At 39.2% G+C, this 144,179-nt stretch overlaps 4 protein-coding genes and 1 non-coding gene across 11 annotated transcripts; 4 read left to right on the forward strand and 1 right to left on the reverse strand.

The window, feature by feature from the left end:
• Positions 1 to 29,239: 29,239 nt before the first annotated feature.
• On the forward strand, positions 29,240 to 29,346 carry LOC149005365 (small nucleolar RNA R71). The gene has a single exon (XR_016169987.1). It is a non-coding gene; the product is annotated as a small nucleolar RNA R71 (small nucleolar RNA).
• A 14,468-nt stretch (positions 29,347 to 43,814) lies between these two features.
• LOC149005366 (uncharacterized) lies at positions 43,815 to 44,495 on the reverse strand. The gene has a single exon (XM_089135881.1). The coding sequence runs from the start codon at positions 44,493 to 44,495 to the stop codon at positions 43,815 to 43,817; it is 681 nt and encodes a 226-aa protein (XP_088992007.1).
• A 3,075-nt stretch (positions 44,496 to 47,570) lies between these two features.
• Positions 47,571 to 61,276, forward strand: LOC149005367 (uncharacterized). Of its 7 annotated transcripts, none has more exons than XR_016175660.1 (15): positions 47,571 to 48,006; positions 50,747 to 50,893; positions 50,981 to 51,486; positions 51,558 to 51,624; positions 51,708 to 52,033; positions 52,120 to 52,183; positions 52,268 to 52,617; positions 52,740 to 53,181; positions 53,283 to 53,383; positions 53,549 to 53,592; positions 54,125 to 54,269; positions 54,556 to 54,700; positions 56,209 to 56,318; positions 56,892 to 57,692; positions 57,801 to 61,276. XR_016175660.1 is itself a non-coding variant. In XM_089169311.1 (14 exons), the coding sequence occupies exons 2-14, from the start codon at positions 50,836 to 50,838 to the stop codon at positions 57,045 to 57,047; spliced, it is 2,514 nt and encodes an 837-aa protein (XP_089025437.1). In that variant the 5' UTR covers positions 47,571 to 48,006; positions 50,747 to 50,835; the 3' UTR covers positions 57,048 to 57,794. The 7 variants fall into 7 exon arrangements, 1 of the variants encoding a protein (XP_089025437.1); XR_016175665.1 differs by having other exon boundaries at positions 52,268 to 52,575; XR_016175664.1 differs by having other exon boundaries at positions 50,984 to 51,486.
• LOC149005368 (uncharacterized) lies at positions 57,821 to 76,650 on the forward strand. Its single transcript, XM_089135882.1, has 6 exons — positions 57,821 to 57,902; positions 57,994 to 58,108; positions 61,285 to 61,400; positions 64,791 to 64,979; positions 65,724 to 65,866; positions 76,316 to 76,650. The coding sequence occupies exons 1-6, from the start codon at positions 57,883 to 57,885 to the stop codon at positions 76,648 to 76,650; spliced, it is 918 nt and encodes a 305-aa protein (XP_088992008.1). The 5' UTR covers positions 57,821 to 57,882.
• A 47,179-nt stretch (positions 76,651 to 123,829) lies between these two features.
• Positions 123,830 to 131,398, forward strand: LOC149005369 (potassium channel AKT1-like). Its single transcript, XM_089169051.1, has 11 exons — positions 123,830 to 124,308; positions 125,074 to 125,436; positions 125,640 to 125,697; positions 125,785 to 126,102; positions 126,353 to 126,598; positions 126,679 to 126,777; positions 126,931 to 126,967; positions 127,092 to 127,273; positions 127,487 to 127,681; positions 127,807 to 127,882; positions 130,244 to 131,398. Exons 1-11 carry the CDS (start codon positions 124,112 to 124,114, stop codon positions 131,077 to 131,079), a joined length of 2,607 nt encoding a protein of 868 aa, XP_089025177.1. The 5' UTR covers positions 123,830 to 124,111; the 3' UTR covers positions 131,080 to 131,398.
• The last annotated feature ends 12,781 nt before the right edge of the window (positions 131,399 to 144,179 follow it).

Below are 144,179 nucleotides of genomic sequence, written 5' to 3' on the forward strand. Positions count from 1 at the left end.
TCAATAGTAAACAATGAGTTTTTGATGAGGTGCCCTTCACATTAGCCAAGGAGTTGCTTTGGGAAGCTCTCCCCACGTTTTCAGGTGAGAAAATGATTGCAATAGGGCTGGATATTACAATCATAGTTTGAATTTCAATAGGGCTGGATATTACAATCATAGTCTGAATTTCAAATCTAACACTCCTATAGCCAATGGTGATACAAAACCTAAACAATGACATCAAATTGATTATCCCAAAACCTTCCCTTGATTAGATTAGCCCTTTTCACAAAAGTAGGGTTTCGTTTTGGATCTGATCTTACCAAGATCATCAAAAAGGTAGACAATGCAATGGAAGGATCATGAACAACCAAAGATGATCACTAATCTACCTTTATCATAGCAAGTGGTGGAGATTGAGTGAACAGGGAATCACTTACCTCAACTAGATCAGCTTTGAAGGACAGTAGAACCTTTTGGGATTTGAACAGCACGTCTCCACGGCCGTCTAACCTCCAAAAACAGTAATCCCAAATATAATATTTGTAAAAGAGGCGAGGGAACTATTTATAGAAGTCATGGGGCAAAATAGGGCAAAACCCCACAACCAGGACCAGGTGGTCGCTTGGGGTGGTTGCTTGGTCTAATCAACCGCCACTAGCAACCGCCCCCATGTATATTGCTATACAAGGGTGCTTTGCTCAGGGGGTGGATGTCCAAGTACAACCTAACCCTAATGAACACATGGGAGAGATCTTACCTTCATTCCAGACACCTCCAGACATCACTTGCCTTCCAGAAGTTCAACTACCAAGCAAGGCAGGCTCTTTAGCTAGAGAATCCAGATCCATGGGTTCAGGGTATGGATCATGGACTTCTATCCAGACACTCCACAAATTTACTCTACTAGACCTTCGAGTTCTCGGACCTGCAATACGGATCTCGGGTTAGAAATACAGGGGTTGTTACAAACCCTCTTGAATTATTTGTTTGCAGGAAGGATGCCTTAGCCACATTTTTTCAAATCGAAAAGGCCGTCTACAACGTATTTTACCACCTTCAAAATCGAGTATAAGTGGGTTATGATCCGAATTGATAGCTGGTTTGATGAACACTGCTGCGTTCTCAAATAGGGTTCTCCAAGCTACATTTTCCATTGCTCTATCAAGACGAATCTTAATGTTATCAACTCCCCTGCGGCAGTTGGTCCAGGTGAATGTTGGTCCATTGAAACCCAGATCCAATAAGTTACAGTGGTTAAGAACATCCATGAATGCTTCAGAATCTTTTGAAGATCGTTGGCTACCACCTTGCTTTTCAATCCAAACTAGGTGAGAGTTGAAGTCTCCCACACACACCCATGGTTCATACCTAGTATTGCCAATTTGCTTAATATTATCCCATACCTTTTGCCTATGAGTTTTTTCAGGATGTCCATAAACGCAAGTTAGGAAAAAACTCACATTCTCATCATTAGTGACTTTAATATTAATTATTGTTTTGCTGGATGATAAAATTTGCAAAGAGAGATGAGCATTCCAAGCACAGATAAGCCACCACGCGTGCCTTCAGCCTCTACAATCCATATCTTATCAAACTTTAGTTTTCTCATCATTCTATCCATCCTCTTGTTGTTGCTTTTAGTTTCAATGAGAAAAAGGATGTCAGGCCTCACTTTCTTGGAGAGATTAACTAGAGATCGAACAATAGGGGGGCTCCGCAACCCCCTGCAGTTCCAACTGCAAATGATCATGGCGACCCGTGGGATTGAACCCCAGTCTCCACGGGTGTAAAGCCTGAAAAATATTGGCCTTCTCCAATTGCATTAGTACCACTGCTTTGATTTTTCTTTCTATCCACTTTGCCATTTGTCGCTCTCTTCACCTCGCCTGAGTATTTCTGGGTGCTCAAAGGGGATGGTTGCAAGGAACGAGGGTGTTTCCCAGGGTGTAGATAGGGGTGGTTAATGGTTCGGTGGTGACCTTGAGTAAGTGGGCTAGCTGGGTGTATATTGACTAGGGTTGGGGACAAGGGTGGTATTTGGGTATATTAAAACGGGCCCATTATCGTTGAGACTTGATTACGGTTAGGGAGAGAGGGTTTAGGTTCCAATTTCAATAAAGGAATGGGGTGGGCCATAGTGGGGATCAAAGAGGTTGTGATTGGCTTAGGTTTAGGACACATGTCATTACTTGGATTCAAACAAAGGGGAGGGAAATGGAGGAATTAGTAGGAATGGGTTTTTTGGGATTTCTATTGGTGGGGCCTGCTGGCTTTGTTAAGTGGAGTTGGTTTAGTAGGTTTAGCACAGTCTGATGTTGCTCAGGGTTCAAATGAAAGAGGTTATGGATGGAAAAGGTGTTGGGAGATTGTGCATCATGAAGTTGGTAAGATTGGTTAGCAGGCAGATGGGATTCATATGAGGAAATTGGTGGAATAAGGGAAGGTGATTGAATTGTACGAGGTAATGGCAGTATAGAGTTGACTTGAGGTTCAACCACATCAAAGAAAAGGTTTGTAGAGTCAAAAGCCGTATGTACTTAAAGAGGGGGCTTGGAATAAGAGCCGGTACCAAGTGTGTCAAGACTTTGTCGTGGAGTGCTCAAGGTAGCCATCTTCTCTTCTTCGGCTCCGGGGTAGGGTTCCGGCATTACCACTATACCATGTTTTCTATATTTGATACAAGCTTTCTGTGACAATCTTGCATTAGGGGGGGTCCCACGGATTCTAACTCCATCTCCCACTTTTGGAGCCAAGTCGCACCCACCAACTAAGTTACATGAATGTTCCTTACTATGCAACTCCAACGCCCTGAAGAACTCTATACATCTTTTGTCATCATGCACTATGAGGTTGCAATAGTAACAGATCGTTGGAAGTCGTTCATATCTCACGCCAAAGATCAGTTTGATTCCATCATCTCTTCTGGCTGTTACTTGGATCCTCAATGGCTTAAGGATATCTACTTTCACTTTGGCTCTAATATATGATACTTTTTCTCCAAACTGCTAGCCATCTATAACCATTATAGTAGAGACCTCTCCCACTTTGCTGCACAGTTGGAGTAGAATCTCACTCTCCATAAAGTCTAAAGGAACCCCATGAAGCTGAATCCAGAAGTCACAATATTTGAAGAGCCAATCCTGCGCAATATTCCATTCTTCAAGAACCATTAGATTTCCAAATACTGACCAAGGTCCCTCTTGAATAACATTGATTTTGTCAATGAGATATTGAAACTGAAATAGAAAGGTTCTCTCATGGATTAGCGATATGGAGATGTGACCTCTGGGGGTTCCAAGCGAAAGAATACCTTCATACATAGCTTGCCTCCTGAAGGGCTTTCCTTCTATGATAAAACCTACTAGAGAGTTCTGGTGCTTCTAGGTGGCTTTATCATCCTTGTGTCTGATGAGCACGACATCATCGTCTGAATCCACAACTTTACTGGATGATGACTAGGAGCCATAGAGATCAGAAGAGAGTAGAGGTGGATACGGGAGAAGGGGAGGTTTAGGTGGAGGTGGTGGCAACGATAATCTGGGTTTATCCATGCCGTAGAAAGTAATTACACTAGAACAATTTCAAAGGAGGGGCGGATGTGTGGTAGAGAGAGCTGGAATAAAATGGTTTACCGTCAATGGCAGAGAGCTGCGTAATCTACAACATCTGTGCTACCGACTTGAAACATTTGCCAAGTGTTTGCCATTGTCCCCCTGAGGTGTCGGTTTAACAAATACCACTTCACGTTATCTTCCAACGTTTTGTGTATTGGAGAAGCAACTATGTTGTGCTTGTTTGTTTGCACTTTTTCTGTTGAGATAATTCCAGCTGCTCTGCTCACCGAAAAAGGTGCTTATGCTGGAGAGCTTTTAGAGGAGAGGCAGATGTGGGGGGAGAGAGAGAACACACATGCTGCGGAAGATTGTTTTTTTTTTCATATGCAACACAATTTTGGTGATCAAGGTCGGGTGAAGGCAGTGCTCAACAAAATTTTCCCCCGGGTTTCATTTTGTAAATTCTTTTAAACCTTTAAACGTAAAAATACTCATATTTACATATGTACCCCTATTGGTTTCAGAATCCTTAGATTTACTCTAGTACACATGGCGAGATCCTAACGGCTGTCTGCTAGCTGATGCCCTCGCAGCAAATAAAAATCAGTTCCACACGACCACTCCTGGCGATATTTCCTCCGCTTCCATCTCCAGCGACAACAACCGTGACTATCCACCTCCAGCCGCCATGAGCTCCACCTGCAATGTAAGATAGCACCTCTTCCTTCGTTAATTCTTCTTATTCTCTTCTCTTATCTTTTGTGTGAATTTACTAAAACCCTAACTGTACATTGCACATCATATTCATAGCCCTCCCCTGCACCCTGTACTTCACTCACCACCCACCCAACCCCCTGCGCTGCACAGAAAAGTGAATATGTTTTCTAAATCAAGTGGAACAAAGGTATTTCTTAAATCAAGTGCAAAGTGAAATAATTTTTCAAACGAGGAGTTCTGGGCTACTAATGTTTCTGACCTCTAACCGTGCTTCTAATGACAATATAGCCTCTTATCATATTTTATCATGGGGCATTGATAATTTTTCCATGTCTTCAATAATCTGGGATCAGATCAAAGGTGGAAGTGCACAAATAAAATGGCAGCTGCTTCAGCCCCTCATATCTACAACCTGTTTGTAAGTTTTATTAGATAGATGCTTCAACCCCACCAACAGTCCGACCTTGAATTGATGATATCATATTCATGTTGGTAAGTTGATCTCAATATACTCCTGAGGTACAAGGTTTTTTTTTTTGGTGGGGGGAGGGGGTTGATACCATGTCAAATTTTAGTCTATAATGAGAGAAGAAGCAAGCAGCACATCCTTCAGAGGATTGACCTGAGTTTTAAAGGCTAGTTACTAGGCAACTTCTTTCGCAGCTAACATGTGAAAAGTCGTGTGTTATTTTCGGGCAAATCTTATATATTGTGAATGAGGCTATTGCATAACATATGTGCATCCTGATTTGCTGGTGAACAACGCTGCCTCTACTATCGCTGAACTGCTCAAAGCTTCCTCCAATCGCAACATTGGTTCCGATGGCGATAGCTCTACCTATGGGTCGTCAAAAAGGCTGAGTTTCTCTGATCCTGCCCTCCTAGGTAACCTATCTGCATCCCGAAACCTACCTTCGTCCCTTCCTATAGCTGGTAAAGTTGCTCCTGGATTACCGTTGCAAGCCCTTGCTAAGCCTATCCTCCACCATCCTTGTTCCCCTTCTGTTGCAATGTCGTTGTCCTGAGATAACCTCCTCCTCTGAAGCTGCCCCTTGCCCTATTTACCGATGGCATTGCAACCTTAGACCCCGTTAACCCTATTATCCCTCTTGTCAATCCAATCGCTAATGGGCCTCCTCTAAGCCCACCGCCTTCTCATAACCCCATGTCCACTTCTAACCCCCCTTATCCTTTGGCCCAGCCCATTTCTTGACCCACAAACCTTTAAACACCACCAACCACTCCCTTGTATCCAGCGCTCCTAACCCAGCCCATCACCCCCTAGTTTGCCCGTCCAACAACCATTATTGCCTCCTAAACCCATCCTTTGCACCCCTCTCAACCCAAATTGTCCTCAGAACCTAGCTCCCGCATCTTCTGTCTTTGCTCATTGTCCTCACGAGCTCTTCCCTGTCATCCCCTCTCCCTCTCTTACCCTAGTTCTGGCTCCACAATTGACCCGAATATGTTTGAAACGCCCTCTCCATTGCATTCTACTTTGTGTGAGACCCCTAACCTTCCCAATCCCCTGCTTAGCCCATGGAATCCCCTCCTCCCTCTCCAATTAGTTTGAGGCCCTTTCTCCATCCCAGTAGTAACTATGTCTAGCATCCTCATTTGGAACATAAGAGGGCTAGGTGCCCTTTCAAAGCAAGCTAAAGTAAAAAACTCCATTCGAGATTTGAAAGCTTCTTTTTGTGCCATCATTGAAACCCATATTCACATTGACAACGCCCTTCGGATTGCCAAATCAATTGCCCCTTCTTGGTCCTTTCTTTCCAATTATAGTCTCGCCCCTAATGGTCGTATCTGGGCCCTTTAAGACCCCTTAAAATTCCAAGTCTCCCTCTTCCTCTCCCCTCCTCATTACCATCATCTACGGATTCAATAGGCCTCTCGAGCGTTCCCCGCTTTGGATGGATATCCACTCCATTGCTTCTTTCGGAGGGGGGGCCCGGAGATTGGTGGCGATTTTAACATTGTCCGATATTCGCATGAGAAGGTTGGGGGCTCCGCCTCATACCCAGTAGTTGTGGAGGACTTCAACTTTTGTATTGAGGATTCGGGCCTCTCCGATATTCAATGGTCTGGCCACCTCCTCACATGGCAGAACAGGCAGATTGGCGGTGCCCGAATTGCTTCCAAGCTTGACCGCTTTTTGGTTAATGAATCCTGGCTCTCCTCCTTTCTTGCTTGCCGCGCCAACTTCTCCTCTCATGGCCTCTCCAACCACTCCCCCTGCATTCTCCATCTGCTTGACCCTCTCTCCTCTAGCCCAAGCCCTTCAATTTCTTCGACATGTGGGTTTCTAGCCCCTCTTTTATCCCCCTTGTCACAGTGGCTTGGAACCAGCCGGTGCACTACAATTCCCTCCCTCTCATTGCCTTATCCCGCAAGCTCAAAAATACCAAGCTTGCCCTGTGCTCCTAGAAATCCTTGACCTTTGGTAATATCTCCTCTCAAGTCTTTGCCTGCCTGTCTAATCTTTCTAGGGTCCAATGTCTCCTCCATGCGAGTCCCTTCGACCTTTCTCTTCCTGAAGAAGAGAGGGAGCTATACTCTTCCCTTTCTGCCCTCTCCTACCAAGAGGAAAGTTTCCTTTGACAAAAAGCGAGAATCAAATGGCTCGGGGATACCAACACAGCCTATTTCCATCGCTCCCTTAAAGGTCATATGAACTTCAATTCCATTCCCGGTCTCCTCTCTAGTAGTGGGTCCTGGATCTCTGACCTCCCCAGCTTCAGGAATGAGGTAGTATCCTTCTTCTCCAATCTCCTTTCCCCTCCCTCTCTCCCTGCCCATCCTTCCCTCCCTCGCTCTCTGATTAATAAATTTGTCTCACCCTCAGATCAAGACTTTCTTCGAGCCATCCCTTCCCCAGAGGAAATCATCAATGCCATTCGCTCCCACAAAGCCAACCGTGCCCCTGGCCCTGATGGTTTTAGTATAGGGTTTTTCCTGTCCACTTGTGACTTCATTATAAACAATCTTGTCCTTACCATCCGCAGTTTTTTCTTCAATTCTTCTCAGCTCTCCTCCACTAACCAAACTTTCATCTGTTTCATTCTCAAAAGCCTGGTGCTTCTTCCCTCTTTGATTTCCGACCCATATCCCTCTGTAATGTCATTTACAAATTCATTTCCAAGATTCTTGCTAACCGGATTAAGAAGATTATCCCCTCTTTTGTTAGCTCTAATCAATCTGCTTTCATTTCAGGTCGTAGCATTTCGGACAATATTCTCCTTTGTGCAAAAATTGTTCGAGGCTTTGATAGATCATCCCACTCCCCGGCAGCTCTCCTGAAAGTTAATCTTCACAAAGCTTTCGACTCTATCCGCTAGAATTTCATTAGTGAGGTTATCTCCACTATGAGATTCCCTTTGTCCTTTGTCCATTGTCCATTGGATTGAGACCTGTATCTCTACCACCATTTCTCCATTATCACTAATGGCTCCCCTTCTGGTTACTTCTCTTCGAGAGTGGGAATCCGCCAAGGTTGTCCCCTCTCCCCCTATCTTTTCTCCCTTGCTCTTGAGGTTCTCTCCCATATCCTCCAATCTAACACGGATCAGCACCTTATCTCTCCCATCCCTAAGTGCAGATCCTCCAACCTTTCCCATCTTGCCTTTGCGGACGATCTTATGATATTCTCCAAGGCCGACACCAATCTATCTCCACCATTGTTTCCTCCCTCTCCTCCTTTGATTCTCTCTCTGGCCTCCGTGTCAATCTTAGCAAATCTACTCTCTTTCTCTCTGGAGCATAGTTGTCAAGGCGATGCCTTGGCGTCGAGGAGGAATAATTGGGTGTGAGGCGTGGGGCGCCTCAGTGGAACACACATAAGGCATTTGCCTCAATGTATGAGGCGTCTCCTTGGCGTCCGAGGAGACGCATCGGACGCATCATGTTCCTAAGTGACCGCCTTGTGGTTTTTAAAAAATCACAATTTTAATTATTCCAAATCAAAGGCCAAAACTGAATTGGAAACTAGATTCCAATTGGAAATCATCTAATGGCTGAATGGTTACATAAACGGTACTTGAGAAACATGGGATCATTTTGTAACATTAATTCAATAAAAAAATGAAAACAAAAGGAAAAAACAAACGAAATTCCAAATCCCTAATCACTCGTTCTCTCTCGATTCTTCCTCTCTGCTACTCTCGCCTTCTGCTACTCCTCTCCTTGAGCATTGGCAACGCCATCGGCAACATCGACAATGCCACCAGTGACAACGAACCCTAGTTCTGTGACTTCTGTCTCATCTTCTTCCTCTCTGCTACTCTCGCCCTCTGCTACTCCTCTCCCTGAGCATCGACGCCATCGGCTACATCGACGACGCCATCAATGACACCGGCGATGGCTCTTGAGTATTCTTCCTCTCTGCTACTCCTCTCCCTCCGCTAATCCAGTTTCAGACCTCGACGACACCACCAGTGACAGCCAGCGATACTAGCGACAGTCAAAGACATCACCGGTGACATCCAGCGACGACGGCGACAGCCCAAAACATCTCAGGCGACACCAATAGTGTATTGTACTCTCGTTTTCAGTCCAAATTTTAATTAATTAATCGACTTCTGCAGTTTTCATGCTACTCTCTTACTTCTGCTTCTTCTTTTTTTCCCCCTCATAGGCTCATATGAAAGCCATTGTAGTTGCAGCGACCAAGTTGCAGCGGCGCCGGTCACCATCTCAGCGATGGTATGTCGCCGGATTTTTTTTCTTCTTGCGATTGTTACAACTTGATTTTTTTTCTTTTTTCTTTTTTCTTTTTTTCTGGTTTGGTTGTTGCATTCTTGATATACTCGCTTGGTGTATGACTGTATGCATTGTGTGTTGCTTCTTTTTTTCTGGTTTGGTTTGCATTCTTGAGATGTACTACTTGCTACTTGTTGTATGCAGTATGCACTGTGTGTTGCATTCTATGGTCTCATGGTGTCAAATTTTGTTTATTAAGGGACTCTGGTGTGATGTAGATTAATCTTCTATTGCTAACTTAACTAGGTTGAGATTATTCTTTTCTTTGGTAACTTCAGGTGTTGTTGCTATAAGTGGAGGCTTTCTTACACTGTAACATTGACAATAAGATACCTAGGATTGATCAATTGATTAGAAGAAGGTATTTAACTGGATGGATGTTATGCTGGATGCAACAAGGAAATGTCCAAAGTCTCCTTATACTGATATAATGCTAATTAAGGTACTATAGAGTTTAAAATTCAAGGGAACTTAAGTGTATATACGTCAAGCACTGTTCTGGATATTAGAACTATAGCTAGTGAATATCAGGAGGGGTATTTTTGGGTTTGCTCATTTCTATTTTTTAGCTTTTTTTCTTTTCTTTTCTTTTTTTGGTCATCATCTTCATCTTATATTTTCTGATTTTTCAGAATAGAAGCTTGATTATCAATTTATCATGAAGTGAGATGATTAGATGAATGCATAGGATTTTTATTGTGGTGCGGTATGGTGCAAAATTAAAATTATACGGTATCATTATCAACTTTATTATTGTTTTTAATTTTGGTTGATTATGTGTGTATGTTTCATGTTTTTTGTTGTAGATATTTACTAGTATTTAAAATGACCTCAAGGCCCTCAAGTGATAATCAAGCGGCTGCTTCTAGTCAACCTATTCCTAGTGGGGATGAAGCCTATGATCCCTCAAAAGACCCAAAGAGAAAGGCCAAGTCAAATGACCCAGGGTGGAAATATGGGTATTGGCCAGATGTTGCTGATAGGAATACAGTCAGATGCAGTTTGTGCAACGAAAACTTTAAAGGGGGAATTAAAAGATTGAAGCAACATCTAGTGGGTGGATATGGGGATGTTGTGAAGTGCACCAAGACCACTACAGCAATTGCCCAAGAGATGAATGCAGTGTTGGTGAAAAATAAAAAGAGGGCTGTTGTTACTGATTTGGATAATGAGGAGTATGATGACATTCAAATTAGAGAAGAACATCCTATTCCTGCCTCTAGGCCCTCTACTAGAGGAAGTACATTACTAGTGTAGGGTCTGAGGTAGAGGTGTCCTCCAAGATACCAAGCTCTGGGACTGCATCAAAGAGACTGAAAAGTGCCCTTAATAAGGCACCAGTAAGGGGTCCCATGGATATGCATGTTAGACACACTCCTGAAGAACTTGTTGAAGAAAGGAGGGCTAAGGGTGCTACTCAAACAACCATCTTGAATAGAATGAGATCTCCTGAAGAAAAGAAGCGAGTGGATAACCACATTGCTGATTGGATGTATCAGTGTGGCATTCCATTCAATGTAGTTAAAGCTAAAAGCTTTGAGGTGATGATCAAGTCTGTTGCACAATATGGTTCTGGGTATAAGCCCCTAAGTTACTATGAAGTCAGGGTTCCTTTGTTGAAGAGTGCACAAGAAAGAACAATGGAGATGAGGGAAAATTATGAAAAGTATTGGAGGAAGTATGGATGCACACTCATGTCTGATGGGTGGACTGACAAAAAGGGTAGGCATCTCATCAATTTTCTTGTCAATTGTCCAGAGGGAACATTCTTCCTTGGTTCTGTGGATGCATCTAGCCAGGTGCAAGATGCAAACATGCTCTTTCAGTTATTGGATAGCAAAGTTGATGAAATTGGGGAAGAGCATGTACTTCAAGTGGTGATTGATAATGCCTCAAATTACAAAGCAGTAGGGGCATTATTAATGGAGAAGAGGACTAGATTATATTGGACTCCTTGTGCAGCCCATTGTCTTGATTTGATGCTAGAGGACATTGGGAATTTGAAACAATATAAGAAAGTGATAATTCAGGGGAAGAGAATTACCACTTTCATTTATAGGCACACAAGATTGCTGGAGGCCTTGAGTCAGAAGACAAATGGCAGGGATCTTGTGAGGGCTGCAGTGATTAGGTTTGCCACTTCATTCTTGATATTGTAAAGCTTATTGATACACAAGGATGATTTAAGGCACTTATTCATTTCTGAGGAGTGGACAAATTCCAATTTGTCCAAGATAGAAGCAGGGAAGAAAGTAACTTAAACAACTTTTTCTACAACATTTTGGCATAGTGTGGAGGATTGTATTAGAGCATCACAACCTCTTATGATTGTATTGAGGATTGTGGATGCTGATGAAAGACCCGCATTGCCTGAAGTGTTTGTAGCCATGCAATAGGCTATGAAAAGAATAAAGGACAATTTTGGAGGCAAAGAACGACTCTGGAAGAAAGTCATACAAATCTTTGATAGGCGATGGGAGTGTCAAATGGAGAAACCTCTATATGGTGCAGGATTTTTTTTTTGAATCTTGGGAAGTTCTACAACTTAGATGATGTAGATGATTATGAGTTGATCACTTCTCTCCAAACTTCTTTCAATGAAGTTGTTGGAAGATTAGTGCCTGATGCACAACAACAAGATAAGATATTGTCCTGGGTAAGTGACTACAAAGAAGCTAGAGGTCCTTTATCCATAGCTATGGCTATCATACAGCGTACAACTATGAGTCCTCGTAAGTTTTTACTTGTAAATTTTATTTTTAGTTATACTTATTTGGTTTGTAACTCTACCTATTATGTTAATCTTTTTTTTTTTTTAATACTATAGTTACATGGTGGGATACACATAGAGGAATTCTTTTGAGCTTACAACACGGAGGATACTAGGCCTTTGTTGTTCTTCCTCTGGTTGTGAACGGAATTGGAGCACATTTGAGTTTGTAAGTATTAAGTGATTCAAGTATTTAAAACACTTTTAAATTTAAATTTAGAAGAATGACTTGGGATTCTTTTTAATTTCTTATGAACTCAGATTCACACCAAGAAGAGGAATAGGCTAGAACGTGAAAGGTTGAATGATCAAGCTTTTGTTTAGTACAATCGCCGTCTTCAAGAAAGATTCGATGAAAGGCAATTAAAGAGTAGAAATTATGATCCACTACTCCTTGATGAGCTTGACTGGAGCAGTGAGTGGATGGTTAATCAGCCTGATGATTTAGTCCATCCTGAGGGTGATCTTACTTGGAGCACTGTTGATAGAGCTATAGGGCCATCTTCATCACTTGAGGGTTAGAATAGACCGAGAAGATGTCAACCAAGTGGATCAACATCTGGTGGAGTTAATATATGTTACTCACATCGCAGGTCTTTGGAGAGGGTGGTTGAGGAACATGACTCTAAATCTAATGGAGACATGGAAGAAGAGGAAGATTTGCATGATGATGAGAACATTGCAGATGATTTTGATTTGAGGTCTACCTCTTTGGAACAACAACAAGTTCGAGAAGATCTCCCACTTGCTACCAATTTGCTTGATGATGATTATGACTAGCTGACTTATACTTTTCTATTGGGAATTTTGGATATGGATTGTGGATTTTTATTGGGAATTTTGGATATGGGATTGTTGGTATGTTTGGGATTTGGACTTTAGATTTTAGATATAAGTGGGACTGTTTGCTTAAAAATTTAAAACTTTCTATTTTGATATAATATGCTTTGTTTCATTTTTATTCTTTTACTTGTGAGGATATTTGTCTATAGCTCAACAATGTAGAAGAGGTGGAGTTGTAGGTGCTGGTGGAGGTGGAGCCGTGGAGTTGTAGGTGGTGCTAGTGTTGGTGACATTTAATGAAGGTATGTTGTCTAGTGTTTATTTGTTTTTCGCATGCATCTATGTGTTTACTATATAGTTACATTTTATCGTATCTTGATTCTTGTTAATGATAGTATGATACTTGAAATTTATTTTGGACCTACTATGTGCGGTTTATAGTATATTGGATGACTTGAGGTATGCTAAATGGCTAATATTAGTTTTTTTTTTTATTATATATAAGATATGTTTATAATGAATTAGTGTATGAGATGTACACTAAAAAGTAAAAATTTCACTTAAAACGCCTCGACCGCCTCAAAAGCGCCTTGGAGGGCGCCTCGTCGACTCATCGCCCCAACTAGCTAAAACCGCCTCGCATCGCCTCGTCGCCGTGACAACTATGCTCTGGAGTCTCGGATTCCATTCGAAACTCCCTCCTGCAGCTCTCAAGGTTTAGCCCTAGCTCCTTCCCTATGACCTATCTTGGTCTCCCCCTCATCTCCGGTAGGCTCACCCACCACCACTGCTCCCCCATGCACGACCATATAAGGAAAAGGCTCCATGTCACACCCCACCTAGCCAGATCTAGCCATTCCCGAATACCCGTGGGGGTGATACACCGCAGGACCTAGGTTCAGTGACAATTCCGTACAACACAGGATATAGCATAATTAAAAGGACAAGAATAAATCAAGTTTCTAATACTAAGTTATTAAATATGGATTATCAAAAGGTTACAATCATCCATTATCTAAAGTTAATCAAAATGGACATCAGAGTTTGAAGGAAGCATAGATTGTCATAGCGGAATTTAAACAAAACTGACTCCCTAATGGAATCTGACCTCATAAGAACAGCCTTTGCACGGGCATGAAGTTCCATGCAAGTCTACATCTTCTTCAGTCACTCCTTCAAGAAAGCCTGTCGGCGACGAATCCTCCACTTGGAAGGAGTCCTCATAACCTGCAGAATATTCTAATAGAAACAGACATATAAAAAGGAATGAGTTCAACAGAACTCGGTGAGGTCAACTCAACATCTTATCATACATTCATCCACAAGATTCCACATCATATCGTGCATTTGTACACAAGATTGCACATCATATCATGGATTCGTACACAAGATCCCACACCACACATATAGCTTGAGTATCGATAATGTAATTAATGATAGTGATATGATGTATGAATGATTATGATATTATGCTCCTAACTCTATCATAAGGTCTCTATGGTAGACACGCATTATGTTTGTACACCAATCTCCTTGGGCGGTCTCAGTCACTCTCCCTCAACAAGAGACGTCTATTGGGTTCTCTGTGATTGTTGGATAAAGTCCTGTCAAGCCATGGTTGGGGTATAGGTCTCTCACATCACCATTTGGTATGATATTGGCGCGTGTCAAGGATAATCCTAGCCCAGTGCAAAGTCATACAATCTCGTACTACATATGGTCCGGATATCTCACCTCATGCCTAGTGCCCTTTTGGTTCAATACCTTTCCATTTATGAATGGAATCCTCAACATGAGGCATCTGTTGGATTCCATTCCTTAACCCAGTGGTCATCCACATATAATGGATAGGATGCTCTCCATGTCCTCTCACGGATCATTTCACCAGTCTTAAGCACCTAGGAGCCCTTATCTATTATATGCAACCCTACCTCTCTATGATGATAGTGGGCCTGCTTGACACTCAGGACCCAGCCACTAACATCACGGGTTAACCGGCTTCAATACCCCTTCCGAAATGGTAGTAGTACTCATGAGGTTACCTAGCCAAACACTTCTAGACACTTAGCATTCATGTACTTAAGTCTAGATGCATACTCATGTAAGTTAACTAGGGTAATGGGCGAACCCACAACCCTAGTTTGAAACATAAAGTAAAAAGAGTGATTTAATTCAACATCATCCATATATCTTCATATCAATAATTTAGAATTTGAAAATAAAAGAAAACACTCAATCCATTCAATCTTATCCATCGCATACATTCTCATATTGTTTTCAAAGAATATTGAAAATAGAAGCAAAGATACTTGCTTACCTTTCATTCGTGCAAAGTCCCACACATAATCACAAGATAATAAATATTAAAGCAAGGCAATGTATCAATACAACAACAACAACAACAACAACAACAATAGGCCTTTTCCCAACTAAATGGGGTCGGCTACATGGATTCTTGCCCTCCAATCGGTTCTGTTCAAGGCCATGCTAGATACAAGGCCTAAGCTATACATATCCTTTCTCACCACTTCTCCTAAGGTTATCTTAGGTCTACCCCTAGCTCTTCTAGTTCCTTCAATATGGATTATATCACTTCTCCGAACAGGAGCATTTATAGGTCTCCATTGAACGTGGCCGTGCCACCTCAAACGACTTTCTCTAAGCTTATCACTTATGGGAGCAACTCCCAGACCAACTCTAATATGATCGTTTCTTATCTTATCCATCCTAGTTTTGCCACTCATCCATCTTAGCATCCTCATTTCTGCTACACTGTGTTTATCTATATGATTCTTTTTAACAGCCCAACACTCTGCACCGTACATCATAGCTGGTCGGACAACGGTCCTATAAAATTTTCCTTTAAGCTTTAATGGAATACGCCGATCACATAAGACCCCGGATGCACCTCTCCACTTCATCCACCCTATTTTAATTCTTTGGGAAACCTCATCTTCTAAATCACCTCTTTTACTTATGATTGAACCTAGGTACCTAAAACAATCACTCGAGGAATCTCTTTATCGTCAAGTATCACCACTTCATCATCCGCCCGATCATGACTAAAGTTACAAACTAGATATTCTGTCTTCGATCTACTAAGTTTAAAGCCTTTTGATTCCAAAGCTACTCTCCATGATTCTAATTTGGTATTAATCCCCACTTGGGTCTCATCAATCAACACAATATCATCTGCAAAAAGCATACACCAAGGGACCTCATCTTGAATGTCTTTGGTTAATTCATCCATTACCAGTGCAAATAGATATGGGCTTAAAGTTGACCCTTGATGTAGCCCAACTGTTATCGGGAATTCATTACTTTGTCCCCCCACTATTCTAACACTAGTCACCGAACCATCATATATATCCTTAACTATATCTACATATTTACTTGCAACACTTCTTTTCTCTAGTACTTGCCAAATTAACGCTCTAGGGACTCTATCATAAGCTTTTCCGGGTCAATAAATACCATATGAAGGTCTTTCCTACATTCTCTATACCTTTCCATAAGTCTCCTAATTAAGTAAATAGCCTCCGTTGTAGATCTTCCCGGCACAAACCCAAATTGGTTCTCCGTAACTGTAGTTAAGTGTCTTAACCGGATTTCAATTATTCTCTCCCATAATTTCATCGTATGGCTCATCAATTTAATGCCTCTATAGTTATTACAACTTTGAATATCTCCTTTATTTTTGTAAATTGGAACCACAACACTTCTCCTCCAATCATCTGGCATTTTCCCTGTGCTCATAATCTTATTAAACAACTTAGTCAACCAAACTAGTCCATGGGTTCCTAAGCTCTTCCATACTTCAATTGGGATTTCATCAGGACCTTGTGTCTTGCCGAGTTTCATCCTCCTTAAAGCTTCTTTTACTTCGGACATCGAAATTCTACGTATATAAGTTCGGACACCAGTGCCTTGGTGAAAAGTGTAATCGTCCGAAACATAAGTGCTTGAAGAATGCTCATTTAGTAAAGTAGAGAAATAGGTTTCCCATCTTTTCTTAATATCCTCCTCACAAACTAATACTTTACCATCTCCATTTTTAATACATCTAACATGGTCAAGATCTCTACTCTTCCTATCCCTCATCTTAGCTATCTTATAAATAGATTTTTCCCCTTCCTTTGTGCCCAACTTATTGTATAACTCTTCATACTTCCTTTCCCTTGCTTTTCCCGCAATTTTCTTAGCTTCATTTCTATCTAACCTATACCTTTGAAGATCCTCAACATCCTTAGTTCTTTGCCATGTCTTAAAACTAGCTTTTTTATTCCTAATGGCAGCTTGAACCTCACTATCCCACCACCACGTCTCTCTATAAGAATGGATCTTTCCTTTTGATTCACCTAGAACATCTTTAGCCACTTTCTTAATACACATAGCCATCTCATTCCACATTGCATTGGTATCCCCTTTAAAATCCCATTTTCCTTGTTTGACTACTTCATTAACGAAGGCAATGTATCAATAATGAAATTTAATTACATAATTAAACATGCAAGATAAGGTTGAGTATATTCCTCACCTTTTTAGTTAGCATAAGCTCTTCAAAGTTCCACAAAGTCACACTTACGAGTTGGTGATTATAATCAAAATGAACCTAATCATGTAAGAAGATCATTAGACATAAATTAGAAGTCAATTGGGCTTTAATAAAGTTCCCAAAATCACCCAACAAAAGCCTAATCTGCCAACTAGTTTCGAACCCACCTTTCTCAACCTAGTTTCGGCGAAAATCAAATTTCACCATCGATTCAAAGTCGAATCGAAATGAAACTTTGGGAATGCCTATTTGGAAGAAAAAGGGTTCTAATGGTACCTTCAATTTGATCTAATTCCATCTCAATCAAAAAGCCCCAAATTTTGGCTCTCGCGAGTGCTCTCAACTGGGTCTGAGAGCCAAAATGCAAAACCGTTTGCAACGACTCGCACAAATCACTTACAAACCAAAGGGAAACATAAACAAACTATTTGTAAGCATTCAAAACACCTATCATGTTACAACTATTCAAATCCAACATTTATTGCGAAGAACTCCTCCTAAAACTAAGCCCAAAGAAGAGGGTTTGATGAATCTTACCTTTCCTAACGATTCCGCAAAGATCCGGGTGCCGGCACGCTTCCGAATGGTTAGGAACCTTCTTATCCCTTGGTTTCTCCTCCTCCTTGAGCCTCAGCCTTGTACTAGCAACATAAAATGCGAGTATGAGTGAAAGAGAGCTTCAAAATAGGGTTTTAAAGGGTAAAACCCGATTCTGCCCCGGACTAGGCTAGGGGAGGTCGACCGGCCGTTCAACCTACCCGACCGACCGGCTCTGGTTGAGGGGCCAAATGAAGTCCAAATTTTGAGATCTTTGGCTTGTTGGAAAGGTCTTTCAACGCTCTTCGTTTTGATACCTTATTCACATCAATCAGATTCTCCATCACCGATCTATGGCCGTTCCAAGATCATCCTTTTTACACCATCATGATTAATCTTCTCTCTTCAATTAAACTTTAGGAGAGTTGATGAGTCATCACAAGGGTCATCCACCAACATTGGTTCCATTTCCAACCCTTCGGGCTCCACTTGAATGGCCCACATTTGTCATCAACTCGAGGCCCAATTTTCTCGATTTTGAAGCCACGGGTTAAAGGGGTAGAAATCCGGGGGATTTCACACTCCAACTCTGGAAAGGCAAGCTTTTGTCCTTTGCGGGTCGAGTCATGGTCATTCAGTCTATCCTCCAATCGTCTTACCTGTATTGGAGTGCATCTTTTCCATCCCCAAATCCGTTATCCAATCCCTAGAATGCCTCTTCTGTGCCTTCCTTTGGAAAGGTCAAGAATCCTCTCGATTCCTCCATCCCATCTCTTGGGAATCTGTTTGTCGTCCCAAATCCAAGGGAGGTCTTGGGATCCGTCGAATCCTTGATGTCAATTTTTCCTGCCTTTTGAAGCTCATTTGGAAGATCGTTTCTAAGCATGACTCGATTTGGGTTTCGTGGGTATACTCCTACCCCCTCAAGTAGGACTAGTTTTAGACTATTTCTTGCCCCCCAAATCCGGGACGGATTTGGAGGAAAATCCTTCTCCTCCGCCCTTGCTCTCTCACTACTATCTCTATCCAGATCTCTAGTGATCTTCCATTCTCTTTTGGCTTGACCCCTGGCATCCAATGGGCGTTCTCTACCCCCTCCTTTGCCCCCGCACTGTCTATAAGACTCGTTGTCACATCCTCCCAGCCGGTACCCTATCTGGCATACCCGAGAGTGTGATCCACAGCCCGAAGATTAGGTATCGAGTAATCAACCTCCCACATAAACAATAACATAATCATGAACAATAATAATAAAAGTGCGAAAGATAAACATAGATCCAAATAAGAAAAGGATGAATCATATATAAATTAGAGTACTAGATATAATCAGAGTGTCTAAATCAGATAAGTAAAGTGAGGCGAAATCCCACTCTACAATCAGCGGAAAAGTAGTTCTAAAAGAGAATAAGCAAGATAGAATCTAATCCCAATAGCAGGTACAATAGGTAACTAAATTGTTCTCAATCTTATAGACAATATCCCTATAAGTATAAATCTCATAAACGGCACAAGGGCGCTTCCACTCTATGGTCAGACTAAGCATCGTACGGAGCATAACCACTCGCGGGATCTTCAGTGTAATTGTCGTAACCGCAATCACCTTCCTGGAGATATGCCTCTTCTCCTTGCGCTTCTTCATACGGGCCGTCATGATATTCGAACCCGTAGAATAGTCTAACAAACATTGTACAATAAAGGAATGAGTTTCAAAGAAACTCAGTAAGGCAGTTAAATCCATAATAACATAAATGGCAGGATTTCAGAACAAACATAAATGCAATATGGTATGAAACAAACAATGAATGTATGAATCTAACTCTACATATGCTGGTCTCTATTGGCAGACATGCTTTAAGTCATAGCACCGTACTTCTTTAGGAAGGTCTCAATCACTCATCATCAGTTGGTAATGGGTCCGGCATCCCTCGGGACATTCCATGGCTGGGGGTATAGGTCACCACTCTCTCACATCACCATTGGTCTAAGTACCGGCGCATGTCAGGGTAAAGCCTAGCCAAATGCAAGTCTTCTACTTAGTTACATCAAGTCAAATCCAGATACGCCCATTCCTCGTCCCCGACGATCCTTTCCAGATCCTTCACACTAGAGTCCTCATAGTCCCCGACCACGGACTCATCAACCCTATTGGTCATCCACATATGGTAAACGGGAAGCTCTCACGTCCCCTCACGGGTTGGTTACCGGTCTTGAGCGCCCGTGAGCCCAAGTCTATTCATATGCAACCCTACCAATAAATGGCCCCCACAATGTGATTCCTGTCCTCTCACGAGTTGGTTACCGGTCTTGAGCGCCCACAAATCCCCATTGCTACCACGGGTCGTTCGGTCTCAATACCCCTCCGATTAGGGTCTGACATAACGAGACATCCTAGCCAAACACTACTAGACAGTCCTAAATATGTCATCCAACAGTTTAGGAAGGTGTCCAGAGGGCATCTCCGGAAACATCCCATAATATTCCCGTAGTTGTCCAAGGACAGAAGTGTCAAAAGGACACCTCTCCTTTCCAAACCATACTTAAGCATACACAAGCATCAATTCATAACATCACATATATGGTAACTTCATATATGGAAAGAAATCAATAATTACAATTAACTTGTATATAACGGTAAGTAAATCATACATGAGTCAATTCAATATAAATAAGTAATGCTACCGATATCAAGACAAGACCACAGTAGTATAACATTATAAGAATCTATTTAAAGAAATAAATTAACAAGATTCATATATAGAAACTAAGATATGCAATTTATGTTGTTAAAGAAGTAACCATCCTTACCTTTTATAACTTGCAAAGGAATCCTAAGAAATCAAGTAAGATCTTGACAAACTTGAGAAGAAGGTCTTAAACAAGTGTATACAACATATTAGGAAAGATCCCTAACAGAAAAGATACCAAAACATCCAAAACAGACCAATTCGGAGTTGCTGTACTCATTGGTCGATTGGATTGGTCTATGCCCCGATCGACCAATCGGTCGACCAATGTAGACAGAAGACCTATAAAATCAGAGTTTTAAGATATAAAATCCGAATTTGGTGGTTCAAAAGGGTACTAATCAAGGGGTAAACTACATTAGTAGTATCCTAACATATAGGGGATCTCAAAACACTAATCAAATCAAGTCATCAAGATACAAATTAGGAAACAAAAAGTTACCATAATTAGATCAATCATGGTTCTTGAAGAATTCAAGATAGAAATCAAAGACAATAACAATAGGAGAATGAATCATTGATTCGGATAAAGGTATCATGAAAGGCATACTTAGATCTTCAAGAAAATAGACCTAAGAGCATAAATCTAAACAAGGAAACAAAACCACCATATATGTAACTATCATGATTCATGAAGAAAACATGGTATGGTAGAAGAGAAACAACTAGAGATTGATAGATCATGGATCATGAAAAGAAAACACAGCAATTGACTACTAACATGATCAATATAGTAGATCTAAGGAGATCAGAATTCAAATCAAAAGATAAACAAAGACAAGATCATGATTTGATCATGATTCCTTCAAAGCTTGCAATGATCATGGTTAAGATCATTGCATTAGCCATTAATCCTTAGGAAGATCATGAGAGACAAGTCCGGAGATGTTTGCAACAGAGAATGCAGCATCTCCTCTACTGTCTCAACTCAAAAAGGAAAGAAAAACAGAGATGGAGGAGAAGAAGAGAGTGTAGACATACCATTGATGCAAAAGGAAGAGTTTTGACGAAGATCCGTCAAGAAAACACCAAGGATGCAAGGGAGATGACTTGCAGAGGTCTTTGGTTCGTTCCAAAGAGTTTGGAGGCAGAAAATACGAAGTAGACTCGAGATTGGACTTAAATAGAGCAAGCAAGACCTAATTGCCAAAGACAGACCCATTGGTCGAGTGGATTGGTCGACTGGTCCAATCGACCAATCAGTCGACCAATCAGTTCAGCAACTCCTAAACAGGGAATTGAAGACCCAGATCAAATCCAATCCTAAAGGGGTTTTGCACACATATCAAGTGACTTACCTAATAGGTAGAAATGCCTTCAAACCATGATAGAGAGCACTCCAAGTCCATCAACTAATCCGATCTTCATCAAGATTCAGTTTCCATAAATAGAACCTCATCATCAACTCTCATGGATTCAAAGCCAGACACCAAGTCCTCCACTGGGATGGCCCAAAGCTGACTTCTTACTTTACTTCGGGTCACTGGACCTACAAATAACAAGGTTTCCGGGTCAAGGTTAGGGCTGGATTTTACACTCGTATCCCCAAGACTTGCACCCTTGATGTCTTCATCTCCAATGGTTCGTGGTCCCCGCTCCCCCACCCCAGCCTCTCTTTAGTTTGGAGTGCCCTCCCCCCATCCTCAGTCAGTCGTATGACCTCACTATTTGGTCCCCTTGTCCCACCAAATCATTAACCACTGCCTTTGCCTAGAACCTTCTTCGATCCCATCACCCCTTGTTCCTTGGTCCCAGTTGGTTTGCTTTAATGGTCACATTTCCCACCATACCCTCACTCTTTGGAGGGCCCTCAGTCTTGGCCTCCCCACCCAATCATTCCTTTTTACCCGCCATATCCCCGCCAACCCTAACTGTTCCCTTTGTTGGAATGCCTCTGAGGACATTGAGCACCTTTTTTTCTCCTGCCCCCTTTCCCATTCCATTTGGGACAGAGCCCTTGCCTCCATTCGGCCTCGCTCGCGACAATCTCATGGTTTTGCTAGGGATTGGTCTTGGATCTTGAGAAACTTTGCCGGACACTCTATTTGCGATCACCTTGGCAAGCTAGTATTTGGTGCCACCATCTACCATCTTTGGTGGGAGTGTAACATTAGAAGATGGACCTCCAAATCTCGTTCTCTTGAGTTGATTTGGAGTGCCATCTACTTCGATGTATCTTCCAGATTGCTATCTATTTCCCATCCCCCTGTGGCGGACTCCTCCAGAAATAGGTTAATTGTTAGTTTCTGGGGTCTCCGCTCATCCTTTATTTCCCCTGCTTGAGCTCTTCGAGCTATCTTTGTTTGTATTGCTTGTTGTTTTTAATATTATTATTTATTCATCCCAATATATATATATATATATATATATATATATATATATATATATATATATATATCATAAGGCAGAATCGAACCCTCAACCTCTTCACTAAGAGTTGTTGGTCTTAATAAAAAAAAGGTTGGGGGTGGGGTAGGAAGGTTTGCTAAAAGGTTCTATCATTGAATGTTCTATTACAAATAATCATGCTCAATAACCTGTACTCCACTTGAGTCTTCACCAGGGTTGACAACTGTAGGCACTAGCATTGAAGCAAGGTCACGGGAGATAAAGTAGGCTTTTTGCATACTTCTATGATAAAGAACCTGGGCATCGTATTTGGACAGGTTGCCAGCCGGGTTAGGTTATCCCATTGTGGTCGAGGTGAGCTGATCCGTAGGATCAGTTCGCTGTCTGAGATGCCATGAGATGCCACAAATGGTCATTTGATAGATCAAGATGAGCAGTGTGACTGACTTGGAGGTTTAGGAAAAGCTATGTGGCCAACCAGGATGGTCAAGAGTTATGAGGCGACCAGGATGTCTAGAGAGTTATGAAGGTGGCCAGGATGGTTGAGGAGAGATGTGTGGCTGACTCAGATGGTTTGGGGGTTGAGCAAAGTGTTGTAACTAACTTGCTCAAGGAGAGCAGTGAGGCCAACTAGGAGGGTGGGGTAAAGTTGTTGGCTGATCAGGATGGTCAGGGACTCAGGTAGATCTGTGAAACCAACCCTAATGGGAGGGTGAGGATAAGCAATTGAGTTGTAATGCTGACAGGTTTGAGGAGGAAAACAAGCCTGTTTTGGTGAAATATTGGGAATTTTGGTGACTCCTAAACTACATTCAAAATAATTACTTTCACCATAACTTGAATTCACCCAGAAATTGTACCAATTGGACACTGGTTCACTTGAACTAATCATAAATGGCTGAAAAAATGAAACATACTTGCCCTTGGTACTCATAGCTTGGGCCCTTAAAAGTGCCCTAGTACATAGAAAACCCATGGGATCAAGGGCCTAACACGTAGATAACCCAATACTATGTTTATTTCTAAGAAAACCAGTGTGATTTGTTGATAAATTGATAAGCATGCATTTACCATTATTTATTTGATTTAATTCCCCATACTTATTTAATTAAAGAGAGCTAATTGAGTATTTTTGTGTATTTTTCGGGAATAAGGTGATTTTGGTTATTAGAGATAATATGGAGTAAAGTTGGCAAATATTTTAGACATTGGTGGATTTTAAATCATGGCATTCAATCTTGCTGCCCAAGAAATCATGAAAAGTGAGATCTTAGCCAAATTGGAAACAGGTGGAGGTCTAAGGAACAAAATTGGTAATAAATATGAAAATCAGGTAAACAGACCTACCTTTAGTATTTTGGGCATATCTCTCTCATATGAGCTTGGATTGCTTTGACCCCTCTCTTTACCCATCGATTTGACCTTTATTCGTTCCGATTTTGGAAAAATTCAAAACTAGAAAGTTGTAGATACTTTCAATATCGTTCCATATCATCTTGAATCACTGACCCCTCTCTTTACCCGTCAATTTGACCTTTATTTGTTCCGATTTTAGAAAAACTCAAAACTAGAAAGTTGTAGATACTTTCAATATCGTTCCATATCATCTTGAATCACTGCAATCCAAGCTCATACGAGAGAGATATGCCCAAAATACTAAAGGTAGGTCTGTTTACCTGATTTTCATATTTATTACCAATTTTGTTCCTTAGACCTCCACCTGTTTCCAATTTGGCTAAGATCTCACTTTTCATGATTTCTTGGGCAGCAAGATTGAATGCCATGATTTAAAATCCACCAATGTCTAAAATATTTGCCAACTTTACTCCATATTATCTCTAATAACCAAAATCACCTTATTCCTAAAAAATACATAAAAATACTCAATTAGCTCTCTTTAATTAAATAAGTATGGGAAATTAAATCAAATAAATAATGGTAAATGCATGCTTATCAAATGCCCCCACACTTGAGTGTTTGCTAGTCCTCGAGCAAAACGAAACAATAAAAGTAATACGAAAAATAAAGAAAGAAAAACCTAACTCACTTTTGTAGGAATCACGGTTGCACTTAGCATGTGCAACAAGCCTTTAAACCCCTAGGTTACCCTAGTGGACAAGTTGTGTCTCGTGAGTGTTTGCAGAGAATATACACACAAAATTCTTAAGTGCTTTTCTAATTATTCTGACAATAGTAAGAGTAAAAAGACAGATTCCAAGACAAAGACACTCCATTAAAGATTGAAGGGAATATAGGCACCCCCACACTTAAGCTCTTTACACCCTCTCTTGAGTGTAGCTCTAGGCAAACAATTCAATCGAGAAGTCTCCTCTTATCTTCAGTCTACCAGTTCACCCTCAAATAAGACTAAACTAGGTACCAAATAATACCGAGAACTCAAGATCTAAGCAATATTGACCTTCTTAGACATTTCACCTTTATAAGCACATTACTTCACTTCTTTCTTTAATGCTCACAGTTCTAGTCCGTGCAATGTCTTGCCTCTTAAGCTTTCTAGATGGCCTATGTAACGAGTGTTGGGTCAGCCGCTCTCAAGCTAGATGGCCTTAAGGGACTAGGTGTAGAATACCCCTCGAACTTACTTACTCAAGCCAACTAGGCTACAAGCCAAGACTGGACCAAAGACACCCCAACTGTTTGACGCGAGGCACGATGTTGGTGACACCGAGACCCGGTTACTAAGAAGGAGGTCTAAACTTTAAACTTCAGCAGATTCTTTTTTTTTTTTTTCTTTTTCACATTATACTTCAATTCACTTCACATTTAAATAGTCTAAAATCAGTCTCAACTTGTCACCATAAGCACAAGGCAATACAAGATAACTAGATGGTCAAACCTTTTGGACTACCTGGAGTTCCTATTTTTCAATTCAACCTCAGTCTCAAAATGTAAAACCCATTACTATTCTCTCAAGAGGGTGTTCATTACATTAGATGGGATTTCTAAAATACTTAAACTCTCATTTTATATCCAAGCAAGGAATTAAAACATTTATCTTACCAAAGCCAAAAAAAATTGGGCACTTTTTATCTTTGTGACAATGCTCTACCAACTATCAACAAGTCTTACTCGAGTTGACACCCCCCCCCCCCCCCCCACACACACACTTAAATTATGCAATGACCTCGGTGCATGCAAGATATATAAAAAAACATGATAGAAGCAAATAGAAGAAAGAGTGTACCCGATGTTGAAATCATGATAGAGCATGCAACAGTAAAACCTAACAACAAACAAAGAAAAGAGAAGAAAAAGAACAAGAAATAAGATCTAAACAAATGGGTTGCCTCCCATAAAGCGCTAAGTTTAGAGTCATCAACTAGACTTAGTGAGATGCAGCCAATGGAGGTGGAGGCTTAAATCTAAATGTGAATGGTGGCTGCTCCAAAGAAGTGGAAGAGTCCAACAATGTGTTGACTTCCTCAATATTTAGGTTAGATTCCCCAAATGGCAAGTAATACTACAGGGGATTAAGGGTGTCAATTCGGTACGGTAATGGTAATTCGGTACGGTATGGTACAGTATTGAATTTGAAAACCTCAAACCATAACCGTATCGTACCATATTTATATGGTACGGTATGAAAATGGTATTTAAAAAAACAATACGGTATGAAACGGGTAAAAAATGGGTATAGAAAAACGGCACAGTTCGGTATACGGTACGGTTTTGTTACGGTATTGTATGGGAACAAGTGAGAAAAATCAAACTTAAACAGAAAACTAACAGCAAATTACTTAAAATTCAAATATCTCAACCCGTGAGGTTGAATTGTCATTGAATTAATACAACCACCATTCTAAACATCTTGCCAATGATGTTATAATGCATTATGGAATGGCCAATGACTAGTCTTGGCTTCCTTGCTTCGGTTATAATGCATTATGGAATGGCCAATGACTCGGTCACTTATTGGAAAAAAACTCAACGGACCTTCAAAACATATGAAACAAAAACCACAAAGTCCTTTATAATGGGATTGCTTGGGATGCCAATCTTTACGTGGGAAGCACCTGGGAAGCTTCAGCAACTTTAGGTAGACTTAAAGAGTTTAGTGGTACTGGCAGGAACAAGGATCACTACCAGGAATATAGAACTTGAAAACCTATTTATAAAAATGAAGCATATTATCAAATGCCTACCTGCAGATTAGAATGGCCATCAAACAAGCCATCAGGACAAGAACCAGATGTGGAAGCCCAGCCTCCCTAATTGGGGTCATAAGCTTGTCTAGCTAGATCAAAGCCATTATTAACTTGATAATCCACTGGGTCTCCTTGTATGTTTATATCTGCACCGTGCTTGAATTTCTTTTCATTAAGCAGATTGAGGCTGTAAGGTGGGTATGAAGTGAAGTGTGAGATGAGTTTAGGGTTAATAACTTTACGGTATACAGTATAAAATATGGTACGGTAAACGGTAATCGGTAATCGGTTTAACGGTATGGTAAACAGTATTTACTGACGGTATGATACCTTATACCATAATCGTACCGTACCGAATTACCAAATTCGGTTTCGGTAAAAACTATACCGAATTTGGAAATGGTTCGGTACGGTACGGTTTAAATGGTTCGATACTGTACGGTTTAACGGTTTTTTAACCAAATTGACATCCTTACAAGGGATCATCAATAAGCATGTTTGGAACATAATCGATCACTACCTCATCAATAAAGTTAATTGCAAAGCACTCTTCACCCCTATTTGGGCTTAATGATGCATTGAAGATGTTGACTTTAAGTTTCTTATTGCCAAATGATATGTCCATGACACCCAATCTACAATTGATGCAAGCATTTGCAGTGGCTAAAAAGGGTCGTCCAAGAATGATTGGTGATAACTTATTGGTAGTTGTATTGTCCATATCAAAGATAAAAAAATCAACAGGAAAAATAGATCCACAATCTTTACCAAAACGTTTTCAAGTAGCCCACGGGGTCGTTTGATTGAGCGGTCTGCCAATTGTAGAATCACATCAGTGGATTTTAAATCTCCTAGACCAAACCTATCATAAACTGAACCGGGTAAAATATTCACACTGGCTCCCAAATCAAGCAATGATTTACTTATAGATAAATCTCCAATGACACATGAAATTAAAGGTGTACCTGGATCTTTAAGTTTAGGGGGCAGTTGGTTGGAAATTATCAAGTTGACTTGTTCAGTTAGGTGCACAGTTTTAGGTGTTTGAGTCTTCAACTTATGCTTTTAGGTGCACAAATCTTTTAGAAACTTAGCATAAGCTGGGACTTGCTTGATAGCATCTAATAGTGGGAGATTGATACAAACTTGTTGGAATAAATCAATCATCTCTTGCATCTTAGCATTCTTTCTAGAATCTGGAATTTAGGACTCAAGAGCTTCAGGGAAGGGGGCTTTGGGAGTGTAAGATTTAGGAGTAGAACCCTCTACAATTGGAATGTGCAACCCCTTATGAGGAAATTGATGGGGAATACTCACAGGTGGTATTTCTTTACTAGGCTTGTGTGCATCATCACCAGTCTCATGGGTCACATCAACCTCCCTCTCGACTCTCAAGATCAATGGGCAATGGCTTAGGAGTAGGCAAAGGTGCATAATATTCCTTCCCACTGCATGTCACAACAGAGACTGCTTGGACTTGTTCTCTCCTAGACCCAATTTGATGATTAGGGTTACCTATTGGTTGACTAGGTAATTGACCAACCTCCCTCCTACTGATGGCATCAGCTAGTTGACCAAGTTGGGTTTCCAATTTGTTAATGGACTGAGAATGGGAATGCAACAATTGAGTGTTTTGCTCTAATCCACTAATTGCTTTTAGTACCTTATCCTCAAATGATGAATTATGTGAGGGTTGTGGGGATGATGGTTGCTCATTCCTATAGGCATTTTGGTGCATATTAAATGGAGCTAGCCTATAAGGTATTTGATTAAAGAGATTGGGCATTGAGTTTCGCCATGAAAAATTGGGGTGGTTTCGCCATCCTAGGTTGTAGGTACTGGAATATGGATCATTGCCCAATTTAGAGACTCCTTGGGCCAAATGTGTATGCTCCTTAACAAACTCAAGGTATTGTGTAGTCAAATAACAATCAGTGACATGATGGGATAGGCTAAAACATAAAGCACATGCTTCAATCTGATTAGGTGGAGAGGAACTTGTAGGAAGTGGAGATGGGGTTTGTTATTCTAATGACAAGAGATAGTCCAATTTCTTAGATAGCAAGTCAACCTTAGCATTCATCTCAACGGTAGGATTGATCTCATAGAGACCGCTCCTCTTTGGTTGCCCAATGGATGGAATCTCAGTCCTAGTTGCTGAAGCATGGTGTTGGGAGTTTTCATTAAGGGTCTCAAAAAGTTCACATGTTTCATTCTCATTCTTGAGCATGAAAGTCCCACCACAAGAAGAATCAATCATTTGCCTATGTCGGTCTCTAAGGCCATCATAAAAGCATTGAACCAATTGCCATTTAGGAATAGCATGGTGGGGGCACTTTCTAAGTAATTCTTTTAGTCTTTCCCAAGCCTCATGAAATTGTTCTCCTTCTTGTTGGGAGAAACTCGTTATCGCTCTCCTAATGCTATTGGTATGGCCAATGGGGAAGAACTTTTTAAGGAACTCCTGTTGCATTTCTACCCAAGTGGAAATTTTAACATTGTCCAAAAAATGAAGTCAATGCTTAGCTTTATCTTTAAGGGAGAATGGGAAAAGAACTAACCTTAAAGCATCAACTGAGAGGTTTTGAATTTTAACCGTGGAGGACACCTCTAAAAACTCATCTAAGTGCTTATAAGGCTCTTCATTGGCAAGTCCATAAAATGATGGTAGCATTTGAATCACACTAGATTTGATCTCATATTGAGCCACCTCTATGTCAGGCAACTTAATACAAGAAACCGGAGTATATATCGTAGGAATGAAATGCTCACTCAAGGGCCTCATTGGAGGCTCATAGTTTGCCATGGTTCTTTGCCTTCTAAGGTTGGCCAAAGTCTCTTCTAACTCTAAGTCAAGTGGAGTCAACTTAGAGTTTAGGGACCGACGACCATGCATACACATAGAAGAAGAAAAAGAAAAAGAAGAAGCTAAATAAGTAAAATTCAAAGAAAATAACTATAGCAAAAAGGAGAGTTTATGACGTACCTGAAGCGCAATCCACGTGATCTTTCGAACAAAAGTTACACATGTGGGATCTGACAGATGGGGATTTTTAAAAATTAACCTAAACAACCCAATCTAATGAAAATATTACAATTGAAAAGTCCTAAATACAATTATATCTAAGAAAGAAAATATAACAACCTAAACTAATTATCGAATCGCTACTCTTGCAGTTACCTACAAAACAAAAGAAAAAGAGATTAGTTAAATAAGCAAAGAAAATTAAAAATACTAAAATTACTCTAAAAATTATGCCTAATTGACAAAAAATCAATCCTAGCAACCGTGCTTTGGTTCCCCGGCAACGACGCCAAAATTTGATCGTGTCGCTAACCAATCAAAAATAAAATCCTATACTAATCTAGCAAGCAGAAAGTACGGGGTCGAACTATGGGGAACTAAAAGGCTAAGTCACTAAGATTGAATTCAACAAAACTAAATTTAAAGTAAATCTACTAATTAATGCAAAAACGTTAACTATGAATATGTGAAGATATTTGGGGTTTTGAATCCCCAATGCTTTTCCCTAACCGATATAACTCTATACTTCAAAGCAAATTAGGGATGGTCTTCCTAGATATGCCCCATCTTCGCAAGACTATCATCCTTCGTGGAAGCTTGGCACGCTTAGTTTTCTGAGCTATAGAACATCTTTGGCCAAATTCAAACACAATCAACTAGAAGATATAGAACAATCAAATTAATGAAATAAGCATGGTTCATCTACATCCCAAATAAAAGGAACTAGCTACTCATTATCACAAAGTTCATAAGAAAAATAAAGATGACACATAGGGAGAGAGAGAGAGAGAGTTGTGGTATTTTTCTTCAGCAATGAGAGATGAGAGAGCTGCATTTGCCGTCTTCTTTTTTCTCTGTGGCTGGCTTCTCTTTTATGTCTCCCGCACACAATGAATCCTCTCTTTACCCGTCAATTTGACCTTTATTCGTTCTGATTTTGGAAAAACTAAAAACTAGAAAGTTATAGATACTTTCAATATCGTTTCATAGAATCTTGAATCACCACAATCCAAGCTCATACGAGAGAGATATGCCCAAAATACTAAAGGTAGGTCTGTTTACCCGATTTTCATATTTATTACCAATTTTGTTCCTTAAGACCTCCACCTCTTTTCCAATTTGGCTAAGATCTCACTTTTCATGATTTCTTGGGCAGCAAGATTGAATGCCATGATTTAAAATCCACCAATATCTAAAATATTTGCCAACTTTACTCCATATTATCTCTAATAACCAAAATCACCTTAATCCTGAAAAATACACAAAAATACTCAATTAGCTCTCTTTAATTAAATAGGTATGGGGAATTAGATCAAATAAATAATGGTAAATGCATACTTGTCATAGATCTACAGCATAAGGGTAAGATAGTATTGTAATATGAAATGGCTATAGGACTATAGGAAGAGAGGGGGGGGGGGGAGGGAAAAAAATGAATAAGGCAAAAAGTTACCAAATCTATGTTTATCATAAAAAAATAACTAATTAATTGTGTATCATTAGCCAAAAAACTTTACCAAAGATATATTCTGTTTCACTTTCAAAAACATGATTGTAGCTATAAAACTTAGACCTATAAATGGACATTCGAAATCCGTCTTTGAATTCGCATTCATATTTGTTTAAGGGTATCCGAATCCGAAAATTTTCTTACCGGAAAATATCCGCATCCGTCCAATAAGTAATCGGATACGGATTCGGATAATAGCAAATCCGATCGGATAATATCTGGTTAGGATTTTATCCGATTAGAGTATATGAGTTTTTTAATTTGAACCATAAAACCTGATTTTGAAATCAACCAACCAAAAGGACTAAATCGGTAAATCTACAACATGTAAGCCACTTAACTCACAACCCTAATTCTAAATCCCGAAATTTCTCATCCAGCCGCCAGCGTTCTTCAACCTCAAGAAGTCCCAAATGACTTCTGGTTTCTTCATGCTTTCCCATGGCTTCTCGCCTCTTCTTATGTGTTTGTGCTACTGTTTTTTGATTCTTCCAACTGGATTTCTTTTAAAATGCCATTAGTGATGGATCGACAGTTGTGGGCTCTTTAAAGTCGTTCAACCAGGTGATCGTGTTCTTGCTCTTCATGTACTTAGTGAAGCAGGTGAGAATATTTGCTTTTGTAGAGTCGCTTTTTGAATTTCTGGGTTCTGGGTTGTGTCTGTTTTGACAATGGTATTTGGGTTTTGTTGTTCTTCTTCATTTTCTCTTTCGCAATTTGAAATAGGTTTATACATAACCCTTTTTATCATTTTACTAATAATTATTGTTTTTTGGGTGTTTGAACTAAGGGGTTTTGGTTGTAATTGTGAAGGTAAATCTCAAACTCAAGATTTGCAGAGGGTCTTCAAATCGAAGCGAGAAGTGAAAGCTTGTGGAGATAGGAACCATCACAAAATTGGTTCACCAGTGTCAGTTGCTAAGCATTGCATGAAGAAATTTCGTATATGTTATTGTGTTGTTGCTGCTAATAATGGAAAAGTTGTGTTTGAGAGAGAAGCTTTTGTTAGTATTTGTTGCGTCTAGAACTTCTTCGAGAGCCGGATACTTGGATGATCACCTTAATACTTCTACATCCGAATAGGAATGGCTTAGATCCCTGCACTCACAAAGAAAACAAGAACGGGCCGGCCAAGTCTTGGCCGGGGAACCGCCTCCGATGCCCAAGTCCGTCTAGGCAACAATAGGAGTCATTGAGAGAGTTCTCAAGGTGTAATGAATAACTGGTAAGTTGAATCTCATACCTTTCTCCTTGTAGGATGAGGGTTTATATAGAGGATACCTGGAGGCGGCGTCTCCTTGTATTTCTCCTATTCTGTTGAAGAGTGGGTGAGATATCTTAGGAATCACGTTCCCTTCTTTGGCGGGCCTGATAGAGCCGTTATTCACTTATTCATCTCCCCAATTCTCGGAAACAGATATGTTGAGTAGTCATCTGTAACTAACTCCTTTGACTTGGTCTTCTTCAACGTCACTCTTGAACTTAGTCTAGAAGGCCTTCTTGAATTTAATATGGTTCTCAAGGGAATAATACACACCTACCCGAGTGGGTGTGTGTCTTCTCCCGAGGGACCCCCCAGCTTCCTAAAGGGAGGGAACACACTTACCCAAGTGGGTGGGTGTGTTCCTCCCGAAGGGGCTCTTTGGGTCTCTCATGAGAGTGGGAGCACACCTACCCGAGCGGGTGGGTGTGTTTTTCCCGAGGGGTTCTATAAGTCTCTCGTAGGGAGACCTCTTGGGCCACATATTCTCCATAACAGAGCCCCCCATTCCATGCGATTGGTCTCTCAAATGTATGGAATGCTTTTCTTACTTCCCTCCTCTTCGAAATATGTCATTTCTTCAGAGATTCCGGGGCATATGTCATCCTAAATGATGAAAGTCATCTCTTCCAAAGTCTTCTTAAATGTTGTTGTTCTTAACTTCCAACCATCGCATTTTATTCTCTTTTATAACTTTTGGTATGCCAACGGTGATGTAATCCCACCTGTTGAAGTGTTTGATTCTGGGCCACCTGATTGCAATCCTTAGCTTTCTCAATCTCAACCATTGTTTCTATTCATCATCAGTCGTTGGATCGTGACCTTTCATATTCTTGATCTCAATCGTTGCCTTATTCAATTTTTGACCGTTAGATCATGCCTTTTCATTTCCTCATCTTCACTATAAATAGAGGTATAACCTCATTTTCATCCTTTTGCTTGCAATCACTTTCTCTCTGAGGTCTCCTTCACTACATCGCTAGCTCTTGTTCTCTGCGTTTTGCTCTCCAACTCTTCAAACCAACTCTTCAAACAGTAAGTTTCTTCTAACTTCTCTCAATTCCTTTTTCTTTACCATTTTTGCAATTCATGGATAAGTTGAAAAAAGGTAAAGGATTAGCCCGACCGACCTCCCCTAGGGTGGTTCTGGCCACTAATGTTTTAAGTCCCGAAGCGTCTTCCCAAACTCATTCTATGCACTATTCCAGTGAAGAAGATCTTCCGATTACGGCTGGCTCTCAAGACGTTGTGAGAGCAGCGGCTGACTTAGCTAGGGATGACCCAATTAATCAAGAACCCTTATGCTCTAACTTAGGACCTGACTTGATTAATTTTGAGCCTTCTTCAATTTCTTCTCTTGATCAAGAAGTTGATAAGGCTAGTCAACCTCTTCCTGCTCAATTTCGAGTGGTTCGTCAGAGGCATTCTTCGCCTCATCCTCCTCTTTCTCGTCCTCCAAACTCTAGGAACCGTTGGCCTCCATTTATTCGTGCTGAATTGCTTCGAAGGAGACAATTCTTGAGGAGAAGAATAAGTTGAAAACTCCTTCTCATATTGATTATGACCGAAAGCTCTCGGGTCCTAAATTTTACCCTGGCGACCTTAAGCAAATTCATCTTAAGCGCTTAAGGGGCTTTTGTAAAATTCTTGATGATTATTCCTTCCTCCTCCCATCTGGGTCTAGTCGGGTTGGAGAGCCTCCTGAAGAAACATTTTCCCTTTACTTTGATGCCTTCTTGGGTGGTCTTTGTCTTCCAGTACAGCGAATCATAGAAGATCTACTTGAGCATTATGGGATTTCTCCTTCTAATTTAATCCCGAATAGTTGGAGAAATGTAACATGCTTCACTGGTTTTTGCTACAATGTTGGGGTTAAGCCAACTTTTCCTCTCCTTCATCAATTCTTTGAAGTCAAGAGTCAATCCCAGCGGGGTGGGCTTTCTCTTAACCGTCAAGCAATTGAGGTGGTTGATTGGTCGGGCAACATAGTTTTGCCGGGCACTAGGCCGACATCCACAAAGGGGTGGAGACATCATTTCTTTTTCTGCAAGCCCCTAGTCCCGCCATCTTTCCCAACGGCCTTTGTGAAGAAAACTAATCTGGAGCTTGAAGAACCCAATAGGCCAGTTGAGTTGTCCGCCGCCGAGGAAGCGGCCTTAAGGAGGATTACCCCGGTTGAGGGGGACTTAGCCGCAGTTCATGGGTACTCTTCGGAGTATCCATCAATCTTACAGTTGTGGGGTCTCTCACCGGGTGAGCCCCTTATTCTTTGATGTTCTTAAACTTTTTGGATTCTCTTACTTTGTTTCTTCTAATCTCCTTTGTTTGTTGTCGTAGTGGCCAGCAAATTGGATATCAATGCTCTTCGGGCCGTTGCTATTGGGAACACAAAGAAGCATTCGCCCGAAACCAGCCAAGAAGACTGCTGCCAAAGAGGTTGGTCCCGTAGTTCAGGCCTTGAGTATTCCTAGTTCTGCTAAACCCTCCGGATACTTAAAGAAGGGTTCTAAAAGAAGTGTTTCTACTAGTCCCGTAGGGGGCCCTCCCGAAGTTGGCGTTCCTCAACTGTCCCCTTCCAGTCGCTCGGGCAAGCCCACAAAGAGGCCTCGGGATCCCAAAGGTGTTGTTGAAGAGTCTGCCAGGTCTTCTCCAGTCTTTGTTCCCGGATGGAGCTTGACTTCTAAAGACAATGTTCTTGGGGACCCCAATGCTGCTCGATCTTGGCTTCTTGAGGGGATGGTCCCATCGGATCGTCAACACCTGAGAACTCTTTCTGATGATAAGTTTTATGCGAATGCTTATAGGTAATTCTTCTTCCGTTACTTGGCTATATTGCTCTTGACATAAATCTTGTAACTTGATATTCCAATCTTGCTTCAAGTACTTCTCGGGGGGAGCGCATTACATGGGTGAGTGTATGATTCGCTCCAAGCATCTCATTGATTGGCTTCAAGCAAGCTGAGAAAGCCCATAGCCAAGTCAATGTTGAGCTTTCCGGAGTGAGGAAAAAAGTTGAGTCTTTGAAGAAGCGGGATGAAGAGAAGAGTCTAAGACTAAGGGAGATATCTGAAAGAAAATCAAGTCTTGAAGAAGAGCTGTCTCAAATAAAAAAAGACTTAGAGGAGGCTCTTAGGGAGAAGGAGGAGTTTGCACTCGGGAAAGAGGATATGGAATCTCTCATTCTCCAGCTTCGTTCTGAAGTACATGCCGGGTTGCTTCCCATTAGTGTTGACGAAGTTCCTGATCTCGTCCAAAAGGAGATTATTACTTCTTACCTTGGAACTCCTCAATTCAAGAAAATTCAGATTGATCTCTCCTTCTCAACCTATCGTCTGGGTCTTGATGATGCCTTTACTGCAATCTTCAATGGGTTGATATTCCTAACCACAAGGAGTTAGCTGGGATGTTGGATGGAAGGATATATGAGAAGCTTGAGAGAGCTGTGCCAGCGGGGATTGAGTGCAAAGAACCATTTAGCCCTCCCGATCCTCTTCTCTATGTTGATGAAGATGAAGAGGAGGGTATTGGAGATAGCCATGAAAAGGAGACTCCCGATGATGAGCTTCCCGAAGGGCAAGACCCTCTCGAGAATTACGTTTCTAATGTGAAAGAAAGGCTTGGTTTTTCTGCAATCTTATTTCTGTAACTTAAACTTGTCATGAGTACTATCAGTTTGCAACTCTTTTTTTGTAATATCAGTCCTTGTGGCCAAATATTTTGAAGATTAACTTGATGGGTTAACTTTCAACTTTGTGATTGTCTGATAAAATTTGAGGCATTATGCTTCTCTTTCTCCCGAGTATCTACCCGAGTGACTCCCCAAGCGTAATGCCTTAGAGATAATCTTTGCTTTGAAACTCTTCTTCGAGCATTCGCTCTTGAAGATGATTAAGAGATTTATCCGCGTGGCTTCCTGAGTAAGCCCCCGGTTATAATGCTTCTTAAGTAAATCTTGTTTTGAAAATCTTCCTTGGGTCTCCATTCCCGAAGGTGACTGTGAGATTTCTCCCGAGTGGCTACCCAAGTAATTACTCGGGTGTAACGCCTTTTGAGAGAAATCTATGTTTTGAAAACCTTCCTTGGGTCTTCATTTTTGAAGTTGACTGTGAGATTTCTCCCGAGTGACTACCCGTTGAATTACCCGGGTGTAACACCTTTAGAGAGAAATCTATGTTTTGAAAACCTTCCTTGGGTCTTCATTGTTTTTAAGAACGCTCTCGAGTTCTTGAATTTGTTATGAGTTAAGAACTCTCTTGGGTTCTTTTTAATGTGAAGAGCTCCCTTGGGTTCTTGGACTTTTGTTAAGTCAAAAACTCTCTTAGGCTCTTCTTACTTTGAAGGGCGCTCTCGGGTTCTTGAATTTTTGTTAAGTCAGGAACTCTCTTGGGCTCTTCTTAATCTTTAAGAACACTCTCGGGTTCTGCTTTATGTAAAGAGCTCTCTTGGGTTCTTGAACTTTTGTTAAGTCAAGAACTCTCTTGGGCTCTTCTTAATATTTAAGAACACTCTCGGGTTCTTCTTGATGTGAAGAGCTCTCTTGGGTTCTTGAACTTTTGTTAAGTCAAGAACTCTTGGGCTCTTCTTAATCTTTAAGAACACTCTCGAGTACTGCTTGATGTGAAGAGCTCTCTTGGGTTCTTGAACTTTAGTTAAGTCAATAACTCTCTTGGGCTCTTCTTAATCGTTAAGAACACTCTCAGGTTCTTCTTGATGTAAAGAGGTCTCTTGGGTTCTTGAACTTTTGTTAAGTCAAGAACTCTCTTGGGCTCTTCTTAATCTTTAAGAACTCTCTCGGGTTCTTCTTGATATGAAGAGCTCTCTTGGGTTCTTGAACTTTTGTTAAGTCAAGAACTCTCTTGGGCTCTTCTTCTTTTGAGGAAGCACTTGTGAATTCTTCACTATGACCTCCTTCATGAGAAAAGGAATATAAGAAATGGAGATTGGATTTTATTGAAAATCAAATGGCCGTTCGACTCGCTGGAAAGTGCTACATATCTTGATTGATTCCACTGATAGAATTTTTGGAGATTCATAGAATTCCAAGTTCGATCTATTGTCTTGCTTGTGGCTAAATTCTTTAGCTTGTAGGTCCTCGGACAGTGTCTTCTATCCTTCACCTGAGTGTTGAAGTATCCTCTACTCGATTTTGATATCTTTGATTTCGATATTCAGACATGCTTCGTACTTCATCAATAAGATCTAAGTTACTCTTCAAGCCTTCTTCGTTTGCTTCTTCATCGAAATCTGTGTACCTCTTCGACTTTGCTAATACTTCAATCAGGACAAGTGCCTCGATGCCATAAGCCAGCCGAAAAGGAGTTTCTCCCATAGGAGTTCGGGCTGTGGTACGATATGACCAAAGGACACTAGGTAGTTCTTCTACCCACTTGGCTTGACTTGTCTCCAAATGTTTCTTTATTCCATCCAAAAGCGTTCGATTAGTTATTTTGACTTGCCCATTGCTTTGTGGATATGCCACAGACGACGTTCTATGCTCGATATGGTATCTTTCACAAAAACGCTTGAAACCTGCTCCAACAAATTGTTTTCCGTTATCGGTCACAAGGATCTTTGGAATTTCGAATCTGTAGATGATCCTTTCTTGAAAGAACTTTTGCATTTGCTTCTCAATAATGGTCAAGAGAGGTTCGGCTTCCACCCACTTAGTGAAATAATCGATTGCGACAACCAAATATTCCCTATTATTGGTGGCTCTTGGAAGCTTTCCCACCAGATCCATTCCCCACGTGGCGAAAGGGATTGGACTGGAGAAAGATGTAAGTGGGACAATCGGAGTTCTCGAAACAGATGCATGATGTGAAACCCAGCCCTAACCTGACCCAGAAACCTTGTTGTTTGTAGGTCCGATGACCCGAAGTAAAGTAAGAAGTCGCTTTGGGCCACCCGGAGAGGACTTGGTGTCGGCTTGAATCCATGAAAGTTGATGATGAGGTTCTATTTATGGAAACGAATCCTGATGAAGATCTAATTAGTTGATGGACTTGGAGTGCTCTCTATCTTGGTTTGAAGGCATTTCTACCTATTAGGTAAGTCACTGACTTGTGTGCAAAACCCCTTTAGGTTTGGATTTGATCCGGACCTTCAACCCGTTTTGGCCTCGCGGCATTGGTCGCGATTGGTCGCCGGGCCACGACCAATCCACTCGACCAATGAGTGCGCTTTGGCAATTAGGTTGATTCTTGCTCTATTTAAGTCCAACCCGAGTCCACTCGATTTGCGCCCCAAACCCTCGGACGAACCAAAGACCTCCGCAAGTCATCTCTCTTGCATCCTTGGTGTTTTCTTGACGGACTTCGTCGAACTCTCTTGCATCAAAAGGTATGCTACCTCTCTCTTCTCCTCCATCTTGTTTTCTTTCCTTTGAGTTGAGACGGAGAAGAGATGCGCATCTCTGTTGCAAACATCTCCGAACATGTTCTCAGATCATCCTAAGGATTTAAGGATAGAACAATGATCTTAACCATGACAGCAAGCTTTGAAGGATTCATGATCAAACCATGATTTAATCTCGTAACTTCTAATCGAATCGATCTCTTTGGATCTTCTTTCATTGATCATGTTAGTGGTTAATGGTTGTGTTTCTTTCCATGATCCATAATCCATAGAATTCTAGTTGTCTCTTCTACCTACTATGTGTTCTTCATGATGCATGATAGTTACAATATGGTAGGTTTATTTCCTTATTTAGATTTATGCTTCTAAGCCTTATCCATGAAGACCTATGCATGTTTCATGTTTCATTACCGAAAGCAATGATCCATCCTCCTATAGTTCTTGTCCTTGTTTCTATTTCAAATTCATCAAGATCCAGTTTGAGTTAATATGGTAACGTCCTAATTGGATCTTGATACCGATTTGATTAGTGTTTGAGATCCCCTATATGCTAGAATACACCGAGTAGTCTACCCCGATTAGTACCCTGAACCACCAAAGGATCATACTAAAACCCGATTTAGGCCGGCATGGTCGACCGATTGGGGACCACCGACCAATCCACCGACCAAGAGAGCAACCGAAGGCGGGATGTTTTGATATACGTAGGGACTTTCCTAATATGTTGTATATACTGTTTAGGACCTCTCTCAAGTTTGCCAAGATCTTACTGATTTCTTAGGATCCGCGAGTTATAAAAGGTAAGGATGGTTATTTCCAATTACAAGATAGCATGAATCTAGTTCTATATTTGAATATCATGAATATGTTTCCTAAATTAGATTCTTACAATGATATACACGTGCATAACGATTACGAGCATACATCATATTGAATTGATTCATGTATGATTTACTACCAATGTTATACAAGTGATTGTAATACGATTCTTTCCAAATGTAGTTACCAATATGTGATGATATGAATTGATGCAGTGATGCTACGATGGTTGGAAAGGAGAGGTGCCCGACACGCCTGGACACACGGGAAATATGGGATGTCGGGATGCCCCGGACACCTCCAAACGTGGATGACATATCAGGATTGCTAGTAGTGTTGGCAGGATGTCGATGTGGACCCAACGGAGGGGTATTGAGACCGAACGACCCGGGAGCAATGGGGATTCATGGGCGCCAAGACCGGAACCAACCCGTGAGAGGACGGAATCACAGTGGGGGCCAATTGGTAGGGTTGCATATGGTTAGACTTGGGCTCACGGGGCAAGACCGGAACCAACCCGTGAGAGGACGGAGAGCTCCGTACCAATGTGGATGATCAATAGGGTGATGAGTCCGAGTCCGAGTGGCGGTGCCATAGGATACGTGACCTAGTGTGAAGGATACCGGAAAGGATCGCGGGACGAGGAATGGAAGACGGATCGACTGATGTAACCAAGTAGAAGACGCAGGCAGGTACCCCGACATGCGCAGACAACCAAATGGTTGTGAGAGAGGTGTTGACTAACCCCGCCAAGGTTGTCCGAGGGATGAAGGACCCAACCAACGGCGCCAAGACCGGTGAAATGATCCGTGAGAGAACCAAGATATCTTAAATGGTGAGGATGTGAGTGGACCCAAAGAAGTACGGGCAGACTAAAGCATGCGCAATAGAGACCAGACCAAGAGTAGATTCATCATTCACGGCCTCATATCATATGCAATGTTGCGGAATCCGCATATGTAATGGATTTAAGCGCCCGGGCTTGAAACCACCAGACAATGTGTTAGACATCCGCAGGCGAGTATATGACGGTCCCAGAAGAAGCGCAAGGCGAAGAGACAACCCGGGAAGGGATGGGACCACAAACCGAAGATCGCGAGTGGATGCGACGAGCAGTCGACCAGAGTGGAAGCGCCGGCAAGAGATCAACCACAAGGATGTCGCAAAAGGGAGAAAAAGTACCAAGCGCGGGATTAGATTGTCTAGACAGAGCACGGGAGAGTGGGAACGGAACGAAACATAGATGAGATCATCTCATATGGATCTATGATTACCCGCGAGATTGTTCATGATTATGTTATTGTTTAGTGGGAGGTGACCGTACCGTTGGGGTGGTCCACGGGTATGCGGTAGGGTCGTGGGAGGGCGTGACACATGAAGTTGACATTGCTTGCATTTTTTGACATAATCCACAACATCCTTCTGAATAGTTGGCCAATAAAGTCCTTGGCGTATTATTTTATGGACCAATGCCCGACCCCCCATACGTGCTCCGCATATTCCTTCGTGTACTTCGGCTAAGGCATATTGAGCTTGAGAAGGGCCAACACATTTCAGAAGAGGTTGTGTGAATGACCTTTTATAAAGTTGTTCTTCTTGGATAGTGAACTTTATTGCTTGATTCTTAATTGCCTTAGCTTCCTTGATGTCTTCTGGAAGAATATTATTCTTCAAATATGTAATAATTGGATCCATTCAACTAGGCTCTTCTTCAATATCGATCACCTCGACCTCTTGAATACTAGGAATCTCCAACTGCTCAATGTAGACGGCTAAGCCTAAGGTCGAATACTTGGATAAAGCTAGCTTGGATAACTCATTTGCTACTTCATTTTCCTTTCTTGGGATTTTTTTTTATGTCGAGTTGATCGAAATAAAGGCGACATTCTTCAATTTTGGCCAAGTAATTTGCCATTCTTGTTTCTTTCGCTTTGTACACGCCACAAACTTGATTCACGATCAATTGATAGTTGCTTCAGACTTCTAATTCTAGAACTCTTAAGGCTTGGGCAAGTCTTAGTCCTGCTAGATGGCTTCGTACTCAGCCTCATTGTTGGAGGCTCTGAAGTTAAATCTTAGAGCATAATGGATTGTGAACCCGTCCGGGCTGATTAGCATTAGCCCTACTCCACTCCTCGAAGAGTTGCTCAAGCCGTCGACATACAAAGTCCATAATTCCTGACCGAGTTGGTTTTCTTCTCCCGAAGTGGATAGGTTATTCTCAAGAACAAAGTCAGCCAATACTTGCCCTTTGATAGTTGGACAAGTTCTAAACTCGATTTGGTATTCGCTTAACTCGATAGCCCATGTTACCATCCTTCCCGCTAAGTCCAGTTTCTGTAGGATCTTCTTCAACGGGAAGTTGGTCAAGACTACAATTGGATGTGCTTGGAAATATGGCCTGAGTTTCCGAGATGCGATTACAAGAGCTAAAGCTTGTTTGTCCACATCTGGATATCGCGTCCCAGCATCCACAAGAACATGACTTATGAAATAGATAGGGTTTTGTGAAATACCTTCTTCTTTTACTAACACCGCGCTTACTGCTGCCGAAGAAATGGCTAAGTTTGTGAATAGTTGCTCTCCTGGTGAAGGCCGGGCTAAGAGAGGTGGTGACCCGAGCTTCTCCTTCAACTTCTCGAATGCTTGCTGACATTCGTTGCTCCACAACGTGTCCTTTGCCTTCCCGAAGTCCTTGAGAGCCTTGAAGAAGGGCAAACATTTTTCACCCGATCTTGAAATGAATCTGTTTAATGCAACTACTCTTCCAGTTAGGCATTGAATATTCCGAACCGTCTTCGGTGATTCCATCTCAATCAAGGCTTTGATTTTTTCCGGGTTGGCCTCAATCCCCCTTTAAGATACCATAAATCCAAGGAATTTCCCGGAAGAAACTCCAAATGAACACTTCTCTGGATTCAATCTCATTTGATATGTTCTCAATGTATCAAAGACTTCTTCAAGATCTTCTATATGACTTCCTCGGACTATACTCTTGATGAGCATATCATCAACGTATACTTCCATATTTCTTCCAATTTGGTCCTTGAAGACCTTATTTACCATTCTTTGATAAGTTGCCCTGGCGTTCTTCAACCCGAAGGGCATTGCCTTGTAGAAGTAGCTTTCTCGATCTGTCATGAAGGCTGTGTGCCTTTCGTCCTTGGGATTCATCATAATTTGATTGTATCCCGAGTAAGCATCCATGAAGCTCAATACTTCATGTCCTGCTGTGGCGTCGATCAACAAGTTGATTCGGGAAAGTGGATAGCAATTCTTTGGCCATGCTTTATTCAAGTCTGTGTAATCCATACACATTCTCCATTTGCCGTTGGCCTTCTTCACCGTTACGATGTTCGCCAATCAAGTTGGGCATTCTATTGGTTTGATGAAACCTAATTGCTCTAGCTTCTCCACTTTTGTCCTTATGGCGGCATGTTTCTCGAGCGAAAATTTTTGCCTTTTTTGGATTATTGGAATTGCATCTTCCTTAATCCATAAGCTGTGTTCTGCAATTCTTCAATCAATTCCTAGCATGTCTTCGGCTGACCATGCGAATACATCAAGATTGTTCTAGAGAAACTCGGTCAGTTCTTCCTTGAAATATGTACGTTGTTCTGAACCGATCATGGTTCCTCTTTCGGGAAAATCCGGATGAAGTTGGATTCGCTCAAGCTTCTCAATAGGTTCGGCTCTCTACATTGCTTCTTCATCCAGATCATCTCGAACTTCTATACTCATCGTATTGCCTGATCTCTCGGATCTTCTTACTTTCTTGAGATAACTCACATAACATTGTCTTGAGAGTCGCTGATCAAAAGAGCACTGCCCGACTCCTGTTGTTGTTGGAAACTTCAACTTCATATGCCTCGGAGAGACCACAGCCCCCAAGGCATTAAGAGTTGGCCTTCCAAGCAAAACATTTTATGCCAAGAGGTCTCGAACTACCATGAAGGTTAATTGGACGACAGCATCCCAAGGGGATTCCCCGATTCTTAAATCCAACTGAATAGTACCCTCGGATATGGCAGATGACCTGGCGAATCCGTATAGATGAGTCCCACATGGAGTCATCATCTCATCTTCAAATTTTAACTTCTTAAACGCTTTGTAGGATAATAAGTCGGCGGAAGACCTCGTGTCCACAAGAACTCCGTGAACTTCTTGATTCACCAATTTCACTTTGATAATTATAGCATCATCATGAGGAGAAGTTATGCCCTTAAGATCTTCATCCGTGAATGTTATTGGATCTGGACATAAGTCATTTCTTCGTTTTCTCTGCAACTGCGTCGATCCCACAAATCGCGCTTTTTGTTTAGCCTTCTTGAGGGATTCCTCAGTCAGATTCCCCAAAACAATATAGATAGGAGAGTCTTCTCGATGGTCTCGCTTCTTCTCGGGATGTTTATCTACACGCTCGGGACTTTTGGATTTGGGTCTTTTGGTGGCTCTTGGTGGAGACTTCTCCCGATCTTGTCGCTTCCTTTGAAGATATTTCTCAAGATGACCTCCCTGGATGAGTTTCTCGATCTCAACCTTAAGATTTCTACACTCATCCGTATGGTGACCGTAGTCCTTGGGAAAGCGACAATACTTAGTCATATTCCTATCTTCGGGTCAGGCTCTTAGCTTACCCGGCCACTTCAAGAGGTCTTTATCTCGAATTTGCAATAGGATTTTTGACCTCTTGGTATTAAGAGGCGTGAAGTCCTCGTTGGCGAGTCTTTCTTTCCAACTTCCTTTTTTGTCATCCTTTCCCCGAGCGATTGAATTCTGACGCTTTTCTCCATAGTTCTTCTTCTCCTTTATTCCCCTTGTGGACTCTTTGCAGGCCTCAATAACTTCTGCAACCATTGTTTGTTTTTGGCATTTTTTTAGAAGGGCTCCGTAAGTCTTGGGTTTATCTTGAAGTAACACTTCTAGCAAACGTCTTTGAGTTATTTCACTCCATATGCATTGTATGCCACCGTATCATCCAACTCTTCCACTTCAATAGCCACTTTGTCAAATCTTAAGAGATAATCTCGAATAGTCTCATTCGGCTTTTGTTTAATGGCGAAGAGGTTGTATGCTGTCTTCTTGCTCCCAATACAACTTCGGAATCGAGCGATAAACTTTCTTCCAAGTTCTCGAAAGTTTCGGATTGATCTTGGCTTTAAGCTGGAAAACCATTTTATTGTCGGGCCTTTGAGAGATGCCGGGAAGGTTCAGCATAACAACTCATCCTCTCGGCCAATTAAGGCCACAACAGACTTAAAATAACTAATATGCTCGCGAGGATTAGACTTACCTTCATAAGGAGTAAATGTCGGCATGATGAAGTTGGGTGGAAGAGGTGCTCTCATGACTTCTTTTGAGAAGGGTTCTCTATCGACCACATCATAATCGTCATCCAGGTCTCTGTCATCGAGCTTCCTCTCCAAATCATCTAATCTTCTCCCCAATCCATGCACCTTTGGACGCCCTGGTGGAGACAGAACACTCCCAAGATCTGAAAATTGGGAACTATGAGAAGATCCAGATTGACTGACTAACCCTCTCGGGTTATCGGATCTTGTGATCCTTCTTCCTTGACTTTCGTCCTCCTATTCTCGGACTCTTTCATTCAAGCATTCTCTTCTGGGTAAATCCTGAGTTTGCCTGAGGCCGGCCAAATGGTTGAACACACTTCCTCGAGTTCAATTTCCTCGGGGAGGTGGTTCTTCAATTTGGACTCCTTGAGATCCTTCTCCAACACGTTCGATTGTTTGTCAAGGTCTTTGGGGATTTCGCCTTTCTCGAACTTCGTTCATTGGGCGTTGCTTATCCCAAGTCTGTCGAACAACTTCACGCCTTCTATCTTCTTGTGTATTCCGAGAGGGTCCGGATGGTACTCCGATTTGGTGAACTAAACCTCGAACAACTCCTTGGAGTTCCAACATTTGTTGTTGGACTTCCCTTTGCATATTTTGTAAATCGGCAACAGTCGTTGGAATTGGGGGTGGATCTGAACCTCCTTCTCCAAATGGAATCGGTATGGTTCTTGGGGGATTCTTTGGAATTCCTTCTCGAACTTCCTCTGAAATTGGAATTTGTAGATCTAAAGAAGGGAGAACTTGTTCTTCAACACGTCCATTCTCCGCCTCTCTTTCTCTTGCTTGAGTAGTAACTTGATTGGAATTCGTCACCTGGTTAGTAGTTCATTTCGTCATGACTTTCTGTGACGTTTCCCACAAATGGCGCCAATTTGTTGCATCTAGAACTTCTGAGAGCCGGATACTTGGATGACCACCTTAAGACTTCTATAGCCGAATAGGAATGACTTAGATGCCTGCACTCACAAAGAAAACAAGAACAGGCCGGCCAAGTCTTGGCCTGGGGAACCGCCTCGATGCCCAAGTCAGTCTAAGCAACAATAGGAGTCATTGAGAGAGTTCTTAAGGTGTAATGAATAACTGGTAAGTTGAATCTCATACCTTTCTCCTTGTAGGATGAGGGTTTATATAGAGGATACCTGGAGGCGGCATCTCCTTGTATTTCGCATATTCTGTTGAAGAGTGGGTGAGATATCTTAGGAATCACGTTCCCTTTTTTGGCGGGCCTGATAGAGCCGTTATCCGGTTATTCATCTCCCCAATTCTCGGAACGAATATGTTGAGTAGTTATCTGTAACTAACTCTTTTGACTTGGTCTTCTTCAACATCACTCTTAAACTTAGTCTAGAAGGCCTTCTTGAACTTAATATGGTTCTCAAGGGAATAATGCATACCTACCCGAGTGGGTGTGTGTCTTCTCCCGAGGGACCCCCCAGCTTCCTAAAGGGAGGGAACACACTTACCCGAGTGGGTGGGTGTGTTCCTTCCGAAGGGGCTCTTTGGGTCTCTCATGAGAGTGGGAGCACAATTTCCCGAGCGGGTGGTGTGTTTCTCCCGAGGGGGTTCTATAAGTCTCTCGTAGGGAGACCTCTCGGGCTACATATTCTCCATAACAGTATTCTATGGTTTTTCGGTGGCCTTCAAGGTCAATCTATGAAATAATATTATTAGAATAAAGTTTTTTCACCAAGGAAGCAGATAATCGGATTCAGAAAGCATAAATCGGAAATCATAAACTGGAAATTGAAAATCGGATAATTACAATTAAAAATTAATAATCGGATAGCTTATCGGATTAGATGATAATCGGATATCCGGTAAAGTTTCGGATTCGAATATGTTTTGAAAATATTCGGCGGATATCGGATCAAATTCGAATAGCGGATTTTCTAATTGGATTCGAATTCGGATAGTGGTATATTCGAACCGAATCCGGTCCGTTTATAGGCCTAGTAAAACTATGATAAATTGAAAAGTGTCTTATTACTATTACTATTTTCCTGCTATTATTGTGCAGTTACTTTTGCTCAAGGAAATTTCAGAGCCTTAAGGGGTTATATGGTAACGATTTTGGCACACTTATTCTGTGTCATTTCTCCACTTTGGTACAGAAGTTAGCAAAAACATGTATGATAAACCAATTCAACTTTTACGTGCTTATTTAGCAAAACTGTGTTTAACCAGGCACCTGGCATAGTTTTTCCTTATGCGAGCTTCTGTCACACAGAAGCAATTCTGTTTGGAAACGTGGGGGCACAAATGCGCTCGTGACGGTACTAAGGTTATCGATGTAATTTTGTCGATGACCCGAAAATCTCCTCATCACTCTCGTATCTCAAACTCTCTCGACGCTCTGGTTATCGTCTCTCTCAACGGTCATCTCTCGCAGCCTAGACCTCTGGTCTCTCTCGTTTCTCTCTGGTCTATCTCAACTCTCGCGACTCTCTCTCGTCTCTCTCAATTCTCTCAACTCTCTCAACTCTCTCGGGTCTCCAAAACGAGTCTCTCCAACCGATCTCTGTGTTTGCAGGCATCTCTGCAATCGATCCTCTATTTGTAAGCATCTCTGCAGCCAATCTCTCTGTTTGGAAGAGTCTCTGCAACCGATCCTCTGTTTGGAAGTCTGCAACCGATTTCTCTGTTTGGGAGCGTCTTTGCAACCGATCTCTTTGTTTGGAAGCATATTCTCTGCAACTAATCTCTCTTCAACCGAAGCCGTCTGCAACCCACTTCTTAATCGTCGTTCACTGTGAGTGGAGGTATTTTCCAACTTGTCTTCGCAGTTTAGTTTTTGGCCTCTTAATGCATATATGAAACTGCATATATCTTACCTTCTTACGATTCCTGTGAGTTCTTTTGAATTAATTCACTGTTTGGCTGAACATCTATTGGGTTCTATATGCCCTCACTTGGGACTATGCGGATATCGGAGCGCTATGGGAACATGGCAGCACTGAGAAGCAAGTAGTGTGAAATTCATTCATCGAAGTGTGAAATTCATTCATGCATTTTTACTTCTGTGGTTTTTAATTCACTTTCTTTTGTGTGTGTGTGCTTTTACTTGTGTGTTTTTCAATTCACTTTCTTTTTTGTGTGTGTGCTTGTATGTTTCAAAGAGTAACAACCAGAAGTGTGAAAATCATATATGCAGTGTCATGCTTAAGTGGTTTTCAATTCTCTCTGTGTTTCTGCATCTACCTCTGGTATCTACGATGACAGAAACAGAGAACCCATTAAAACGTTTAAGGGAATATACCCAAGTAGAAGAGGAAAAATGGAGTTGCAATGTATTTGGCCGAAATTGATCAGTGGCTGCCCGAAAAAAGGAAAAAAAGGCAGTAAATCAATTCTCCTCCCTGCTTCCCCTAAAGCCCCTCGAAGCAGAACAAAGATCTTTGATTTTCCTTTAGAAAGATAAGAAGTTTAAGATTAGGGTTACTTTAGTTTTTTCTCAAGAAATGAAAATGGAACTATCTCCTCAATTATTTGTTCATTTTGTAAAGGTCTATACCTAACTGTTATGATAGTTGATGGCTTACATTATGATCCATGATTGCTTAGTTCCAAATAAAGCTTCTAAGTTACGGAAGAAGGCAGATATGAAGGCAGATATAGGTGAGCCTGCTTTGAAGCTTCAACTGGTGAAGAACACCAAAATGGTTGTGGGTTTCTTCTTCAGCATAAAACCTTTGCTTTCTCATTTGGTAACCATTAAATCAATTATTTACTTATGGAAACTTTTCTACCAAACAATGTGGTGCCAATTGGCATTGCCAGTCTCTCTTTTAGCTTCAGGAATTAAATCTCCTCTCGGTGCCAACTAGTCTGATCAGAGCTTTCCATGAAAGAACTCGATTATTTCATCTTTTCTATTGCAGTCCTTTTCTGATTAGTTTCACTACTATTAACAATAAGTCCATATATACAGGGTTCCAGTGGGTTAGGTCTTGAATGAATGGTTTAAATGGAGAAGATGATTATTGTATTGTTTGGTTGGTTGAGAATAATTAGGCATTAATGATATGACTATGCTGGTTTGTACAGTAAATTCATTTAATAATAATAAATGAAGATCCTTTTTTTTTTTTTTTTTGGCCAAACTATCTACACATCAAATTATTTTCTAGTCATTTAATAGTAATTATAGAATGACCTAATTAGCCTTGGATCCCACCAAATTTTCTATACCATACAAGATTTTGTGCCAAGATGGGCCAGAGAAACGTGCCCATCTGTATCCAACCATACAAGATTATGGCAATGATTCTGTGCCAAATTTGCCCACTTCAGCACAGAAGCATAAAAAGTGGATTAATAAGATGAGGGTGTTTGCTGTGGTTAGACCAAGTAAACTAAAGTCCTTAACCAGAAGTAAGAAAGGGAAGGGGATACTTGAGACTTGAGAAGGGGACCAAGGCTTGCCACCACCTTTCTCTAATTCCCTAAAAACTTCATTAAAATCATCCAAAAGGGCAAAGGGACAAGAAAGGGAAATCAAGAAATTATTCAACTCCTGCCAAAAAGCTTCTCTCTTTTCTGAATGTGGAGGGGCATAGAGAAAAATAAGAACAACCAAGGATTGGGTATGCTGAACCCAAACACAAAGAAAGTGAGTTCGTAATTCAATTTTGTCTTCAAGGCTTGTTGACTTGGCCAGCAACCAGATGCCACCTTGTCTCCCTCCCTTACCGGAGCTCTGTTGAAAAACAAGAGAATGAAAGGGGCATAATGCACACGAGTTTTCACAAAAGTGTTGTACCTAACTTGCTCAGGGAGAGCCGTGAGGCCAACCAGGAGGGTGGGGTAAAGTTGTGCGGCTGATCAGGATGGTCAGGGACTCAGGTAGATCTGTGAAACCAACTCTAATGGGAGGGTGAGGATAAGCAGTTGAGTTGTAATGCTGACAGGTTTGAGAAGGAAAACAAGCCTGTTTTGGTGAAATATTGGGAATTTTGGTGACTCCTAAACTACATTCAGAATTATTACTTTCACCACAACTTGAATTCACCCAGAAATTGTACCAATTGGACACTGGTTCACTTGAACTAATCATAAAATGGCTGAAAAAAATTAAATATTGGGGATATTTTCATACTTACCCTTGGTACTCATAGCTTGGGCCCTTAAAAGTGCCCTAGTAAATAGAAAACCCCATGGGATCAAGGGCCTAACACCTAGATAACCCAATACTAGGTTTATTTCTAAGAAAACCAGTTTGATTTGTTGATAGATCTACAGCATAAGGGTAAGATAGTATTGTAATATGAAATGGCTATAGGAAGAGAGGGGGGGGGGGGAGGGAAAAAATGAACAAGGCAAAAAGTTACCAAATCTATGTTTATCGTCAGAAAATAACTAATTAATTGTGTATCTTTAGCCAAAAAACTTTACCAAAGATATATTCTGTTTCACTTTCAGAAACATGATTGTAGCTGTAAAACTATGATGAATTGAGAACTGTCTTATTACTATTACTATTTTCCTGCTGTTATTGTGCAGTTACTTTTGCTTAAGGAAATTTCAGAGCCTTATTGTTTGGTGGCAGCTTGTTCTTCATCAGAGAGTAAACAAACTCCTTTGACAAGGTCATGGACTTTGATTTGGATCCTTTTTCTGATACTGTTCCTGAGCATGCTGGTAGTAATGGTAAGAAAAGTTTGTTTGTCACCTTCAAAGATTGTTTGCTTGCTCTTATTATTGTGGGGATGATTGTATGATGGTTCATTTTATCAGCAGCCAGGGCTGGGGGCAAGTTCCAGCCAAAGTCCAAAACACGGCCCAAGAAAGGAACACTGAGCACACTGCCTACCAGTTTCACAAGTGCCACAAAGAATATACCTGTCATAACAACCTCTAGAAATGATGCTCCAGCTGTGAAGTCCGTATCACCAGTCAGTAACCTCCAAGATTCCATTCAATCTCTTTCTCCTGTGGATCCAGGAATGGGTGGATCAATCGATTCAATTCATGTCTCTGTAAATAACAATATCAGAAGGCCGTGTGTTATGACGGTTGAAGATCCTTCTTCTGAACTCATTGGAGTTGAAGTGCTGGCCAAGAAAACAGAGGCTTCGCGTTCTGAAGTTGACGGTGAAAGAATTTTAGAAACCATGAGCTCGTTGTCACAAGTCAGCATAAACAAAGTGGATTCAGGGTCCACAAATGTTCTTTTTTCAGAAACTGATGTCTCTGACAATGATGTGAACATTCATTCTGGTTCTAGAAAGTTGGGAGGAGAGGTATGGTTGATAGTGTTTGTAATTTGTTTCTCATATGCTTGAGATAATTTTGTAAGTTTGGTTGTTTACAGGCTGGCGACATTTTCTTCGAGCTTGAATCTCTTGACAATATTCTATTTCAAGCCAATGCTTCAACTGGTGAGCAATGCACTTTTTTCACTTCTGGAAAATGTTTTACCTTCATTCACCACATTACTGAGAAATATGTGTTTTATTGGTAGTTGGTACTGAAAATAACTTGCAGTGTAACATTGAAGCAAGTCCTCAGCCAGAGAATGAGAGAGTAATTTGTCATCCTACTAGTAATGTTGTGGACTCAAATATTCCTGTTAGGGACCATATTATTCAGTCTTCTAACCATCAGGATTCAGAGGAGGAACGTTGCATTCAGGCTTATTCTTCTGTGAACTCTTCAAACTTTCTGCAGTGTGATGCCAATGCAACTGGTGTTTCTTTGGAATCTGTTTTGCCTCATGAGTCAGTAAACAACAAAGCTTGTGATAGCAGCAGGCATTTGCAGATAGATAATCTAAGGTCCACAACAGAGGTAAATATTTATATTATTGTGCCTTATTCTCCCTCCCTCCTGGCACTTCCTCAAATAACCATGTTTGAGGGTTTGTTTGCTTTCAGGAGGCAGAGGCATTTGATGGATTGGAAACTCTTGATGTTATTTCTGAAGCCACCATTGATCCTGGTGAATTACAAAAGTCAATTAACTGGATTTTTCAACTTATTATTTTCTATTTTCTGCTGTAAATTGATTTCATGCTTGTGACAGATAAGAATGGGGGCAAATCTTGGTCCAAGAGCAAAGCCCAAGATGAGAATGAAAAGCTCATCCCTTCTCTCAGTATTCCTAATGCCATGGAGTCCATTTCTTGTCCTGTATCTCAGTTGACTCCTCGGATCTACTTAAATGAGAATTCAGCTCCTAGCTTTCATCCTGATGGTTCTCTTGATTTCTCAACCATGAGGTTTTCTGAGACTGTCCCTTCCGATCATCCCCCTGAACTTATGGTGACTGAAGGACCCATAAACCTTGTTGAGGCATCCCAGCCAGATGTAACATCCGTAACATCTGAAAAGGTGAAGAATTTACAAGCTTCTGGTGGAACATCAAAAAGAGGGGTAATTCAATATCTGTGTTCATCATGCATTTTCCTCTTTGCCTTTAACTTATTTTTTTTTCCTTCCAACTTTTTCCAGATAATCTGATTGTATCCCTTTCTCTTCTAAATTGGGTTTTGCAGACTAGGAAAAAGAAACAAGGAGCAGTGGAAAATGTTGACTCTCAGAATTTTGAACAACCTTCTCAGAGGTGCCAGGATCAAGGACCTACATCTACAGCCGTTGAGGAGAATGAAGCTAGTAAGTCATCAAGGAGACTTAGAAAGAGGAAAGCTGTTTGTGTTCCTGCTGAGGAGGGTGAGAATGGGATTGGTGAAAGTGAGAATGTTCACAAGGAGGCTTCTCATTGTTCTGACTTGCAAGGAGATGAAGAAGGAGATGATGTCGAATATAGACCGACGGGTACGTCTCAGAAAAGGAGGGCACCTAGAAAATTGAAGAAGCATGCACCTGAAAATGATGAACCTGTTCAAACGCATAAAAAGTCATATGAAGGACAGGATCCATCAGAGAAAGAACTTAAAAAGAGATTTTCTCATTCAACTAAACGGAAGCGAAGAATAGGTATTTGCAATTTTTTTTTCACGAGTGTTGGTTAACCCATGGACTATACAAATCTAGTCAGGTGAGAGATATTTACATTTTTTCATGCTGCACTTCTGTAGTGGATAAAGTTTTACTTGAAACGCCTGAGGATGAAATCAACCCTCAAAAGCTGAATTTCAGAGATCTTATCCTGCTTGCAGAGGCTAAGGAAAAGTTATTGGTATATATTCTTCTCCTATTAGTTGGTGATATTTCTTGCGGTATACATAATGATGCAATCTTTCTACTTGTTAGGCCCTTTTTTTCTTACTTGACATGAACTTGGGTTTCCTAGTACCAATGTCATTGTTTTTTCTTTCAAAACTTCCCAACTCGTTTCTTGCAGAATAAAGAAGCAGCAGCATCTAAAAAGTCCCTTCCTGATAGAAGGTAATGCAGTTTGTTGTGGCTTTATTAATTATGATTCAACTTTTATGTGGTTCTACAAAATTTTGAATTTTTGTAACCTTGATTGGCATTGAGGGGTATTGCCAACTTTTATATCTGAAATTTGCCATCGAATCAACTAGAGTTTTGACTTTGACTAGAGAAATCTTATTTGGAAGTATTGCTAAGTGAAGGCTCCTTCCATCCCATTCTCCTTTTGTGTCCCTTAACAGATTGAGCTCTTTTCACTTTTCTATTGATCTGCCATGTCTCTTATCCCTTGTGTTGTTTTTCTCTCTTTGAACCACATTATTTATTTGATAATGTAGAAAACAAATTTCGGCATTGAAGAAATGAATACTAGTTAATCCCCCCCCCGGGGGGGGATTAGACCAATTTAAAAGGGACTTGATGATTGTATCAAAAATTGAGTTGATTTGGTCTTTAATTTCACTCGTAGTTTATTGTTTTTTTTTTTTTTTATTTTTTATTTTTTATAGTATTGTTATTTATTTGATTATTGTGTATTATGCAGGGCCTCACCTAATGAAGCTGACTCAACTAGTGAAGAAGGCGCTGAGCAGGTTAAACGAGGTACCATAAAAATAAATTATCATACCTACATGGATAGGACACCTTCTGAAAGATGGTCAAAACAGGACACAGAGCAGTTTTATGAGGTATTACTACTATTCTTCTTGTTTGTCTTGCAGATGTAGGTCTTTAGATCTTACTCTTCTTGCAGTTATAGTCTTTATCTTTACATTTATATCACCAATAGTTACATCAGCTTTGGGTTCCTCTGTGTTGGGTTGGGTTCTTTTCTTCACGCTTTTTTTTTTTTTTTTTTGTGTGTGTGTGTGTGGGGGGGGGGCTACTATAAGATAAGTTCAGCCCCCAAATCTATGAGTCATATGTATATTCACCAACTTCAATAAATTTATTCACTCTTACCCTGTGTTGCAGGCTATTAGACAGTTTGGCACAGATTTTGCGATGATACAACAATTATTTCCTGGCCGTACACGTCATCAAGTGAAATTGAAGTTTAAGAAAGAAGAACGTCAACATCCTTTAAGGGTTTCTGATGCCTTGACCAATCGTTCTAAAGGTGATGTTGAACTTGATGCTAATAGGGATCTCTTTCTTCATTCAGAATCTTGAATTTACATACTCTGATTGTAGTAGAATCTTAAGTTTGGGTTCTGGAATGATAACTAATAATTGACCAAGTGGTGGTTAAGGTGAAAAACATACAGGCTGCAGAGGCCTAGATAATTTTAGAAGATAGGGATAAAGTACACTTTTTCTAGACTAGTTACTACTCATTACGTAATAAAATGAGCAATTTAGTAGGTGATATAATGTACTCGTTTAGTCATAGATAATTACAATGAATGATGTAATAAAGCTAAATTCTTACTCAGCCTATATATTCATATTCTAGGCCCCTTACAAGGTTTATCCAAGGAATCAAAACCTGTTACCTATATGGCCCAATCCTAGGTTATTTCCGCTATTCGTAAGAATTCCTTTTGGGCTATGATTTTGCAAATTCGTGAGTAAAAGGTTGAATACTAGCATTGGTTTGTTTTGGGTTGTTTTGATGGTGGAATTGGTATATAGGATTTTTTATCTTGGAAAAATTACGGTTGAGACTGTAGAATAGAAAAAGATGACTTGGTTCAACTTACTGCTGTTTCAACTTCCATATGTTCCTGCCCATGGGTTCCATGTCCTGTAAGTTTTTGAGTTTTGTCCCAAGTCTGGTCTTTGCCTTTACTGCTGAACCTGGTTTGGAATTTCCTTGACCAGCATGGCTTCAGAATCGTATGTGGGGTTAATTGTTTTCTGGATTCAGCTCATTCCTTGGAATTTCTGGTCAATGAGTGGTGGATTCTACCATAGAAGCAGGTCTGCTCTCCCCCTCTCAATTCTGCGGGGAGGTTGAAGACAACTTTCCTTTTACAATTACAACTAAGCCCTCTTTCCCTTGATTTACTTACCTGCCATTTGTTTTTAACATTATTCCTATCTCGCTAGATTGGTGATGGGTCCTTCTCTTCAAGTATTTATTACTATTTAGTCCCAGCTCCTATATATTCACATCATTATGACATTATGCTCAACATATTAGAGTTGGTGTGGGAGTTGCTTCTATAAGTGATAAGCTTCGGAAAAGTCATTTGAGGTGGCACGACCATATTCAATGGAGACCTATAAATGCCCATGTATGGAGAAGTGATATAGTCCAGATTGAAGGAATTAGAAAAGCTAGGGTTAGACCTAAGATTATCTTAAGAAAAGTGGTGAGAAAAGATATTTATAGCTTAGGCCTAGCATGGCCTCAAGCAGAACTAATTGAAAGGCAAGAATCCATATAGCTGACCCCATTTAGTTGGGACAAGGCTTGTTGTTGTTGTTGGATGACATTATGCTCAGCATGACGGAAGTCATGACAAAAATAATGAAAGGGGAAAATGCTTCGACTATTGAGGTCTCCAATGAATCACAAGTCAAAGAAGACTCATAATTTTCCATGGGAGGATTGACTTTGGGCACTTTGTAGTGAATTAATATTTTCATAAACTTTAGTATATTGATTAATTTCTCTTGCAGATCATTCCCATTTTGAAATAGTTATTCAACGATTACAAGCTGCTGCTCAGGCAGAGAAGAGCGATTCTGATGTAGATGTGGCTTCAGTTGCTGTGACAGATGAGGAACAGGTTGCTATTTTCACCTTTCTGTTAAGCATTTGGATAACTATTATTGTTCATGCTTTTCATATCACTGAACTCTGGCCCACTTTGTCTGTTATCTAAGTTATTGATTGCATGGAGATCTTGTTGAAAGCCATTCAAGTTCTTTGCTCGTTAACCATCTCGACAGATTAACATTCCTTTTAAGCGTTCGGAAAGTATACAATGACTCTGGAGAAGCTTAATCACCTTTTCACGTTCAGCATAAATGCTGATCTCCTAGGACTAGTTGTTTCCTTAGCATGGTCAGGATTCCTTGCCTATGCTTCAAGCATGTGGAGGAACCTGAAGGATCAATATTTGTCTCGTTGCTACTGTATTTGATGCAGATCATCTAGAGCTGGTTCATTCCTAAAACTAAACAGGATTCCTTGCTTGTGCTACAGCCTACAAGCATGTGATAAAGAAACCTGAGTGTGTGTTTGTTTGTCTGCTTCTTGTTTGGTTAAGATTTTGTCATTTTGGAATTTTGATGATTTCCTTTATCTTCTATTTGGTTCCTATATTCTTGCTAAATGTTGGAAGCATCCATGCTCACAGGAAGAAGTAGCAAAATCAGAGCAGAAAGAAGAAGAAGAAGAAGAAAACAATCTTGATCTCAAGGTTCCTGAAGTTTGTGATACTGCAGTGTCTCCTGAGAAAGAGGATGATTTCAGTAGCTGGCTTGACTATAAAGGCGCAGATTATTCACCCTGAAGATGGGGGAAATGGGGAATATGATTTGTACTAACTTAAGGTTGTCTCCAATTTTCTTGTTCATGTATTCCATGTGAATTGTTACATTATAAGCTAACAAAGTCAACTTGAAACAAGACAGTTTCATCAAAAGATTATCAGACTGATTTGTTTGTTTATCATAGCAACTAGTAAGAAACACTATAAACTTTTTCCGGATAAGTTATCAAACTAGAAACTGTTTTGGAATAAGTTATCAAACAGGTCCTTAATTAGATTTCAATTTCATGTCATGAGTCCCACTGTACTAAATTATTTAATACTATGGGAAAGCTGCACACTAAGAAACAAAAGGTATATGATGCCTCAAGGGTTCTTAACGAACGAAAGGTACAAAAGCTTCAAGGGCATATGATGCCTCTGTAGAACGTAAAGAAGAGAAAGAAGGAACACCCAGAATGGACATAAGCGCATTCACTACCTTGGTTCCATCGACAATTTTGTCAAGAGGGTTTTCAGGCATTCCCTGCAATTCGACGACACCATGTGGATTCAGATTCTTTGTGGGTTAGTGTTCTATCGGTTGATCAAACGATTTTTCTACGAAGATGACACTTTTGAAATAGAGTCCCCAGATTCAGATGCAAAGTTCATGGTTGCCACCAGGTCAGTCTATATTCTGAATTTGATGCTGCTGGTGTCTCTATGAAATGAGAGAATTTTTTTCGTATTTGGGTTTTCTTAACAATGTAAGTTACTTTGGCTTTAATGTAGAATGGAGGAAATCTATGGTGGGAAGGTATATCTCGGTCTTAGAATCCCTGATGCCGATTCGTGAACTCGTAAAAATATTGATATGGTGCTTGTCACTAAAGGGTTGGGTTTTTTTCTATCGAGGTTGAATCCTGTGTTGAAATTAGAGGCCTGTTTTTTGGGTTATTTGGATCATAGTTTCTATTGTTTGCAGGGAGGTTGTAGTGTTCTCAGTCAAGAATTACTCGGGCTTCGTAGGAATTGATGCAGGTGGAACCTGGGTTTGCACAGGTGATCGAACCCGCAAAAGAGAGAGGTATCCTGATCCTGTAAGTCTCATTTTCGGCTTCTTATTTTCTGATGGTTTCAACATAAGCTGTAACATCAAGTCACTATGTAAAGTTCACTCAATTAATGTATAAATTGATAAGTTAATTTCTCGCACCATAGGCCTTGATGTGATCCTTTCCCACTTGCCATGCTGCCAATTCGTCCCTAGTTGCCTAGCATAAAAGGAAGGTGAATTGCTTTTTGAGTTAATCACTTGTCTCTTGAGCTGATTAATTCTTGCAAATTTACTGCTGTTGATTGTTTTGGTGGTTGCAACTTCTGGATACTACTATTAGTTCTATACCAGCGTTATTCATTGATGAGTGATACTAATGGATTTTGTGGATATACTCCCAAAAATTATGTCTAGTTAATCTAATTGAATTGATAAAAGGTGGTTCTATGCAGTGACCATTTTAATTAAATTGACTTCAAGTTGCATTTTAATTAACTTGCAAATTCTTAAACTATCATTAGTTTGAAGAAGAGTTATGTTTCGTTATATTGATAGTTGTGCATTTTCAAACATTCCTGTGGCTCTCTGTTTCGACATGAAACTTTACATGGTAACATTTTACGTGCTTAAAAAGTTTCTGCTCCTTTTTCAAGAAATAAAATATGAAATGAAATATTACTGAAAATATTGCAAACAATAATCGGATGTAGTGTAGTACAGCTAAATTTGGGAAGAAAACCATTATCTTAAGCATAATGCCTCTAGTAATTAATAAAAACATCAAGCGTGTAACACAAAGAGAGATTAAGAGTATAGTATGCTACTGAGGAGACATGCACCACCCATCTTCAATCCTGCACCAAACAACAAGAGATATTTCTTCATTAGACATTGAGAGTTGAGACCACCCAGCATCCTCTTGGCATCAGCTGATATTTACCCCTTTGCACAGAAGAATTAATCCACCACCATCATAACCAAGAAGAAAAAGGAGAGTTCGTAGGAGGAGCCAAACAAATACCACGCGGTTGCATCTTCCATTCATTTTGTATCTTTGATTGGCTCTCCCTCTATCAGTTTTATCCTCTCTTTTGCTACCTCATTCACTATTGAAGCCTGAAGACTGAAGCAGTGGTTTGCAACAGTCTGGTTCCGTCCTACCTCTAGTCCACGAATGGATGCCAGTCTCCTTGAAAGTTGTTAAAACCAGGCTCAGAAACCTGATGTGCAGTTCATCTAGTCCAACTCGTCTTCCATGACTGTCACCTCTTCAGAGATAATGGTGGACCTTGCAAGTCTGTAAGTCCGATACAAACCCATCGCAAATTAACCATTCTGATCATGCTTCCTGAATAGTAAACACTGAATTGAAAGCCTTGTTGTTGATCAAATCTTCCTCTGTGGAAGTCAAAATTCTTCTTCTAGTCCTTCTGCTTCCGATTATTTGGCTTGTCTCCGAGAGAGATAAAGATCTCCATCTCTGCCATGTAGACAAATTTGATCTCAGAAGATGAAATAGAGTTTTCTCTTATCATAACTCAATCCCTTGTAATTGAGAGAAAAGAACCTCTGGAAAAATGAAACTGACAAGAAACACTACAGAACAATTTCAGTTCATAGATTTGTAGATTTGTACAGTGAAGGAAGTCAGAGAAAGAGAGATGAGACAAGAAGATCGTCAGGACTTGCAGGAGCTTGTGCTTTCCACTGAAGATTGAAATTCATAAGTCATGAGTGTTTACATGAGGAGAATTACCCCAATAAATTTGAAGTAAAACTTTCCAGTATCTTTACTTGAAAAGATGGCTCTATGGTGAAATTTTGTATTCATGAAAATTTTCCTCTTTGCAAAACAAACATCAGATATATTATTTTACTGCCAAATTTGTTTTGTTGGCTATTTTATGCTGAAAGGACTCATGGGGAACATTGCTTTTACCTTCGTTGTGACACTGAAGGTTCCCTTGGGGGTGGGGAGAGATAACTGCTGTAGAGAAATAACTTCAAGGATTACACTTGTGTGGACAGGTTTATATCCATCCACTACCATCTAAAATATCTTTTAATTAGTAACTTTACCAAGATGTTGGTCCATATTTTGATTGATGAGTCCACTGAAATGCAAAAACATGCGACAAATTATGTGAAACAAAATAAGTTCCATTTGTAAATGAAGCAACATGAAAAAGATACTGCAAAGGAAAATTTGCATGGAGTTACTGTTGGAAGTTGATGTAAAGTGGTATAAGAAACAGACACGTGAGGAACTTAAGCAGCTAGAGAATATGATTCCGAAAAGTTCAATTTAATTCACTGAAAAAGAAAATAACAGTTCTAGGTAAAATGTTACCCACCAAGAAAATACATGTTGGACACACAGAATTTGCATTATAACCTAACACATGGACTCATCTTCAGTGTGAGATATATTGTTTTCCCTCCATGCTTTTGTTATACTTATCTCATTTTACTTCAGTTCTTAACTAATCAAATGGAGCCTCATTAAATTCATTGAATGTCAAATATTTCAATCAAAAAGCAATGAAAGTTATGAAGTATTTCATTCAATTTTCTTTTTAATCAATTAAGGTTCTTGGTGAACAGTTTCTTGCATTTGTGGGGATTATTTGTGAATGTATCTTTCACCTATTCTTTTTGTTCTCATAAGTCTCATACTGGGGATCTTTAGAAGGTCAGTTGTATTATGTTCTAAATGTTGAATGATATTCTTTGTTCTGAATGTAGAATAATTCTTAGGGCTAGGGCTGGCGTATAGGTGCCAGGTGGGTGATGAGGGAGTGGCTTAGAATGCCCTAAGATCATATAGATAATGGCCTCAAATAGAAGTATGAGGTCGCTTTAGACTGTAATAGCTTCAGTTTCCAAATCTATCAGAAAAGGAAGAAGTTTTTAAGACCAAGATAATAGGATCCAGACATTTAAATGAATATGGGCTGCCTAAAAATCACATAAAATTAGCTATAAGTAGGCCCAATGATACCTCTGAAAGATCAAATTCATGGCACAAGCCCTGAACTCTTCGTTGGGCATGTGAATAGGAGTGAGAACAAGTTGGTCTGATCTATGGTGAAATTCTACTATTTATGTTTGTGTTGCCTTTCTTCTGTTTCTGTGAGCCTTTTCCTTTTCTTTTCACTCAAGAAATTCCTCTCTTAAAATATTCGAACTTTAACTGTGGTTGCAACTTCTGAGCTTCAGGTTGCAGAATGTAAAAGACAAGTCGCAATTCTTGAAGCATACCTGGAGCAAAGGGGAGTAACTTTCCCAGAAGGATATTTATCTGGCAAAGTCATACTCCCAAATCCAAACTTCAGGTTTTGTATCAAAACTTCCTTCTTTCATCCTCTATATTTGTAACTGTCGGTATTGGTAGATCCCTTGTGAACCCTACAGAGACCAGTAAAATACTTGCAAATATTAAATACAATTAGTTTTATAAACTAATATCCTGGACATGTGTGCGTTCAATCCTGGTGGAAATTTAATTCTATAAGTGGAGATTGGCTTGAATTTTAATTTAGAAAAGAAGAGTTTAACTCCAAAAGCATGAGGATCTGGAAATGGATATGATCAATGATGTATCTGATTTGGGAATGGGAGGTGAAATCAGAAGCTCAGAAAACAGAGTAAGGAATAGAAGTAGAAACTAGAAGGAAAATTGAAATCAGGGGACGGAAGAACATGCATTATCAAGAGGAATTCCTAACTTGGAAAACTGAGACGAAGACTTCTTTGGTAACCAGAAACAGAATCAGACAGAAAGAACTAACCTTTCTACGAATGCATTGAAGTCAAAAGACCGAACTCGATGGAATGAAACCCAGAAGATAGAAGGTTGAAGAATATGAACTGAGCCTCTTACCTAGAACTTGACTTGCGTATCACCATTCAAACTTGGCATCCCACTGAGCTACCTTGGCATCTCACAACAAATGAGTTTTGAATCTCACAGAAATCAGCAAGCATAAGTTTACGTTTTTCAAATCATTGGTACTGGGTATGGTCTCCTAGTCTTTATTTATAACTGCATGAAATAAGCAAAATGGGAAACTCCTTGTATATGCTAGGGAGAATCCCAGCGACTCAGTTCTTCAAAATAAAAACTTTGCTACGATTTCAGCAAAACAGGAACAATGTGTAGGACAGGTTTGAGAACCACATCTTTCATCACAGTCAGTTCTTTGCAGCCAAATAGGTATGATTTATTGGGGTTTATGGGCCTTTGTGGCTGGAAGAACAAACAAAAATCTCTTAGGAAGTGAAAACATTGGAGGTTGCAAGATATGATTGAACAGAATAAATAATGGATTTTGGGGGATCAAACCAGGAATGATTTACTGTAGATACAGAGTTTGGAAGAGAGGATCGGATAGAAGAAGAAGAAGAAGAAGAAGAAGAAGAAGTTCATCTTGGTTTCACACCATGAATTACATGGAATTACGCATCCTTCCCTGCTTTCTTTCCTCCTTTCCTTGTCTTCAAATAATGCTTCCTTTTTAAACCCCATTTCAAAAAAAAAAAAAAAAAAAAAAAGGATTTAAAAGAAAGTGCACCCTACAGATGTTAAAATGGATAATTGTTAGATGCCTTCCAGAAACTGTGTGGGCTAGTAGAGACTGGGCGCCACACATACGAAAAATCATATTAGCTTAGTTTTGTAAGTAGTCATGAATGTGTGTTGTGAATGGACTTATGGCAGTCAACTCTAAGGATTATATCTGCATGTTACTAAGACTATCTAGTAAGAGTCTGGCAGCTGTTCACAGCAAAATATAGATCTCTCTCAGAGGGAGTTGTTGGCTCTGTTACTTGCTTGTACTTTTCTTTTATTGGGTTGGTGTTCAGTGTACCCTACTGTACTGAAAAGAATGCATTGGTAGGATGCCTGGGATTAACTCCCTACTACTTCTTCAGCAAGAACTCCCCGTACAACATTTGTATATAACAGTTGTAGCCCCAAATAAAAATACAACCAGAAAAAAAAAGTTCTACACATAATGTTGGTTATCTAGCCATAATGAAGTGACATTTTGGTGCATTGGTGCATAACCCCTTGAGTAATTGTCCTGGGGGGGTGGAATTTACTTTTGGTGAAAGTAAGCTCTGGTGTCTCTCAAATAAATCTGGTTTAAAGTGATGATGATTCACATATAAACTGTACTATACATGACTCTAATACCAAATTTGGAGCAGGACAGGTTTGAAAACGACATCTTTCATCACAATCAGTCGATCCAGTCCTTTTCATGCCAAGCAGGTATGGTTTATTGGGCGGTTTATGGGCTGTTGCAGTTGAAAGTGCAAATGGAAGGATCTTGAGAAATGAAAGTGGAGGTTGGGAGAAATGACAGAACAAAACATCAATGGTTTGGGGATCAAAACATTTGCGGTTTACCGTCAATATAAAGTCTGAAAGGGAGGAAAAGATAGAAGAAAAAGAAGATCAGTTTTGGTTCACATCTTGAAGTCAATCCATCTTGGCTTCACAATTAGTTGCACATAAATAACTCATCCTTGTTTTCATTCATCATTTCCTTCTCTCCAAATACAGTCCGTTTAGACCCAATTTAGGAGAAAAGAACCAAAAAAGAAAAGAAAAGAAAAGGGTGATCACTCCCTAAAACGTACTTTTCCAACAGTAACTACTCCCTGATAACTATATCTCTGGCAATAACTCCCTTGCAATATTAGTAAATAACAGTTCTGGCACCAGATAAGACTGCTACAAAATAAGAAAAAGAACTGCACATAATGCTCGTGATCTAGCCATAATGATGTGTGGCTGCATAGATCTTTTGATGCAGTCCTGAGAAAAGGTTGCTGTGGTGGGCTGTGACAGAACAGAAGTAGAACTAGGAGAATAGGAGGAAGAAGGGAAATAGTAGATACAGGGGAAAGAAAGTCACAATCTGATCCTCAAATAACATTTAACTCATCTCTCAATTCATTTTAACGATCTAATCTCTGTTGGGTGTTGCAAGCATGTATTTAAAAGAAAAAGAGAAAAACAGAAATTCTAGTTGAAAACTCGTAAATATGAAACTAAAACAAAATTCAAACCAAAGTTTAAGTCATTCTTGTGTAGGAAAACTTAAAGAATTTAAAGACTGAAAATAAAATAGCATACTGATTAATTTGAAGCCTTGTTGGATTGGTTTTGGTTTGGACAAAAACCCATTGTATCAGATTATCGATACTGCATCATCTTTGAGTGATAAACCCTTGCCTACTGTCCTCATAACTATGGCTGGATATGCTACTAAAATAAATAATACAACTAAAACAGAGATTAATACTAAACCTATATAGGCCTTCAACCCTTCACATTTGGGCCAGTATACCCAAAAATAATCCCATGGCTCATATCGCACATCTGGCGCTTAATGTTAAACATGGTGGCCCATCCTTGACCCAGTCCAGTGGCCTGGTTTGCTGCTGGCGTTCTTGTTCTTCTGAACTGCATCATAGTCTTTCTTTTTTGGGACTGATCACTTGTGTGGATTCCTTTTCATCCTTTTGGTGCGTAAGGATCCCTAGAGGTATTTTCTTTTTTCAAATTTTTTGGGGTTTAAGTATGCAGCTCTTGCATTGTATGGTACCTAGCCATGAGCCAAATAAAAGTCTTCCTAGGTAAAATTGAATAACCTTAACTGCATCACAGTGACATCTGTGAAACTTAAATCAAATTTTCTTTGGTGTTACAGGATGATCCATTCAACAAATTTTCCGTCAGAGGTCATTGCATTTGACAAATGGATACAGCTAAAACCAGAGGAAAGAAACTTGTTCTCTGGTTGGATTAAAAATGCATTTCTTGGAGGAAAGAAAGAGACGCAGGATGGGATGCATGAGAAGCTTCACTTCATTCTTAGCACTGCTCCAATGTGGGATAGGTTTGTCCGTGTCTAGGCCTTCAACTTAGTTGTGTGCATATTTTGATATTTCTACTGAAAATATTCTTATACCTTTTGGATGGGTACCTGTAATGTGGTACTTCTGATGCACAAGGGATAGAATCTCCAATTAAATAATCCTCATTCTTAGATATTTTCCGCATAGTTTTACCCCTTCAAAGAAACAGATCCCAATGGTTTTTTATCGATGAGAGATTGATAACTGATCAGTCATGTTAGCTTTTGGTTAGAAAGACTTCAAGCGTCCCTCCTATTCTCCGTGGTTCAGTAGTCCCATGTAGAGGAAGAAGAAATGGGGGTTATCCTTCTTTAAGTGAATGGAGATATCCCCAATTTAAAAGAATAAAGTGTGCATGTGAATAGATCAATAGATCTTCTTCTTTTTTCCCTGAATATACTGTGGGCATCTCTTGCTCTCCCCTCCTCCCTCCCTGCCTACCTCCTTATTAAATAGAGAGCAACTTGAAATGGCACTTCTCCATGAATAAGCAAATCCAGCTTTCCCCCCATGCTGCATTGTAAAAGGGGTCATTGTCCACTTACAATTACCCCAGGCCATAGGAAAGGAGATGGTTTTGATCTAATGAAATTGAAAAATCAATTTGATGTACGCAAACTTGTAACATCAGCTTGTGCGCTTGGATTATATTTCTGTGATTTCTTTGTTTCATTGATTAATTGTCTTAAACAGCTCGAGTGAACTTATTTCCAATTATTGTGCAGGTTGGTGCTTAAAGACAATAAAAACCTTCTTGGAGAGTTTCTACAATTCAAAGGAAAGCAAGAGGATATGCAAAGTCTGAAATATATCAAGAAATCAAAAGTTAGTCGGTTAATCATCCAGAGGTCGGCTTTGTTTGGTTTAGGTAAGTGAAAAGCCTTTCATTTTCCATAAGATAGTGAAAAGATGACAATACATTTATCTTATGAAAATAATTTCTATATGAATAATTTAAGAGCACTAGAACAGTACCTTGTTGATAACTATACTATTTATCAATCTGGCCTATCCAAATCAGACACTATGTTTTGGATGGCCCCGCATGGAAGTCAGATCCAAATTTAAAGCTTCTGCTGCACATGTGCTGCTGTTCCTTCCAATGGAACCCAGTTGCTCCCCCCATACCATGAAGAGAACTTGATGGGTATTGCAGATTTTGTTGAGCCATTGAATATTGGATTTTTGTTGCTTATTCTTCCAAATGAGTAGCCATTATTTTTGATTACCTGTTGCAATCAATAATGGTCCTACCTTGGAGTGGTTATTAACTGAGTCACTTCTATGTTGCAGTTCTCCTTCTTCTTCAACTTTCTAATTTCATTTTTCCCCGTATTCACTTGCATTGCTTAAGTTCCAGCTTGGTATCAGTGCACCTTGTTGGTTTGAGGGTCAAGTCACCTTCCTGTTCCTATTGCTTCCTGCAACCCTAAGGGTTTCCAAGGAAGGAACTATTATGTGAAATGTATGAATATATCTTACAAGAAGCATTAGTGAAGATCATAAAGTCACCAAATATTTGAATCAATAGGGCTTGGAGCTCAAAATCAAACCAACTCAGCTAGGCATTTAGTTGCCAGCAGCTTCTTGGTAAATTTTCTTTTTCTTCTTCATATGGATGCTTCTCGAGCTTGAATTTTGCTTGTTTCAATTGTCTTGGGTGTCTTTGCGGTCCTCATGGTCTTGGTTTCATGTCTCTAAGAGTTGCTGCTCCACAGCTCCTCTCTATTTTGGATTGTATGGTACCACCAGTATGTATTTCAGTCTGTGTTTTTTATACTAAATGTTTGTGATATATTTTCTTACTTGGTTTTGGACATTTGTGTTTTTTGTGCCCTTCATTTTTCCGTATGAGATTATTCTACCATGAAGCATAAAGTGAAAGTGGATTTTCTTGAAGTATCTGGCTGGTTTGCTTGCTGGACTGTGATTACAGTGATTGCCAGTGTTTGGAATTCTTCTGGGTTGAGCACTGACGTGGCATTCAACTTTGGTTATTACCCTGCTTTGTGAATGTATATGTTCATGTCTGGAAGCAGTGATGGTTGGAGGTAGACTCAAGTATAATTTATCCTGCTCGGATGGTGTTAGACAATCCAAATAAGCAGATTGCCATTGTGGAGTTGAACAATGCCAACTACTTGGATTGGGAATATACTGTGAAGCGCTGTCCAGAGTAGGAGTGAAGCATGGGATGTTGATGGAACCATTAAATCCCGCACTCCAATGGACCCAACAAATCCAAAATGACAGATTGTGAGATCTGTGGCCATGATTTGGCTGAGCATTTTTATGAAGGCTGAGATTGGGAGGATAATTTTGAGAAAGGAAATCGCCTACCATATTTGGACAATGTTCCAAAACCTTTGACATTGTTGATGATTCAGCTAAGGTGTATCAACTTCTCCAGAAGATCCCTACAATGAATCAAGGGATGGAACTGTTTGGAAATTTTATGATAAAATGATTGGACTTTGAAGAGTATGATCACTGTAAGGTTCTGTTTGTTAGAAATCAACCTAAGGCTGATAGGTATACGGGTTTTATTGGTTGGGCCCCCTTCTAATCGGCCAACTTAATGGACCTCAAACATGGGTCAATGTGTTGAGTACGAAAATTCCATATTTGGTTTATTAATTTATCTAGTTTAAGTAAGGTTAGTACTTAGTAGAGTCTGTTGCAGTTTATATGTAATTAGAGTAGGAGTTTTAGTTGTTTTAGTATTCCTTAGACGATGATGGCTGGTGGCTAGGATTAGGTTGGATTTGTTTCCTTCTTGGTTAAGAGTTTGTTGTATAATGGTTGGTTAGGATCCCTAGTTGGTTTCATATTTCAATTCAAGTTAGTTATCTTATGTTAGGATTCCTAGTTTATTGTGGATTCTAATTCCCTTGTAGGCTTGTAGCTTTTATTATTTATATTCTTTGGGAAGAATAAAGTATGTTAGAATTCAGAATTATTGATATTTGTTTGGTACATATTGCTCCTATTTTTATAGAGGGCTGGTTCTCTAGAAGAGTTCGATCTCCCTTTGGCTGGTGGTTCAAATTTAGCTTTTGGTGCTTGGGTATTTCAAGTCCTATCTCCAAGTTTTGTCTGTGGAATCAGTCCTATACTTCACTAATGACCTGCTGCCTTTTGGTGAGTGAGTAATCCCCATCCCCACCTCTTTTTGCTTTTAATTTCTCCTTTGAGCTCTAGTATCAATCCATCTTTGGTCCATCAAGTGATTCTATCAGAACTGAGATCTGTCTACCCACCATTACTTGAGCATTATTTCATTGAGGCATACCGACATCATCACCGCCATTTAACCTAGCTCCACTACAATCATAACCTGCCTTCATTAAAGCAAAACCTGCAACCCAATGTGACTCAGTTTTATCCATCCAAACGATGCCTTCTTTGGAGGAAACCTTTAGCACGACGTACCCTACAGTTCCTTGAAAATTTCAGCCCTTTCTGAACCCTAGAAGGTCATTGACCTTAGACCCCCTAAATTTCCTCAACTAACTCCTACTTTTAGGAGTCTTCTATTGAGGCTGAAATTCAAATCAGTCCTAAACCTAAAACCACATCTTAAAAGGACCCCTCAATCCCTCCAAATAAGGCCTATGGTGCTGTGTGAAAATAATCAGATCTGGTTCTATTTTCAGAGGATCCTGGTGTATTCTTACCTTGTTAGGTCACCCAATCAAGGGCTGCATCACCTGGGCTCACAAGAGAGTTGTGGGGCTCTTTATGGCCATCCTCTCCTCTTGGTATGTGTGGTAAATCTACTAGTGTGCATGGTGGCTGTAGAAGGGGGATAGAGCCCATCATGTGTTGATTAAGACTGATGCTCTTAAGTATGCACCTAGTATATAAGCTGTTTCTAGCTTACTTATTTAGGAGGATGCTATAACATTTCGTAGGATTATGTTATGATCAGCCAGCTTATCTTGATTCATCATAATCCTTAGCTTTGCAGGCCTCTAGTCCATCCACAACCCATCTTGGGTCATTGATTCTTGAGCCACTGACCATATGGCTAGTACTTGAAATCTCAATATTATGATTCATGCTCCATTTGTTCTAATCAGGAACAGCATTAGGGTGGTTAATGGCTCTCTTACCTCCATTTTAACATCACATTATCAACCTGATAAAGATATCCCGATTTAGGGAATGGGTTACCAATACTATAAGAAGATGAAAGAAGCACACGTGGGTGCCATGGATATCCCAATATAGATTCTACGAAAGATGACCTTACATGTGAATCTGTGATCTATTCCCAAATCCATGTTTGGACATTGTAGCGAATAGATCATAACACTCCTATGTCCAAATGCTCTAGTACTAAGGAAGGACCACTAGCAAGTGCACCATATGGTCCTCAACTATTTGTACTTGGCTCAGTTCTCTCTAAAGCTAGTGTGATGGCTAGGATTCTCTATGCGTCAATATCCAGATCCTCTAGGCTTCCCCAAACTCATGGCTCCAATAGTACTTGACAAGCTAGATATATCCATTTGGGGCCCATGTATCTCATCCTCAATAGATACATGTCTACAATTACAATGACATCTATTGTAGGTACATGTACCATGATCCACATCTTGTGTTATATCAGTGAATTGTGACTCTCCTGTGGACCTCTGTGCCCCTACCTCACTCCTATCGTAGTGCCCCTGAAACATTTGGTCACTTCGCTGTTGTGAACACAAATTTCCCCCTTGGCTGAAACCCTTAGTGGGACCCACAAAATGCATCTAAGAAGCCTCCCTAGACTGGCTGGATCCCCATAGGGGGTGTGTGGACATTTTTCAGCGTATTTAGTTGCTGGAATTTAATTCAAGAAAGTCGGTCTGATTCTAGAGTACAATTTTGTTATGAAGTCTTGATTTGAGTTAGTGGTTGAGTGTCCTAAGGAGTTCTCGTTCAAGTGAACTTCTTTAAATTAGAGTTTTAAGTTATTTAAAAGTTCATTTCAACATGTGTCAATTAGGTTCCATTAGATATTTTAATTTTATTTCAACGGTTGTGATTATTGTGGTGGGATCCTAATCTAAAAGGAATCTCACTTACTGTCAAGTTCTTTTAGTAGGCTATAAATTAAGGCCCACTCTTTCTTTGTAAGTGAAGTCTGATTATGTGAATAAGAAAATTGATTTTGGAGAACCGTGGTTCCTGTTGGAGGGGGACCACAACGGATTTTGAGAAAAACTTTCTTCTTCAATAATCAGTTACCCTGTCTAGCATTCTTCTTCAACAACACCAGCAACTTCTTCCAATTTCAGCAGCCATTAACAGTCTACAGCAGCCTTCAACAAGTAAGTACTGCAGCCCCACCCCCTGCCCTCACCTCCCAACCCCTTCCCTCTCCCTCCCATCCCTGCGTTCCCTAGTTTCCACCTTCCTCTTGCCACCGTGACCTGGCAGCAACCTCCCCCAACCCCCTTTGACATCCCAGCCCCTCCCCTTACCCCTATGACCACCCTTAACCCCTCCCATGCTCTGCGCAACCCTAACAGGCTCTGCCTTGCTGCTGCAACACAGCAGCAGCCTCCCCAGACCCTGTGACTCCCCTATCCCCTTCCCTTACCCCCTGTCCCTTCCCAGCCCTAACCCTACCTTCCCCCAAGCCTTGCGGCAACCCCCACACCCTCCCCTCTCTCATGTTCTCTTTCCCTCCTCCTCTGACTTGCGGCAGAATCTGAAAACAGAAAGGGGGGGGGGGGAGAAAGAAAAAGAAAAAGAAAGAAAGAAAAGAAAAAAAAGAGAAGAAGAAATACAAGTACAGAGTTCAAGAATTGCCCTAGATCTTTCCCTTTTTCCAAGATCCAACCCATATTGATCCAAACATCAATTGACTTCTTTTTTACCAATCCTAGGAATAATATTTTTCCATCCCCCATTATTTTGTTACATCCCATACTGATTTTGGATATCTCAAAACCATCCCTTTGAGATTTGGGTAAAACCCTGATCATCCCAAACCCAACCCATACAAAATTAGTTAATTCCTAATTTGTCTTTAAAGTTCCACAAAAATCCCAAAACCTTCCCTTAATATTTTTCCATTATTTGCTGGAAGATTCTGGGCTAAGCCTTAGCTTTAGGGAAATTATTCTAGAAACCCTTACACTAAAATTGGGTTCACATCAATCTCATAAATAACCGAACCTAGAGCTTGCATAATACTGGTTGGCTGACACTCCACCACCATTGTCTTGGCTAGTTGCTTGAGTGGCATTAATTCATCATCATCTCTGCTATTATTGGAGGCACCAACATGTGGCTCGATTAGAAGTAGGTTTTGTGAACACACTATGCCTTCTGAAACCATATAGTCATCAACATTGGCACCTATCTGCTGTGCAATATGTGTACTTAGGTCGACAGCCATCCTCATCTAACAAGAGATACCTCGATCCTTGACCCATTCATAAAGGTGAATGTCATCATCTTCATCCAAACTCAAATATCTCAGCTATCTCAATAGAGCTTGTATCACAATCAATCCTAGTCTAATGTGCTTCTCTCTTAATTGTGTGTCTCAATGAAAAAAAACTAGGCCCTCTAATCGCTTCACACCCAATTGGTTTTGCCTATCTGGATCTTTGAGGTTAAAGGTTCAGTTACACTTGCAACCAATGCCAGAACATGTCTGATAGTTGTCCTATGCTATCATTGCCAAGTTGGGTGAATCACTCCCATATTAGAACCACCATTCAATCGCAACACCATATAAAGTAGAAAGCGTAACAATGGTTCAGGGGTATAAACCTAAGTATATAAATAATAAATATATAAAAGACCAACTATTTGGACTAACTAGCAGTAATGGATCCATGAGCTAATTTGACTGGTTGGCCGAAACTCTTAGTGCCATCCCTAATAGCTTTCATCTAACATTAACATACTAGTTAGTATGAAGTTGACCTTACTAGGTTACTAAATTATGAATACTAACTAGTTGTCACCTTCGATATGATAATTCCTTGCTTTGTTGAATTTGGTTCCATTCTGTCCTCCATGGTCTGAACTCATTAGGTCTTGCCCATCCTAGGTTGATGCTTGTTGTCTCGGGATTGAGATAATATTTTGACTAGAGATGGTGGCTTGGGCTGTTCTACCTGCTTGGGTTAAAGAAAAACCGTCTAGTTGAACCACATTTCAGATGCAAAAATGGACCTTACGCCACCCTTCTTTGACTTAGAACTCTAGAGTGCAATCTAATTAATTGGTTTTAAATCTTGTAATGTTTGGCCTAAGTAGGTCACCACCACACCTTATTCTCAACATATACAATGGAGAACCATACTTATAGATCTTTCCTTTCCTTGTCCATAGCCCCTTTCACAACTCTTCAATTGACCCATGTCCTTCAACGTGAGGTCAACACAAAGTGCAGAACATGGTGTAGAGTTTGTATATGGGGTCTATTAATTTTGGCCCAACCTTATTGAACTTGGAACCATTGACTGTGATGACTTTAAACACATTGTCTATCCCAATTTCCTTTACTACCCCCTTTCAATAATGTATAAATATACTTAGCATCCTCCTTCTCCTTGGATGCATCCACTGGTAGAGAAACACTATCCTCCCATCACAATCCAACATAAAACTGATGATTGAGCGTCTAGGGGACTAGTCCAATCATTATGCATCGGTGTAACCCCATAGTGCGTATAGGCTTCAACCCATCAATGCATATTTGCAAATTCTCTTTATGATATGGCAAGTATACATTATACATCTGTATGGTGTTGGTCTGCTTCAGTCTGGTACCAACCTTACTAATCTGATCAAACATATCTTTGTAGTATGATCCCTGGGTTGCATTAACTGGAATACTATGGTAGAAAGCCCATTAAGAGAATGCATTCCCCACCTTTTCTTTACAATGGTTTACATTTGTTTTAGCTTCTTTTGTTTGAACTCTAGTCTTCGAAAAAGTGTAGGATCTATGGTAAGTATTTCAACCTTGGGTATTTAGGGGCCGAGATTGTATTTGGTTCTGAGGCCCTCAAACTCTTAAGACCTCCTTAATGAAATTTTTGGTTCTCCTTGTCTTATTAACCTCCTTTAGAGTTGCTCGGTCCCTTCTATAAGATGTCTAATGGACCTATTCCCCTAGTCACCCTTAATCTTCTCATCTAATCCATCCTCTTTGCCCCTCTACTTGGCACCTTGCCCTCCTCATGTTCTGCCGTTCTAAATTCTACACCAGTAAACTCATCTGGTTCATCCTTACCAGAACTTTACTCTCCTAGGCCAGGGTAATTATTTAAACATGCGTCTTCATACTCATTTCTGGCTGCTGTCTTTTCCTTCCTACTTCTTGTTTCACCTCATAGATTTTGTGTCATTTGTGTTGAAACTCTAGTGCGGAACTGACTTCATCAACTAGATGCCACTTCAGTCTATTGGCCTTACCTCCTCCAATTAACTTCTTACAGTAGTTAACTTTTTGCTTTTTGTCTATACTCATGGGTTTCCCACCCATCCGAGCAATGTCCCCTATAGTTCAATACTTGTTAGAAACAAAGAATCAACCAACTTGTTGCAAGAAGTTCGCACTAATTATTATAAAGAACCTTGCTAATGGTCTAATATGACCCCTAAACAACAAAAAAGCATATTCTAAATCACTCCCAAAGTTTGGGAATTTCTGGCTTTTTAATTTTTTTATCATTACAATAAATACTAATTACATTATAGAGTGTTTTTAACAAAGAAACGTAATGTTCATTATCATAAAAAGCTCCAAATTGCATAAATACTTGTACTAATATTCCACTATTTGTAAAATCAAGCGGAATTTGCTTGGTATTTTTTTCTTCTTAATTTTAACATTTATTTGATAAATATCAAATTATTTAAATAGATAATAACAAGGGGGGGGGGGGGGGGGGAATCCACATCATCATGCCATATATCATGCAACAGCATATTATTTAATTGAATTTCATCCATCATAGAAATAACCTTTTAAAAAAATATATGTTTCAAAATTAGTTTTGTAAACTAAAACTTTAAAATATAGTATGGTTACTGTGTGAAATGAACAGAAATAATAATGTAAAATACCAGAAAATTACAAATTAATAATAATGTAGAGCATAACTCTGTTGAACAGAAAGAAGAAACAGAGAGAAGAACGCAGAAAATTCTAGAAAAGTGGGAAAAGCAGAAGCGGAAATATCTAGAAATGAATCGGTCCGAAAATACCAGCTGATACCATGTGAAATGAGATTTTACTATTGATATTATTTCAGATTACAAAGTGTTTATATAATAGATCACGTGTAGTCTATGTGCTACGTGGATCTCTTTCCTTTACAGTTACTCCATAAAAGAAAAAAAAAATCATATCCATGAAGCCATAAATCAGCTTTTGAAAACAAGAATATAATAAATTAGATATTCAGTAACATCTAGCATTTATTTATAGATTTTCTACCAAAAAAATTTGATTTTAGATATGAATACAGCAGGAAAAATCTTCTTCCAGACCAGCTTGTTTGAGTGGAAGATCACTAAAAGTTGAAAATTATTGGTTTTTGGCAAAATCTAGAAAAATCGTCAAACTCCCCTCATGTAAGTTGAAATGAGAGTTGTGAGATATCTCGACTTCTGGTCAAAACAAGTGACCAAGTCAGTTAAGAATCATGTTTCTACCAATTTAATCGTGTTGGTCCATCTTGGTCTAGATTTCAACCAACTTGACCTAGTTGGTTTGCTTTTAAATGTCCTATTGAGTGTTGTCCCAGTTTCTCTGGAGACCAAGATTTCACTGAGATTTCTGTCAGTTTTGACTGAAACTTGAACTATGATTGGCGTCTGGCTGCATAAAGTTGTTGGTCTGTGTGCATTTTGAAATTCTCTCTTCATGTTGTGTTATTGGCCATAGACAAAATAAACATTTCCACTTGTCACAAGAAATTTTTTTACCAGGCAACATCCTAAAATTGCTCCTGCCCTCTGGATAATTGACCTGATTTTATGGAGTGTGAATGTCTGGTGCCTCTAGGTATCAGTTTATGGCTTGTATGTAATTGTGTAGCATACCACTGGATCTTGACTGTCGGGTTCAACCTCTTCTTTTCTTCTTAGTAATTGAAGATTTTGTTTTATGCTGCTTATAATTTGTTGCTCATCGTCTGGTTATAGCTATCAGACAACATTTTCTTATTCTTATACACATAATAGTCGAAGTTTATCAAAATCTCTTAAGCCTCAATATAATTTTCCCATCCCCACGTTTTACTTTTTCTGTGTTCTCCACTATTTTACCTCTATCATGTTGGAAACTTAATACTTTTAATGCTCTCATAGACTCATGAACAGTGTGTAAAGTTTGATCAGATGGTAATTCTTTTAGCCAGTCTTCAAAGATTTGCACCTGCATGCCAGAAACAGTGATAGTTTGTTCATTTGGTTTTTTTCTGTCTTCACAATCTTACATATAAGCTAGTCGACCAATATAGGATGTCATGTTGCCTTTAAAAATTTATGTTCTTACCTGACAACTGAAAAGCTTTTCTTTTGGCTTACTGTGTAGCTAGGTATGTCATAAAATTGTTTTCATATGGCTCTCTTCTGATTTATGGAGCATATGCACCTTCATTTCTGGATTTTGAACCAACATATGAATCTGTGATGTTATGTTGCTAGTAAAAAGTGTCCTTTTCTCCCACATCTGCTTAGGGTAGTCAAACCAAAACCATATACCATGCTCTATGATTCAACACTCTTAGCTTGGCCCAGCTTATGAGCTCTTCTGCATCTTTTATGCTTAATTTTTCTTTTCATCTAAATTATTATTATTTCTCATATGCTTTATGAAGGCTTGTAATAGGAACTGTTTTGGTTATTGACCTTTTGGATCTTTATCACACTACCTGAATTAGTGTTAGGCTTTTTTTTTTTTTTTTGGTTAAAATTAGTGTTAGGCTGATTCATATGTATATTCCCCACTTGATATGCTCTTAAGAAGGGTTTTTTGCTTATAAGAATAAATTGGAAGAAGAAATAAAAACTAAATATTTCTGATAGGTGTTTGGTTGGCATGCAAATGGGAAGTAAAATATTACTGCAAGGATTATTTACATGTCTCATTGTTTTAAGAAAATCTCAGAGGTGAGAAGTGGAAATCCCCAGGCATTGAAAAACCAATGCAAGAGTTTTCTTTTTTCTCTGGTCGAACAAGCGCCAAAGAAATTTCCTCTTTTCACTGAAACCCCCCGTCTACCTTAATTTTGTTATTCTCTTGCTAAACACACAGCCTTCAAATACTCTTTTTTCAAATTTCAACTTCTTACAGGTAGTTCAAAACTACAAGTTTTGTACTCGCCCCGTGATTATCAAGCCGATGGCACATCAGCTTACGAGTGGAAAGAAGTGACAGTGAGATCGCATACAGGGGTCTTATTTCAGCCCCAGGGTTCTGATGAAGTCCGCAAGATCAAGCTTTCATCTATAGTTTCAATGTCTCAGAGCATAAATAATGGTGAAGACACCACCCTCTCTATTATTGAGGAAAATAAAACCTGTATATTCATGAACTGTAGTTTTTTCTTGCTGGGTTCTGCACATATTGATTATTCACAACCCCCCCCCCCCCCCCCAAAAAAAAAAAAGATAAAGGATAAAGGATGAAAGATTACATCCTAGTAATTTGAGTTACCGTTGTAATTAACTGCCACTGTCTTATTTCCTTACTTTTTTTCTTCTATTTTTATGATAACAATGAGTACAAAGATTAGATATTAGGAGACTATGAATATGCTGAAAGGTAGAAACAAAAGAAGCGGCCAAGGCTGTTGAGGTTCAGGTAAATTGGAGTTAATTCTTTGAAGAGTAATCCTCCTCTCCATTGCCGCCTTGAGTCCTTTCATGGCTTGCACTTGTAACGCCACACAATTTGGGTTGGGGAAGTCTACACTTGATAAGTTAGTGCAATTGTTACTATGTACAATACAAAATAACCATCCAGCCTCGCTCAAATACTCCCCTGGGGATATCTGTAACAACCCAAACAAATGCAACAGAGAAATCTTCACCAACATCTATACAAGTAGCCTCAGTTGGGAAATGGGATGGCGAAGAGGGTAGGAAATGGGATCTGGTTTTGAGTTGTGAAACAAAATTTTGTTTCCCATATTCCAGATACAATAACATGTTATCATGAGAGTGTCAAAAATCTACTAAAGAGTTCTTTGATTCCAATGGAAAGAGATGCACAGCTGAATACATGGTTGCAAAAAGGAAGATGCTTGCAGAAATTCAGACGACACCCTAAACCTAAGGTCCAGTCCAATCACAGGAATCACAGGATGGGGAACAAGTGCCATAAGGTCTCTTCCACCAAAAAAGATAACATGGATCTGAATGAATCCACTTGCCATTAATTACTATAACGGCGATACCACCTTGAATAGTCGTTACTAGAAAACCTTAAAACTTAGTATTCCCTAATTTCCTAAGGAAAAGCCACCAATGTTGGTTTGGCTAACCACTCCCGCTAGATGACTGGGAAGAATTGAGGCAAGTAATTGGTTATCCTCAAGATTGGTTGAGACGAAAATCCACCACTCATTGCAGTTGTGAAGCACTAAAAAGAGATAAAAGGAAGTGGTTGAAAGTGGATAGCCGGTGTTCATGGGTCTTGCCAAAAAGATATGGATCGGCCATCACCAATGGAGACATTAACAAATGTGTCTCAGATCCCTTGACATAGAAACCAACACATTCCATGTGCGAGAGCCTCTTTTTGGGTCTTTGGCTCAAAAAATGAAACTAATATTGGGCTCCGATAGAGCTTTGCAAGCATTTTTGAGAAGGGTTTGGTATGATTCCAACATTTTCGGAAACCCATTCCCCCAGCTGAAGGTGGAAGGCAAGTTTTCTCCCACGCAATTAAATGCGCAGAGTGATCTCTACTTGTAGTTCCATTTCCATTCCAAGAGTGGTTGGCAATAACATCAAGCTTGTTTTGAGCAGACCTGTTTAGGGTTAGTAAAGCATCCCATATAATATGAGGGGATGGAAGAAAGAACGAATTTTATGAGAATACACCGTCCTGTGAAAATTGAGACAATTAGATTTCCTTCCTGCAAATAGAAATTGCATTCTATCAACTAAAAACTAAAAATCCAAAAATGCGAGATTTTTTTTGGTGAAAAAAAAAAAATGCGAGAATTAGAGTGCTTAAAAGGAGTCCCCAAATACTTAACAGTCTTTTCTTATAATGGGGAGACCCAAACATTGACCAAGGGATTCTTAAGGTGCTTGGGAAACATTAGCACCAAAGGAAATAACCCCTTTTTGAAAATTTACCTCTTGTCCAATCAAGGAAGAAAATAGATCTGGGGTGGCTTTGATAGTGATAAAATCTTCTTCCAAAGTCCTACAAAAAATGTAGGCATCTTCAATTAAAAATAAAATAAAATAAAATAAAGAGTAATTTCAAAGGCGCATTGAGCAACCTTAATACCCTTGAAGCTAACTAAGTTCGTGAAACATTCCTAAGAGGTGCGAGAGGATTTCAATAACAAGAAGACGCAAGTAAGGGCTAGGGGACACTTTTGCCTAAGCCCCCTACTAGGTTTGAAATATCCAAAAGGAGCCCCCTACAACTTGACCCAAAAAGATGTGGAACAAACAAGTTCCGAAATTAGGAAGATGCACCCCACCGGTCATCAAAACCTAATAATTTGAAGAAATCAAAGAGGAAAGACCACTCCACACGATCATATGCTTTAGAAATGTCAAGCTTAATAGCGGCAAAGCTAACTTGGCCAAACTTTTTTCCTTCCTAAGATAATTAAAAATTTTATGGGTAATATAAAGATTATCAAAGATCTATCGCCCAGAAAGAAGAGCACCTTGTAAGGGAGAGAAAAATTTCTCCAAAAGAGGTCTAAGCCTATGAGCCACAATTTTGACAACAATTTTTTAGCCCATTTTACAAAGGCTAATTGGACGAAAATCACCCACTAAATAGGCATTGTCATTCTTAGGAATCAGATAGATTAGGGTATAATCCATTTCTGCCGGAAGCCGGGCTTGAGAGAGAGACTAGATCTTCGTGAATGAAATTTCAATATTTTTGGAAAATGATGCTTGAAAGCCAACAGGGCTAGGAGCCTTATAGGGCCTAAACGAAAAAAACCGACTATTTAATTTCTTCTTCCGTCAAGAACGCAATCAGGGCTAACCCCTTATCAGCTGATGTACATGGACTGACCAAAGTTTCAATAAATGAGGAGTCCAACGGGTTAGAAGAGGTAAAAAGATCCTAAAAAAATTTAATAAATAAAATTGCTATGTCGAGAATTGTTGATATTTTCTTCCTCTGACCTGAGATTATGAAAGACAAGGCCTTGTCATGTTGATGTTGGTGTTGCTTGGCCATCGAATGGAAGTAACTAGTGTTCTTGTCTCCCAGAAGGAAGTCAATCCTTGATTTTTGCATCTAAAACAATTCTTCAGCATGAAAGATTCTGTTGGTTTTTATTAATAATAATATGCCCAAGAGCAAAATTGGAAACTCAATTATAGGTGGTCACTAAATATAGGGTTATATTTAGGTAACCGCCGCATCACTTGAAAATGGCTTGCATTATGACACTCGTGAGTTTTCTGAAAAATTACTTGCACTCTCTCTCTCTCCAAGAAAAGCAGAAAGGAGGAAGCTTTTGAGGATCTTCCTCTCCTTCTTTTGGATCTCGATCTTATACCATTTATCCACATGGCATTTGGGTTGTGGAGTCTATTCCCTTTCCGCGTGATTGTGGAAATTAACCGATGACAATTTTGTGGAGGAACGAGGACATGGATTCAAGTTTACTTCTGCTGCGATCTTTCTATATTGGAAAAGGAGAATCCAAGTAAGGATCTTTCTCGCATCTATTTATAGAATATAGATAGATTAATCTACAGATCCAATCCAATTGCTTACTTGAAATACTTGCATGGGCTTCCTCCATCATTGGGTCCTCAATATTATGTAAATCCAAAAACACCCGCTCCTTGAGTCGGTCAGCTTTCCAAAAGACAACATAATTCCACCTAAGTAAAAGCAAAGATAAAGAAGCAAGACGGGCTGAGAGACTAGTGTTGAACTTGAGTGTTGCGCATCAAATGCGCAGCTTTATGCAGGACGAGGTTGAGAGACTAGTGTTGAACTTGAGTGCTACGCATCAATTGCGTAGCTTTATGCTACCCGCGGTTGGAAATATGGACCACCATTCAGGATTAACAAAGGCTTGGTCAAGCTTTCCATTAATAAGATGAGGGTGTTTGCTGCGGTTAGACCAAGTAAACTGGAGTCCTTAACCAGAAGTAAGAAAGGGAAGGGGATACTTGAGACTTGAGAAGGGGACCAAGGCTTGCCACCACCTTTCTCTAATTCCCTAAAAACTTCATTAAAATCACCCAAAAGGGCAAAGGGACAAGAAAGGGAAATCAAGAAATTATTCAACTCTTGCCAAAAAGCTTCTCTCTTTTCTGAATGTGGAGGGGCATAGAGAAGAATAAGAACAACCAAGGATTGGGTATGCTGAACCCAAACACAAAGAAAGTGAGTTCGTAATTCGATTTTGTCTTCAAGGCTTGTTGACTTGGCCAGCAACCAGATGCCACCTTGTTTCCCTCCCTTACAGGAGCTCTGTTGAAAAACAAGAGAATGAAAGGGGCATAGTTTTCACAAAAGTGTTGTAACTAACTTGCTCAGGGAGAGCTGTGAGGCCAACCAGGAGGGTGGGGTAAAGTTGTGCGGCTGATCAGGATGGTTAGGGACTCAAGTAGATCTATGAAACCAACCCTAATGGGAGGGTGAGGATAAGCAGTTGAGTTGTAATGTTGATAGGTTTGAGAAGGAAAACAAGCCTGTTTTGGTGAAATATTGGGAATTTTGGTGACTCCTAAACTACATTCAAAATTATTACTTTCACCATAACTTGAATTCACCCAGAAATTGTACCAATTGGACACTGGTTCACTTGAACTAATCATAAAATGGCTGAAAAAAATTAAATATTGGGGATATTTTCATACTTACCCTTGGTACATAGCTTGGGCCCTTAAAAGTGCCCTAGTAAATAGAAAACCCCATGGGATCAAGGGCCTAACACCTAGATAACCCAATACTAGGTTTATTTCTAAGAAAACCAGTTTGATTTGTTGATAGATCTACAGCATAAGGGTAAGATAGTATTGTAATATGAAATGGCTATAGGAAGAGAAGGGGGGGGGGGGGGGGGGAGAGGGAAAAAATGAACAAGGCAAAAAGTTACCAAACTTATGTTTATCGTCAGAAAATAATTAATTAATTGTGTATCTTTAGCCAAAAAACTTTACCAAAGATATATTCTGTTTCACTTTCAGAAACATGATTGTAGCTGTAAAACTATGATAAATTGAAAACTGTCTTATTATTATTACTATTTTCCTGCTGTTATTGTGCAGTTACTTTTGCTTAAGGAAATTTCAGAGCCTTATTGTTTGGTGGCAGCTTGTTCTTCATCAGAGAGTAAACAAACTCCTTTGACAAGGTCATGGACTTCGATTTGGATCCTTTTTCTGATACTGTTCCTGAGCATGCTGGTAGTAATGGTAAGAAAAGTTTGTTTGTCACCTTCAAAGATTGTTTGCTTGCTCTTATTATTGTGGGGATGATTGTATGATGGATCCAAAAAGTACCACCAAATTGAAAAATAAATATATAAATATATAAAAACTAAAAAATATTTTATAATTGATATTTTCATCTAATAATGTTAGAAAATTTTCCTTATAATATTTATTTTTCAGATATTTACATTGGAAAAAGAACTTTATTGATTCAAAGGAAAACTAGGAAGAATTTTACACATTAGGGAATCAAAGAGCAGGATCTAAGGTAAGATGGGGTGAAGAATCTTTTTTTTTGGCCAAACACAGAAAAAGAAATTCATTCACAGAAACAAGTCTGGGGAAATCCTCCCAGTAGGAACAGAGTACAAAGGATCAAGACATCGTGGTGGCTGCATCCACCAAACTTTAGACATACCCAAATGACGAGCACCTCTAGCTAACATATCGGCAGAAACATTGTCTGCTCGCGAAATATGTAATACTACACAAGTGTCAAATCCCAACAAAAAGTTCTTAATGAGTTGAACTAAATTTGAACAATTCCAATCCAAAGTACTAGAAGCACCATGTAAACTGGAAACCACATCTTGACAATCAGAAAATAACTTGATATTCTTGATCCCTATATTAGAAGCAATTTGAAGGATGTCATACATTGCTTCCAGCTCCGTTTGCGGTGCAGATAAAGCCCAACTTGCTTTCATACGGCACGCGATAAATGATCCAGAGGATGTCTTGATAATCCCTCCACGACCACTACGAGAAGTTGTGGAGTCCCATGAACCATCTGAGAATACATGAAAAAAATTGATATCATCAACATTTGTCGTTTGTGGATACACATCATTAAATAATACACCTGATGAAACAATCAACATAGGAGGATCCAACACTTCAGTTGTGGCCGATGTAGAAACATCCTCAATAAAGTGACCACTAATATCCTGCAACAAACCATTTAGATACCAAAGAAAAGTATTAATGTTGGGTTCACGCCCTTCAAATAGATAAACATTCCTGGCCTTCCAAATTAACCAAGCTACTACACTCCATATAGTATGTACCCAATCTAAATTACGGGTAATGTTGAAAGAGTGATTCAATAAAGTTCCACCAGTCCACAATGTCATGGCCATGGAAAAGATCTGTATCCAACCGAAGGGGAGAGACCTTCCAACATAGTTTTGCAAAAGGACAATGAAATAAAATATGAACAATTGATTCGGGGCACATTTGCAATAAAGACACAAAGGAGTATAGCAACCACCTCTTTGGAACAAAAGAAAATTTGTAGGTAAAGCATTATGACCTACTTTCCAGAGAAAATCTAATCTTAGGAAGCGATGAATTTTCCAAAGTGTAGACCAAAAAGATAGAGAGACAGAAGTGGTGCCTCTAGCAGATAAGCCCAAAGAGGCGTTTAACTCCATAAAATAAGCAGATCTAACAGTGAAAGTACCTGTGCGAGTATGCTTCCACATCCATCTATCCTGCACAATCTCAGATAAAATAGGAATCCTAAGAATTGCACTAATCTCAGGCGCCGAAAACCAAAGCCGCAATTTAAAGGTATCCTAAGATCTTGAGGGCCAATGTATTAATTCACCAACCCATACTGGACTGCCAGAGGGTGGAACTCTCCAAATACGATTCAAAGTAGAGGGTGAAGAATGTTGATACACAAATCAATCATGAGATAGTGCTGCTGATTTAGCAAGCTTGCAACAAAGTTCATCTCACGGGGGCACATGATAAATTAAGAATAGAAAATTAACAATACGGTTTAATTACGTATCTGGCCTTAAGGATATTTTACTGGTACAATTCTCTCTCTTAGTTTTGTTTTGGTAAGAGTATTCCATTATTATTTTTTTTTTTTTTTTTTTTTGGTGAAGAAGTATTCCATTAATTAGGAAACTAAAATTGTGTTTCCCAATTTTTAAGTACAGGAAGTAAAACGTGAGCAAATTCGGATTTAGTGTGGGACCCACATGATTGACTGAAAGATATTCTACTCTAAAATCAACGGTCGAAATAGAAAGTGTCAAACGTAATTAACACCCACACGATCCCTTGAAACAGAATCTTATGGAAAGTGTGAGAGGAGGCGGGAGGAATTGGCTCTTTTGTTTGAAATGTTACCGTTTGGATTTCGCGTGTTTTGCAGGTTGAGAGGAACATCAAATTTGGTAAGTTTCCAATTTCGAAATCCAAAAGGATTCGCGTCGACGTTTGGGATTTCGTGTGTTTTGTAGGTTGAGAGGAACTTCAAATTTGGTAAGTTTCCAATTTCAAAATCGAAACGGATTCACTTTACCTTCGACGCTTCAATTTGGTTCTTGATCACTACTCTTCCTGAACTGAAGAGAAGCTTCGTTAGTTTCTAGTTTTTAGTGTCATTCGAACTTGCAAGTGAACTGGTAAGAGAAGCCTCAGGTCATACATAGGTAACGACCATTCCCTCCTCCGCATTCTCATCACTCTCGTTTCTAGGGTTCTATTTAGTGCTGCTTGATTTTCCAGACTCTGTTATGTGCCGGAAGAGAAAATGTATTTTGTCTACGGTTGAGCAGTAAGTATCTCACGAATTCCCTCCTAAGGATTCAAACTTGAAGTTAGCTTCCGTTTCCTGAACTTGATTGACACAGCGTGAGAGAAGAGGAGAAGCTTCATTTCTCATTGGGATTTTGTAGCTGCAGAGGAGAAATTGTTGACGATGACAGAGGAGAGGAGTAAAAAGGGCAAGGAGAAAGTCAGAGAACAAACGAGACAAATGGGGGTTTCAGCACTGCCCATATCACAGAACATGAAGCTTATGAATGGCAAGGAATGTCTACAAAAGTTTGTAATTGCAGAGTGGGAAGCCATGGGTCTGAACCGTGCTATTCTTGACATCCAGAGTCTACCAATGCAAGAGTTTATCAGGAAGAAACGTTCTCGTTTGCTTGAAATCTCAAATGAGAAGGAAAAATCTTGTCAATGTGTACAAACACTGTTTGATCGAAACCTGCTTGATGCTACCAACAATGACTATCCCAAAAGCAGCCACCAAGGAAGAAATAGAAAAAAGAGAAAAGCATTTTCAACTTTTGCAGGCGAAGAGGAAAATATTGATCCAGTTTCAAATGCACCTGCATTTCTATCTCTAACTCCACCTGCAATGCCTACAGAGCTTGTGAATGAGATTAGAAAGCTTGGTGGTGAAGATGTGGGATGGGTAATAAGGAAACGGCTATTGAAAACTGATCTGAGTAAGAGCCATGATCGTGTATCCATTCCAAGAAAACATGTGAAGTTGTTTGAAGAAGGTTTAACAAGAAAAGAGAAGGATAAAGTTTTCAAAGGTATTGCTACAGAAGTGGATGTATTGGTATGGGATAATGGAGATAAGGCTCAGCCTAAGGGGTGGACACTGAACTTCGGTTGGTGGGAAATGACTGGATATGGCATCTTTCTACTTCGCACCCATTGGTGGAAGTTGGTGGAGTACCACTGCTTACAAGAAGGGGATGAACTCCAAATGTGGTCCTTCAGACAATCAAGGGATGGAGGAGATGAGAAGAACCTTTCCTTTGCAATTAATGTTCTTAGCAGAAAATGAAAGAAATGTATGAAAATAGATGAAGAATTCTGAATTTCCAATTTCTGATGGTGATGCAAACAGAGTTTTCCTCTTCAAAATTTTGAAAAGCATAAGAGAATGCAAGGGTGATTGAGAAAAACTTGGGCTTGGTCCCTTGGTAGTATAGGTGATAAGGGAAGTCTATTGCTGAGATGTATGATGACCTTTTTCTTTTTGTTATTAGTTTCAATGTTTAAAGCATTTAGAAGAACTCCTATTGTTGTTCTCACACTGGGAAATATATTCTTTCTTATTGTTGCTCTAATCCCTTGCATATGCATATTAAACATGGATTATCACTGCAATTTCGTACTACTGAACAGTATACTACCATACCTGTTCTAGAATTTTGGGGGTTTTCTTCTGCTGAGTGTTGTTTACTATTTCTTCGAGGAATTATGAACTTGGACCCGATGATCCTCCCTATGCTGCAATGTTTTATGATTGTTGTGGTGCAGAGAACCTTGATGCATTAGGTTGCACTACGGACTTTCATGTCTCATATGACGATTAATTACTTGCCCTGTTTCAATGATCATTATTGTATATTAAAAATTTGTGGTTTCTATCTTCCATCACTTGTTATGTAGCGTTTTTTATGTTCTAATCGTCCTTAAATTTCACTAATACATGGAGGTGTATATTGTACTAATAAAGATCTGTCTTGCAATTTTTCAGACATTAAGTAGTTACTGTAAATCAGATGTCATTATTATCTGCTCCAGCATCTGGCTTTAATCTTGAAGCATCATTGATCATCCGGTTTTTTTGATTCTTTTTGATAGCTGTAACATTTGATTTATTCTTACCCAGTCTATGGTGTTGATCTAAATGTTGAAATACCACCTGAGAAAATACAACCAACCTTTTGAATCATATCATCTTTAAAATCTAGGGGACTTTGGATGGTCAACATAAGGTAATTTAGGTAAGTAGTTTTTGGTAACTGGAGTAATATATCTATCTTGCTATAGAATGTTACCATACATCCCCTTATGTGATTAAGCAAATCGGTTTGAAATGGAAAACCACGAGACCAAAGGGGTGAAAATAGTTGAAAATGGGCAATGTATGACCCATAATAATGGCTTCTACGGTTCTACCCCAATAGTAATGGCATATGACATACTCATAAAAATCAGTATTTACATGAGATTAAGTTAGAAATATCCTTCTGAGATTGTATTCCATTTGAGATCTTATCTTTATTATATATGGTAATTACAGTATGTAAAACATACATTATGATCTTATCACTTTGTCCTCTAACAATTACAGAATTTACAAGTCTATCCCTTATCACCCACCCGCAAACTCAACTCGCCATCAAGGAGATTGAGTTTGGTACGCAAAATTGTAAATCGAGGTGCAGGCAAAGGCTTTGTAAGAAGATCAGCCAACTGATCTGCGCTGGAAACAAAACGAACCAACAAATCACCACGAGAGACCTTATCACGAACAAAATGAAAATCGATTTCAATATGCTTGGTACGCGCGTGAAAACCGGATTGGAAGAGAGATAAGCGGCCCCAATATTGTCACACCATAGCGTAGGAGCACGAATCAAGGGAAGATGAAGTTCCCGAAGTAAGGACTAAACCAAGTGAGTTCAAGAGCTAAAGCAAGAGCGATACCACTCGGACGAACGGGCTACCACTGCCGAGATTGCCATGATATGAGGTTGGAGCCCAAGAAAATGAGATAACCACCGGTTGATTTTCGATCATCAAACAGCCGGCCCAATCAGCATCGGAGTAAGCATGTAAACCATAGAAGAGGACCGATAAAGCTGAAGCCCATAAAACAAAGTACCCTTCAAGTAGCGAAGACACGCACAGCCATCCAATGAATATCGTAGGGCAAGCAAGAAATTGACATAACTGTTCCCCAAACGCAATCGGGACGGTGAGAGTGGCATATTGTAAAGCCCCTACCACACCGATATTCCGTTGAATCCAAAAGAGATCCATCGGTGCGAGACAAGGCAGCGAAGAGTTCATTGGAGAACCGATGGGCTACAATCATGCATATTAGTTCGTTTAGTAAATCAAAATATACTTTCTTTGAGAAAGTAAGAGCCCATCTGAATTTGCCGTTAAATCGATGCCCAAGAAGTAGCGGGCTGGGCCCAAATCTTTAATTGCAAACTCAGAGCTAAAGAAACCAATATATCATCAATCACCAAGTGGATGGCCCAAGAACAAGAATGTCATCAACGAGATTAAAATAAAGACCGGGCCATGAGAATCAAACGATAAAATAAGGAAGTACGATGAGACCCAACAAAGCCCAAAACTTCCAAGTAAGAACTCAACAGAAAACCAGGCCCGCAGGCTTGTTTCAAACCATCAGAGACTTGTGAAGTTTGCAAACAAAGGAGGGTTGGTGAGAATCAATATAGCCCGCGGTGCATCATAAGATATCTTCAAGAAGGGAACCATGCAAGAACGCATTAGTAACGTCCAGTTGCCGAATAGTCCAACCATGAGACACAGCCAAAGAAAGCAATAACCGTATGGTGGTAGTCTTAACAACAGGACTAAATGTATCAAAATAATCAATGCCATATTCTTGAGAAAATCCTTTCGCCACTAATCTAGCTTTGTAACGATCAACACTGCCATCAGAATTTACAAGTCTATCCCTTATCAGATTATGTGAACATTTCTTGAAAAGATAATCGTTTTACTGATAAAAGGCTCTTTTCACCCATGTTCTCCATCTTTTCCTTGAACATTGGGTACTGGCCTCTAAAGAGAGATGATGCTGCATAGAAGAGCCTGTTCCCCATCGTGTTTAGACACAGACCTATCTGTAGTAGTTCAAAAGTATAACCTGGCTAGCTATGCCTTTAGGATAGTGTTAATTGGGAAGTTCACCTTGTTAAAATACTGAATGGATGGAGCATGACTCATCTTTCATATCCCACCCAAGAAACACTGACCTATTCACCTAATCCCGTTTTTGGTAGACATTAAGTCTACACTTTTTAATGCCTCATTTTGTAATTATAAGTCCCCAACACTCGTAAGTTCATGAGCATTTCCGAAAATATATGTGAAGCGACTGAACCCATCACCTGTAACATCGATCATTACTATGCTTAAAATAACTGAAGAAAGGAGGAAGGGGCTGAGCTGGAGCTCCCAGTCCTCTGTTAAGAAGAAAGGGGGAAGGGGCTGCATAGTGACTGTATCAATCTTAAAATCAAAATAACTAAAAATAATAGAGAGCTGAAGGAAGAGAGAAGAAGTGGAGAAGAAGTGGAGAAGAAGAAGAGATGGAGAAGAAGGTAGGAATGGAGAGTTGTATCCCCCTTAGCAGTTTATTTATTATTGAAAAGAATTGTAGAAGAGCTTCCTATATTAGAAAAGAAAGAAAGCTGGCAAAGGTTGCACTTTCCACTGAAACGGGTTTATGATTTCTTTCCTCCACAGTGAGTGTTTTTCTCCTGCGATGTGAGTGTCTCTGACTGGTGATTTTGAAACTAGAAGTTCCTTAACTCTATAGCACAATGTATTCACCAAGTGGAAGAGGAAGAGTTACAAATAGCAATCAAGGCAGTGGAAGAAGCAGGGGAAAAGGGCAACCCCCTCCCAAGTCCCACCAGGGAAGAAAATCAAAATCGATGGGAAGGTAGCCACCAAAGATACTCAGAGATGGTAGTCTTAGATGAAGAAGGATTAGACATACCTGAAGAAATTGAAGATAAGAGTGATTACTACCAGAAGCAATACATTAATGGGGTTCATCTTTACTGTGTAGCAATATTGGAAGCAGGCCGTCTTTGAAGCACTCCCAAGAGCTTGGAAGTGTGTCAAACTTGTAGAAATTGCAGAAACAAAAGAAGGGTTATTCACTCGAAGAATCACCTTAGGGCTTGTTTGGTTATCTGCATCCAAAGATTTCAAATCCTAGATTCATGAATCAGAGATTTATACCTGGATTCATAAAATCTAGGGATTTCACATTTTTGCCTAAAAACTTGAATTATGCTATTCTTGGGTATTGGGTGAAATCCATGGATTCCATCATAAGTATAAAATTGATAAAATTTGTGGACTCATGCGGAATAACTCAACGAAACTCTATGAACTTCGATAGATTGGAGGCTACCCAAACAATTAATTTTTTTAGGCTAACCATGAATTCGTAGATATGAAATCCAATTTCATTTCAAATTCCGAATTCATGTAACCAAACAGGCCCTTAGGTAATCTTCTCATGCTTGAGCCATGGCATCCAAAACAAAATTGGGCATTTACACATTTGGATTTCTGGTGCCAGTTTCACAATATGCCACAATAAATCATGTCTCGAGAATTTGGGTCTCAACTCGCACTGATGCTAGGAGAACTTGGAAAGGACATGATTATATAGGGGTTTCAAACCAGTCTATTACTTTAGGTGTCGTATCACAACAAACAAAAGGAAACTGCTGAGAGAGGTGATTGTGGCTAGACACAGAATTGGAGAACACTAGGAGATTAAGGTCAAGATGGAGAAGCTACCTACGTTCTGCTACAAATGTGGAGTATTGGGACATGACGAACTCAGATGCCTAGATCTTTTTGAAGAAAGAAGGCGTGTAAGGAAACCGCAACGACTAGGGCCATCTCTTTGAGGGGTTGCATTGGATGGAAGGTTGATTGAAGCAGCGGAAGAACTCCATTATGTGCATTTAAAACATTATCCACAAAGATTCGCTATAGCACCACCGACTATGGAATAGGAACTGCATGGTCCGACATGTCGCTCCGTGTCGTGTCGAGACCGTGGCGACACGGCGACTCGGCGACATGTCACTCCGTGTCGGCCAACTTTTGGCAGGGGTTCAATGAAAAATTGAACCCCTGTTTCGAAGGTTATATCAAGTCATTTTGACCTGAAATTTGATGTGTAGCCTAATTTGAGGCGCCAATAAACACATTGGGAGTGTTATTTTGACCTAAAACATCACCTAAACTAATGTTCTTAATCGACCCATGTCCTATTGTATGCGGATGAAAGCCCCGAAACAAAAAATCTAAAAACTCATAAAAACCAAATCATCTAAAGTCTACAATTCATTGTACAAATACATAGAGTCATCCAACTATATAAAATCTCGAACTCTCAATACCAAGTACTGTGCCTAGGTGGATCGAACTCCTGTGACTCAGACTGCCTCCAGTGATCCTCCCCCAACAATCTCATATAATGATCCCATGTCATACGATATTGATAGTGTTACAGATAATCATCAACTGCACCTCTATAGCGGTGATCTTCCACCCCCAAGAGAACGCCAATTTGAGGGAAGTGAGAATATGGTTGTGGAAGGTAATTCATGCTTGGTGATGCTACTGTTGGTGCCATGGTCTCTGAATGTGAAAACATGATTTCTTCAATAGACAATGGCCTCCTCTCAATACCATGGTCAAAGTAAGTATCGCGACTATCGGCTTGCGAGTGCCCATAATACGAAGTACTAGAGGGGATACTAATTCCCATATCATATTGTCCATGTGAAGGAGGGGCACCATAAATACCCATAGGCCAATAACCTAGTGTGGAGCCTACGGACTCATCCAAGCTCATGGACCCCACCTCTCCTGCTAACTCGATTGCTTGATCCCAAGGATTAACATAATCATAACCACCTCTGTGTTGTTGCTGGCCCTCATGGCCCCCCCTCCGATGGTGGCTCGGCCTCGTATCAGGATGCTGATAATCACCACCATGATCATAATCCTGGGTGGCATGTGAGAAATGACTCTCCCTAGTGTATCTAAGTGGGGGTTCTGTGTCTTTGGTAGTGGAACATGTTGACGCTCTTCAAGGCCACCACCACCGCCACCACCACCACCACTACCACCACCACCACCATCATCATCATCATCATCATCATCCCTCGTAGTCTGACTAGGAGGGACTGTGTCATCTGGATCGTCATCCTGCCGCTCCTTCGTGCGTGGTGCCACCAGCCAATCCTCATCAGCAGTGGCAGCTACCTCTGCATGTGCCTGACCCTCTCGAGAGGCCATAAACTCATCCACATCAACCCCTGCAGCTCGAGCTAGGTCTGGGTCAGGCCTACCTCCAGGCTGGCCCAACACTGGCTCACTCCTATCCAACATCCAAAGAGTGAGGGGATCTTGTTCATCTGCGCCCACATCAAATATATCATTTAGATTGATGTACGGCCCAACATTCTCAGCCTACTCCCTGACATGTTGCAGTTTCAACCTCATATTATAGTGACAAAATACCAGATCATTCAAGCGCTGGCTTCCCAACCGGTTCCTTCTCTTGGAGTGGATCATGCTGAATGTACTCCAATTCCTCTCACATCCAAAAGCAGAGCAAGTCTGAGATAGGATCCTGATCGCCAGTCTCTGAAGGTTTGATGCACTATTGCCATAGAGATACCACCATTTAGCTGCATTATCACAAAAACATTAAGTTAGAAACTCATAACTTTAATACTTAACATCAAATCAACTTATCTATAAATTATAATAATAATGCATTTATGCATCTAAGAATCTAACTATATAAGTATCTAACTTGGATCATTGGTTTCTCTGCCCCGTACAACAACATCTGTACTAAAAGACCCAAAGGTCGAGCTAATCCTGGTATGGTGCATAATCCTCCTTGGGACCTTCACTGTGATCTTCATAGTAGCCACTACCCTTGTCACATCCACCCAGCCGGTACCCTATTTGGCATACCCGAGTGTGTGATCCACAGCCCTCGAAGATCAAGTATCGACGAAATCATCCTCCCACATAGACAACAACATAATCATGAACAGATATAATCAATGTGTAAATATTATAAATAAAAGATCCAAACAAGGAAATGAATAACAGTATAATCAGAGTGCGGAAAAATGATACTAGATGTAAACATCAAAAAGGAGTAGAATGAGGTGGAATCTCACTCCACAGTTACAGTGGAAATGTAGCACGTAAGTCTAAAAGAATACAAATGTTCTCAAAAGAAAGTAAAGGAATGGAAATCAAACTAAACTAAGAGTTTTCTACTCTATAGATAATGTCTTCAAAATAGTGGACTTCATCAATCCAACTAAGATGTTCCCACTCCACATTAGGTCTAATCGTAGTACACAACGTGACCAAATGTGGGATCATCAATGTGATCTTCATTGTAGCCAGCACCTTGCATGTAGTACGCTTCTTCATCTGGTGCTTCTTCATATTGCCCTTCATAGTAATCAGTACCTATAGAGGGATCTAACACAAGAGGTTGCACAAAAAGGAGTGAGTTCGAATGAACTCAGTAAGGCTAGTTAAATCATAACAACATAAATAACATGTTGCAGAACATAACAAATGCAATGCAATGCAATATGAATCAGACAATGTATGTATGCATCTAAACTCTATGTATGCTGGTCTCTATAGGTAGACATGCTTTAAGTCATAGCATCGTACTTCTTTAGGAGGGTCTCATCTCACAACGCCGGTTGGTAGTGGGTCCTTCATCCCTCGGGACAATCCATGGCTGGGGGTTAGGTCACCGCTCTCTCACATCACCATTGGTCTAAGTACTGGCGTATGTCAGGGTCAAGCCTAGCCAAATGCAAGTCTCCTACTTAGTTACATCAACTCATATCCAGATACGTCCATTCCTCGCCCCTGGCGAACCTTTCCGGTATCCTTCACACTAGAGTCCTCATAGTCCCTGACTACGGACTCATCAACCCTATTGGTTATCCACATATGGTAAACAATAAGCTCTCACGTCCCCTCATGAGTTGGTTACCGGTCTTGAGCTCCCATGAGCCCAAGTATATCCATATGCAACTCTACCAATAAATGGCCCCCATAATGTGATTCATGTCCTCTCACGGGTTGGTTACCGGTCTTGAGCGCCCATGAATCCCCATTGCTACCACGGGTCGTTCGGTCTTAATACCCTTCCGAATCGGGTCTGATATAACGGGGACATCCTAGCCAAACACTGCTAAACAGCCCTAGGTATGACATCCAATAATCCGGGAAAGTGTCAATGGGCATTTTCGGAGAACATCCCATACTATTCCCCTCAATGTCCAAGGACAGAAATGTCAAAAGGACATTTCCCAATCCCAAATCATACATAAACAATCACATTCTCAGATCAGTCACATCATACATAACCGACATCTCATCACATAAAAGGATATGTAAAAGCATTCATTAATAGCATACATGAGTAAGCATACATATATACTTGAATAATGAAAAGACAACATAAGTAAGGTACTACTGTACTTACAACAGTACATCATAAATAGAAAGTACAATATCAGTATTGTATCTAAGAGTTTCCGAAATTAGAAGCTAACATACACGCAATCTATGTCATTATGAAGATAACTGTCCTTACCTTAATTAGCGTTGATGATTATCCAAAGATCAAAGAAAGAGGTTCCAAACCTAGCAAATAAACCCTAGACAATCATAGATACAACATTAGGAAAGAAGCCTAAAAGATTGGAGAGCAAACGAATCAAACTGAGCAAAAAACAGAGCTACTGACTTGCTTGGTCGATTGGTTGGTCTATTGACCCAGTCGACCAATTGAGTCAGTACGAAGCAAATCAGTGGATTTTGATCCGAAACTCAATCTAGAAGATTTAAAACTTCACGAAACTTGGAGGAAACCTTTAGAATAGTATTCTAACACTAAAGGAGTATAGATTAGACCTTAATAATGATTAAAAACACTACCTTCCAATTTGAAATCATGGTTTCCCCAATTGGGTGAAAACCTTAGAATTCGATGAAAAATATACTATGAAATCACGGAAAAGACTAGGGATGATCATATCTCATCCTAGAAGAAGGTAATCAAAATCAAACACAAGTACGTCATGAGAATTGGATTCAATCATGTTAAGAAAGTGATTAGAAAGGGTAAAATTAGGGTTTTAAAAGGAGTTTATCAAGGATTAGGGTTAAAATTATAATGTTGATCATAAACCCTTAAGAAAAGAATGAGATCATGGAAGAGATGGTTGCAAGAATGCAGCATCTTCTTCCCAATCTCAATCAAGAATAAGATCGTAGAAGAATAATTCACAACACAGAAGGGATCACTAACCTTGGATTGACAGATCGAAGATGAGAAGCTTCAGATCTCGCAAAGATCCTTCGAAATCACCAAAGAGAGCTTTGAAAGAGTCTTTCCATGTTCTTAGAGAGTTTTGGAGGCAGAGGATACTAAGAAACACGAAGTTAACTTAAATAGAAAGTGAAAAACCCTAAAATTGGATTTTCACGGATTTAACACCGTGTTGGTCGACTACGTGGTTGATTGGCCCAGTCGACCAATCAATCGACCAACCTGATCAACAAGGCCCAAACAGGGAATTGGAGGCCCAACTCAAGTCCAAACCTCATGGGCTTCTCCCAACACAACATATGACTTATCTAGTATAGAAAAATGCCTTTGAATCATGTCTAACTATACATCAAGTCCATCAATTAGACTCACCTTCGTCAAGCTGCAGCTTTCTTTCCAAATCTGCATAGACTTCCAAGTTGGCATTCGAGGATACCATTCTGATAGGGACTTAAGTTCTGTATCAGAACTGTACGAAAGAACGTGTTCAGAATCAAGGCAGCTATTGGCAGGCAAGCTACCTCTCTTAGTTCGGATCAAAAAATGGATTTCAGCTCAGCAGCTAGAACAGACAGGACACTTGTCTCCTGGAATTTTGGTTGTCCTGTTCGGATCAGGGCTGGGGTGTATGCCAGGTGACAACGAAAAGGATAGGTAACCCGCTTATAATAGTTAGTTTTTTCATTCGGGCTTGCACTTACCGCTATTTTTGGGGCTTTGATATTGTGGTAGTTGTATGGTAAGGTAGGGCTTTAATGGTATGGTAAGGGGTCAGGGGTAAGGAGTGAGGCCGGGTAATTGGAGGTAAGGAACTGGGACGTCTTTCCTACCACGGGAATGACCCCTCCTGAAACTTATGGTGATCTATCTATATGGTCTCAACCCGGGTCCTTGTACGCTATGGAACTCCATCATCAATCTCTAGGGTTCTGGGTCAAACACCATGTCTTCCACTGAGATGGCCCATAGTTGGCTTCTTCCTTTGCTCCGGGTCTTCGGACCTACAAACAACCGGGTTTCCGGGTCAAGGTCAGGGTGAGGATAAGGCTAGATTTCACAACCCTGAAAGTAGTATGACTCATCATAAGGCGCCTATTAGGACATGCCATCAGTCTCCTCTATACCTGCAGGATAGTCTAACAAAACAGTTGTACAAAAAGGAGTGAGTTCAAAAGAACTCAGCAAGGCAAGTTATTCCATAATACATGACTCACATGATTCAAAACATAACATGATGCAAGATGATATGAAACAGATGATGCAATATGATTCTAACTCTATATATGCTAGTCTCTATGGTAGACATGCTTTAAGTCATAACACCATACTCTTTGGGTAGTCTTGTCACTCCCCCTCAACCATTTAAGGTATCTTGGGTCTGCCAGGATAGTTGGGTCAAGGCATCCCTCTAGGATATTCCATGGCTGAAGTTTAGGTCACCACTCTCTCACATCACCATTGGTATAAGTATTGGCGCATGTCACAGTAAAGCCTAGCCCAATGCAAGTCATCTACTCAGTCGTATCAACTAAGATCCAGATACTTCCCCTATGGCTATAACCAACTCGGTTCTGTATCCTTCACACTAGAGTCAACGTATCCTATGGCTCCAACCAACTCGGACTACGGACTCATCAACCCTATTGGTCATCCACAAATAGTAGACGGGAAGCTCTCACGTCCTCTCACGGGTTGGTTACCGGTCTTGAGCCCGTGAGCCCAAGTCTAGCCATTTGCAACCCTACCAATAAATGGCCCCCACAATGTGATTTATGTCTTCTCACGGGTTGGTTACCTGTCTTTAGCGCCCACAAATCCCCATTGCTACCACAGTTTGTTCGGTCTCAATACCCTTCCAATTCGGGTTTGATACAACAAGGACATCCTAGCCAACACCACTAGATAGATCCTATGTATGTCACCCAATAATCCGGGAAAGCGTCAATGGGCATCTTCAGAGAACATCCCATACTATTCCCTCCAATGTCCAAAGATAGAAATGTTGAAAGGACATTCCCCAATCCCAAATTATACCTATCAATCGTATGCTCAATTCCATCGTATCATACATGACTGATATTTCATCATATGAACAGAGATATAATGTAATACGATCAATCACATATGTCATTAACAAGCATAAGTAATCATGATTCCCAAGATGATACATAATATGGTACTACTGTCATGAAGTATATATAGCAGTCATATAATGTCTAACATATATCGAGGAATGTAAATCCACCACATTTCTAACATAGAGGCAAGATTCACATAAATCAAGTGGTTATGGTAATAACCGTCCTTACCTTGAGTCGATGTGAAGCTAATCCAATAATTACAAGAGAATGGTCCAAAGATGGCAATAAGACCCTAAACAAACATAAATGAAAGATTAGAGAAGAAATCGGGAAAATCGGAGGTCGAACGGATCAAATTGGCGAAGTACATAGTTCAGCAACCAATTGGTTGACTGACTTGGTGGACTGACCAGTCGACCAAGTGAACAGTGATGGGGCTGAATAGTGAATTTTTGCCCGAAATCGGTCTTCCGGAGCTCGGATCACTCCGAAATTTGGAGGGATTGTTAGTAACAGTATAAGAATACTATCTAGCAAGTATTTAGCATGATCTAATGGTCTAATTAGGAATCCCCAAATTGAAACCCTAAGTTCTAAATACAAGAATCATAGCATTCAAATGAAATAAATGAAATTGCAAGGGGAATTAGGTAATCAACTAGGGAATGTGTTAAGCACTAGATTACAATCAAATGCTAGCAAGAAAATAGACTTAGCATGCTTCATACTTCAGTTTACAGCAAGAATACAAGATGATAAGAAGAGAATCATAGAAATGCATATGCAAGAATCAAAATGAGAGCATAGCATAGGTAGGAATGGAATGAAATCATGGATTAGCAAAGAATGAACACTTGAAGTGGTGGTTGCAAGGATGCAGCACCAACTTCAAGGTTACAACAGTAAGAAAAGAAAAGAATAGAGTAGAATAGAGAGTAGGAGAGAGAAATCATACATTGTAGATGATAATGGAGACAAGAGGCAATGATTTGAATGGAATAATCTTCACCACTACCAAGGAAGTGCTTTGGGAAGCCCTCTCCACGTTCTCAAGAGTGTAAATGAGTAGAATAGGGCTCAAGTCTTGAGGATCACTTAAGTAGAGAAGAGAACATCCAAAAAGCATCTTTTACTCGGATTATGGGAATCCTTTGGTTGGCTGGGTCAGTCGACCAAGCGGTGACAGTAAGCTTGGTTCAAGGAAATAAAGGGCTAGAATGATTCAAATCGAGGTGGGTTTTCTCCTACAAGTCAATCAACAAGTCTAGATTAGAGAAATACCTTCGAAACAAGATCAGAAGCGCATCAAATACTTCAACTAAGCTTCCCCTCTTCTAGGTGTAGTTTCTCACCGAACATTGACAATGTATCCAAGTAAGGGGCATCAGTGTCAATGTACATAGGCTCGGAATCAAACACCATATCTTCAACTACGAGGGCCCACAAGTCTCTCCTTCCTCCACTCCGGGTCTTCGGACCTACAAACATCAAAGGTTCCGGGTCAAGGTTAGAATAGGCCCGGATATCACAATAATGCTTCCAATCAATCTCGTTTTCCAACTACTTATTCTCTCCCCTTCGTGTTGGAAAAACAAATAATAGTCTACAAGTCTTACTTTAAATAAATCTCTTATCCTTGGCAAGATATTAAATTATATAAGGAGATTCATATCCAACATATATTTCCAACTTTATTTGGGGACTCATCTTTGTGCGTTGTGGTGGAGCAATTGGAACATAAGCCGCACATCCAAAAAATCTAAGATGAGAAATATTTGGCTTCTGACTATAAGCCAATTGTAATGGGGAGAATTTATGAGAACTTATTGGCCAGATGCTTTTAAATGATGCTTTGTTCTCATAAACATTGGTTTAGATATTAATTGGAGACATTTAATAAATGATTGTGTCAAACCATTTTGGATATAAACATGAGCAACAGGCTATTCAACTGTGATCTCAATTGTTATACAAGAATTATAAAACCTGAGATGTAAACCCACCAGCATTATCAAGACAAACTGTATTTATCTTATAATTCATAAATTGTGCTCTTAATCTAATCATTTGAGCAAACAATCTCGCAAATACCAAATTGCAAGTTCATAATGAACATACATGTGACCATTTTATAGATGCATCTACTAAAATCATATATTATCTAAATGGTCCACATAATGGGTGAATGAGCCCATATATTTCATCATCTATACGTTTCAAAACGCAAAATGTTCAATCTCAATTTTAGCTGGTGAATATCTAATAATAGATTTTCCTTGAGAACAAGCAACACAAGAAAATTCACTTAATTGAAGAATCTTATGGTTCTTCAATAGATGACAATTGAATTTCCAATAATTTTTCACATCATACTTGATCCGGGATGGTCCAACCGGTCATGCCAAATAATAAAACTGTTGGAATCAATGTTCTTTTGATTTACCTAAGCATGTGTTTCAACCATGCAAATATTCGTATAATACAACTGGGAGAAAATGTCTAACCCTTTTATAGTAATGCATAAATATTCACTTTTACCATCATTAGTAGTCTCAATCATTTTGGCATATATTTTTCAAAACTTAATAAGTTTTTTTGAGACTTACTACAAAATAATGCATTATCTATAGCCAATTGATCTCCCAGATAATAATAAATTAACTCTTCCAGAGCCTTCAATCAATGTTGTACTATCAATTCTTGTATGAACATTGGCTTCCACGTCATCAAATAAGATAAATAATTTTTTCCTTAGTATAATATACGTCGTAGCATATTAGAGAATGTTCACATTATTCATCAAAATACATCAAAAGATATATAGAAATCAATAAAAAAAAATTAGAAAGAAAAAATATTAAATTTAAGATAAACTAACATATGAGATTAGATTTGAGGAGAAAAGAATTACAAAGTAACATAATATCAATTTTATTTTTATTTGAACTCCAGTAACATAACTAAATCTTCAATTATTATATTCAAAGAAAGTTTTGAATGAATGAGCTAACTATAGCTGATCTTAAGCAAGTTTTGATCAAATGGTCAAGAGTAGAAGTTAAATTTAACATCTCATGGGAGATCAAATAAAAGGAAACCCTACTGACTAGAGTCTTCAGCAAAGATCAACCTGATCGGTAGGATTAGGGGCTCATGTTATGGAAAAAATACATGAATCCGATTCAAGTTGGAACTAAGGGATCAGCGCCAAATGGCACACATTTGACGGATAAACGAAAAGATTGATGCCAACCATAAGATTAGAATAGAGGGATGGAACAACAACCAAGGGGTTGAGACATCAACAACAATAGGTATAAATAAAAGGAGCGGGAACCAAGGTAGGGGATGATTCATTTTTTCACCTTTACTCTTTTGTGTAAAAGAGTGAGAACAGTTTCTTTGCAACTTGAGATCCAAAAACCTTCAAACTAATTTGACTGTCAGAGACAGATTTCCGATCACAACGATCGGCTCTATGTCTAATGATCATCTCCGGTGGTTGCAGTATCTCTACTTTTCAGGTTTTTAGTAGATCAAGTTAGTTCACACAACTTCGATTCAAGTTAGATAGGTAGGTCTGATCAAGTGTTGGAGTAATTGAACGGTTTGATAACCTACTAAATTCTTCACCAACACCTACCAATTAAAACCAAATATATATGTTTTTAGTTGCTTTGTGACTCCTGTGGACCTAACTTTTATCCCAATTGAACGACAAATGACATGACATGCATTACCATAACCATATTTTTCTATGGTCATTTAAGGGTGAAGATCTCCACATGCTTTGCCTTTCCATCTATGTTTCCTCAGGTTTCTTAATGAGGTGGTTTGACATCAGTCTCTCCAACTTATACTTAGGGTGTAGCCAGGATTTGATTGTGGGGTGCAAAGAATGAGAGTTCAGGTCACCTCTCCATTAGGAGAGCACTAATACTTTTTTCACCAAACATACATTATGGACCCATGTGAGGCCCACTTGGGGGTCCCACCTTTGAATTATTTCATCACATTCAAACATGAGCCTACACATTAAAAAGGTAAATTACTGATAATGACATTCTTACCCTTAGAAAATATAGGTAAAGAAAACCATGTAAGCAGTGAGACATGAGTCATGACTATGGTTTAAAGTATCTCAAGATATGATATGATACTAGCTTATATGGGAAAACCACTTTTATTAAGGATTGGATGGTGAGGAAATATGGAGTAGAGCGAAGCTCTGGGGAATTCGGGGGTGCCTAGGGAATCTGTCTTGTTGCAGTTGAAGCCTCCTGAAGTGCTTGTTAATGGTGTTGGTTCCACTGTAGGTGGGAAAATTTCTTATGCAGGAGTCGTGGGGACCTCGGTGCTACCTGAGATTGATTCCCTCCCTTCTCCTATATAGGCGGGAAAGTTTCGTAGGATTGTAATCCCACAAAAGGAATACGGATTACAAAGAAATCAATTCCGGTTTTCTTTGATTGGATGAGCAAATTTTCGCATCACAACCATGGATGAATTGTGAGAGATTGCTAGGGGCGCTTGGAAATTGTCTAAGGGGGGTGATCTTGCATTCCTTAGGGAATAGGTTTATCATCTTTTAGTTTCATAGTGAGGCAGATATGACTGAGGTGTGGCGCAGAGGATTCTAGAATGTGGGTAAGCAATACATTCGTTTTCAGCAATGGCAGTCGATTTTAATATCCATTCTCCTCAACCTGCGAGTAAGTTGATCTGGGTTCGTTTCCCTGATTTACCTCTTGAGTATTGGCATGAGAAAGTGCTTCTTTTGATTGCAAAGTCTGTGGGTCGCCCTGTTTCTCTTGATAGACGTACTCGTCAAGGATCTGTTGGTCACTATGCTAGAGTTTTGATCGAATTGGAGGTTGATGTTGTTCGTGCGAATGAGGTTCAAATTGAGCGTCTTGAACTAGGGATTGTTCGAATTTTTAGCTTTCTTCAGAAGGTGATTTTTGAGGATGGTATTCAGTGGTGTCCTTTGGGTAATTAGGAAGGCCATTTGGGTCTTCATTGTAAGTTCTCTTCTAAGGTGGATGAGTTGCAGGTGCAGCCTTCAAGCGTTCTAGTAGAAATTCCTTCTATAGATGGGATTCCTAATGTAGGTGTGCGAATGCAGACTCCTAGTTCACTTCAACAACCCATCCGTGTGGCTTTAGAGGAGGCAGGTTTGGAGGATTCGGCAGATTCATCCAATGAAGATTCGGTTGATTCAATTTCTAATTTGAATTCAAAACTCAAATCCAATAGAGTGGTTCCTTTTGAGGTGGTAGTTGAGTCGGGTAAAAGTTCCTCCCCTAATCTTTCTCTCTCTTGGAATGGATCCTTTTCAAATTCAAAAGATTTTGAACAACGAATTGAATTCAAAGTTGGTTACAAGTCCTTCATGTAGCATTGTAAAATACGGCCTTATCCTAACCCTGACCCGGCCCGGATTTTGTACTGTTGTAGGTCCGAAGATCCGGAGTGGAGGTAGAAGAGACTTGTGGACCCTCATAGTTGAAGATTCAGTGCTTGATCCAGAGCCTAAGAACATTGACAGTGTTGCCCCTTACTTGAGCACATTGTCAGTGTTTAGTGAAAATCTGCGCATCGAAGAAGATTGAATTAATTGAAGCACCTAATGAACTCCCATGCTTAATCCGAAGGTATTTCTTGAAACTAGACTTGTTGATTGACTTGTAGGAGAAAACCCAACTCAATTTGGATCAGTCTGGCCTTCCAAATCCACACTCTAAGGTTGTTGTCAGCCTTGGTCGACTACTTGGTCGAGTGACCAGTCGACCAGCAGTTGTTAACTTCGAAAAATAACAAAAACCTTGACCATTTTGACCCTGCCTTTTTGGAACTTGTGAATGAAGGTCTACCCTAATCATTGGCACTCCAAAGAACAAGGAGTGACATTCCCTAGGCTATCTCTTGGTTTTTGTGAAGAATATTGACTCTAATCATTGGCATTCCATCTCAATCATTGTTTCAAGGTATGGATTCTTTTCTTCTCCTTCTAATCTACTCAATCTCCTATTAATTTCTACTCTTGGGACCATGGCTGAAGTGCTGCAACCTTGCAAACACTTGGCCATGAGCTTCTCCTTTCATTTCCATTAACCTCACTTCATTCTTGCCATGATATACTTCCCTTATGATTACTTACATGGCAATTCCATGATTTCTTTCATTTCAACCTATTCTTTAATTCACATTGATGTGTAAATGTGTGTTAGGTCTGAATTACTATTGATTCATGATTCTAAATTAGTTCTTATCATTCCTTTAATTGATCCCCCATCATTCCTTGCAATTACAATCAATTCCAATTCAATTCTTGATGTCTAACATATGGAATATAGGGTTTCAATTTGGGTATTCATATTTGGACCGTTGGATCGTGATAAAATTTAGTGTGTAGTGTCCTCATATTGCCATGATCCTTCCCTCCAAGTTTCATATCGATCGGAGCACCGGAAGATCAGTTTTGGGCCAAATCTCCATTTCTACCCGTTACTGTTTGCTCTGGTCGACTGACAGTCGACCAACCAGTCGACCAAGATATGATAGCAACTCTGTCCTTGGCCAATTTGCTTCGTTTGACCTCCGATTCAATTGTTTTATTCTCTAATGTTGCTTATGTGTTGTCTATGGTACAAACACTGACTTTTGGGCTATTCTTGGTGATTCTTGGTATTATTTTCGACTTGATTAAGGTAAGGACGGTTGTTACCCTAAGTACGTTGATTATGCAAATCTACTTCTACTTTGGAAACTTAGTAGATATACTTCATTAGTGTATTCCTTAGCCATGTATGACTGTTGTATGAACTTTATATCAGTAATACTATGTTACATGTCATTTGGAATATTATGCTTAATTATTCTTTATGATTACATATATGACTAGTCATGTTATATATATGTCTTGGTTTATATGATGAATTATCGATCATGTATGATATGATGAGATTGAGCATGTGAATGAATAAGTATGACTTGGGATTGGGAAGTGTCCTTGGACATCGGAGGGAATAGTATGGGATGTTCTCCGAAGGTGTCCACCGACGCTTTCCCGGATCATTGGATGACATACATAGGATTGTCTAGATGTATGGCTAGGACAATCCTTGTTGTATCAAACCCAAATCGGAAGGGTATTGAGACCGAACAACCCGTGGTAATAGTGTGATTTGATGGACGCTCAAGACCGGTAACCACCCCGTGAGAGGACATAGATCATACTATGGATACCCGTTAGGGGCCATTTATTGGTAGGGTTGCAAATAGCTAGACTTGGGCTCACGGGCAGCCCGAGACTGGGAGTCATATCCGTGAGGGGACGTGAGAGCTTCCCGTCTGCTATTTGTGGATGACCAATAGGGTTGATGAGTCCGTAGTCCGAGTTGGTTGTAGCCATAGGATGCGCTGACTCTAGTGTGAAGGATACGGAACTGAGTTGGTCGGTGCCATAGGGGAAGTATCCGGATCTGACTTGATACGACTAAGTAGATGGCTTGCATTGGGCTAGGCTTTGCTGTGACATGCGCTAATACTTATACCAATGGTGATGTGAGAGAGTGCTGACCTAATCCCCAACCATGGTTTCTGATAAGGACTTTACCCAATTACCTCGGCAGACCCAAGATATCATGTATGATTGAGGGGGAGTGACAGACGACCTAAAGAAGTATGGTGCTATGGCTTAAAGCATGTCTACCTTAGAGACTAGCATACTCAGAGTTAGAATCATATTGCATTATTGTTTCATATCATCTTGCATCATATAGTGACTTGTATCGTATGATTTGTGTATTGTGGAACGACTCGCCTTGCTGAGTTCTTTTGAACTCATTCCTTTTTGTGCAATTGTTTTTGTTAGACTTATCTGCAGGTACTGAAGACATTGATGGCTCCTACTACGAGGCGGAGCAGGATCCCTCATACTACGGTGAAGGTCCTAGCCATTACGAAGGTTACGGTGAAGGTGCCGAGGGTGATTACCCTCCGTACCAGGATTAGCCCGACCTTGTTATGGGAGAGGCCGTGCTTGGTTTCTTTTGTGTATACATACGAGGACACCTTATACAAGATGGAGGAGACCCTAGCTTAGGCCCTTTACCGTCATTCTGGAACTTGGACGTGTTATGTTAACTTTTATGGATTTACTCTTTGATACTGGTTTGTAACTTAACTTAATTAACCACTTTCCACTACTACTGAGGGAGTGACTTCTGATCGCTCTCTCTCTCTCTCTCTTTGAGATTACCTCTATATATACTTGATACCTTATGAATTTCCGCACTCTGATTTGGTTATCTATTTCTTATTCATTTTGATCTAGTTATTACTTGCTTAAAACATTGATTATATTGTTTGTGATTATGTTATCGTGTATGTGGGAGGCATGGCCGCTCGATCCTTGATCCTCGGGCTGTGGATCACATTCCCGGGTATGCCAAATAGGGTACCGGCTGGGTGGATGTGACAAGCATGGACTGCTTTGTTGGAACAAGTGGGGCCCAGCAAAATTTGAATGTAGTTAATGATCAGTTGGTTGTGCATCAAGTGGGACCATGTGGGGCCCAACAAAATTCAGTTGGAGATAATGATCAGTTGGCCAAACAATTTTCAGAATTGAATTCGAATTTGGATACGACTCCTTCAAGTAGCGTGGACTGCTCTGCTGGAACAAGTGGGGCCCAACAAAATTTGAATGGAGATCTTGATTAGTTGGTTGAGCATCAAGTGGGACCATGTGGGGCCCAACAAATTTTGGTTGGAGATAATGATTTGTTGGACAAGAAAATAAAAACAGTACGTTGAAATAATGTGCGTGCGAGCAAAAACAAAAATTAAAAGATAGTTAGGTGTTGACAACCACCAAACAGTTGAAAAACAAAATTCCCGAGGATGGTATTTTTGATTTCCAAAAACACTAGTAGAACATACATGCTACTCTACTTCATATGCCCTCTCATCTTTAGAGTCTTGAAAGACATAAACCATAATTACATAGTCGATGTGATAAATGAGGGATTTGTCATGTTTTCAATTTCTCTAACAAACCTCTCCATCGTTGAAACAGGCAAGTTCACCGGCACTAAATTCCATTCACCCCTTTCTGATTACTAAATGATATATAAAAGCTCAACAACTCAGCATTTGCTTCTATACCACCCTTGGCTACCCCAAATCTGCACAGGTCCTGAGCTGATCCAAAGATGGACTAAACTGGTCTTAAATTTGGTGGCTGCACAAAGAGTGAACTGTGAGAGTGGGCCACTTCTAAGGATAGGGAGCCACCACAGATGATTAAGTCAGATTCATGATAACACAAACCTCGTAGTGAGGGGTTTATAACTCAAAGAGCCTTCAATGCTAAGAGTTATTGCAGGAGAGTAAATGTAGTTGTTTTTTTCACCTGGCCTGCGTTCTATCTTTTTTCCATTATCTTTATACTAAGAATCCATGATGTTTTCGTGGAGAAAATTCCCCTACTCCCTTAGATTAGCATGTGCTCAATGTTGAAAGGAACGCTTGGCTTGCTGGATAAGCCAAGGCCTGAATCTTCCTCAAGAAGCTATGAAGGAAATATAGTTGGCTTTAGATATTATCCAAAATATCTGGTCACCTTATCCCTTGATTTGACGTGCAATTAATATGGATTGAAGTTTTTGCAACTGAAGTTCTTGAGATCTGAGAACTAGCGCTACACTTATGTTAGCTTTGTGCTACTATTAAATTTATTCATAATACAACTTTAACTAACTTACACTCACATAGGGTCGAGTTGGGTTGGGTAGGTTGGCTGAAGGGTTAAACCCGAGCTCAACCCATCCTTGTTAGGGTTGATTGTATCGTAACCCAAGCCTGCCTTCAGGTTCAAAAAGTCGGGTTGAGATTGGGCTAGGCTCGAGGCGGGCTTGGGTTGGGCCAGGTCAACTGGGTTTTTTTGAGACCCCTAGTGACATTTGAGTTTAGGTGGATACCAAAAATGCCTTTGGCAGAGGTATGGGATAGGTAGAGAAGTAAGGGTCGAGTACTACCCTTGTGGATTTGTGGATGAAAGGTTTTGTTATAGTTCCATATTTTATTGGCTAGAACTCAACAGGAGGAAGACTGCAAACGTGGCTTGTTGGAGCTATGCTAAGGGAGCTATAGGAGAAGATTTACTCAGTGGCAAGATCTCTAAGTAGATATGATATTTAGGTGGTGTAATGTGTAAACATCGAAGTGAAGTTGAAGTTCAATAGTGAGCCTAGAGAAGTGTTAACGCACAAGGCTGGTTCAAACTAAATGTTGATGGTTCAACACTTGGATCTCTAGCTAGGTAGTGCGAGTGTGGGAGGTCTGACTCGTGACTCAATTGCTAGGGTTCTCCCCTTTCCGCTGGTATTTGGGTGTTAAGACAAGCATAGAAACTGAGTTTTTTGGGCTAATGAAGAGCTTGGCAGCAGCACGTAACTTAAGGGTGGGGAAATTGTGGATTGAGATGGACTTTGTGATGGTGGTGACCACAATGTAGAGCCTTCGCATTTAGTTGCATGTATTGCAATAGTGGTGGGTTGTAGAATTTTATGGATAACATAGAATGGAGGATCAATCTCGCACTATTTTCGTGAAGCAAATCCAAATGCAAACTTTCTAGCAAAATTTTCAACAACAGATCAAATTTCTGTCCCTTTAGGGTAGAGACCTGAACATATTCAGAAGGAGCTGGGGTGAGATGCATTGCAACTCCCAAGGTTCAGATTTTAGTGCTTTTTTGGGCCTTTTAACGTTGTAAATTTTTTGTGCTTTATCTTTGACGTAAGAACCAATGAAGTTTGGTGTAATGAGGGCAACTCTTGTTTCAATATTGAGAGTTTTATAATTTATTTAAGTGTGTATTTTCATTCCTAAATTTTAATAAAAGTTAGATGCTTTTAAATAAAAGAATATTTACTAGGCAAACCAATTTTTATTTATTTATTATTATTATTTTTTTTTGGGAAAAGGTAGCTATATTAATCAAGCAAATAGATAATACATATATTAAATGAGAAAAGAAATTGGAAATCAAACTAGAACGAAACTAAAATCAAAGCACCAATGAACACGGATTAACTGAATAGTGCGAAATTAAATGCTTCTGCAATTGAAAAGAAGGGTTTTGCAGAGAGAAAGACAGAACCATGCTCCCCAACTCTGGCAGACTTCCGTCGGAAAACACAAATTCTGGGCAACCTGCACTTCAGAGCGATATTGTTCCCAAAGCCACCAACTGGGCGGGCCTTTTTTCACAAACAAGGAGCTCAAGATGAGAATACAGCCATGTACTTCATCCCACCAAAATCTAATAATGGTGTAAAGTACGTGGAATATGATTTGGCAGATGTTATCGATGAGAGGCAACGATGGGAGACTGCTCTTATTGGCAATGTATTTGGTCCTAAGCCAACCTTTACTAGCATGAAGAGATTTGTTCAGGAGAATTGGTCTGCCAAAGGCCATGTTGAAGTTCACGGCACCGATGAAGGTATTTTCCTCTTTTTATTTCAGTCAGTTGAACTTAGCAAGGAGGTATTGGATGAAGGTCCAATATGTTTTGGATCTAGGCCTCTCATCCTTCGACCATGGTCACATTATTCGCCTATGGACAAAATCGATGAACAACGACTCCCAGTATGGGTCCGATTACCTGGCCTTCCTATGGATCTGTGGAATCATAAATTGATATGCTCCATTGCCAGTGTTCTTGGAGAACCCATCTGTTTGGATCGATGCAGTGCTAGGAGAGAACGTATTTCTTACACCCGTTTTTGTGTACTAGTTGATGCACGGGATGGCCTACCAGAATTTATTGATGTCTGTGAGAAAGATGGAGGTGTAATAAAACAATAGGTATTATATGATTGGGTTCCTCCCCTTTGCAATCATTGTCTTGTTTTTGGTTACTTTATAGAAGCATGTCCTAAACACCCTAAACCACCACTGAATGTGAACAATCGTGAGGCAGTCAATCAACAACCTCCCTACCAGGGTGAGGGTTGGAAAACTATGGGACGAAAGCGAAACAAGGTGAAGAAGGGACAGGTTTTAGTCAATAACCAAAACCATAACAGAGTTTCTCATGCTCAGTTGAATTCGGGTCGGAATCCAATAAGGAGAGCTCCGATCAATCAAGTGGTCCCCACCACACTTGCTGCTGCCATTCCCATCCAAAGAGACCAAGACGTATTGGTCATGGAGTCTCAACAAACTCTTGCTGCCAATAATGAGCACAATCTTGCAATTCATGCTTCAAAAGACTTTGATACCCATTTGGACTCAACAACGAGTGACAACTCAGCTTCTAAAGAGTTTCTTCCCATGCAAACTGATGTTCCTAATCAAATTAACGTGAAGAGAAAGAGTTCTATTGTGGATTACACACAGCCAAATGAAGAAAACATTATGTCTACAGAGAAGATCAATACACCTGGGAATCTATCCAAATCAACATTCTCTATCCACCCGATTGCATCTGAATTTCCACATATTCTCCAACACCTCCGCCCCATTTCCCAAGATCGGCAGGTAACAATGTTGACAAGGCAGGCTCAAGAGAAATCAAAAGCATACATTAAGAAATCTTCTTCGACGTCATTATCTTTAAGCAGCAACCGATGTCTATCCTTAGCCGATGATGGTGATTTTCAAGAAAATGATGCAGACGAAGATGCGGATGAACCAACCCATTCCTCTCCACGAGCTAGGGACAGAAGTCCAGTTCATTGGTCATGGACTTAAGTCCCCTTTTCTCTATTGTTTGTCCATGATGGTTAAACTTGGTGCATGGAATACTCAAGGTCTTAACGACTCTGGTAAGCGCTCTAGTATTTTTTATTGGTTTTCTAAACATAAACTCTCCCTTTTTGGGTTGATTGAGACATGGGTTAAGTTATGCAACTTTAATTTTGCTATCAAGTCATTTGGCAATAAATGGAATTTTTCTCACAATTACAAAGCCTCTGATGGTGGGCGAATCTGGGAATTATGGGACAGCTCTATTATGGATGTTACAACTTTGGTTTATTACCTCTTAGTTAATGCATTTCCAAGTCACTCTAAAAGGTACGCAACAAATATTTGAAATTTCCATGATTTACAGATCTAACCTTGCTGTTGACAGAGTAGCTCTATGGATGGATATCAACACTATTTGCTCCAATATTTCTAATCCCTGGATCATGATGGGCGACGTCAATTCCGTCATGCACCCTTCAGAGAAGAAAGGCAGAGCTCCCATTATTGAACAGATGATCATGCTTATGGTTCAATGTATGTCTGTGGCAAGTCTCACTGATCTCTCCAAGACAGGTGCATTCTACACTTGGTGCAACAATTCAATTGGTGAAAATAGGAAGATTTCCAAGCTTGACAGGATTCTAGTTGACCCTTTATGGCTTGTGTGAAACCCAACCCTAACCTTGACCCGGAAACCTTGTTGTTTGTTGGTCCAACAACCCAAAGTAAGGCAAGAAGTCAACTATGGGCCATCAAAGTGGAAGACTTGGTGTTTGGCTTAGAATCCATGAGTGTTGATGACAGTGTTCTATTTATGGAAACTACACCCTGATGAAGAAGGAATTAGTTGATGGACTTTGAGTACTCTCTGACCTGGTTCGAAGGCATTTCTACATACTAGGTAAGCCACTTGGTGTGTGTGCGAAACCCCTTCATGTTTGGATTTGATCTGAGCTTTCATTTCCTTGTTTTGGACTTGCTGTCCTGCTTGGTCGACTCATTGGTTGACTGGGCCAATCGACCAATCAATCGACCAATGGGTCCTGTTTTGTTGAATTAGGTCTTGGTTTCTCTATTTAAGCCCAACTTCGAGTCTAATTCATCTTTTGTGCCTCCAAACTCTTTGGAACGATCCAGAGCCCTCTTTAAGTCATCTCCTCTGCATCCTTGGTGATTTTCTTGACGGATCTTCGTCAAATCTCTTGCATTTACACAAAAAGGTATGTGATCATCCTCTTCTATGTTTCATCTTTGATTCTCCATTGTTTTTCTTTCCTTTTCTGTTTGAGGACAGTAGAGATGATGTTGCATCTCTGTTGCAACCATCACTCTACTCATCTTCTATCTTTTCCTTAGGATTTAAAGCTTGATGGATGATCCTCATCAAGATCATCACTCGCTTTTGAAGGAAAACCATGTATTCATTTTCTTTCCTTTTTAGATTCAATGTTCTTCATTCTTAGATCTATTTTTCTAGAAGATCTATGCATGCTTTTCATGAATCCTTTATCAAATTAGTAATCCATCATCCTATAGTTTCTCGTCCATGATTTTGCTATGATTTCTCCAAGAACCATGATTGATCTAATTATGGTAAGTATTTGTTTCCTATTTTGTGACATATAGACTTGATATTATTAGGGTTTTGAAGTCCTCTATATACCAACATACTATCCTTGCATATTCCCTCTTGTTTGGTGTCTTCTTGAATCACCAAATTCGGATTTGTAATAAAAAATCTCTGATTTTATCAGTCACTGTCTCTATTGGTCGACTGCTTGGTCAATTGAGGCAGTAGACCAATCAGGACAGTAACCTCATATTTGGTCTGTTTTGGATGATTTGATCTCTTTCCTTCTAGGCATCTTTCCTAATATGTTATATATACTTGTTTAGGACTTTTTTCCCAAGTTTAGACAAGATCTTACTTGATCTCCAAGATCCTTTGCGAAGTAATTAAGGTAAGGATAGTTATTTCCTTAATCACATAGATTGCATGATTAGTTTCCATATTTGAGTCTTTTGATTTACTTCTATAAATAGATTCTAATATTGGCTAAATACTGATGCAACTAGTTTGATTATAGTAGCATTACTTGTTTATGCTAATTAGTTCATGTATGATTTACTTATCAATTATATACAAGTTAGATGTTGTTATTGATTTCTTTCTATATAAAAAGTTACTATATATGTGATATGATTGGTTTATGGTTGTGAATGATTAGGTATGGTTTGGAAAGGGGAGGTGTCCTTTTGACACTTCTGTCCTTGGACACCTATGAGAATATTATGGGATGTTTCCAAAGATGCCCTTTGGACACCTTCCTAAACTGTTGATTGACATTTCTAGGATTGTCTAGTAGTGTTTGGCTAGGATGTCCCGTTATATCAGACCCTAATTGGAGGGGTATTGAGACCGAACGACCCGTGGTAGCAATGGGGATTCATGGGCGCTCAAGACCGGTAACCAACCTGTGAGAGGACAGGAATCACATTATGGGGGCCATTTATTGGTAGAGTTGCATATGGATAGACTTGGGCTCACGAGCCCTCAAGACCGGTAACCAACCCGTGAGGGGACATGAGAGCTTCCCGTTTACCATATGTGGATAACCAATAGGGTTGATGAGTCCGTAGTCAAGGACTATGAGGACTCTAGTGTGAAGGATACCGGGAAAGATCGCTAGGGGCGAGGAATGGATGTATCTGGATATGAGTTAATGTAACTAAGTAGGAGACTTGCATTTGGCTAGGCTTGACCCTGACATGTGCCAGTACTTAGACCAATGGTGATGTGAGAGAGCGGTGACCTAAACCCCAGCCATGGAATGTCCCGAGGGATGCCGGACCCACTACCAAAAGGCGTTGTGTGATGAGACCTTCCTAAAGAAGTACGGTGCTATGACTTAAAGCATGTCTGCCAATAGAGACCAGCATACATAGAGTTAGAATCATAATGCATCATATGTTTCATATCATATTGCATCTTACTTTGCTTTGAAATCCTGCTATTTATGTTATTATGGATTAACTGCCTTACTGGGTTTCTTTTGAAACTCATTCCTTTTGTGCTATGTATTGTTAGATTTCTCTACAGGTTCTAAGTATCATGACTGCTAGTATGAAGAAGCGCAAAGAGAAGAGACATATCTCCAGGAAGGTGATTGTGGTTACGACAATTACATTGAAGATTCCGCGGGTGGTTATGCTGCGTATGATGCTTAGTCCGACCATAGAGTGGAAGCGCCCTTGCGCCATTTTTGAGATTATACTTATAGAGATGTTGTCTATAAGATTGAGAATAATTTAGTTACTTATTGTACTTGCTACTGGATTAGTTTTGATTCCTTTTCCCTTTTCTTTTTGGAACTACTATTCCGTTGTTAGTAGAGTGAGATTTCCGCCTCACTTTACTTTATGATTTTGACATTTTGATTGTCTTTCGTACTTTGATGATATATGATTTATTCCTTCCTTATTTGGACCTCTCATTTATACTTTGCACATTGATTATTTATGTTCATGATTATGTTATTGTCTATGTGGGAGGTTGATTACCTCGATACTTGATCTTCGAGGCTATGGATCACACACTCGAGTATGCCAGGTAGGGAACCAGCTGGGTGGATGTGACAGCTTGAGACTTTTCCGTCATCTCACACTTATTTCTACCCCCTTGGAGTTTCAGACCATTGTTCTATGGTGGTCTCACTTGGTAGCTCCTCCCAACATGAATGTGGTCCCCAATTTTACTTTTGGAATCACTGGGCTGATCGCACAAATTTTCTCACTATGGTTTATAATGTTTGGCGCCAACCTATACAAGGTCGTCCTATTTGGATCCTTATTCAAGAAATTGAAGAAAGTCAAGGAAGCTTTCAAATCTTGGTGTAAAAGACAATATCATAGATTGGATTATCAAATCTCTTCTGCCCATATTGAACTTGAAAACCTTCAATGTAGTCTTGATGGCATAATCCACAACGATGATCTTTCAATGTAGGAAAGACAAGTTGCTACCCACCTACATCATTTGATCCAGGTGCATGATTCTAAAATTAAACAAAGGGCTGAAGTGAGGTGGCTTCAGGACAGAGATGACAACACTAATTTCTTTCATAAATGTATCAACAGCCACCGTGCTCAAAACCGAATCAATTCTATCCTTAGCAGTACTGATGTTTGGCTTAACGATGAAGACACTATTAGGGAAGAGGCCGATGCCTTCTTTGAAAATCAAGGCATGACCTCCCCACAAACCATATGTGATCACATTCCCATCTCTCCAAACCGAATCTTAACTCAAGAAGAAGGAGAATCCCTCATCCGTCCCTTCACAAAGGATGAAATAAAAAGTGTGTATTCTCTACAGATGACCAAAGCTCCAATGGGACGGATGGTTTTGGTGCATATTTTTTCAAAAAGGCATGGCCACTTGTGGGAGATGACCTTTGCAATGCTCTTCTTGATTTCTTTAGAAGATCCTCCCTCCCAGATCAGATCAAATTATCTAGGATCACATTGATACCGAAAGGAGACATGGAAAATTCATTTCATGATTACAGGCCAATAGCAATTAGCCCTTTTATTTAAGGGTGTCAATTGGTACGGCTTTGGTAATTCAGTACGGTACCAACTTTGAATACCGAAAACCAGAACCATACCGTACTGAATTTAAACGGTACAGTACGGTTTCGGTATTAAATCGGTACAGGAAAACGGTTTAAATACGGTATCTAGTGTAATACAATTTTGGTACGAATGAACTTATGCCACTGTTGTTATTAGTTCATTAAGATTCTGATGAAATTGTGTTCAACCAATCAATAGAATTTGAAATTAATAGAGATAAAGCAAGTAAGTTTAATTAATAAAGACAAAACAAGTAAATTTAAGAAGAGGAGTGAATGATGAAACGAAAAACTAAAATAGGGAATTAGGAATAAAGTAAAGGTAAAGTGTTTTAATTGTAAAATTACAATTTATATCCCTTAATTTGGTACGGTTTTGGTACATACCGACGGTATGAGTACCTAAAACCGGAACCATACCAAAGAAATTCGGTTTCGGTACATACCGTACCCAATTTTGAACGGTACGGTACGGTGCGGTTTTAGACGGCGCGGTTCGGTACGGTTTAACGGTTTCAGGTACGCAATTGACACCCTTACTTTTATTTATAGCTTCATTGTGAAATTAATTACTAATAGGCTGAATGTTGTTTCTAGCGGATTGGTTGGGGATAATCAGACAACTGTCATTAAAGGTCATCTGATTACTGATAATATTCTCCTTTGCCAAGAGCTTCTTCATGGTTACCATCTCAATCACGGAATGCCTAGGTTTGCAGCGACAGTGGATTTACGTAAAGCTTATGATACCATCCAATGGAGTTTTCTCTTCACGCTCCTTGACTAGATGAATTTCCCTGCAGTTTTCTCTAAATGGATTGAGCAATTGATGGTAAACCCCCAATACGTGATATTTTTAAATGGAGCACAATCTCGAAGTTTCTCAATAAACAAAGGTCTCCACCAAGGCTGCCCTCTTTTGCCCATGCTCTTCAATCTTGTATTACAGGTCTTTACTGACAGAATTGCAGTAGCAGCTTCATCTAGCGCCTTTCAGTATCATCAATTGTGTGCAAAACCTAAGATTTCTTCTATATGTTTTGCTGATGACCTTTTTATATTTGGGAAGGCTACCCTTGATAATGCCTCTTATTTGCATCTTTTTCTGAAGAATTTTTCTGAGCAATCTAGCCTCTACATGGTTCCAAATAAATATGCTTTGATGTTTTGCAACACTACAAAGACTATCAGGCATTTATTCTGCAATACTTTGGGTTTCTCCATAGGCACATTCCCAATTCGGTATCTTGGTATACCTTTAACTACGAAGCGACCATCTCCCTCTGACTTAGCCTCACTTTTTTCTAAAGTTGAAATTAAGCTTAGCTCATGGAAGGTTAAATTGCTCTCTTATGTTGGTAGGGTAACCCTAATCAAATCAGTCCTCTTTGGTTTGATAGGTTATTGGATACAATGCTTTAATCTCCCTGTCACAGTGGTTCAATCCTTGGAGGGATCAATGGCAAAAATTTTGTGGTGGGGTGCTAATGACCATGGCTCCCACAAGGTTTCTCGAAAAAAGGTCTGTTGTCCAGTTGAGGAAGGAAGGTTGGGCATTCAAAACATTTGTGAATGGAATCACGCTGCTCTCACCAAACAATTATGGATTCTCTGCACCAATAAAGAATCATGTTGGAAACGATTTGTTCATTAGAGATGGCTTTGAAAGCACACTATTTGGTCACTCCCATTGCCTTCAAACTGCTCTCCATCTTTCATTGCAATTCTTAAAACTAGAAGCAAGGCGAGTAGATACATCCACTACCATATTGCAAATGGTGAGAAATTATCTTTATGGTTTAATCCATGGCCTAAAGATGGTCCTCTCCTCCCAAATCTTGATTTTGCTGTAGATGATTCTCTGGCTAGAAACCCATACTCCCGTGTCAAGCATATTCTCACAATGACCGAATTTGGATCAACCATATGCATGATTCTATATTGCAACACAAATGGAATGATATTTCTAGCATCAAGACTCTAAGGAGAATACCTGAAGATACTCCAATTTGGACACCTTCACCTTCAGGTAAATTCGCTCTTCGATCTGCCTATGACCTAACTCGAGAACAACAACCGAAAGTTTCTTGGCATCGTTTAATTTGGTTCCCAACAACTCATAAATGATATGCCTTCATCTCTTGGTTAGCATGCCTCCAACAACTCTTAACTAAGGACCGTATTATATCTTGGGGTCGATCAACTAACCCAATCTATCCTCTATGTAAAATGGAAAGTGAATCCCATGATCACCTTTTTTTTAAATGCCTATACTCATCTGCAGTTTGGCAACAGATATTGGATCTTCATGGCTATCACAGAACAGTAACCTTCGGGTGGACAGATGAAATTCAATGGTTATGTGATCACTTCACTCGTGATGATGTGTTAGCCAATATACGCCAATTTAGTCTAATCACAACCATTTACTATCTCTAGGCTGAACAAAATAGAAGATTATAACAATAGAAGAATCGATCATCGGTTGCTATTTTTCAAATAATTACCAGTGTGATTCGATCCTGATTCTCTAACATCAGAACATTTGTGGTTGATTCACCCCATCACCGAGTTTTCTTTGCTTCCTGGAATATTCAAGTTAATTTCACACTCAGTCAGGAGATCGTTCACTTTTGGCTACCCCACAATCTGGAGTTGTTCTTATTAATTGTAACGGATCCCTGAGCGGAGATTTTGGTACAATAGGGAGAGACTCTAATGGTGATGTTGTATTTGCTGCTGGTGGTGGAATGAAGAACATATCTATTCTTCAGGTTGAGATGATTGCCATTAAGAATGGTTTGCTTTTTGCTTTTCAAAGGGGGTTACCCAATGTCATCATTCAATTAGATTCGTTGGTGGCCGTTAACTTTATTTTGAGAACCAATTAGGCTCATTGGTCCACCCTTGACATCCTTGAAAACATTTCTTGATTTGAAAGGTTTTTTCAGTAATTGTGTAATTTGTCATGGAGTTATAGAGACTAATAGGTGTGTTGATTTACTTGCAAGGCTTCTTAGGCCTTTTTTGGTATCAATTCTCATTCTCTATTATGCCTATTTAAAAGAAATGAGTATAAGAATTCATTATTGGTCAAGAATGAAAAATGATTTGGTGAATTATGTCAAAAATAAATTATGGAATGAAAATAAATGTTGTGTCAAAATAAAAAATTGTTGAGTAAATAATAGTGAGCAAGTGATAAAAAAGGGAAAAAAAAGGGTTAAAAAAAAAAAAAATGTATATTGACTATTTTACCCTCATCTTACCATAAAATTTTAAGTTTTTTTTTTTTTGGTAAAAATTTTAAGTAAATTTGTGCATAAATGAAGATAATGAAATTCTCACCATAATTTATAATAGACAAAAATTCTTATGGTTGGAGTTCTCTATGATTTTATAAAAATACGTTAAAATAAAAAAAAAAAAAAAAAAAAAAAACACTTATAATAGATAATGAGAATTGATGCCAAAAAGAGCGTTAATGTTGAGCAAATAATTGCTTTTAGGCCATAATGTAGACGAGGCTTCTACATACCCCTTATATTCAATATAAGTTCCCATTTTCTCCAAAAAAATAAAAATAAAATCAAAGCACCTTCTTGGATCCATTCCGTAAGGGCCTGTTTGGTTGTGGGAATCCAGGGATTTGAAATCCCTGGATTCATAACTCGATTTTTTAACCCTGTTTGGTTGAAAAACATGGAGCGATTCCTGAATCCGGCGATTTCAACTTTTTGCCTAAAAATATGAATGAGCCGAATCCGGGGTTGGGGTGGAATGAGCTGATTCTACCCTCACTATAAAAGGCGAGACATCGGCGGATTCACGCAGTCATCTTGACGGAACGATAACCTTCCTCTAACAACTCTTGAGTTCTCTCGATAGACGGTGGTGCTCAAAGTTACCTGAAGCTCTTCGTTCTCTGAAGCTTGAGGTGCAACAAGGGAGTTCAGCAGTAAATACCATTACTCCATCATCTCCCGTACTCCCAATCAATCATAGAAAACTCTATTCCTCATCACCGTTGTCGTCCAACCAACGAGTTCAGCAATCTCTCCTACTCCCAATTGATCGCCCAGGAACCCTCTATCGAAGGTAGGATTTTGAATCTTCTTTTTTACCATGTTACCTTCAGATTTATATGGCTTTCTCTTGTATCAAGGGTTTTGCAATCTGTTTGTATTTTAGAGGAAGAAGAAAATACAAGTAAACAGAGTTACAAAGTTGTAGAAATAAATTTTCTTTTCATCTCTCTTTATCATTTCATTGATTTCAAAAATTAAGGATTTGATTTCATTGATTTCAAAAGTTAAGTAAACAGAGTTACAGAGTTACCTTGGAATGTTTCCCAGAATTTGAAGATTTAAGGTATCAGGTCTTCCATAAGAGCTGGTCTATTTCTACGCCTTCTCAAACATGTTTTTTTCTTGAATTCGTGTAGAAAAAATATTAAATCCCTTTACATTTGTAAGTTTTAATTTATCCTGACTAAACTCTTACTTGATTCCTATGTTTTTTGTTCATATTCATGAACTAGGTCTGTCTCTCCAAGTGTCTGGGTGCACCAGTTGGATCTGTCATTGTAGGTTCCAAATGCTTTATTGCCAAGGTAGTGATGGGAATTTTGTAGTTTAAGTCGTCTCTTTTGCAAGAGCAATATACTTATCATTATTTATTTATTTATTATTATTTTATTATTATTGGATTTAGGCTAAGATGCATGCTTCTTTTGTTGCAATTCAAGAGAATCTCAGTAAGATGGAGGGTAATCACAGAAAAACAAAGATTTTAGCAGATTTAGTTGATGCCCAAATGTTTACATGATTGTTTTGATCTTGGTGTTTTGGTGCTATAATCAGAAAGTCCATTGTATGATCTTGGTTGTCATTTTTACCACCTTAGTTATAAGGATACTTCTATTTTCTTTTTAATTGTGTGAGTTAGTATAGATCTTATTCTAAGTAATATGCTAAACATAACTTCAATGGATGCTTTGTTTTGTCTTGAACCATTGCTAACAACTATTGTGTGTGTATTAAGATTAGGGCTGCAACTAGACCGGGCTTTTGCAATCCCAAGCCCAGTCCTATATGGTATAATTTGAGCCCATTCCCGCCCTAGCCCTAGTTCAGGGCCAATGATTATTGTCCATGGCCTTAAGCCCTACGGGCCAAGCCAAGCCAAGCCCATTCCCGCCCTAATTGGCCCTAATTGGGCCGGGTCGGGATGGGTTGGCCCTGATTGGCTTGATTAGCCCTGATTGGCCCTGACCCTGATTGGCCTGTCCCTGTCCCTGATTGGCCCTGTCCCTGGCCCTGATTAGTCTTGATTGGCCCTGTCCCTGTCCCTGGCCCTAATTGCCCTTGTCCCTAGCTTTAATTGGCCATATCTTTGGTCATAAATATCAAATGTAAGACTGGTAGTAATTAAAATACATATTAAAGTAATTAAATTCTTAAATTCCAAACTCAATTCTGGAAAATAAAATAGTAAAGATGTCAACAAATAATCCAAAACTTATATTCAATATGTATTTAATTATTTATACCCATTTAGATTTTAGAGAAATCCAAATTTCTAGGGTTTTCTAATTTGCTATTCGATGAAAATTATGGTTATTATATGTAAGCTCGAAGTGAAAAAGAAAAAGATTTATCTCTTTTTTTTTTTTTTTTTTTGGTAAACAGAAAAAGATTTATCTCAATTCTCAATTAATTTCTAACTTCTAAGACAATGGTTAAACTTCATTCCAAATTTCCAATTTGTCTTTCCCCTAAGTTGTTCTCTCTCTCTCTCTCTCTCTCTCTCTCTCTCTCTCTCTCTCTCTCTCTCTCTCTCTCTCTTATTTTGTTTTTTCCTTTGGTTTTTCTCCAGCATCAAAGAGTTAAAATTATTCATGAAATAGAATAAGTAGAGAGAAGAATTGTAATTAAATTTAGGCATATTTGAAAATCAAGTCAATTATAGGGAATGTCACACAAACTCTTTTTGTAAACTTAGAAACATTAGAGATTCAGAATTTAAAAGGAATCTGATAAATGAAAATTTTATCTTCAAAGTCAAGAACTTAAGCCGTAGGTAGGTATGTTTTCATTCACAACTGTTCAATAAATTCATATCTTTAGTCAATACAAAAAAAATTCATATTCAAAATCTTGTTAACAAGTAAATCGACAATAATTTAGTATTCAACAAAAAAAAAAGTATTTTTTTCATAGTTAAAGAAAATGATGTTTTAGTTACAAACATAGCTATATGTTTTTAATAAATCTTTTTGAAATATCATAGTAGATTTGTTAGATACTCATGATGAGAAGTTGGGGTATAGATTTGTTAGATATTAATTCTTTATGTAACAGTTTTTATTATTTATAATATATTATCTCGCCTTAGTCAAAAAACAAAATTAATATTTTATTGAACTAAAAATGACTTTGTTGGAAAAATAAAAATTACCTTAAAAATAATATAAAAAGTGAATTTATAGTCTAATATGATCATAGTGACTAAATGTCAAAATCAAGACTCATATCAATGTTAGTATGAAGATCAAGATAAACATCTAGTACTGTAGTACATAATCATCGTCAAATTAATATTAAGATTAGAACCAAAATTAGGGTCAGGGCCAAAATCAAATTGATGCTTATTACATTGATAATGAGGTTATAATTTATTTTTATTAATTTTCTACAAAACATGATCATGTTTCTAAAATTTGACACGTGTCAAGTATCCACCCATATGTATTATAATTAATTCCTCTCCATGTGGGTAGAGGGTCCAAAGTCTTTAGACTCAAATCGGGAGAGGATCGGGGCAAATCGGGCCAGAATCAGGGCCAAAATTAGGGCCAGGATCAGGGCAAGAATCAGGGCCAAGATCAGGGCCAAAATCAGGGCCAGGATTAGGGCCAAGATCAGGGCCAAAATCAAGGCCAGGATTAGGGCCAAGATCAGGGCTAGGATCAGGGCCTAGGTCAAGGCCAAAATCAAGGCCAAGATCAGGGCCAAAATCAGGGCCAAAATCAGGGCCTGGGTTAGGGCCAAGATCAGGGCTTGGGTTAGGGCCAAGATCAGGGCCAAGATCAGGGCCAAAATCAGGGCTTGGGTTAGGGCCAAGATCAGGGCCAAGATCAGGGCCAAAATCAAGGCCTGGGTCAGGGCCAAAATCAAGGCCTGGGTTAGGGCCAAAATCAGGGCCAAGATCAGGGCCAAAATCAAGGCCAAAATCAAGGCCTGGGTCAGGGCCAAAATCAGGGCCAAGATCAAGGCCAAAATCAGGGCTTGGGTCAAGGCCAAGATCAGGGCCAAAATCAGGGCCTAGGTTAGGGCAAAATCAGGGACGGACAGGGATGGGCTGGGCAGGCCAGAGACTAATCCCAGGCCCGCCCTTGGCCCTAGTTTAGGGCCATAATATTTTGGCCCTAACCCACCCTTAGGGCCAAAATCTTTAGCGCAAGCCCTATTCGGGCTCAGGGCGGGCTTAGGGCGGGTCGGGTCGCCCAGGGCCAAACTTGCACCCCTAATTAAGATGACTTTATGTTTTTAATGGTGAATTATGTGGTTTGGTAAATTTGTTGGCTTTGATTTTCTGTAGAAGGACTGAATCAAATCAAAGGGATAAAAATGGATATAGATTCAGTAGAGACCAATAAAAGTGGATATAGATTCAGTAGAGACCAATATTGTGAGTCATCCCTTTCATAAACAAATGTATTGTTTGAGACTGTATTGATGTTGTCAATTTGTCTTACCATTATGGGTTTTGAAACAATTGCTACTGCAACTTGGCTGTAAGTTATTTAGAGTGCACTGAGAGTTGTAATTTTTAAATTCAAATTTTCTTCTTGTTATAGATCTCAATCTGTGTTGGGCTTCCTCTTTGAGTTAATGCAATTTTTAGTTTTTCATATTTAGAGAGCTTATAATTCTCATCTTAATCTTGGCATTTTGCTGTAGTATATTTATTAGACTTCTACCAAAGTATGCTGTAAGTTCTTGTGTCTAGCGCTCTTGGTCCAATAATAATGGGGATTTGACCTTTTCTTTTTCCTTTTTTTGTCAGATTTTTTAATGTTTCAAGAGGGCTCAAAAATCTTGAAATTCCAATCAGCAGTAAGTTCCGGTTTTGTTGATTTTATGTTTGGAGGTGATCTTCAATGCTGTGGGATTTTTGTTTTCTTGAAATGGTTAGTGTTTCTTGACTATTTTATTTTAGTGGGAGTATGTGGGGAAATCACTTGTGTATCTATTACATTGAATTCTCACACAATAAAAACAACCCAATGCAGAATTCTGAAGTGAAATTACTTCTTTAACCGGTTGACAGCATGGAGACCTTACCTGTAATAGGGAAAATCAATGGTTTGCTTCAACCAAGCTATGAATTTACCTTGCCCAATTTCATTATTTGAAGCTAGGAAGAGATACTAAGCAAGAAGCATGGCAAAGGGGAAAAGAACAGAAAACAAATGAAGAAGTAGCTGTAGGAGGTACTCTTATGTTAGGAGCTAGAAGTTGTAAAGATTCTTCTGAGCTCATAAGGGTAACAAATAATCTATATTGGGGGCCTAGTCCAATTGTCCAAATGAGGTTTTCTCAATTAAATCCACCCATGGCTTAGGATCATTTTCCTTGTTCATTACCAGAACATATTAAAGCCGAATTCTTTTGGAATCAAAATCTTAATTCTGCTTTTTAGATTATGGCCTACAATAGGATATGTACATGGAGAATAAAATTTTGGAAAAGAAAACAAATCCTAAATATAATGCAATATGGAGCATCTACAAGCAGCTCCCAGTACACCTTTAATGATATGACACACAATGCCTTTGCTTGCTACTTATAAGATGCCTGTGAGATGCATAAGTTTAATGTTATCTTTCCTAGTTTGTGGAGTCTCATATTTTTTTTGGTTTCCTTGCAGATGCATTAACTTGAGAACATGGAAATAAAGAGTTTGAAATTGAAGATTTGGTTGGATAAAATAGTTTGAGAGCAAGAGAGATTTTATATTTGAAACTTTTTGTAGTTTTATGTCTTTTCAATGATGTCATGGAGACTAATAAACTTTGTAAATGAATGTGTGACTTTCAAAATATTGAATTTTGCTACGACAATCAATGTGGCCTCAGACTTTGTCCATAGTGAAATATGCGTTTGTTGGTGGTGTAACATGTGTTTTTGTAAGTGAGAATCCTTAGCTCAAATGGAAGAGCAGCTAGAAAGTTTCTAGGGGGGTATGATGGTTCGATTCCATCAAGATTCATGCTAATTTTCTTCTTGATAAGTAATGAAAACCATTTGTCTATTAATAGATGAAGTCTTTGGTGATTTCTCTTTTGGTTTTTATGTTCTTAAGTAGTATTTGTATTTAATTTAATTTTTAATTTTTTTTAAAGCCATGTCCATTTTATGCATACCATACAAGATTATGTATCCATTTTGGCTGAAAAAGTATGTCCAACCATACAAGGTTTTAATACTTATTTTGTGCCAAATCGAGCAAACTAGTACATAAATTGAGAAGCATAAAAAATTGATTTTGTGCAAAAGTTGGCAAATTGACACAGAATCATTGCCAAACAACCCGTATTAAAACTGAAGCCCAACTTTTCTCGAACTATGATGATGAAGAGAAGTTGATAATGCTAGAGGAGCGTGTTCCCAGATAAATCCATAGATTTCATTCCACATATTCAAGTAACCAAACAGTTTTCAGGATAAATCCACATATTTCATTTCACTAGATTCAAGTAACCAAACGGTTAATTTTTTGAACCATGAATCCATTGATTTGAAATCCCATTTCATTTCAAATCCATGGATTCATATAACCAAACAGGCTTTAACCGGCCCAAATAGATTGACTGACCCCACCCAAAAGGGTAAAAGCGTCATATGGTACTTTGCCGCTATTATGAGTGAGGGGTTTACAACTCTACGAGGCTTCAAACGCAAACGAAAAAAGAGTCGAGGCAGTTACAGAGGGTTACGAATCAAATCAGATATTGGCCAAAAAAAAGAATCAAATCAGATATGAGAATTGAGAGGGAGGAGAAATTAATGCATACAGAATAAGTGCAAAAAAAGAGGAGAAACTGATGTGGTAAGAGGCGTAAGACCAAGTGACGGAAGCGAAGTAGAGAGCCAGAACAGCGACTGCAGAAAACACAGAAGAAACTGGGAAGGAAGGAAGAAACCGAAGAGAGAGACCATTGGCATTGGGACCTGTTTGGTTGTTTTTTTCTAGCGATGTGGCCTAAGAGTAAAAATCATGGAATGTTCTGTTGTTCTACTGGTAATAAGGAGATCGATCATTTGTCAAGAGAAAGTAGCCGATACAGCCTCTCCAATCTATCCAATGCGCTTCTTCCTTCACTTGGAGCCAGAAGCAGTCGAAGAATTAAGCTGCCTAGGTTCATAATTTCGCCTTATGATCGTCGTTACAGGTAATGGGTCTCTTTCCTTTTGAATTTTTTTTTCTCAAGTTTTTTTCCTTCGTGTTTTTAATGATTTGATTGCTTTGCTAAAACCCCAATTTCTCCTTGTGTGCTCGTCGTTTTTTCTAGTAACATTTCTTTGTTGAGGGTGGTTTGTTACATTGGATAGAATGAATTTTTAATCTGGTGGGCATTTTACAACAGAATGGTTTGTTTTTAGATTTGTAATTCTTCTATGGTTCTTCCAGAATGAAGCTTTTCAGTTTCTAATATGTTTGTAGGAATTTTGTTTTTGGTATTGATGCTAAAATTCAGATCAGAGAGCATGTTGTAGTTTGCATCTTGAATATTTGTCTGTGTGTGTGTGCGTGTTACTGTCTTTAACACTGTCTTTGGTTTGATTAATGGAGAGGGCTTAGCAGTTGATTAGTTAAGTCTGTTTGAATTATATGAAGAGTAAAGTTATGTGGCCTCTTCCTCTAGGGATTTCTTAATGTAAAATGAAGTGGACGTTGATAATTTTCTTTTTCTTTCCCGTTTTGGGGGTGGGGAAGAAGGAGAAAGGAAAAAGGACATGTCAATAGGTTTTTGATAATTGTTTTTCTACTCTTTCTTTTACCAGAGATAATTTTTTTCTAGTTTTGTACAATCCAGATAAATCAAATTCCTGACTGAATAAAATTTTAATGCGATGATTTCAGACTTTTCATTCCCTAACAATAAAATTGACTTTCTTATTGACTAATTTATCCTTGGTTGAATTATTACTTGCAGAGTCTGGGAGACTTTTCTAGTTGTTCTTGTTATATATGTTGCATGGGTATCTCCATTTGAATTTGGATTCCTTAAAGAAGTAAAGGGACCTCTGGCAATCACTGATAACGTGGTTAATGGTTTCTTTGCTGTTGATATCGTACTGTCATTTTTTGTCGCCTTCCTTGATAAAACTACTTACCTCTTCATTGATGACCATAAGCAAATTGCTTGGAAGTATGTAAGCACCTGGTTTCTCTTTGATGTCATATCCACAATACCCTCAGAAGCCCAGCGAATTTTTCCGCCTCCTTTTAACAAATATGACTTCTTCAACATGCTACGCCTCTGGAGACTCCGAAGAGTCAGTTCTCTTTTTTCTAGGTATGGTGGGTTTTGAAGCCGGTAACTGAACTGAATCACTCCCTCCTTCCTCCCCCCCCCCCCCCCAAAAAAAAAAAAAAAAAAAAAAAAAAAAACAGAATAGAAGGAAAAGAAAAGAACTGCCATAATTGATTCCAGAATATTAGAATTGTGACTTTTGATATCTAGATCATAACTGTCCACCTTGAACTTTATTTCAACAGATTAGAGAAAGACAGGCATTTCAGCTACTTCTGGGTTCGATGTGCAAAGCTAGTTTCTGTGAGTTTCCCTCATAAATCTGTCTGTTTTATTGAAAAATCTCTTCAGGAATGAGCCAAAACACCAGTTCCCAATCTGTCATTGCAGGTAACGCTCTTTGCAGTTCATTGTGCTGGGTGCTTCTACTATCTTCTTGCTGCCTGTAACCACGATCCAAAGAATACATGGATTGGAGCAACTTATGATAACTTCCTTGAAACAAGCTTATGGGTACGTTACGTGACATCAATATATTGGTCCATCACTACGCTCACAACTGTTGGCTATGGTGATTTGCATGCTGAGAATGCAAAGGAAATGATTCTTGAGATCTTCTACATGCTTTTCAACCTTGGATTGACGGCATATATTATTGGGAATATGACCAACTTGGTTGTCCATTGGACCAGTAGAACTAGAAAATTTGTAAGTTCTCTTTCCTTATTTCACCAATGACAGTTGCAAACAAATTCTCAATTCATATCTTCACAGTGGATCATGATAATGTATTTTGATAGTGTACACCAGACAGTGAACAGTCTTTCTGGTTGCAATTTATTGACAACCTATTCTGGCATAGAGTATAAGCATGATTTGTCTGATCCTGACTTTTGATTCTACTGGGTGAGCATTTTTCCCCTCCTACATTCTTGATAATGTCTTCATGGAATTATAGAGGGATACTATTCAAGCGGCATCAGGTTTTGCGCTACGGCATCAGCTCCCAAGCCGCTTGCAAGACCAGATGCTTGCCCACTTGTGTTTGAAGTTCAGAACGGACTCGGAGGGACTGCAACAGCAAGAGATTCTAGATACCCTGCCTAAAGCTATCCAATCAAGTATATCAAATTTTCTTTTCTACTCCGTAGTTGAGAAGGTGTACTTGTTCCGTGGAGTGTCAAATGACTTGCTTTTTCAGCTGGTAACATACTAATCTTATCAAATTTGTGACAGATGTGTTTCTTCTTACCTTATCATCTTCTATTCTATCCAAATTTTCAGGTCTCTGAGATGAAAGCTGAGTATTACCCCCCCAGGGAGGATGTGATCTTGCAGAATGAAGCACCAACAGACTTCTACATACTGGTTACTGGTGCTGTGGTGATTACTGAACTTTTTTTATGCTTTTGTCTTCGTATATTTTGCTTTCAAGTTGCCATGTTGCATGATTTATAGATTATTATGATTTTGGATGTTTTACCCCTTCTTTTAATTCTTGAAAAGATTGGCTTCTGATGTTGAATTGCTTTTCAGGATCTTGTGATACTCAAGAATGGAATGGAACAGGCAAGTATATGATTGGAAAAATCCTTCTGGATAAATATATCAAAACAGAACTTCTCAAAAAGAAGTAGAACTGTAGCTGTGTAGTAAATAAAAGACTGTTGAGATGGACCTAAAATGAATGCAGATAGTTGAAGAGGCGAAGGTTGGGGATGTCTTTGGTGAGGTGGGTGTACTCTGTTACAGGCCACAACTGTTCACTGTCCGCACCAAACGATTGAGTCAGCTGCTGCGGCTGAACCGTGCTGCATTCTTGAATATAGTCCAGGCCAGTGTTGGGGATGGGACCATAATCATGAACAATGTCCTCCAGGTTTGTTCAGCTGGCAGCTATGATGATAATGTTGTTCCATTTAGATGATAAAAAATTGGAACCTGTGTTGAGATATAAGAAGTATACTGAATGTTAGTTCAGTATATTGTTTGACTCAGAGAAGTTCGCCTGAGGCTTTTGATATACTAATTGATTTGTGCATGGTTTTGATTTATATATATAATATTCATATTTCATTTCTGGGTGGGGCAGTACTTAAGGGAGTTGAAGAACCCGGAGATGCAACAAATTCTAACAGAGACAGAGAACATGCTAGCTCGAGGTAGAATGGACCTTCCACTCAGTCTATGCTTTGCAGCTTCTAGAGGAGACGATCTATTGTTGCATCAATTACTAAGAAAGGGCTTGGATCCCAATGAATCTAACAACAGTGGGCGCCCTGCTCTGGTTCATATTTTTACTTTTCTTCTAATCTGATTTAAGTATTTCATGCTTCTTGATAAAACTCTTATATGAAATCCTTTCTTTTGTACTTCTGTTTATTTATTTTTGTATTTTTTATGCATAACCAGCATTTAGCAGCATCCAAAGGATATGAAAACTGTGTTCTACTTCTACTAGATTATGGAGCAAATCCCAACACCAGAGGTAAGTTCAAGCTGTAAACCACTTATTAAATGGACCCATTTATGTTAGTGGATGTCCTCCATGCAATCTGGACTTGCTTGCCCTTGTATTCTGAGAGGGAATTCCAGGGCAACCCTGGAGTTCCTTTGATTTACTAATTTAATATCTTGGGCAACCAAGTGATGAAATTTCTTTCATTTTTAAAATCAAGTTGCCTGTGAATACTTCTTTTATCTGGTTGCTTATTTACTCAAAATACTGGATACTTTTTTCATCACTGTTTTGTTTTATAATTTCATTTTCACTCTTCTGATCAAAGATTCACTAGTCTTTCTGTATTTTTATGGCTCTCTGTTTCTTCTAACTGGTTCTTCCATAACTTCCTGAATTGTAAAGAGGAGGGGGGGGGGGTAATTCATGCGTTGGTTCAACAAAGAATTTACCACAACTTTGCACCACCATAACTGCTGGAGTGAAAATTACTGACATGAAATTTTCAGATGATGAATGATAATGGAAAAACATTTACACTAACTTGGTAATTTTAAAAGCTGCCACGTGGTTGTCATGGGAAATTGCAGTGACTAGGAAAGGATTCTTACCACAGGCATGTAGAAACCCTGCCCCATAATATTTTATATTTTGTGCTTATCATGTAACAAAGGCTTGCATACTAAGATCACATTTTTGTTCACAGTATCATTTAAGTTTTACTATTAAATGTTATGGATATTCCTTTTCTCCTTCGATTTGTTATGAGTTGACGATTGATGCTCAAGGCAGGCCAAGATTCCCATTTTTTTGTTAGTCATGCTTGTTAATGCAAGCTCCTTTCCTTTTTGATGGTCATGCTGGAGGTTTTTGCTTTTTGGGGGGTGTGGGGTTTGGGGGGGGGGGGGGAATTGAATAACAATTCTTTAGCTACGATTTTCTTTGTGAAATAACTTTCCTCCCCTGCTATGTTGTAGATTCCTTCTCACACTGATATTATTAATATTTTCTCTCTTCCTTTGAATATGTGGGTACTATTTGGATGTTAGCTTTTTCAGGAAACACCTATTTGTGTGTTGTGCAGATTTCTCTCTGCATTAATAGTGTAGGGAACCATCTCCAGTTTTCTTTTTGACAAATTTCATGTAGTTAGAAGTTAGAACTTATAGACAAGTCATTGGAAAAACATCCTCTACTGTGCACAGCAGTGCACCACCATAAAGGAGATATGTAATATACCAAATAGAAGGCTAAAATTAAAAGACTGATTTCAAGTGAAAAAAAAAACCCAGATTTGAGACCCATTTACCAAATACCTGCCCATTTCTAAAATGCCAGTTGAGACATTCGTCAACTCCTCCCATGACTTCCCTCTCACTCCCTCCATCTCTTTGCTTTTTGTTCTTCCTTGTTGTTCCTCTCCTTTAAGGGCTTCTCTGTTTAACATGATTGTCATCTTCAAGGGCAGTTTCGATCAAGAACGCTGTCCCTTCTGGACTCGAAAACTCCAGTGTATTTCTACCCTCCACCAATACCCTGACGATCATAGATGGGACTGCAGATCTGAAAAATGTAAACTATGAGTCTGCAGACCTGAAAAATATACAGCAAAACCTTTTTCCCCACTTCAGTTGTGTAGTTCCTCTAGGCCTTTGTTCATTTTGTATGAAATAAGAAAAGCGAGGTGAAAATCCACAAATCTGAAAAATGAAAACGAATTATCTGCAGATTTGATAAACAAAGACCTACAAAAAACCATTAATCCCACCTTCGGATGTGCAAGCTTAAGGGGAGGCCACCACCAGTCTATAAATATCAGTCTTCACATAGGAATGAAAGCTTCCACTCTCGTGCATAATTTCTCCTTTTCTTTATTCTCTCCAAATCAAATTATGGAATGTCTCTTTCCTTGTTTTTTCTTACAGCGCTGCATCTTCGCACTGGCAGCAGGTAATCCCTAGTTTTTTTTTCCTTTTCTTCTTTTAATTTGTAAATAATCCCTAGTTCATCTTTTGGGCTCGTGATTTTTTGGTACAAGGAAAGGAATGAAGAACAGAAAGCAGAGAGATGGAGGAAATGAGTGAGAGGGAAGTCATGGGAGTAGTTGAGGAGTCTCTCAACTGGGTTTTTAGAAATTGGCGGGTATATGGTAGATGGGTCTCAAATCTAGGTTTTTCTTTCACTTGAGATGAGTCTTTTAATCTTTGTTTTCCATTTGGTATACTACACATGTCGCCTTATGGTGTTGCACTGCTGTGCACACAGAGGATGTTTTTCCCAAGTTGTCAGAGAACTATTTGTACATGCAAAGGTTTTTAGAATATTGAACTTACTGAAGGCTCGGAGTCAAATGTTTTTCTTCGTTCTTAATGAATTTTGAGGTCCTTGCAGATTCAGAGGGGAACGTTCCACTGTGGGAGGCAATGAAGGAGAAGCATGAATCAATTATAAAAATTCTGGTGGAGAACGGTGGAAACATTTATTCTGGTGATGTAGGTCTGTTTGCATGTGTTGCTGCAGAACAGAATGACCTGAACTTGCTGAAAGAGATTGTAAAATATGGTGGGGATGTGAAATTGCCCAGTAAAAATGGAACCACTGCACTTCATATGGCAGTTTGCGAGGGGAATTTAGAAATAGTTAAGTTCCTGTTGGACCATGGTGTTGATGTTGATAGGCCTGACCCCCAGGGTTGGACCCCACAGGATCTAGCAGATCAGCAGGGCCATGAAGAGATAAGAGATCTACTACTCTCCAGCCAAGAGATGGGTGGCAAAACCTCCTTTCAAGTTACAGTGCAGCCGAGGGTGCTTGTCCCTGGTAGATTTACTAGTGAGCCAACTCTGCGGTCCTTGCCTAAGGAAGATATAGTCACTTCAACTAATGTGCCAGGGAGGCACAAGTCTGACAGCTTCTGCAACTCGCTGTTTGGGATCATGTCAGCTGCCCATGCAAGTGAAAGATTAGGACAGTCTTCTGTTGGCAATGCTACATTCGGCATGAGTTCCGAATGTTACCCTGCCCGAATTACGGTTAGTTGTCCTGGACATAATATCTCGAAGAAATTGATTCACCTGCCAGATTCTTTTCCAAAATTACTTGGGGTCTGCACTCAAAAATTTGGGTTCAAACCCACAAAAATCCTGACTAGAGATGGTGCTGAAATTGATGAAATAGAAGTCATTAGAGATGGTGATCATCTTGTTCTTGTTGGTGAGGATGGCTGAGCCCTTTTGTCTTCATCTACTTGCTTGAAGATGAAGTGTACTGCTTAGCCGATAGGACCCTGTGGATTGCTATGAAGAATTCTGGAGCCACACAAGGGCACAGATTTTCGCAGAAGAGATTCACAGGAATCTAGAAAGAATGACAACGGCATTCCATTTCTGCAGTCAATGTCTGAATATACATGATTAAATCGTACATTGTGAAGCTTGTATTTACAGGAATGCAGTTATAGACATAGAAGCTTAAATTAGTTTTTGGTTAAAACGTTTTAGACATCTAAAGCAACAGATCAATTACCTCTTAAAATTCCAACTTAGTTTAAGTTTGTCAATCTTAGTGTATATGCGTGTGTTGTAGAGATACGTTGGACAGTAACGAGGAGATCCATTTATTATGGTTCCTACTCTTTACTAACTGACATCAGCAGACATTGAATGAGAAATTTGCAGACAAAAAACAGATCAGCCATTTTCCGGTCTTGCTAACATTTCAATTTACATAATCCAATCTCTCCCAAAGGAAATTTTCAGGATAAAAAACTATTGGTTCTCTGTAAATGAAAGCAGAGGAGGAGAGAAACAAAAAGATGAAAAGGCTACTGTTAATCTTCTTGGGGGAGCTTGGAATCCATTTGGTGGGTCTTCCTCGGTGATCGTCTCTAGTCTTCTCGGAGAGTTGGAAGATTTCAGACGGCGATTGATGTAGAGCGCTGGTGCAACTTCTTCCATCCATGGCTGTGAAACTCTTGCCATCTCTTTCTGGGTGTTTCCTTTTTCTTCGAACTCCTGAAATGAGGATTCTTCCTTGTAAATCCCTGAGAATGAATATTAGAGCTGGAAAGAGAGGTCTCTGATCTTGAAAACGTTGAGGTACTTCAATGGTGTTATATAGGGAAAGAAAGGAGCAAACGTGTGATCTAAATTAAAAACAAAAACAAGCTTGACTGGTGAGCAGTGAAGATCATCGATCAATAATGGTAGTAACGCGGTGTTGTAGACCGCACGTGAGCAACGTTGAGAAGTGCTTGAGGTTGGGAGAGAACCAGAGACACTGGGTTTGTGGACCTCCTTTGGAAATGGCCCACATGTTAGTGATGGGTAGGTGTAATTTGGTGTGGTGGGGAACGTGGAATTGGCTGAAGATCTAATTCAATATGTTTGAATTTTTAAAACGTCTTATGTCGCAATTTGAGAGTTTACTCGGTGCAGATGGAGAAGCATATTTTTCTCACATTCCTCTAGCAAATATTTAGGAGGAGATTTACATCTAGTCCATCTTATCAGTGTTCATAGATGTGGATAACTTACTTTAAATGTATAGTGGAAGGATATAGACATAGTATAATACTCTGTGTAAGGAAAAAGGGGGGGGGAAAAAAAGGGGGGGGGGGCCCCCCCCCCCCCCCCCCCCCCCCCCCCCCCCCCCCCCCCCACAAGGAGTAAATAGATTGGGACTTAGGATCTGGGGGTTGTACAAAAAATACTTGTTGTGCAACTGTAAACAATAGTGTAAGGTCTTTAGAATGTTTGTCTTTCTCTCAAGTATTTTTCTTGGCTTTGGCCCAAAAAAAGTATTCTTCTTGACTACGAAGGCTGTTTTTTAAGAGTTTGGATCATCTATCTACATGGAGAGAAAAAGTAAAATATTTTCAATCTAAATACAAAATCCTTTTTTTTTTCTTTTGGTTTTTTGAGGAAAGAATATAAATGATTTTGCTTCTAAGTTGGACACATGTCAAACATTTGATTATGTAGATTGAAAATTTTCTTTCGATGTGAGTGGAAAATCTAAATTGATTTTCTGAGGGCATTTTGGTCTATGTAGAATGTCTAGGCCATTTTGATAATTTTGCACAATTCTAAATGTAGATTGTAGAGTTGGAATGACAAATCCATTTGGAAATGGAAAAAGAAAGTGGGGTGAAGTTGTAGTAGGAAGGACATGGCATTGTGCAAACTACAGAGGATGAGTGACAGCCATAGACATAAATTTTTAGTGCTTTTGCCAATATATGGTTTAAAGGGATTTTTTTTAGAAAAGAGATATCCAATTATGTTATTTGATTTTTGACTGGACCCAATGGGAGGATCCATGTTTAATTGGAACCCTAGATTATGTTGATTTGATTGGATCCAATGGGAGAATCCTAAATTATGTTGATTTAATTTTGGATTAGATCAAAATGGGAGGATCTAGAGTTTAATTAAAACCCTAAATCATTATGGAACTAGATTATGTTAATTTGATTTTATTTCTGGGATCCAAAAATAAAAGGGTCATAATGATATAGTTTTTGTTGAAAGAGGGCAAGAGACGTGAAAAAAAAAGATAAGGTTTTTTGAAACGACGCAATAGGTAGACGGCTGCGCCAGCGCACAGAAATGTTTCTTCACACAAAAAAAAAGGAGAAAAGGAAAAAAGGGAAGAAAAAAAAAGAAAGATTTAATTTTGTATTAATCCCTTGTTGGTTGTGCTTTATAGTAATATATTGTGCATATTTTGTTTTTTTACTACAAATTTTGGTGGAGATAACAAGAGGAGGAATGTAATCCACCAAAGTGACATCTTTGGCATATTCTTAATGTTTGTCATAGTAGTCAAAATTTTGTGACATTTGCCCAAAGGTGATGTCATCTAAGTAACATTGATATTTGCACTCAAGTGGGAATGAGTAATATTTTAAGAAATTTCATTAAACCAAAGATAATGAGATTTTCGAGGAATATTGTTGCATTCAATTTTTTTTGGAATGTGGATTAATACATTATGATGTTTTGGGAAGTATAATTTAGAAGTTTCTTATCACCCAAAGGTGAAAGGAATTTAAAAATTATTGTTTTCCGCGGTATTTTCAAGTTACATGTGAGACCTTCTATATTCTAACCCAAAGGTTGAAATATTGCAAGTTACATGTGAGACCTTCTATATTCTGGGAAAACCCAAAGGTTGAAATATTGGACGGGGGATGATCCGGATTCAAATATTACTTGGTTGTCATGTTGGCTAAAGTTTCTGGTTTTAGCATGTTTGGTATAATGTGATTTTCTAAGTTTCTTATCACCCAAAGGTGAAGGAATTTTAGAAAATCATTGCTATTTCGTAGTATTTGCAAAATTACATGTGAGGCCTTGTATATTTTAACCCAAAGGTTGAAATATTACTTGGTCAGCTCATGTTGACTAAAGTTTTTGTCTTTAGCACGTTTGATATGGTGTGATTCTCATACATGTATATTTGAGAGTGATGTGTGATTCTTATAATATGATCATGATATAATTGTTTGAATGTCTGCTCTCACTTATGTTGGTCTTTTGAACTTTTGTTCTCCTCTTAAGATGTTTACTTAAGCTAATGCTTTGTCTTCCATCCTTGCTCTCTCCGGGAAAAATTATATAAGATATGTAGATGAAATAAATGCTACATTTGAATTGCTTGATTATGATGTGGCTCTTAAAGAGCCAAAACCCGTTGATCTTTCCGCTGCTAGTACAATTGAGGAGAAGATAAAGCATAAAGAATGGGTGATAGCCAACAAGAAAAGTTTAATTATAATGAAAAAGTCCATCCCTGAGTCCATGCATGACAATATAGAGATGAATGACACTGCGGTAGAATATCTTACAGAGATAAAAGTAGTGTTTGAGTTATCACAAAAGGGTGAGAAAGGAGAACTGATGTCCAAGCTGACTTCATCTACATTTGATGGTACGGGAAGTGTTAGAGAATATCTTTTTATGAGAAGTGTTAGAGAATATCTTTTATGAGAAGTGTTAGAGAATATCTTTTGGAGATGTCTTCTACAACAAATAAATTAAAAGAACTTGGGACAACAATCAATGATGAATTTCTGGTTCATTTTGCTATCAAATCTCCTTTCGAGAGTCATACGCTACACTTAGAACTTCACTCAATGTGCAGACAAGGAAAATATCATAAAAGACTTTATTTCTATATGTGCTCAAGAAGAAAGCGATAAGAAAATGACAAGAATCGAGACTATGAATCTGATTGAACACAACAAGACATCTGCTAGTGGGTCTCATAAGAACAAACAATTCTTAAAAAAAAAACAAGTATCATCCATATAACAAGGAAAAGAAGAACTACGATGATATTACGTGTTACTAGTGTGATCAAAAGGGACATTTTAAGAGAGGCTGTAATGCACGTAAATCTTGGCTTGAGAAGAAAGACTCTAAGGATGGGAAGAAAGACAAATACAAGGGATGAAACATTTTTCCCTTAGTAATCCTTAATTTTTTGATGATTGAACTTTGCACTCACATCACTGTTATTTGGTAGTTTGATTGATCTTATGATCCATTCTTGATTAAATTTATGCTTGATTAGTGGGAGAACTCAGTGGGAGTTAATGACATGATATTGATGATATATATGATGAAGGAATTATTTTCTTATGGAAGTTTTGATGCATGTATAAATTTAATTGTGCTTCGTTGTTATGATGTTTTGGAAATGGTAATTTTACAATTGTTCAAGTGTGGCTTTAGTTATAATTGACTGAGTTGACTATTGACCATGGTCTTGGGCCTAAATGTGTGTTGGCCTTGAATGTGACGGTGTTCAAGGCAACCCATGAATATGACGATATTCAGGGGTATGACGAAGGATCGACAAGAAATAATGTCGTTTATGTGATCACAATTGTTGAATATTCATTGTTCATCTTATTTAGGTTTAGTTAGTAAGTAAACTTCTATTGTGACTGATAGAAAGAAATATGTCGTATGATGAGACATATATTCTACTATTGTCCAACATTAGTGAACTTGTTAACTGGATCAAGGATTAATGGTAAGATTTTGTGATTGAGATTCCATGGCCACATCAATTTATTGTAACAGAGTAATTAATCTAGCCCAAGTGGGAGATTGTTAGGTTTATCCTAGGCAATATATGGGCTTGGATTAATTACTGGGGTTAATAATTAATGGGGGTCTCAACACATCGGGTCGATGCACTGCCATTAGGTTTGAGATGGGCCAAACCGGTCCATTGTGAAAGTGGACTAGGGTTTGGGATTGCTATTATAAATAGCTATTATGGGGTCCCTCCAATCTCTCAAGTTCTTTTGTTCTCTTCTCTCTCCACAAGAAAGAGGTACGGTAGAAAGACGAGGAGATTGGAGAAGACTTCGTCACTCTACAGATTTGGCATTCAAGGTTTGCATCAATCTTCTTCAATATACATCTGGTGTAAGGTTTGCCCAATACATTCTAAATATAATATCGTATTCTAGTTCTTGCATGGTTTTATTATTGATTAGGGTTTTGAGGGAAACCCTAGAAGTTCCAAGAGTCTTCATCTCCTACATGATAGGGAAAAATAACGTGCTCCCTTGCATAAGTAAGATGAATCGGAGGTCGATATATTGGCGTCAATGGAGGTGGACGGATCTTCTGCAATCGCATACTTTTCGATGGATTCAGCGATCATGGTGAAGGGTCTTACAAAGGAGAGCCAGTCAACTGTGGAATGATACTTCAAAAATTATTCTTGTTTGTGTTGTAAACTTGAGGTTTTGGCTGTGGTTTTGCGTTTGCAAAATTTGGTTGATGCAAAGGACTCTTTTTTATGTTCTTTCCCATTTTGTTGACACCTAGATGCTTCCCATGCCTATTCCTCGAGAAATTTGAATTCTCCGTCCTAATAATCCCTGAACTAAAAAATCGCAAAACACCAAAAGATTCTAACACCACTAATCCACATAAACCCTAAAGCAAATTCAAGATAGAAAGCATATCATTTTCATGCTTCGAACAATTCTTCAAGATATTAGGTTTATCCTAAGCAATATGTGAGCTTAGATTAATTACTGGGGTTAATAATTGTTGGGGATCTCAACACATCAGACCGATGCACTGCCATTAGGCTTGAGATGGGCCAAACCGGTCAATTGTGGAAGTGGACTAGGGTTTGTGATTGTTATTATAAACAGCTATGATGGGGTCCCTCCAATCTCTCAAGTTCTTTTGTTCTTTTCTCTCTCCACAAGAAAGAGGTAGGTAAGAAAGATGAGAAGGTTGAGAAGGTTTCATCAATTGAAGAAAACTTCAATATTCTCAAGATTTGGATTAATTTTCTTCTGTATGGTATGTCCAATGCTCTCTAAATATTATATCGCATTCTAGTTCTTGTATGGTTTTTATTAGGGTTTTGAGGAAAACCCTAGATATTCTAACAATTGGCATCAGAGCATTTTTTTACAAAACTAGAATCGATTGTTCATTTTAATCATAAATTTTTATAGATCATATTGTAGATTTTAAAAGGGAATTTTTAAGAAATGAGATTCATAGAAAGAAAAGTTCCAATTATATTGATTTAATTTTGGATTGGATTTAATGAGAAGATCCAGGGTTTAATTGAAACCCTGAATCATTATGAAATTAGATTTTGTTAATTTGATTTTTTATTGGGATCCTAATGGGAGGATCGCAATAATTTGCGTGAAGTGTTAATCCGTGAATTTTTTTTTTAAAATTATGTTTATTGGACTTTTCATGAAGTTTTTAATATGGGATGATAAATCCTGTTTGTGTAGGTGTTTTGGGCTTTTGGAGAAAACATATTTTCCTTCATCAAGACGGAGTATGGTCTTGTTCGAGACGGACATTCATTTGATCATAGAAATCTTTTAACCCCTTAGAAAGAAAAAGAAGAAGAAGAAAAGAAGAGAAAGATTTAATTATTATGATTGTATATTAACCCTTAGATGGTTGTGCTTAATACTAATATATTGTACGTATTTTTGTATTTTGACTATATTATGCGTATTTTCGTACTTGGACTACAAATTTTAGATGGAAATAATAAGATGAAGAATGTAATCCACCAAAGTGGCATCACCCCCACTTTCTTATTATCTGCCATAGTAGTCAAAGTTTGGTGACATTTGCCCAAAATTGATGTCATCTAAGTAATAATGATACATGCACTCAAGTGGAAATAAATAATAATTTAAGAAATTTCATTTACCTAAAGGTAATTAGATTTTCGATGATTATTGTTGCATTCAATTTTTAAATGTGGGTTAATACATTAAAATATCTTGGAAAGCATGATTTTCATAAGTTTCTTATCACTCAAAGGTGAAAAGAATGTTAGAAGATCATTGCTATCCTACGATTGCAAGATTACATATGAGACCTTGTATATTTTAACCCAAAGGTTGAAATGTTATTTGGTCGGATCACGTTGGCTAATGTTTTTGCCTTTATGATGTTTGATATTGTATGATTTTTATAAGTTTTTTATTACCCAAAGGTGAAAGGAATTTTAGAAAGTCATTACTATATCGCGATATTTGCAAGATTACATGTGAGGCATTGTATATTTTAACCCAAAGGTTGAAATGTCACTTGGTCAACTCATGTTGGCTAAAGTTGTCTTTAGCATGTTTGTCATGGTCTGATTTTCATACATGTATTTTATCTGAGGTTGGCGGATGATTCTTATTTCATATGATCATATTTAAGGGTGGTGTATGATTCTTATTTCATATGATCATGATATAATTGTTTGAATGTATTTGTTGTATTCTCACTTATGTTGCTCATTTGAATCTTTGTTCATCCCCTATGGATGTCTGTTCAAGCTAATGTTTTGATTTCAATCCTTACTCTCTGCAAAAAACTATAAAATATGGGTAGATGAAATAAATGTTATATTAGGATTGCTTGATTTTGATATAGCTCTTAAAGAGCCAAAGTCCGTTGACCTTATCGCTGCAAGTACACATGAGGGAGAAGCTAAAGCATAAAGAATGAGTGATAGCCAACAATAAAAGTTTAATAATAACAAAAAAATTCATCCGTGAGTCCATGCGTGACTGTGTAGAAGATGAAGCTTATTTCCCTTAGTAGTCTTTCTGTATTTTGATGATTGAACTTATATACTCATATTATTGTTACTTGGTTGATCTTATGCTTTGTTTTTAATTGAATTTATGTTTGTTTAGTGGAAGCACTCAGTGAGAACTAATAAATTGATATTGATGACACACACACAAATATAAAGAAATTATTTTTCTTATGGATGTTTTGATGCATGCATGCGTGTAATTTGTATTTCGTTGTTATGATGATTTGAAAATTGTGATTTTACCATTGTCCAAATGTGGTTTTAGTCATAATTGATAGATTGACTATTGACCATGGCCTTGAGCTTAAATGTGTGTTGGCTCTTAAATGTGATGGTGTTCAAGATAACCCATGAATATGACGATATTCAAGGGTATGATGAAGGATCTACAAGGAATAATGTCATTTATGTGATCATAATTGTTGGATATTCCTTGTTTTATCGCATTTTGGTTTCAAACTTCTATTGTGACTGATGGAAAGATATATGTCGTATGATGAGACATATATTCTACTATTGTCCGACATTGGTGAACTTGTTAATTGGATCAAGGATTAATCATAGATTTTGTGATTGAGATTCCATAGCCACATCAATTTATATTAACAGAATAATTAATTTAGCCAAAGTAGGAGATTGTTAGTTTATCCTAAGCAATATGTGAACTTAGATTAATTACTGGGGTTAATAATTGATTGGGGGTTTCAACACATTGGGCCAATGCATTGCTATTAGATTTGAGATGGGCCAAACCGGTCCATTGTAAAAGTGGACTAGGGTTTGGGATTACTATTATAAATAGCTATGATGAGGTTCCTCCAATCTCTTAAGTTCTTTTGTTCTTTTGTTCTCTTCTCTCTCCACAAGAAAAATGTATGGTAAGAAAAACGAGAAGATTGGAGAAGGTTTCATCATTGGAGAATGCTTCATCAATTGAAGAAGACTTCAATATTCTCAAGATTTGAATTAATTTTCTTCAACATACGTCTAATGTTAGGTATGTCCAATGCTTTCTAAATATTATATTGCATTCTAGTTCTTGTATGGTTTTTATTAGGGTTTTGATGCAAACCCTAGATGTTCTAACACAGGAAGCTTGAAACATTCTTCCTATCAATGTGAATACACCAAAAACCTAAGTTTCTTCGAATAGAAACTAAATTGACCACAACCAAAAGCTATTCCTTGAACCTGCCTTGTTTTCATCCGATCATTTAAAGTAGATCCAGAATCAAAGAATAAATGGAACACTAGAATCCTTTTCTTCACCTGCGTTCACACATTGCAATGAAAAAGCCACTAAAGCTTAGAAAGTTTACTTTGACCTTCAACGACTATAGAGAGGTGGTGTGTTCGGGGGTTACATTGGGCTCTAGTGTTGACTACTAGCAATGGTTGGTGGTGACAGAGTTCAAAAGCCGGAGGCAGAGGAGGAAGACCTGTGCACAATGAATGGCAACAGAGTGCTCCTGGTGTGAACAGTGGATCGTGAGAAGAGGTTAAGGAGAAATGTTGGGAGGGAACTTGAATCTAGGGGCAATATAGTAATTTTAGTGGGATAAGGGCATTTATGTTAGATCACATTTCAGTTTAATAGTAAGGGTTAGAAAGTTAACATTGGGTTTTTTTGTAATATCTGAAGTTCATAACTTTAGGGCAACTGAAATAAAATCCACTTAAGTTGGCAAACGAGTTTTTGAACTCAATTTAAGTGGGCCAAATGAAAAAAACCCAACTTAAAAATTTGAGTGGACTCCATGTGAGCCCCACCTTCTATTGCATGGTTCAAAATCCAAAGAGAAGCACATTGTTCTTAGGGATCGAGACTCATAGGAAGCTAGGCAACAAGCCTACAGAGTGGCCATGTTTTGGGGCTACACCTACCCCCATGGTGTGCTGGGACCAATATTTAGTCCATTTTGTGGATGTTTGAAATGTGACCCAACATCACATCAAAAGGTTGAGGTCCATTTATAAGTTATATCATTTAAATTTTTTTTAAAAAATTTTATCAACAACTTTTTGATGTGATTTATAAATAAATTTTAACCATTTGATATGATGTTAGGATACATATTTTATATCTATAAAGAAATGGATCATAAATGGACTGGATAAATTCTCCCCCCCGGTATGCTGTGGCCATCTAGTGGGTAATACCATCTCTAACAGCAAATTTTCCCTTTCCTTTTTCTTTTGGTGTAAGCGTAATTTGTGGAGCAACAGAGGCACTTTGTTTTGGAAACTTAGTGATGTTTGTAGATCTACGGCTTATTGTCATTCTCTGTTTAGCTAACTCGTAAGATTCCAACTGGCAGGATACTGTTTGACGGTTATGACCATGGTCCGTGCACGACACCACATGGTTCTTTAATTCAGGAAATGCACGTGTTCCCATGCAGCGCAGGTGCACCTAAACTTTACATTTGCAATACTAAAACCAGTCTGTAGCGCTCCAAATTCAACGATCTAATCAAATCTAAAAATATTTCTAGCAAAGACAGATGAATTAATGACTTGAGAAATGAACCAAAGCGTGAAGATTTGAAGCAGTGGAATCCATTTACGAAGGAAAGAATCTGCATATTCTTTAATATCAACTTTCAAATTTGCAAAATCTATTTTCGTTTACAGTATGCTTTGCCATATGAGTATATCAGTCATCACATCTCAATGAAAATTTGGTACCAGAAACTGTAAAACAAGAGAAACTAAAACAAAAGATGAAAATACTATTGTTAATCTTCTTGGGGGAGTTCTGAAACCATTTGATGTATCCTCCTTGATGATCGTCTCTAACTTCTTGTTTGACTTCTGATAACAGCTACGAGACATGTAAAGTGCTGGTGCAACTTCTTCTATCAATGCCTGCGAAACTCTTGCCATCTCAGCGTGTGTGATGCTTCTTCCTTCTCAGCCCTTCTTCCCTGTTCTTCTTTGTTCTGGATGAGATGCTCCAATGAAAAGAATTCAGGAATGCTGTGATATTGAAAACACTGGATACGATACTGAATGGTATTATATATTGAAGGAAAAAAGAGGACTTTTGAAGAGAGCAAATGGGTTTGCTGGCTTTCTTTAATGGGCTCCAATTCTTTATTCAATCTTTCATGTTATATAGTATTTTTTTTTTGGGTAAAATTTCAGGTTGTATAGTCGTGGTCTCCTTAAATCTTTTTTCTTGTTCCTAAAGTATTCTTCTTCACCAGTCACCTTTGAAGGAAAACTTAAAACAAATGTCTTCTAGAAGAGACTAGGGAGCCCTAACATCTACCTCTACCCAAGTCAATCCCAATCATAAAGTCTAGAAAGTCTCCAAGGAGATAACTAATCTAGAAGGCTGTGAATAGGCTTCTAGATCAATGGTGCGTATCATTATCTTATGTAGAGGCAATAAGTCCAAGGAAGTTTTGCGTTCAGATTATGAAGTTAAGTCCTTCCACGCCTTCTCCTCCTACCACTTCCAATCCAGTGGGTCTATGGCCCCCCCAATCCTTATAATTGTTTTGGTGATGACCCAAAAAGGAAAAATCAACAGCTCCAAAAGTACATCACTATTTTATGGCCCGGTCAACATTTTCTTTGAAATGAACACTAATGATAACAACTCTAGAAGGTGAGTGCAACACTATTTTACCCAATCAACATTTTCTTTAGAAACAAACAGGAAAGAATTTGTATTTTAATTTGTTATACAAATACTATCGTATGATATACCATCAAAGGCCAGGTCAAATGGTGATGACCAATGCCTCCTAGCAAAGAGGTTCAAGTTTGATCGTCCTTGATGGTATATGTAATACTCCTTACCCCTTAAGTTATAGGACAATCCATATTGTATTTTAATTTATTATAGAAATATTATAGTATGATATACCATAAAAAATCAGCTCAGTTGGCGATGACCAATGCCTCCCAGAAAAGAGGATAGGGTTTGATCATCCTTGATGGTACATGTGATAGTCCCTATCCCTTCTGATATAGGACAATCCAAATTTTAATTTATTATACAAATACTATTGTATGATATACCATCAAAGGTCATCTCAGTTGGTGATGACCAACGCCTCCCAGTGAAGAGGTTAGGGTTTGATCATCCTTGATGGTATATGCATTGTAATAGTCCCTATTCTTTCCTCTTTCTTCAAGTAGGTACTGAAAGTGCTACGTAAAGCCTTCTAGGCATGATGCGATCAACGCGTTCTCATAAGGTTATGAAGCACTCATTCCGAGTTCTCATTCGCGGCGGTCTGCCTTTTTCACTACCTTCCCCGGTCCGCCTTTCTTTTCTCACCGATCGATGCCTCCCCCCTTTATGTCTAAGTGGCCTACCCCGGGACAAAGAGCGATCGAAAGATTGTAGATGATAGGGCAACGAAAGCAAAGAAAGCAAGCAAGAGGGCGGTGGTTGGCCAAGATTAACTTGGTCCAGGCCAGTGCAATGATGAATTCCCAGTCCACTACTTCTATGCATGGTTGGACCAATATTTTCCTAAGCTGTATATGAGATAGCCACTTCGGACCTTGCTCCGAGACCAGTTTCCTCTAGGGAGCAATGACTTGGACGACTCTATTCCTACGAAACGAGACGGAGGGGTGACACTAACGCGTATAGGACAATCCAAATTTGTATTTTAATTTGTTATACAAATACTATAGTATGATATACCATCAAAAGTCAGCTCATTTGGCGATGACCAACACCTTCGAGGGAAGAGGTCAGGGTTTGATCATCCTTGATGGTATATGCAATAGTCCCTATCCTTATGATATAGGACAATCCGAATTTGTATTTTAATTTGTTATACAAATACTATAGTATGATATACCATCAGTGGACAGCTCATTTGACAATGATCAACCGCCTCCGAGTGAAGAGATCAGGGTTTGATCATCCTTGATGGTATATATAATAGTCCCTAGCTACCCCTTCTGATATAGAACAACCCTGCATTATTGGAATATGTATGGAGGAATGGGTTAATTGTGAAAGTGGCATTGAACTTAGAATGGGATCCTAGAATCTACGTATGAACTTGAATTATCTACAGTACACCTTGAAAAAGGGGCCATCCTAATTTTTCTATGTAAGGTTATTGAACTTTTTGATTTTCCAGTCACTTTTCATTTTCTTGGAGTCAAAATAGTTGAAAAATTAATTACCAATAGTTAATTTAGTTGGAAAATCAAGGGTTTTAGAGAGTCTATGAATTGA

This window comes from Hakea prostrata, chromosome 9, assembly GCF_041222555.1.
Source record: "Hakea prostrata isolate BN-2017 chromosome 9, UWA_Hpros_2, whole genome shotgun sequence".
Taxonomy (NCBI): Eukaryota; Viridiplantae; Streptophyta; class Magnoliopsida; order Proteales; family Proteaceae; genus Hakea; species Hakea prostrata.

What these genes read in the sequence shown, in the direction of transcription:
- LOC149005366 (XM_089135881.1), bottom strand. Translation starts at nt 44,495, where the DNA reads ATGACTAAGTATTGTCGCTTTCCCAAGGACTACGGTCACCATACGGAT.
- LOC149005367 (XM_089169311.1), top strand. Translation starts at nt 50,836, where the DNA reads ATGGACTTTGATTTGGATCCTTTTTCTGATACTGTTCCTGAGCATGCT. An exon ending in TCAAGCCAATGCTTCAACTG is followed by an intron (nt 51,625 to 51,707) that starts GTGAGCAATGCA and finishes TTTTATTGGTAG; the next exon opens with TTGGTACTGAAAATAACTTG. An exon ending in CTTGACCAATCGTTCTAAAG is followed by an intron (nt 54,701 to 56,208) that starts GTGATGTTGAAC and finishes TTTCTCTTGCAG; the next exon opens with ATCATTCCCATTTTGAAATA.
- LOC149005368 (XM_089135882.1), top strand. Translation starts at nt 57,883, where the DNA reads ATGGTGCTTGTCACTAAAGG. An exon ending in GAGAGAGGTATCCTGATCCT is followed by an intron (nt 58,109 to 61,284) that starts GTAAGTCTCATT and finishes TCTGAGCTTCAG; the next exon opens with GTTGCAGAATGTAAAAGACA. An exon ending in CTCCCAAATCCAAACTTCAG is followed by an intron (nt 61,401 to 64,790) that starts GTTTTGTATCAA and finishes TTGGTGTTACAG; the next exon opens with GATGATCCATTCAACAAATT.
- LOC149005369 (XM_089169051.1), top strand. Translation starts at nt 124,112, where the DNA reads ATGTGGCCTAAGAGTAAAAATCATGGAATGTTCTGTTGTTCTACTGGT. An exon ending in GTCAGTTCTCTTTTTTCTAG is followed by an intron (nt 125,437 to 125,639) that starts GTATGGTGGGTT and finishes TTATTTCAACAG; the next exon opens with ATTAGAGAAAGACAGGCATT. An exon ending in ACAGTGGGCGCCCTGCTCTG is followed by an intron (nt 127,682 to 127,806) that starts GTTCATATTTTT and finishes ATGCATAACCAG; the next exon opens with CATTTAGCAGCATCCAAAGG.